Source organism: Pleurodeles waltl, chromosome 3_1 (assembly GCF_031143425.1).
Source record: "Pleurodeles waltl isolate 20211129_DDA chromosome 3_1, aPleWal1.hap1.20221129, whole genome shotgun sequence".
NCBI lineage: Eukaryota > Metazoa > Chordata > Amphibia > Caudata > Salamandridae > Pleurodeles > Pleurodeles waltl.
This window is the reverse complement of record NC_090440.1, coordinates 1,549,971,979-1,550,116,157: the sequence shown is the minus strand read 5'-3', so window position 1 is coordinate 1,550,116,157 and position 144,179 is coordinate 1,549,971,979. Positions and strand designations below refer to the sequence as shown.

The 144,179-nt window shown below is 47.8% G+C and overlaps 1 long non-coding RNA gene across 1 annotated transcript; it reads right to left on the bottom strand.

Moving 5' to 3' along the window:
• Positions 1 to 54,366: 54,366 nt before the first annotated feature.
• LOC138283381 (uncharacterized) lies at positions 54,367 to 125,392 on the bottom strand. Its single transcript, XR_011201227.1, has 3 exons — positions 125,339 to 125,392; positions 65,244 to 65,273; positions 54,367 to 56,763 (listed from the first exon to the last, which is right to left on the bottom strand). It is a non-coding gene; the product is annotated as an uncharacterized lncRNA (long non-coding RNA).
• Positions 125,393 to 144,179: the final 18,787 nt, after the last annotated feature.

Below are 144,179 nucleotides of genomic sequence, written 5' to 3'. Positions count from 1 at the left end.
CGCGGCGGTCATTCAAACGCGGTATTCCATTGGCGGGACACACCGCCGCGGTCAGAATACACACAAACGAACAAAACTCAGCCACATTGGACGATTTGAATCCCACACACCTGATACACATACACACACCACTCCCACACACACAATACAATATAAAACACCCACCCACATCACCCACAAACCCCTACGCTAAAAAATTCTGAAAGAAGGCCAGAGCGAGACACCAGCATCCACAAACTAACAGCCACAGCCACTCAACACCATCACCCACACACTATCCACACACAAAACAACACACACCACCACACTCAACTCACTTAACTACACATACTCCACCCCACACATCATACACACCACCCCATGGCACCCCAAAGACAACCCCGCTTCACAGACGAAGAACTCAGGGTCATGGTGGAGGAAATCGTTCGGGTAGAGCCCCAGCTGTTCGGCACACAGATACAATACACCAGCATTGCCCGGAGGACGGAGCTATGGCAGTGGATTGTCGACAGGGTCAACGCAGTGGGACAGCACCCCAGAAATCGGGAAGACATCAGGAAGCGATGGAACGACCTACGGGGGAAGGTGCGTTCCATGGTATCCAGGCACAACATCGCCGTGCAGAAGACTGGCGGAGGACCCCCACCTCAACCCCCACAATTCACATCATGGGAGGAGGAAGTCTTGAACATCCTGCATCCTGACGGCCTCGCAGGAGTCGGCGGAGGAATGGATACTGGTAAGTTGAAGCTTCAATACTGCTTCCCCCCCACCTGCATGCCAAATCATACCCCAACCCTCACCCCCATCCTCGAACCCCACCCTCACCCCCACCACCATCCTCACCCCCACCACCATCCTCACCCCCACCCCCAGCACACCTATTCCCCGCCAATGTCTCACCATCACAACCCACACATCCCAAAACCTAGGCCTGCATGCGTCCACTAAGCATGGACACCCATCACCAAAGCATGCCCAATGCATATACACATCCCCCCCACAAGCCACCCTCACCTAAGCCCCCACACACGAATGCCAGCACTTGGGGACACGAGAACCCATAGATACACCCATATGCCACACATTGAAACTATAACCATACCTCTATACCCCTGCAGGACCCGACCGTCAACACACCGCGGCGGAGGGGCCAGAATTCTCCACACCCCCCACCCAAGAGGCCGTCAGCGATGACAGCAGCTCTGTCGACCTGGACACCGATGACCATCGGGGACCTCTGGACAGTCGGTTCCCCTCACACAGGCCCAGGCCACTACAGACCCAAACCCCTCTGGGAACACCAGCACAGCTCCCACCCAGCGGGCCCATGCCTCTGTCTCCAGGGCGCGTCAATCTGCGGTGTGTCTACCACTACAGGGCACCCAGGATAACCCACCACCCCAACAACAACAGGGACCTGGGGGCAGTGGTAGTGGGCACACCGGCCAGGGGGCAGAGGCCCAGGGAAACAGGGGAACTCGGAGGGCAGCTGTGCGACAGGGGGGGGAGGAGAGGCCCAGGGAACCCACTCTCCACGAGGTCCTCACCACCATCATGGGAGCATACAACCGCTCCCAGGAGACGATGGCGACGGTACTGGCCCGGTTCCAGGAGATCCAGGTACTGCAGGAGGAACACTATCGGGGGTACAGGGAGGACATCAGAGCCATCAACACCACCCTGGTTACCATGGTAGGGCTGCTGCAGGACCTCGTCAACACCAGGGCGGACACTCAACAACACCCAAGGGCCCCTGCCACTAGCCTGGACCAAGAACAGCCAACCACCTCCGCCGGCGCTAGTGGACAGGAGGCCCCCGCACAGCAGCAGCCCACCAGACCCCCACCTCCTGCAGGAGAAGAACCACCCCGCAAGAGGGCCCTGAGATCTCGCAAGAAGACAGAGTAGGATGTCAAGACCCCCGCCAGCAATGGATACCACCTGATGTCATCCCACTGTCCCACATTGTCACCCTGTCCATCCTTGAACTGCCCATGCTCCATCTCTCCACAGGCCTCTGGACAATGCACCTGTGTGACTGTTACTCTGGACTCTGCCATGGACATTCCTTCACCATAGCCCCCACCCACTTGAAACCACCCATCCCATTTTGAGCACTTAAATAAACACCTATTTTGCACCAAAATATCTGGAGTCTGGCTGTGATTTCAATATATTGTAATTGACATGACAGTGCAAATATGTCCTTGTACATGGTGAAGTCAACAAACAGCTGCCACAAAGCTGTAGTCCATGGGGAAACGAAGCACAGGACTCGTAGTGGGGACCCCAGATCTGAAATAGGGAGGGAAAAGCCAAAACTCAGTCATCATACACTGGGGCAAATAGACAGGCAGCAGAGATGCAGGAGAGTAGTTAACATTTACTAAATTATCTTTGAAATGTTACCTGTGTCCTATTGGAAGTACTGTTCAATGATTCTGTCCCTGTTGTCTGTTTCAGCCCCGTCGTCTTCCTCCTCGTCACTCTCCTCAGGTTCCACCGCTGCCACAACACCACCGTCTCGACCATCCTCCTGCAGGAAAGGCACCTGGCGGCGCAAAGCCAGGTTGTGAAGCATGCAGCAGGCCACGATGATGTGACACACCTTCTTAGGTGAGTACATTAGGGATCCACCTGTCATATGCAGGCACCTAAACCTGGCCTTTAGGAGGCCAAAGGTGCGTTCGATCACCCTCCTAGTACGCCCATGGGCCTCATTGTACCGTTCCTCTGCCCTGGTCCGGGGATTCCTTACTGGGGTCAGTAGCCACGACAGGTTGGGGTACCCAGAGTCCCCCACTAGCCATACACGGTGTCTCTGTAGCTGTTCCATCACGTAAGGGATGCTGCTATTCCTGAGGATGTAGGCGTCATGCACTGACCCTGGGAATTTGGCATTTACATGCGAGATGTACTGGTCAGCCAAACACACCACCTGGATGTTCATTAAATGGTAATTTTTTCTGTTCCTGTACACCTGCTCCCTGTCTCTTGGGGGAACCAAAGCCACATGGGTCCCATCAATGGCACCAATTACGTTGGGAATATGTCCAAGGGCGTAGAAATCACCCTTCACTGTAGCCAATTCGCCCACCTCAGGGAAAATGATGTAGCTCCTCACGGATTTCATCAGGGCAGACAACACTCTGGATAACACCTTCGAAAACATGGGCTGAGACATCCCAGAAGCAATTCCCACGGTTGTCTGAAATGACCCACTTGCCAAGAAATGGAGTACTGACATGACCTGCACCAGAGGGGGAATCCCTGTGGGTTGGCGGATGGGGGACATCAGGTCGGGCTCCAGCTGGGCACACAGTTCATGGATAGTGGCACGGTTAAGACGGTAGGTCAGGATAATGTGGCGTTCTTCCATTGTCGACAGGTCCACCAGCGGTCGGTACACGGGAGGATTCATCCGTCTCCTCGCCCAACCCAGCGGACGGTGCCTAGGAAGGACAACATGGAGCACACAGTCAAGCAACCCACAGGTACGTACTCACAGCTAGCACAGTAAACGATTCTCTATGCAGTGAATGGCGTGTCTGAGTGGCTATGCAAGGCCTAGACCTGTGTGACGCAGTTGAAATTGAGCCATGTGGGCCCTGGAAATGGCGGCTGCCTGACCTGTGAAGTGTGACAATGGGATGTGAGGTCAATGCGCTGGCGTGGCACACCGCGGCGGGCGAAGACCGCGGCGCCAAGCCGCATTGGTTAACATTGAAGCCTATGGGTTTCAGGAGCCAATGGCGAAGGGCGCCGGCGGTGGCGGGACGCACCGCCGCGGGACGCACCGCCGCGGACGTGACCGCCATTTTCTATCTACTTATCCACTTGCGACTTGAACTTTCACAGGAGAGGACCTATACTGCAAGTGTTGCTGTGACCTCGGTCTGGAAGGGACAATGGCTGCTGCACCTGGGGAAAGGGCCCCTGCCTTCATTGGAGAGGAGTTGGAGAAACTTGTGGATGGGGTCCTCCCCCAGTATGCGCTACTCTACGGTCCTCCAGACCAACAAGTGAGTTTAATTCAATCTGGATTTGGGGCCACTGGCTGGCTTGGGGGCCTGGCGTGGGGCCTGGCGGGGATGGGGGGCATGTTGGGCCTGGCGGGGGGCATGGCGGGGATGGGGGGCATGGGGGGCATGTTGGGCCTGGCGGGGGCATGGCGGGGGGCCTGGCGGGGATGGGGGGCATGTTGGGCATGGCGGGGGGCATGGCGGGGATGGGGGGCATGTTGGGCCTGGCGGGGGGCATGGCGGGGGGCCTGGCGGGGATGGGGGGCATGTTGGGCCTGGCGGGGGGCATGGCGGGGATGGGGGGCATGTTGGGCCTGGCGGGGGGCATGGCGGGGGGCCTGGCGGGGATGGGGGGCATGTTGGGCCTGGCGGGGGGCATGGCGGGGGGCCTGGCGGGGATGGGGGGCATGTTGGGCCTGGCGGGGGGCATGGCGGGGGGCCTGGCGGGGATGTGGGGCATGTTGGGCATGGCGGGGGGCCTGGCGGGGATGGGGGGCGTTGGGCCACTGGCAAGGAAAATGCTGACAAACTTGAACGTGGTATTTCTCCCTCCCTGTACGTGTCACATAGGTCCGCGCCCATGAGAAGATCGGGATTTGGCGTGCCATCGCCAAGGAAGTCCGGACCCTGGGGGTCCACCATCGACGGGCACCCACTGCCGCAAGAGGTGGGAGGACATCCGCCGCGGGACCAAGAAGACCGCCGAGTCTCTGCTGGGGATGGCCTCCCAACGTAGGCGGGGTGCCTGCCGTCAACTGAGCCCCCTGATGTTCCGGATCCTGGCGGTGGCCTACCCTGATTTGGATGGGCGCGTGAGGGCAGCACAGCAGACACAAGGGGTGAGTACAAGCATTATCTACTCTGTTGTCGCGCAGTGGAGGTGTCTGGGTGGGGGAGGAGGGCTGGGGGTCCCCCTAGGCCAGGGCGATATCTGTAGGCTGGGCACCCCCGTAAGCCCCTGTGTCCCCAGCCACCACCCTCAGTAGTTTGTCAGTACGGCCATCCCTGGGCCGTGTCATCCATGGGTGCAGTTGTCAACTCTAGGCGTGTAGGGCATGTTCCACGGAATGCGAAGCGGACCCCAAGTGCGCAACTTAGTGCAGGGGGCATCTGTGTCTGTCATGTCCGCTAACTGTACCGGAGATCCATGTAATCAATATCCCTTTATTTCTCTCTCCCCCCCCCCTTTTTGTTTGTCTTTCTGTGCTTGTGTGCATCAGCATCATCAGGCGGAGGAGAAGTGGCATCGGGGCAGGAAGTAGCTGCATCTCACATGGCCCAGGAGGGCCATGCCACAGAGTCAGACTGGACAAGTGAGACGGAGGGCGAGGGGAGCTCCACGACGGGGACGACTGGACCCTGCAGCGACACGGACACGTCCTCGGAAGGGGGCTCCCTTGCGGGGGTGGCACCATCCGTGCCCCCCGCCATTACAGGTACAGCCGCCACCCAGCGCACCATCTCCGCCCTCCCAGCAGCCCCTCAGCGTTCGCCCCGTGCCCGCTCTGCCAGGAAGCCGGGCATCTCCTTCGCCCCAGGCACCTCAGGCCCTGCCCCTGTTACCCCCGCTGCCCTCAGTGAGGAGGTCATTGACCTCCTCCGAACGCTCATTGTTGGGCAGACTACCCTTTTGAATGCCATCCAGGGGGTGGAGAGGGAGGTTCATCGCAGCAATGCGTACCTGGAGGGCATTCATTCGGGTCAGGCTGCCCATCAGCGATCGTTCCAGGCTCTGGCCTCAGCACTGACGGCAGCCATTGTCCCTGTCTCCTGCCTGCCTCTACTAACTCCCTCCTCCCAGTCTCCTGTTCCTCTGCCTGTCCCACCCACACCATCAGACCAGCCTGCACACACCTCAACACCCAAGAGAAGCTCATCCAAACATAAGCACCACAGATCACGCAGACATTCACACACGCAACATTCCGATGCAGACATGCCAACAGTCACTACCACCTCTGTGACCCCCACCTCCTCGTCTCCCTCCTCCCTCCCTGTGACGTCTACACTCACACCTCCATTCACCTCACCATCAGCCAGTGTTTCCATCACCAGCACACCCTCCACTCCAGTCCGCACACGTGCAGTCACCACCCCCACTGCCATTTACACGTCCCCTGTGTCCTCTCCCACTGTGTCTGTCACCCCCTCTTCCACACCACACAAACGCAGCCACCCACCCACCCAACAGCCATCCACCTCACGACAGCCTATCCCTCCTGCACCTGCACCCAAAGACAGCAAACGTGACTCACCTACAACCACATCCTCTCCCTCCACTCCCATTCCCACTGTACCTACCACTCTCCATTGTCCCAAGAAGCTCTTCCTCGCCACTACTAACTTCTTTCCTGACCCTGAGCCCCCCCCTCCTTCTCGTCGGGGTAAGAAGAGCACCTCAGCCACCACCAGCCCTGCAGCCCCCTTGACAAGGGTGCAGGGGTATTGGAGCCCGCCAGCCCGCATGTCTGGATCTTCGCCCAGCAGCAAGGGGACAGCCAGCCCACCCCCTGGGAAGAGGAGCAGAAGGCGGAAGGGGCGCCGCAGGAGCCCGCCTTCTACATCCCCCCCGGACACCACCCAGAGACAGTCACCAGCCACAGCTCCTAAGGGAGGAAAGGGCCACAGGCCCACGACTAAGGAGGGCAAGGGCAGCAAGTCGGAGAGGTCAGGCAGCAGGCCTGCTGCCCAGGAGGAGCCCACAACCCCCATAGCCGCTGCCCCGGGAGGAACCGGCACAGCTGCCCCGGGAGAGCCCACCACCCCCATAGCCGCTGCCCAGGGAGGACCCAGCCCAGCTGGCCCGGAGGGCCCCACCACCCACAGCCCAGGTGGGCATTGAAGGAGCACCATCCCCGCTGCCCAGGAGGGCACCACCAGGCAATTAGCAGTTGGCCATAGACCGGCCGCCGTCTCCAGAACCGCTGAACTGGGCCCCGCCGTCTCAAGAACCGCTCCGCTGGGCCCCGCCGTCTCAAGAACCGCTGAACTGGGCCCCGCCGTCTCAAGAACCGCTCCGCTGGGCCCCGCCGTCTCAAGAACCGCTGAACTGGGCCCCGCCGTCTCAAGAACCGCTGAACTGGGCCCCGCCGTCTCAAGAACCGCTCCGCTGGGCCCCGCCGTCTCAAGAACCGCTGAACTGGGCCCTTCAAGGCAAGGAGCGCTGAACTGGGCCCCGCCGTCTCCAGAACCGCTGAACTGGGCCCCGCCGTCTCAAGAACCGCTGAACTGGGCCCCGCCGTCTCAAGAACCGCTCCGCTGGGCCCCGCCGTCTCAAGAACCGCTGAACTGGGCCCCGCCGTCTCAAGAACCGCTCCGCTGGGCCCCGCCGTCTCAAGAACCGCAGAACTGGGCCCCGCCGTCTCAAGAACCGCTCCGCTGGGCCCCGCCGTCTCAAGAACCGCTGAACTGGGCCCTTCAAGGCAAGGAGCGCTGAACTGGGCCCTTCAAGGCAAGAACCGCTGGCCCTTTGGCAGACGTGGCAGGGCAGGATCTATCTCGGGCAGGGCTGCAGGATGTCCTCTGGCCAACTTGCCTCCTCCAATGGCAGTGGGGTCTGTTATGGACTGTATGGACTGTGGCTTTGCTCTCCCCAGGATGGCCCAGTGGGCAGGCCACCCACTGTATGGACTGTATGGACTGTGGCTTTGCTCTCCCCAGGATGGGCCAGTGGGCAGGCCACCCACTGTATGGACTGTTTGGACTGTGGCTTTGCTCTCCCCAGGATGGCCCAGTGGGCAGGCCACCCACTGTATGGACTGTTTGGACTGTGGCTTTGCTCTCCCCAGGATGGCCCAGTGGGCAGGCCACCCACTGTATGGACTGTTTGGACTGTGGCTTTGCTCTCCCCAGGATGGGCCAGTGGTCATGGAGTCCCCTCGTGGATCTGGCGTCGTGTACTCAAGTGGCTGAGGTGCCCCCCCTTCCCTTCCCCCTGAGGTGCCTGTCCTATTTTATTTCTGATGCCCCTGCAGTGTTCTCTCCGTGGAGTTCTTGTCGTGGGACTGGGCCTTGCCCCTTTGCACAGGACCCCTGTGATCCACGGACAGTGGTTGGACTACATTTAGTAGCTGTATATATTTTGTACATAGTTTATTTATTTATTGGGATTACTGGTGTACATATTTCAATATATCTGCCCGTTTATGATCTCTTCTTTTGGTCTTTGCATTATTTCGGAGGGGGGTGGTTTGTGGGTTGTGACAGTGATCTGTGGGAATGCATTGATGTGTGTGTTGTAGTGGGTGTGGGTGGGTGGGTGTGTGCCGGTAATCTTTTCCCTCCCCTGTGTCGTAGGTGCAGTACTCACCGATGTCTTCCGCGCCGCCGGGCGTGCTCCTGGTATATGAGCAGGTATAGGAGTGCGGGGATGACCTGCAACTCTGGTTCCATACTGCCGGAATCTCGCGTGGAGTGCGTAGAGGTGAGCGTTTTCCCGTTCGTAGTCTGTTTCCGCCGTGTTCTTATCGGCGGTGCTCCCGCCCCGGAAAAGGTGGCGGATTGGTGGGTCGTAATAGGGTGGGCGGTACATTGTCTGCCGCCTGGCTGTTGGCGGGAACCGCCGCGCTGTTTGTTTGTACCGCCGTGGCGGGCGGAGTGTTAATACGGCGGGCTGTGTTGGCGGTTCCCGCCAGGGTCAGAATTGCATATTTTAGACCGCCGGCCTGTTGGCGGCTTGGCCGCCGCTTTATCACCGACCGCCAGGGTCAGAATGAGGGCCAAAGTCTGATGCTGGAGACAAGCAGAACATCCACAATGAGGAATAAAATAGGGTTATGGACTTCTGTGCTATGACGGAGGAACTTCTTAACAAAGCCCATGGGGAGCGTAGGAAACATGCTAAATATGGAGTCCATGGTGCATTACTCATCACACAGAGAAAAGAGAAGTAACAAGGAAAAATAACAATCTTTCTCCTTGTTATGCCTGGGTCTGGTTAGGCATACAATTGTGACACATTCCCAGGTTTACAACTCTTTGTAAATATGGAAATGTGCCAAAATCCATGGGTGGATGGGTGGGAACACCCATACTCCACCCACAGAAAGCCTCCCTATAGGAAGGGGATGCAAGGCAGGGTGACTTTGCGTGGCTTAGTAAATCTCACAAAAGTACCTGCTTTGCCTTGCAACGGCTTACGTCACCCAAGAGCAAGGCAAGCCCTTAGTACATCTGGCCCAATGTATCTTATTTCAAGCCATCCTTGCCTGCTACAACACCCGGCCTTGACTCACTGGAGAAGTTTGACTTTTAGAAAAATCACAAAATCCTAAAATAAAACTTTTGACAGGTATAACCGACTGAGCTTATCCAACCCCTCATTCATAACTGATAGTATGAAATCATGCCTATGTCATGGTCAAGCACCTCAATTGAGTTTGATTGGCATTTTGTGTTTTCTTGGTAATTTATAATTCACAAAATCCTATCTCTAGTTACCTTAATACAGTTTCTATCATTTTGGTGTCACTTTTCTTAATATATTTTTTTCCCTTTTTTTCTAAAATGGTTAGGATTTTATTGTGTTGTTTTTGACTTATTGCTCTGGTGTTATTTAAATTGCGAATGCTAATTCTCCAGCGCTGGGTTAATGGTGAATTTCCTCTGCTACTTACTTGGCCGCTGGGCATAAAGAAGTTATTTACTATTTTGCCGGCAGCCTCGAAAATAGTAGAGGAAACTTCACTATTTCCCCGGCCGCTGGCTAAATAGTAGAAATTCTGCACTGCTTGACTGGTTGCCGTGCACATAGCAGAAAAACATCATTATTTACCACGCCACTCGTTAAATGGCAGGGATTCTGCAATGTTAGGTTGGCGGTCGTACAGATAGCAGGCAGAAAAACTTCACTATTTACCCAGCTGCTGGCTAAACAGTAGATATTCTGCACCTCCCCCTGAGGCTATCAATATGATTCCACTTGCAAATTAGCTACCACCCTGGTGGAAGCAGCCCTTTCTGCAAGGTCATCCCCAGGCTTTTTGCCTTCCTCCTCCCATTTTTGCTGAATATGTTTTCATTGGCCTTAGGACTCTAGGTACCTTAGTACTGCTAACCAGTACAAAAGTGCTTGTGCTCTCTGCTTAAAACTTGGTAACAGTGACTTATCCACAATTGCTATATTAATGTGTCCATAGTAAAGTGCACTACCTGTGGCCTGGGCCTATAAATTAAATGCTACCAATAGGCCTGCAGTACTGATTGTGCCACCCACTTAAGTAGCCCTTCAACATGTCTCAGGTCCACCATTGCCTATGTGTGCAGTTTTAAACTGCCATGTTGACCTGGCAAGTTAACCCTCTTAGTCATTTTGTGCCTTCTGCTTGTCTCGGAGTAGACATCTGGGGTGGGTGACAACTGGGCTTTGAGCATTTCCTGTAGACAGTCACACACAAAGGGAGCTTAGGTGTGACTGATAAGGCATCTACATCCTGATGGGCCATCCAGGGCAGGAGAGGAGGGAGGAGCCGACACATCTGCATAGGCTGTGTCCTGTTCCCACACAATGAGATGCAAAGGTAGTGGGTCTGGAGTCAAGGTACGAAGAACAGGGATTTTGTACACTGCATCTCTTTAAAGTCTCCCCCACTTCAAAGGCACAACTGGGTATAAGCACTGGACTTCAGACACCACCAACTCAGTACACTTCTGGACCTGTAGATACTCTGCCTGGAAGAAGGACTGCTGCTGCACTGCTAAAAAGACTGCCACTCTGCTGGACTGATACTCTGCTGGATCCCTACTCTGCTGACCAGCTTTCTGCTGCCTTCCTTGCCTGGGAGTGAGAAGGACTGGACCTGCATCTCTCCAACCCAGGACCAAAGTAACTCCAAAGGCTTGCTGGCTTGCCCCCTAATTGAAGTCTCAGGGACCTAAAAGACTTCCAACCAACCCGCTAAAGCACATGGACCCTATCAACCATGAAAGTTGCCCTACCAAGTGGTGCCAATCCAGTCTTGGGACTTAGGAAGTGGGTATAAAGTATTGCTCCATTCAAAATCAATTCATCAACGCCATTGTGCTGCTTGAAACCGGTGCATCGATACTGACGCATCACCGCTGTTTCGAGGATTAAAGACATTGCATTGATGATGGTGCATCATCCCCATTTCCAACACATTTCTGACTTTGAGCAGCTCTGAGATGATATATAACCAACATCCTAAGGATTGACGACAACGCATCTCCTCCTGTGCTCCTCGCATCTCTCAACGTTGACACAAACAAGGTACTTTTGCAGTGGGCCAACGCTAGTCCTTTTATCCAACCCACAGTCCATCGTAGTAGGCCTGAACTTTCAAATTTGATCCAGTCTAGCCCGACCACATAGGCCGGTTGGCCCTTTATGCTTTAAAGCGCTACATTTCAGTTTATTCTTTAGAAATTCATAACTCTATTTCTACTTGTTGGGTTTTTGTAGTTTTGGTATTATTTTGTTTATTAAATCAAGTTCTACTTTCCTAACCAGGTGTGGTATCTTTTTGTGTAGCCTCTGACCGTGGTCTCAGCACTCTCCCCCAATGCCTCTGTCTTGCTTCTTGTGTCTGCTGCCCAGCTACAGCACAGGAAACCGCTGGTTCGATCCTAAGGTCTGCCTGTGCTGACCGTCTTGTGTAGTTGATGTCACTGAAATTGTTTTTTGTGAAGTTTTTTTTGTAAAGTGTAATTATAGTCTTGTTGTTCTGGGCCCTTAGTTGCCACATTCCATTTTGCCTCCTTACTGTGCCCTGTTGTTGCCTGTACTTTGTATGTCCATTTTTTCCTGTGTTTCCCTTCCCCTCCCGCTGCCCTCCCACCTCCCTGCCAGTCCCCTCCCACCTGCCTGCCAGCCTCTTCCCATCTCCCAGGACTACTAATGGAGGCCGCTGCACAATCTCCAGTGAGTAGCCTCTGACCCGCGTCTCAGTGCTCTCCCCCACTGCTTCTGCCTTGCTGCTCGTGTCTGCAGCCCAGCTGCAGCACAAAAGTCCGCCGGTTCAATCCCATGGCCCTCCTGGACTGACTCACTGCCTTGTCTAATTGCTGTTACGGTAATTGTTTGTTATAAAGTGTTTTTTTTGTATAGTGTAAATATAATCTTGATTTTTCTGGACCCTTAGTTGTCTCATTATGTTTTGTCTCCTTGCAGTGCCATGTTGCTTGTACGTGGTCTGTTTTTACACCTGTTTTTTCCCTCCCTTGCCCGCTGCCTTCCCACCTCCCTGCCAGCCCCTTCCACCTCCCAGGACTACTTATGGAGGCTGCTGTGTGAGTATACAGTGAGCATGAGCAGTAGGCATGCCGTTGGCATGCTAAAGGCAAGCCCATCCATGCCTGGATTGCACCCAGTGCTAGGAACCCGGGAGCTATTCACCCCCACAGATACTTGTCCACGCATCTCCGTACTCTTGATTTTGGGTGCAGCAACAACTCCTGCCTCACATCACCCCACCACACAGCGGACCATTCACCTGAACCCAATGCCGATACTTCTCCATCCCAGGAATGACCGCTATCACTGCCACCAATGCCTCGCCATCCATGTCAACCGAGACCTCCTCGGAACAACTCAGGTGCATCCTGTTCAATGCCTAAAAGCTTTGCAAACATGTAACCGAAGTCTTAGAGACCATCTCCACCCTTCATTACAGAGACCTGGATCACCCCTGTCTTGACCCCAGACAGACACCCGTGCTACAAAATGAAACACCTTGACTACACCAACAGGCATGGAGGCAGCATTGCCATTATACATAAGGATTCAATCACCTGCACTATCACCAATGACGAAACCACACCAATCATGGAACATATGAACTTCCAGCTCCATGCTGCCAACACCACCACCATCAAAGGCACCCTCACATGCAGAGCACCAGGACCAAGAACCTGTCTCAGTGATGCCATCACTAAATGTATCACCCCACTTGCCATTGAATCCAAACACCACGTCTTCTTGGGAGACCTCAACTACCACCTGGACAACCCCAAGGACGCCAACTCCACTGCCCTACTGGAAAGACAGGACAATATCAGCCTCAAGCAGCTGGTCATGGGCCCCACGTACAAAGCAGGACGCATGCTGGACCCCATCCTCACGTCCTGCAGCAGAATCTGCTACAGCCACACCACGGAACTCACCTGGTCGGACCAATACATTGTATACTTCACCCTTGTCAGATCCCCCTGAACCATCCCCATCTGCCACAGCATCCCCTCCTGCAGCTGGAAAAGGTCACTCAGCAGCAATAGACTGATGCCCTCAGCACCTCACATCCCGACGTCACCACCAACTTGGATCAGGCGTACAGAACTTTAATGACTGGATCATCAGCGCTGCTGACCTCGCCACTCCAACCAAACCAGCCAAGACCCATAGAAATACCAATAAAGCCAGCTAGAACACCCCGGAACTCAGCAAATCAAAATGCAGGTGCAATCAACTGGAGAGAGAAGATGGCACATCAGCAAGAACCACAGCACCTTCAAAACAGTCCTCAACGACTACCATCACCAGATCAAAGCCGCAAAGAAGAGTCCTGAACCCGCTGGATCAAGAACAGCGCCAACCAAACCAAGGAACTCTTGACCATCAGAGAGTTTGCCTGCCCATCAGCCATCGAAAACTCCATCACCTGCTCACAAGAACTCTGCAATACCCTCGCTGACCACTTCCAGAACAAGATAAAAACCATCTACAGTAACTTTGATTCTCAGCCCACCAACCTCTCCAGCATCCCATCAACCTCCACAACCAACCACCCGCTCACCGGAAGGGGACAACTCATCACAACAAACACAATCACGCTCATGAGCTCCATCCACTCGGGGGCACCCACTGACCCCTGCCCCCACAAGATCTTCAACCTCTGAATTAACAAGATCTGCCACCAGCTCACAACCATCCTCAATGCATCGTTAACCACGGCCACTTTTCCAGAAGCCTGGAAAAACACAGAGGTCAAACCCCTCCTTAACAAGCCCTCTGCAGGCCCCAGCAAGCTCCAGAATTACTCCCAGATGTCTCTGCTCCCATTCACCACCAAAGTCCTGGAGAAGGTTAATAACCTCCAACTCACAGAACACCTGGAGAGAAATGACCTGCTTGACCCCTCCCAATCAGGCTTCAGAGCCTATCACAGCACTGAGACAGCTCTGAATGCCGCAACAGACAACATCCGCTCCCTGTTCTACAGAGGAAAAGCAGCCTTCCTAATCCTGCGTGACCTCCCTGCTGCCTTCATCACTGTCTCCCAGCAAACACTGATCAACCGACTGTGATCACAGATTGGGATCACAGATGATGCACTCAGATGGATGGCATCCTTTCTCATGGTATTTACCTAGTGAGTCCGCCTCCCCCCTTCCCCTCACAGGTCAAGCACACCATCTGCGGTGTCCCACAGAGCTCCTCCCTAAGCCCAACACTCTTCAACATCGCAGACATTGTGAGATCGCACAACATCATCTCCTACTCTGACAACATGCAACTCGTCCTCTTGCTCTTAACAGACCCCACCAAGATGAAGACCAGCTTCCACAACTGTATGAAGAATGTATCCTCCTGGATGGAGGACAACTGCCTGAAGCTTAACACGGACAAAACGGAGGTTCTATTCTTCGGCAGACACTAAACTCTCTTGAACGACTCCTGGTGGCCAACAGAGCTCTGACCCACCCCCACACCGAAAGATCATACCCGCAACCTTGGCATCATTCTCAGCATTGAAGTCACCATGAAACAGTAGGTCAGTGTCATTTCCTCAGCCTGCTACCACATTCTATGCATGCTTAGCAAGACCTTTAATTGGCTCCCAATTGGCATGAGGACGACAGTGAAGCAGGCCCTCAACACCAGCTGACAGGACTACAGCAGGAACTACCACTGAAGTCATTCAAAGGCTCCAGATTATCCAGAGTGCAGCATCTCATAAAAAGGGGTTTGTACAAAATGATAAGCAGTTATGTGGTCACAAACCCTGTGATGTTGTGATATGAGGCAGGTACTAACTTATAGGTCAGAAATGTTTAAATGTGTCATTTTGGCAGATATGGCACAGAATGTCACTCAATTACACCATGATGCAAAACACAGCAACTTGGGAGGCCCTATATGGAGCTGTGTCATGTGGCACATACGCTCCTAATCTTTTACATTTACCTGTAGAGTGACTAGTGATGAACATGATTAGAACCTTTGCAAGACTAATTAAAGCTGTTTACTCATCTGAAGCTATGTACTTGCTCTTAGTCACAAAGGCATGGGAATGTACCAGGGTCATATTTAGGATTAACTAAAAGCTTTTTTTCTGCAGCAAATCAATACATTCTGGAATTATTAATTCTTGTTTAATTAAATTAAACACATTAGAGCAAAACACCTGAAAACAATTTTTAAAACTAGAATTGAAAATTGTGTATTCCAGTGATAAAACCATCTAATATTTAGGGTGATCATCTCAAAATAGAACAATTACATAGGGCACCTTATGAAGTGACCAGCACAGCATAATTGAGAGGCTTCATTCCAAATAATGACAGAAGAAAGTAAAACTATGGGCCCAATTTAGAGTTTCAAAGGCGAAGTTAAGTCAGTCAGAATGGCGGAGGACAATACCTCTGCCATCCTGCGGGACCTCTGCCCACAAAAGTTAGAGTTGTCCACTCAATCAGTTATTTGTTAAGTGCGCTACTCCCTGGTAGGGTCTCAAGGTGCTTGGTGCTACTGCTCGAAAAGCCAGGTCTTGAGAGGCTTCCTGAAGGTCAGAAGGTCCTTGGTCAGATGTAGGTTGACGGGCAGGGAGTTCCAGGTCTTGACGGTGAGGTGGGAGAAGGATCTGTCGGCGGCTGTTAAATGGTGGATGTGGGGAACGGTGGCAAGGGTGAGGTTGGCGGAGCGGAGCTGGCGTGTCGGGACGTGGAAGTTGAGACGCTCGTTGAGGTCGGCAGGTCCGGCGTCATGGAGAGCCCTGTGACCGTGGATCAGGAGTTTGAAGATGATCCTTTTGTTGACGGGGAGCCAGTGGAGGTCTCTGAGGTGGGCTGAGATGTGTTCGTGGCAAGGGAGGTTAAGGATGAATCATGTTGAGGAGTTCTAAATGGGCTGAAGTTTTCGCTGGAGCTTGGCTGTTGTTCCCGCGTACAGTGCATTGCCGTAGTCCGGTCTACTGCTAACGAGGGCAACCGTTCTTCTGGGTTCAATGGGGATCCATCTGAAGGTCTTGCGAAGCATGCAGAGTGTGTTAAATAATGCGTGGGTGGTGGGCGTTGGGGTGGATCCTAGAGTGGCAGACCACCAGGAGTCACCCCATTCTGATTTGTTGGAGCCGAAGATGATGATCTAAGTCTTATCGGAGTTCAGTTTGAGGCGGCTTGCCCCAATCCTGTTGGCGATGGCGTGAAGTCCAGTGTGGAGGTTGGTCTTGGCGGTGGGGGGGTCCTTTGTGAGAGAGAAGATCAGTTGTGTGTCTTCCGCGTAGGAGATGAGGTTAAGGCCATGGGATAGGACGATGTTGGCGAGCGGCGCCATGTAGACATTGAAAAGGGTGGGGCTGAGAGAGGATCCCTGGGGAACTCCGCAGATGGTCTTGGTGGCTTTTGACAGGAACGGAGGGAGGCAGACTCTGAGTTCTGCCGGAGGGTAAGGATGTGATCCAGTCCAAGGCCGTGTGGCAGATTCCAGCGTCATGGAGGTGTGTGCGAAGTGTGTGGTGGCAGACGGTGTCGAAGGCTGCAGAAAGGTCAAGGAGTATGAGGGCCACGGTTTCACCTTTGTCGAGTTTTCTCCTGATGTCGTCAGTAGCAGCAATGAGAGGGGTCTCGGTGCTGTGGTGCTTGCAGAAGCCAGACTGGGAGATGTTGAGCAGGCTGTTGTCCTCCAGGAAGCGAGACAGTTGGCTGTTGACTATCTTCTCGATGACCTTCGCTGGGAAGGGGAGTAAGGAGATGGGTCGTAGTTCTTGAGGTCTTCGGGTCGGCTTTGGGTTTTTTAGAGCAGGGCGTTGACTTTGGCGTGTTTGCAGCTCTCCACTAGCCCTGTGGACAACTCTCTACAATGACAGGAACTGATGTAATGGTGGTTTCTGTTTGTGCACAAACTGTTTGAAGGACATTACTGTCAAACATGATGACTGGAGAGCAAACATTTCAGAATTTTTTTTGTTTTTCAAACACAAACTCCTGTGGGGGGAGTTTGTTTTAGAAAAACAAAAAAAAACTAACAGTCGCACATGCTGGGAAATTTATCCCAGGGTGATTGGATCATTATTTCTTTTCCTGTCCCTTGCAGTCAGGTTTTCCTCTATGGGGCATATTTATACAGTTTTGCATCAAAAAGGTTTGCACCGGTTTGCACAATTCTTGAACGCCAGCCAGGCACCGTATTTATGGAATGATGCAAGACGCCGCAAAGGGTAGGCTAGTGTGAACAAAGAATTACCATTCTGCCATGTGGGGGTGGCGGTATGGGAGAAGGGGGTTTTGCACCAAAAATTGAAGTTAGGCTGGTTAGAGGCAATAAATAATGCCTCTAACCAGCCTAGCGTCATTTTCTGATGCAAAACCATCCATACCACATAACTCCTGTCTTAGAAAAGTCAGGAGTCATGCCCACCACCCCAGTGGCCGGCACAGGGAACCAGCATCCCCTGGGCATGGCCATTGCACCCTGTGCTATGCAGGGGGCCCCAAGTTGGGCCCCCAATGGCACTTTAATTTAAAAACAAAATACTTACCTCTACTTACCCTACTTGCCTGGGATGGGGTCCTCCATCCTCCAATGTCCCTCTGGTGTGGGTGGGGGTATTCCTGGGGCTTGAGGAGGGCACCTGTGGACCCATTCTATGGTGTTTAAACATGGAAATGGGTCCACAAGTGCCCTAACGCCTGGCCTGACCCAGGTGTTACACATTTAGCCCCTCCTCCCACCTGTGCATCATTTTAGCATGGGGATAAATATGCGGCTATGGGGTTAGCACCATTTTTTAGATGGGAATGCCTACCTTGAATCTCATTGACGCAAGGTAGGTCCATGCATCTAAAAAATGGTGCAAACTCCAATATTTTGACGTTGGACTAACGTCAAAATATAAATATGGAGTTAGTTTTGTGCCGAATTTGTGTTAATAAAATGATGCAAATTCAGTGCAAATGGAGCAAATGGAGTATAAATATGCCCGTAAGTCAATTAAATAAAACAAAATTGTTATTTTACAGCAGACATGGTGAACTTGCACATTTGAAGGTGCTCTCATATGTGATGAAGAAAATGTCAGCTCAGTGAATTCAAATCTTTGCCCAGGATCACAAAATTGAAAAACAGTTTATGGGTCAAGTACATTACAGTGAGGTTGAGTAGGTTATTTAAGTCACTAGTCCTGCAGGTCCAGTAATAGTTTTATGATTTTTCAAGGCCTGTGATCGTCCAGGACCTAGTCCTCCTGCTTCTTCCCCTCACAGTTCTGCATTGCCCCATACTCCTGCACCTAGCCCTTTGTATCCTGGGCCTCATGTTTCATAAACTCCCAGTCCTGGACTTTTTCACTCCTCTCATCCTAATTCTCATCCATAAACCCTCCTGGTCCTGCTCCCCTGATTTGTCTGATCCTAATCCTTCATGTCCTAGTTCCCATGCTCCATGTAATACTTTGTCTGGTCCTCATGTATCAGGTCTTCAGGTGCTGGTCCTACTGACCTTGGTTTCTCTAGCCCTCCCATTCCTCCTGCCCCATCCCAGTCCTCCTGGTTTGCCTGTTCTACCTTGTTCTTCTCATTCTGACCCTGGTTCCTTTGATCATGGTCCTCCTAGTAGCAGTCCTTTTGGGGCTGGTTTTCCTCATCCTCCTGTACTATTCCTCCTATTCCTATTCCTTCTAGTTACCATGTTGCAGGTCACCCTGGTTCATGTACTCCTTGTCACGCTCATTTAACATCAACCAGAGTCTGATCCTCATGGATCTTCTGATCCTGCTCCCACTGAGCCTAAGCTTCCTGGACATTCTAATCTAGGGTCTCCAGATCCTGCTAGCTCAGGTACTTTCTGGCTGTGGTCTTTCTAGCACTGGTCCATTTGCTTCTGCCCACTTGGTCCTCCTCGATCTGATCTCTGTGGTCTTGGCTATCCTGTCTCTGGTCCTTCTTTCCATTGGCCTTCTGATTCTGATCCTCTTTGGTCAGCCCACCTGGGTCGGCTACTCCTGGACCTGGTCATCCTCTTTCCACTGGACCTGGTTGGTGCTCTTAGGCCCTCCTCTTCATTATGGTCCAGTGCCTCCTGTCACTTCTACTTCTGGTGCTTCTGTTCCTTCGGGCCCTTCTCCACTGGATTGAGATCTCCCTGTTCCATATCCCCCCTGGCCCTCTTCTCACCCTGGTCCTGGTACACTTAGCAATATTTTTTCTTGTCTTGTTCCTTATCTATTTGTTCCTGATTCCCTCTGGTATTGGTAATACGGCTCCTCCTAGATTATGTCTCCCCAGGCCCGGATGTTCATTTTCATAAATCTACCTCTATGTGTGGCTGAGGGGGACACTCCTGACATGGGGCCAATAAGCATCTATGCATGGGTTAATAGCCACTTCCTTTTTAAAACTCTGATTCAAATGTCTCTGGGCAGAAGGTGTGCTATTTTGTGCCATAGCTTCTAGGAGTTAATATCAGGTATTCGAAATCAAACGGTGATTTGATGGTGCTAGCTAGCATATTATTGTTAGTCGAACATCACTCCCAAAATTAATAGTCCAAACTCACAAGTTTCAATGATATCTGAACTGCGTTTCACTATTTCACAAGTTTATTATTATTTGCCAGACATATTTTCTCCCTATGGACCAGCTTAAAAAAGAATAACCTCTGGAAGGGCATACAACTCCCAGGCACAGTTCACCCTGAAGAGTGCATCAATAGCGTCAAAAACGTTGACGCTATTTCCCCCTACTATGGTGCGCCGTATCTTAGATAAGGCGCACACACGGTGGCGGTAGGGGGCGCTAAGGGGCGCAAGGAAAGTGGTTCTGCAATGGGTGCAGCGCCACTTTCCTTAAATCAGGTCCTAGGTTTTTGCAATCACTTTATACTAGGGTAGCAATGCTTTGTGGTATTTTATGTTGTAGTTCAATAAGAAGCCTTTCATTATTACGAAGAGGTGTATGTATGTGGTGGGTAGCAAAGGCTGATCACTGTTTCTGCTGTTGACAAATGTCCGTAAGGAACTGCTATCACTAATTCGACATTACGGTAACATGGCAATTGTGGTCATTTATTTGGTGAACAGTTCAATAAAAACTCTATTTACAGTAAGTAACTGTACATAAGTGTTCATCGAGACTGGTTAGCTCTTGTTTCCACATTTCACGATAACCGGGAGCGAATCTAATCAGTAATGCTAAATGGTGATAATATGTTGATCAGTATCATTTATATAGTGCTTGCAATAGTTTATACAGGAAAAGCCTCGGTATGAAGGTAACCTCAAGTGGAGGGGAGGGAGCACCGGTGATTGCCTGTTTCTTGCAGGACTGAGAGAAATTGAACCCGGTCCAGTTCACGTCCTCCCGTAATGTATATACAGTTCCAGAAAAGTGTGTGTAGGAGGCTGGACTGGCTTGTAGTGAGTACCTAGGGGTACTTGCACCTTGCACCAGGCCCAGTTATCCCTTATTAGTGTATAGGGTGTCTAGCAGCATAGGCTGATAGATAATGGTAGCTTAGCAGAGCAGCTTAGGCTGAACTAGGAGACGAGTGAAGCTCCTACAGTACCACTTAATGTCATATGCACAATATCATAAGAAAACACAATACACAGATATACTAAAAATAAAGGTACTTTATTTCTATGACAATATGCCAAAAGTATCTCAGTGAGTACTCTCAGTATGAGGATAGCAAATATACACAAGATATATGTACACAATACCAAAATATGCAGTAATAGTATTAGAAAACAGTGCAAACAATGTATAGTTACAATAGGATGCAATGGAGACACATAGGGATAGGGGCAACACAAACCATATACTCCAAAAGTGGAATGCGAACCACGAATGGACCCCAAACCTATGTGACCTTGTAGAGGGTCGCTGGGACTATTAGAAAATAGTAAGGGTTAGAAAAATAGCCCACCCCAAGATCCTGAAAAGTGAGTGCAAAGTGCACTAAAGTTCCCCAAAGGACATAGAAGTCGTGATAGGGGAATTCTGCAGGAAAGACACAAACCAACAATGCAACAATGATGGATTTCCAGTCGAGGGTACCTGTGGAACAAGGAGACCAAGTCCAAAAGTCACAAGCAAGTCGGAGATGGGCAGATGCCCAGGAAATGCCAGCTGTGGGTGCAAAGGAGCTGCTAAGGGACAGTAGAAGCGTAGGTTTCTGCAAGAACCACAAGGGCTAGAGACTTCCCCTTTAGAAGACGGATCCCTCATGCCGTGGAGAGTCGTGCAGAAGTGTTTTCCCGCCGAAAGACCGCCAACAAGCCTTGCTAGCTGCAAATCGTGCGATAAGGGTTTTTGGATGCTGCTGTGGCCCAAGAGGGACCAGGATGTCGCAAATTGCGTCAGGGGACAGAGGGGACATCGAGCAAGACAAGGAGCCCTCTCAGCAGCAGGCAGCACCCGGAGAAGTGCCAGAAACAGGCACTACGAGGATGCGTGAAATGGTGCTCACCTGAAGTCGCACAAAGGAGTCCCACGTCGCCGGAGAACAACTTAGGAGGTCGTGCAATGCAGGTTAGAGTGCCGTGGACCCAGGCTGGACTGTGCACAAAGGATTTCCGCCGGAAGTGCACGGAGGCCAGAGTAGCTGCAAAAGTCGCGGTTTCCAACAATGCAGTCTGGCGTGGGGAGGCAAGGACTTACCTCCACCAAACTTGGACTGAAGAGTCACTGGACTGTGGGAGTCACTTGGACAGAGTTGCTGGATTCAAGGGACCTCGCACGTTGTGCTGAGAGGAGACCCAAGGTACCGGTGATGCAGTTCTTTGGTGCCTGCGGTTGCAGGGGGACGATTCCGTCGACCCACGGGAGATTTCTTTGGAGCTTCTAGTGCAGAGAGGAGGCAGACTACCCCCACAGCATGCACCACCAGGAAAACAGTCGAGAAGGCGGCAGGATCAGCGTTACAGAGTTGCAGTAGCCGTCTTTGCTACTATGTTGCAGTTTTGCAGGCTTCCAGCGCGGTCAGCAGTCGATTCCTTGGCAGAAGGTGAAGAGAGAGATGCAGAGGAACTCGGATGAGCTCTTGCATTCGTTATCTAAAGAATCCCAAGAGACAGAGACCCTAAATAGCCAGAAAAGAGGGTTTGGCTACCTAGGAGAGAGGATAGGCTAGCAACACCTGAAGGAGCCTATCAGGAGGAGTCTCTGACGTCACCTGATGGCACTGGCCACTCAGAGCATTCCAGTGTGCCAGCAGCACCTCGGTTTCCAAGATGGCAGAGGTCTGGAGCACACTGGAGGAGCTCTGGGCACCTCCCAGGGGAGGTACAGGTCAGGGGAGTGGTCACTCCCCTTTCCTTTGTCCAGTTTCACGCCAGAGCAGGGCTAAGGGGTCCCTGAACCGGTGTAGACTGGCTTATGCAGAAATGGGCACCAAATGTGCCCATGAAAGCATTTCCAGAGGCTGGGGGAGGCTACTCCTCCCCTGCCTTCACACCATTTTCCAAAGGGAGAGGGTGTAACACCCTCTCTCAGAGGAAGTCCTTTGTTCTGCCATCCTGGGCCAGGCCTGGCTGGACCCCAGGAGGGCAGATGCCTGTCTGAGGGGTTGGCAGCAGCAGCAGCTGCAGTGAAACCCCGGGAAAGGCAGTTTGGCAGTACCAGGGTCTGTGCTACAGACCACTGGGATCATGGGATTGTGCCAACTATGCCAGGATGGCATAGAGGGGGCAATTCCATGATCATAGACATATTACATGGCCATATTCGGAGTTACCATTGTGAAGCTACATATAGGTAGTGACCTATATGTAGTGCACGCGTGTAATGGTGTCCCCGCACTCACAAAGTCCGGGGAATTGGCCCTGAACAATGTGGGGGCACCTTGGATAGTGCCAGGGTGCCCTCACACTAAGTAACTTAGCACCCAACCTTTACCAGGTAAAGGTTAGACATATAGGTGACTTATAAGTTACTTAAGTGCAGTGTAAAATGGCTGTGAAATAACGTGGACGTTATTTCACTCAGGCTGCAGTGGCAGGCCTGTATAAGAATTGTCAGAGCTCCCTATGGGTGGCAAAAGAAATGCTGCAGCCCATACGGATCTCCTGGAACCCCAATACCCTGGGTACCTCAGTACCATATACTAGGGAATTATAAGGGTGTTCCAGTAAGCCAATGTAAATTGGTAAAATTGGTCACTAGCCTGTTAGTGACAATTTGAAAGTAATGAGAGAGCATAACCACTGAGGTTCTGGTTAGCAGAGCCTCAGTGAGACAGTTAGTCATAACACAGGTAACACATTCAGGCACACTTATGAGCACTGGGGCCCTGACTAGCAGGGTCCCAGTAACACATACAACTAAAACAACATATATACAGTGAAAAATGGGGGTAACATGCCAGGCAAGATGGTACTTTCCTACACAACCCCCCCCCAAACGAAGGACAATAAGACTAGCCATGACCTGATGAGTCTTCATTGTCTAAGTGGAAATATCTGGAGAGTCCATCTGCATTGGAGTGGCTACTCCCAGGTCTATGTTCCACTGTATAGTCCATTCCCTGTAGGGATATGGACCACCTCAATAATTTAGGATTTTCACCTTTCATTTGTTTTAGCCAAAGTAGAGGTTTCTGGTCTGTCTGAACAATGAAGTGAGTGCCAAACAAGTATGGCCTCAACTTCTTCAGTGCCCAGACCACAGCAAAGGCCTCCCTCTCAATGGCAGACCAACGCTTTTCTCTAGGAGTCAACCTCCTACTAATAAAAGCAACAGGTTGATCCTAGCCCTCAGAATTAAGTTGTGATAGGACTGACCCTACTCCTAATTCAGATGCATCAGTTTGGACATAGAATTTTTTAAAGTAACAAGGGCTTTTCAGGACAGGTGCAGAGCACATGGCCTGCTTTAGTTCCTCAAAAGCTTTCTGACAGCTAGCTGTCCACAATACCTTTTTAGGCATCTTTTTGGATGTGAGGTCATTAAGAGGGGCTGCAATGGAGCCATAGTTCTTAATGAACCTCCTGTAATACCCAGTGAGGCCTAGGAAGGCTCTCACCTGAGTCTGAGTAGTAGGGGGAACCCAATCTATAATAGTTTGGATTTTCCCCTGTAGTGGTGCAATCTGTTCCCCACCAACAAGGTGTCCCAGATAAACCACCTTCCCCTGCCCTATCTGGCACTTTGAAGCCTTGATAGTGAGGCCTGCCTTTTGCAGGGCCTCTAAAACTTTCCATAGGTGGACCAGGTGATCATCCCAACTGGAGCTAAAGACAGCTATATCGTCCAAATATGCTGCCCTAAAAGCTTCCAGCCCTTGCAGGACTGTGTTCACCAACCTTTGAAAAGTGGCAGGTGCATTTTTCAATCCAAAAGGCATTACTGTGAATTGGTAATGGCCTCCAATGGTTGAAAATGCAGTTTTAGGTTTAGCATCTTCTGATAATTTGATCTGCCAATACCCTGCAGTCAAATCAAAAGTGCTTAGATACTTGGCAGATGCCAGTGTATCTATGAGCTCATCTGCCCTGGGTATAGGGTGAGCATCAGTTTTGGTTACCTGGTTGAGACCTCTATAATCTACACAAAACCGCATTTCCTTCTTTCCATCCTTGGAATGAGGTTTTGGTACAAGTACCACAGGAGAGGCCCATGGACTTTCAGAGTGCTCAACCACTCCCAGTTCTAACATTTTCTGCACCTCTTGCTTTATGCAGTCTCTGACATGGTCAGGCTGCCTATAGATCTTACTTTTGACAGGCAAGCTGTCTCCAGTATCTATAGTGTGCTCACACCAAGAAGTGGTACCTGGCACAGTAGAGAAGAGTTCAGAAAACTGACCCAGGAGATTTATGCAATGGTCTTTCTGCTCAGCAGTAAGACAATCAGCCAAAACTACACCTTCCACAAGAGCATCTTGTTCTGTGGAAGAGAAGAGATCAGGTAGAGGATCACTGTCTTCCTCTTGTCCCTCATCAGTTGCCATGAGCAGGGTGAGATCAGCCCTGTCATAGTAGGGTTTCAGGCGATTGACATGGAGCACCCTAAGGGGACTCCTGGCAGTGCCTAAGTCAACTAAGTAGGTGACTTCACCCTTCTTTTCAACAATTATGTGGGGTCCACTCCATTTATCTTGGAGTGCTCTTGGGGCCACAGGCTCCAAGACCCACACTTTCTGCCCTGGTTGGTACTGAACCAAAACAGCCTTCTGATCATGCCATTGCTTCTGGAGCTCTTGGCTGGCCTGAAGGTTTTTACCTGCCTTTTTCATATACTCAGCCATTCTTGATCTGAGGCCAAGTACATAATCCACTATATCTTGCTTTGGAGCTTTTAAAGGTTGTTCCCAACCCTCCTTGACAAGTGTTAGTGGACCCCTAACAGGGTGTCCAAAGAGGAGTTCAAAGGGGCTGAAGCCCACTCCTTTCTGGGGTACCTCCCTGTAGGCAAAAAGGAGGCATGGTAAAAGGATATCCCATCTCCTGAGGAGTTTTTCAGGGAGACCCATAATCATGCCTTTGAGAGTTTTGTTAAATCTCTCCACCAGTCCATTTGTTTGTGGATGATAGGGTGTAGTGAACTTGTAAGTCACACCACACTCCTTCCACATGGCCTTTAAGTAAGCAGACATGAAATTACTTCCCCTGTCTGATACTACTTCCTTTGGGAAGCCCACCCTGGAAAATATTCCCAGGAGGGCCTTTGCCACTGCAGGTGCTGTAGTGGTCCTTAAAGGAATTGCTTCAGGATATCTTGTGGCATGGTCCACTACCACCAAGATAAACCTATTGCCTGAAGCAGTAGGAGGGTCAAGGGGGCCAACTATGTCAACCCCTACCCGTTCAAAGGGAACCCCAACCACAGGCAGTGGAATAAGGGGTGCCTTTGGGGTGCCACCTGTCTTGCCACTGGCTTGACAGGTTTCACAGGACTTACAAAACTCTTTTGTGTCCTCAGACATTCTAGGCCAATGAAACAAGGGAACAAGCCTGTTCCAAGTTTTCATTTGTCCCAGATGTCCAGCTAGGGGAATGTCGTGGGCTAGAGTTAGGAGGAACTTTCTGTACTCCTGAGGAATCACTAACCTCTTGGCAGTTCCAGGTTTAGGATCCCTTGCTTCAGTGTACAAGAGGTTGTCCTCCCAGTAAACTCTGTGAGAGTCACTGACATCCCCATTAGCCTGTTTGACAGCTTGCTGTCTTAGACCCTCTAGTGTGGGACAGGTATGCTGTGCCACACTCAGCTCCTCCCTGGCAGGCCCCCCTTCACCCAAAAGCTCAGCAGTGTCTGCTTCCAGCTCCTCTGGTGTAGGTTCTGCACAGGGTGGAAATTCTTCTTCCTCAGAAGTAGAATCCACTGTAGAGGGAGGGATAGTAGGAAGTGTTTTACTTCTACTAGCCCTAGCTTTAGGGAGCACTTGGTCCATTGTTCCAGGATCCAAGCTTCCCTGTCCTTTTTGCTTTTTGGCCTGAGCCCTGGTTAAAGCAAAAATATGCCCTGGGATGCCCAGCATTGCTGCATGGGCCTCCAACTTCACATCTGACCAAGCTGATGTCTCCAAATCATTCCCTAATAGACAGTCTACAGGTAAATCTGTAGCTACCACAACTTTCTTTGGACCAGTAACCCCCCCCCCAGTTGAGATTTACAACAGCCATGGGGTGGCTAAGTGTGTTGTTGTGAGCATCGGTTACTTGGTACTGGTGACCAAGTAGGTGTTGTTCAGGGTGGACCAGTTTCTCTATGACCATAGTCACACTGGCTCCAGTGTCCCTGTAGGCCTGAACCTCAACACCATTTATTAGGGGTAGTTGCTTGTACTTATCCATGTTAAGGGGACAAGCAACCAAGGTGGCTAAATCAATAGCCCCCTCAGAGACTAACACAGCCTCTGTGGTCTCCCTAATCAGACCAACCCCAACTAAATTACCAAAAGTGAGCCCAGCTACTCCCTTGGATTGGCTATTAGTAGGTTTGCTCCCACCACCACTGCTATTAGTAGGGACACTAGGTGTAGCAGCAGGGGTTGTAGTGGTAGGAGGCTTGGTGCTTTTCTTTGGACAACTGGGATCTGTTGTCCAATGGCCATTTATTTTACATAAATAGCACCATGGTTTATTTTCTTTGTTTTGATTTGAAGAGGATTTGGGCCCACCACCCACACCAGAGTGTTTTTGTGGGCCTGATGAAGACTCATTTTTAGATTTGTCCCCACCCTTGTCAGAAGACTTAACATCCTTCTTCTTGTTGCCATCTTTGTCACCCCCTGTATGAACTTTTCTGTTCACCCTTGTTCTGACCCATTTGTCTGCCTTCTTTCCCAATTCTTGGGGAGAGGTCAGATCAGAGTCCACCAAGTACTGGTGCAACAAATCAGACACACAATTATTAAGAATATGCTCTCTCAGGATCAAGTTATACAGGCTGTCATAATCAGTAACTTTACTGCCATGTAACCACCCCTCCAAGACCTTCACTGAATGGTCAATGAAATCAACCCAGTCTTGTGAAGTCTCCTTTTTGGTCTCTCTGAACTTTATCCTGTATTGTTCAGTGGTTAAGCCATAACCACCCAGGAGTGCATTCTTAAGAACTGTAAAATTATTGGCATCACTTTCTTTCACAGTAAGGAGCCTATCCCTACCCTTTCCACTAAATGATAGCCATAGGATAGCAGCCCACTGCCTTTGAGGGACATCCTGTACAACACAGGCCCTCTCAAGTGCAGCAAACCACTTGTTAATGTCATCCCCCTCCTTATAAGGGGGAACTATCTTGTGCAGATTCCTAGAATCATGCTCTTTTGCAGGATGACTATTGGGAATACTGCTGCTGCCACCATGGGTTTCTAAACCCAGTTTCTGTCTCTCCTTCTCTACTTCTAAGGACTGTCTATCCAAATCCAGCTGTTGCTTCTTGAGCTTCAGTCTGGTTTGTTCCACTCTCAATCTATTGAGCTCCCTTTCTAACAATCTGTCATCAGGGTGGGTGGGAGGGACATTCCTAGACACAGAAGTATGATGAGAATGAACAGAAGGAGACCTGTCCCTTACAGAGGGCACCCTAACAGCTTAGCTGACAGTGTAATGTGAGAGCACACCATCTGTATGATGTGACTCCACCTCAGTACCAACTATGCTAGACTGTCTAGTAATGGGCAGGCTAAGAAGTTTCTTTCCTGAATCTTTTCCTGGGGGAGTCCCTGGATCAGATTGGGAACCATTAGCTACTTTTTCAACAGATGGGGCACTTTTAGCCTTATCTTGTTCTCTAAGCATGTTAAGTAACAATTCCAAGGAAGGATTCTTCCCTACACTCAAACCTCTCTCTATGCAGAGACTCCTTGCTCCTTTCCAGCTAAGGTGATCATATGCAAGTTTGGACAGATCAACATTTTGGCCTGTGCAAGACATTTTTAGAGAGAGTTAAAGTGATAGAAAAAGAGAAAAAAGTTTGTCAGAGCTTTTAGAAAGACAGAGAAAAAAAACTTTTAAAACTTTTTAGAACTTTTTGAAAGTTTAGAAGTACTTTTCAGCACTTTAGAAAAGAGTGAAAAGAGGAAATGCAAAACTTTTTAGTTATGTGTACACACACTGAACTTGTTTTGTATATTTTTCTCTTATGAAAAGTACAATGACAAGAGTGGTAAGTAGTCTCAAAGCACTTATCCCACCGCTGCACAACCAATGTAGGAGGCTGGACTGGCTTGTAGTGAGTACCTAGGGGTACGTGCACCTTGCACCAGGCCCAGTTATCCCTTATTAGTGTATAGGGTGTCTAGCAGCATAGGCTGATAGATAATGGTAGCTTAGCAGAGCAGCTTAAGCTGAACTAGGAGACGAGTGAAGCTCCTACAGCACCACTTAGTGTCATATGCACAATATCATAAGAAAACACAATACACAGATATACTAAAAATAAAGGTACTTTGGGGCATATTTATACTCCGTTTGCGCCGAATTAGCATTGTTTTTTTCGACGCAAATTCGGCGCAAAACCAACGCCATATTTATACTTTGGCGTTAGACGCGTCTAGCGCCAAAGTATGAGGAAAGAGCGTCATTTTTTTGCGTGAACGCCTTCCTTGCGTTAATGAGATGCAAGGTAGGCGTTCCCGTCCAAAAAAATGACTGCGACACAAATGCGTCGTATTTATACTCCCGGGCAAAAATCACGCCCGGGAGTAGGCGGGGCAAAAAACCCCGCATTTGCGCCTCTTTTTAACGCCTGGGTCAGGGCAGGCGTTAAGGGACCTGTGGGCTCAAAATGAGCCCACAGCTGCCCTCCCATGCCCCCAGGGACCCCCCCTGCCACCCTTGCCCACCCCAGGAGGACACCCAAGGATGGAGGGACCCATCCCAGGGACATTCAGGTAAGATCAGGTAAGTATAAATTTGTATATATATGTTTTTTTTTTTTGGCATAGGGGGGCCTGATTTGTGCCCCCCTACATGCCTCAATGCCCAATGACCATGCCCAGGGGACATAAGTCCCCTGGGCATGGCCATTGGGCAAGGGGGCATGACTCCTGTCTTTACTAAGACAGGAGTCATGTAAATGGCGTCTGGGCGTCGTTAAAAATGGCGCAAATCGGGTGGAGGTGATTTTTTAGCGTCAACCTGACTTGCACCATTTTTAAGACGCCCTAACGCCATTTTCCCCAACGCCGGCGCTGCCTGGTGTACGTGGTTTTTTTCCACGCACACCAGGCAGCGCCGGTCTGCTAGCGCCGGCTAACGCCATTCAATAAATACGGCGCCCGCATGGCGCTTCAGAATGGCGTTAGCCGGCGCTAAACTTTTTGACGCTAAACTGCGTTAGCACAGTTTAGCGTCAAAAAGTATAAATACGGGCCTTTATTTTTATGACAATATGCCAAAAGTATCTCAGTGAGTACCCTCAGTATGAGGATAGCAAATATACACAAGATATATGTACACAATACCAAACTATTACTGCATATTATTAGAAAACAGTGCAAACAATGTATAGTTACAGTAGGATGCAATGGAGACACATAGGGATAGGGGCAACACAAACCATATACTCCAAAAGTGGAATGCGAACCACGAATGGACCCCAAACCTATGTGACCTTGTAGAGGGTCGCTGGGACTATTAGAAAATAGTAAGGGTTAGAAAAATAGCCCACCCCAAGACCCTGAAAAGTGAGTGCAAAGTGCACTAAAGTTCCCCAAAGGACATAGAAGTCGTGATAGGGGAATTCTGCAGGAAAGACACAAACCAACAATGCAACAACGATGGATTTCCAGTCGAGGGTACCTGTGGAACAAGGGGACCAAGTCCAAAAGTCACAAGCAAGTCGGAGATGGGCAGATGCCCAGGAAATGCCAGCTGTGGGTGCAAAGGAGCTGCTACAGTACAGTAGAAGCGTAGGTTTCTGCAAGAACGACAAGGGCTAGAGACTTCCCCTTTAGAAGACGGATCCCTCATGCCGTGGAGAGTCGTGCAGAAGTGTTTTCCCGCCGAAAGACCGCCAACAAGCCTTGCTAGCTGCAAATCATGTGTTAAGGGTTTTTGGATGCTGCTGTGGCCCAGGAGGGACCAGGATGTCGCAAATTGCGTCAGGGGACAGAGGGGATGTCGAGCAAGACAAGGAGCCCTCTCAGCAGCAGGCAGCACCTGGAAAAGTGCCAGAAACAGGAAACGAGGATGCGTGAAACGGTGCTCACCCGAAGTCGCACAAAGGAGTCCCACGTCGCCGGAGAACAACTTAGGAGGTCGTGCAATGCAGGTTAGAGTGCTGTGGATCCAGGCTAGACTGTGCACAAAGTATTTCCGCCGGAAGTACACAGAGGCCGGAGTAGCTGTAAAAGTCGCTGTTTCCAACAATGCAGTCTGGCGTGGGGAGGCAAGGACTTACCTCCACCAAACTTGGACTGAAGAGTCACTGGACTGTGGGAGTCACTTGGATAGAGTTACTGGATTCAAGGGACCTCGCTCGTCGTGCTGAGAGGAGACCTAAGGTACCGGTGATGCAGTTCTTTGGTGCCTGCGGTTGCAGGGGGACGATTCCGTCGACCCACAGGAGATTTCTTCTGAGCTTCTAGTGCAGAGAGGAGGCAGACTACCCCCACAGCATGCACCACCAGGAAAACAGTTGAGAAGGCGGCAGGATCAGCGTTACAGAGTTGCAGTAGCCGTCTTTGCTACTATGTTGCAGTTTTGCAGGCTTCCAGCGCAGTCAGCAGTCGATTCCTTGGCAGAAGGTGAAGAGAGAGATGCAGAGGAACTCGGATGAGCTCTTGCATTCGTTATCTAAAGAATCCCAAGAGACAGAGACCCTAAATAGCCAGAAAAGAGGGTTTGGCTACCTAGGAGAGAGGATAGGCTAGCAACACCTGAAGGAGCCTATCAGGAGGAGTCTCTGACGTCACCGGATGGCACTGGCCACTCAGAGCATTCCAGTGTGCCAGCAGCACCTCTGTTTCCAAGATGGAAGAGGTCTGGAGCACACTGGAGGAGCTCTGGGCACCTCCCAGGGGAGGTACAGGTCAGGGGAGTGGTCACTCCCCTTTCCTTTGTCCAGTTTCGCGCCAGAGCAGGGCTAAGGGGTCCCTGAACCGGTGTAGACTGGCTTATGCAGAAATGGGCACCAAATAGTGCCCATGAAAGCATTTCCAGAGGCTGGGGGAGGCTACTCCTCCCCTGCCTTCACACCATTTTCCAAAGGGAGAGGGTGTAACACCCTCTCTCAGAGGAAGTCCTTTGTTTTGCCATCCTGGGCCAGGCCTGGCTGGACCCCAGGAGGGCAGATGCCTGTCTGAGGGGTTGGCAGCAGCAGCAGCTGCAGTGAAATCCCGGGAAAGGCAGTTTGGCAGTACCAGGGTCTGTGCTACAGACCACTGGGATCATGGGATTGTGCCAACTATGCCAGGATGGCATAGAGGGGGCAATTCCATGATCATAGACATATTACATGGCCATATTCGGAGTTACCATTGTGAAGCTACATATAGGTAGTGACCTATATGTAGTGCACGTGTGTAATGGTGTCCCCGCACTCACAAAGTCCGGGGAATTGGCCCTGAACAATGTGGGGGCACCTTGGCTACTGCCAGGGTGCCCTCACACTAAGTAACTTAGCACCCAACCTTTACCAGGTAAAGGTTAGACATATAGGTGACTTATAAGTTACTTAAGTGCAGTGTAAAATGGCTGTGAAATAACGTGGACGTTATTTCACTCAGGCTGCAGTGGCAGGCCTGTGTAAGAATTGTCAGAGCTCCCTATGGGTGGCAAAAGAAATGCTGCAGCCCATAGGGATCTCCTGGAACCCCAATACCCTGGGTACCTCAGTACCATATACTAGGGAATTATAAGGGTGTTCCAGTAAGCCAATGTAAATTGGTAAAATTGGTCACTAGCCTGTTAGTGACAATTTGAAAGTAATGAGAGAGCATAACCACTGAGGTTCTGGTTAGCAGAGCCTCAGTGAGACAGTTAGTCATAACACAGGTAACACATTCAGGCACACTTATGAGCACTGAGGCCCTGAATAGCAGGGTCCCAGTGACACATACAACTAAAACAACATATATACAGTGAAAAATGGGGGTAACATGCCAGGCAAGATGGTACTTTCCTACAGTGTGCAGTTCCGGGAGGACACTAGTTTGAACAGCGGGAAGTGCCACCTCATTAGGATATCACTTTTGTTGTGCTCAAGCCCTCACCCACTAAGGTCACAAAATTTATTGTTCGGCTGTGCTTCTTGCTGGGTGGGCGAGGCAATATCCAGCCAGCTCCAAAGAGGGCCACTTTGTTGAAGGTCTTTTGTAATTCATTTGCCAGGTGTTGTCCACGCTAAACAATACCGCGCTTAAATGATGACAGATTGGGGGATTGTACTAAAATTAGCTATGGACAATCGTACAAATTGGAATCTTATTATCAAGGACTGTTCTTGCCTACATTAAAAACAAAACTGAAGATCCAGTCGAGCAATGTGATGAGTGCATGGTTCTAAATGGACATCGACATATTTCATGCCTAGATAGCCCAAACAGGTCTTTGGAAATTTTTCAGGATTTAGGGGCTAATTTAAGAGCCCCTAGTGCCTCCTTGCACCACATTAGCGTAATTTTTGTATGCTAGTGTAGCTCAGTTTGAAGCTCAACGAGGCCAAAATCCCTGCACCAAATTTACAAAGTGGCCAAATACATGCATTGCGCCACTTTGTAACCCTTTGTGTTACATTATGCCTGGGCTGGGCATAATGTATGCAAAGGGGATCTTCCCCCGTTAGGTGGGGCTGAAAAAATGGCACAAAGAAATCGAAGAGATTTCCATGCATCATTTTTTTCAACACTTTCAACACCTGCTTAGAGCAGGCAGTGAAAGGAAGCACACCTGGGCAGATTTATGGAAAGTGGTGCTGCACCAAGTGCAGCGCCATTTCCCAGCGCCTCTTAGCGTCCCCCACCGCGTTTGCACCGCTTTTAAAATACAGCGCACAGTGGCGGAGGGTAGGGGGCAATAGCGTCATTCAATGTGACGCTATTGATGTACTCTGCACGAGTAGTGCCAGAGTGTTCGCACTACTCCTGCAGAGTACATAGGGGCCCATTCTAAAGAATGGAAGCCCCCTTTTAAGGTCTGCTCTGGCAGGTGTTAAAAGTGCCATAAAAAATGGCTATAAGATTTCCTTGCGCCATTTTTTTCGGCCCCCCTAACGGGGGAACACCCCCTTTACATACGTTATGCCTGGCGCAGGCATAATGTAGCATAAAGGGTTACAGAGTGGCGCAATGCCACTCTGTAAATATGGCGCAGGGATTTTGGCCTCGCTGGGCCACATTAAGGTAAGAAATAATGACATTAAAGTGGCGCATGTGGGGCTAGGGGATTGTAAATATGCCCCACCATTTTTTATAATAGGCCTCAATGGGATTAGTGCATATTGGTGCATATGCGGTGTAGGAAGCTGGCCTTGTGTGGGGTGGACACCTATGGTGATTGCATCTTATGCCAGGTCGAGACAACCCCTACTAGTTAGTGAGACAGTGTCTAGGAAGCCAAGGTACTCTATTGGTAGCTGTGGTGAGCAGCCAAGACTTATCTAGGAGGAGTGTAAAGCACTTGCAATACCACAGTAGTCACACAGTAACTTATCACACATGAAAGGAACCACACAGTGTTACAAAAATAAAGGTACTTTATAACAGTAACACCGAGCTAGATTACTTATAGGCAGCCCCTTCACTGGAGATAAGTACACACACAATATATATATATATATATATATATATATATATATATATATATATATATATATATACATACACACACACACACACACAGTAAATATGAGGAATTAGCATACAGAAACAACAAGCATTGGAAAGAAATAGCAGAAAATAGCCAGGGCCCTATGGGGGGGGGGGGGGACATACTCTAAAATAGTGTAATGTGAAGTTAGGTCCCCCCACCCAAGTACGTGGAACAGTTAGAAGGGAGCAGGGAGAGCTCAGGAACCCAAGAAGTGAGTACCTAGGTGACCCCCAGCAACCAGGAGAGCAGTGGTAAGTTACATGGTCTTCCCAAAAACTAACAAGGGGGCTTGGAAAGTAAGATTGCAAGACCAGGACCAGTCCAGTGGAACCCAACTGTGGATTCAAGAAGAAGAGGACCTGCAGGAGAAGTGGACAGTGTCCAGTCCACGCAGGAGTGTCCAAGTGGGGCAGGAGCCACTGCCCACCCTTCTGTGGATGAAGATCCAGGTCAACGAGGGAAGATGAAGTTCAGCTATGGAGCCCAGGAGCTGCAGAGAGATCCTTGGAGTCATGTAGATGATGGCTCATGTCAGTTGTTGGGTCGCAGATGGTCGGTGGTCAGGAGGACCACCAACAAGCCCTGGCAAATGCAAATCTGGGCAGAAGAGAATTTGCAGAGAAGGAGAGGACCTGCAAGGTCCAGGGGACTTGACCCTTGGAGAGGAGTCCGGGCTGACCCTCAGCAGTTGGGAGAGCCACCACAAGCAGTCACAGCCCCCACAGACAACCCTCTGGCAGCAGGCACAGTACGTTGCAGTGAGGCCTAATCAGCGCACCTGAAGAATAGTCCCACATCGCTGGAGCAGCAGAGAAGAGACTGTCCTTGCAAGGATGAAGTCCTGGAGGCCGGGACTACTTGGTGCCTGAAGATCCCTCGGAGCAGGACTCAACAAGCCTTAGTTGCGTCAAGAGTCATGGTGCACAGAGACACTGTCCTGGAGGAAGAGGCAATGGTTCACCATCTCCCAGGTTGAACAGAGGGCAGAGAGGACCAAGAGGGACACTCAGGATCACCACCTGTGTTGGAGGATCCACACAGTTCCTGTGGAGAGTGGATCCCAGCAGCTGGAAGTTGTTGCCTTAGGTGCCTGCGGATGCAGAGGAGTGACTCCTTCACTCTAAGGAAGATTCCTTCTTGCTTCTTGGGTGCAGCGGAAATCTCCCTGACCCCAGAGGATGCACAGCTGTGGAAATTTTGCAATTACTGGAAAGAGCGGAAGAAACAATGTTGTAATGCGACGTCATCTCGGGAGTTGCAAGCTTGTTTGGTCCCTATGAAGTCCAGCAGCGATTCTGGTGGCCAGGAGCAGAAGAGGTTGATGCACAAGAGTTCTGGTCTGAGTCTTGCATGCCGAATCTGGGGACCCACCTGCAAGGGAGTCCCTAAATATCCCCTACAGGGGGACTGGCATTAGTATTGTGGTATGATTCCAACATGTTTGGTACCAAACATGCCCATTTTCGGAGTTACAACTATGTAGCTGGACACAGGACCTGTGTCCAGTACACGGGTAAAAAGACTTCCCTGCAGTTACGAAGTTGAGTGCATTGGAACTGGAGTTCATAGGGGCACTTCTGCTCATGCAGGGGTGTCCTCACACACAGGAACCTGCACCCTGCCCTCTGGGATAGGAGGGCCTACCATAGGAGTGACTTACAGTGATCTGGTGCAGTGACCAGCAGTGAAAGGGTGCAATGGCAGGCCTGCTGGCCCAGTTTGCATAGACTCCATGGGTGGCATAACACATGCTGCAGCCCATGGGGGACCCCTGGTGTTCCAACGCCCTGGAACACCAGTTCCATATATTAGGGACTTACAGGGGTACACCAGTATCCCAATTGTGGGGTTTAAACTATATCAAAGCAACCACATTTAGAAGAGAGAGCACAATCACTGGGGTCCTGGTTAACAGTCTAAACACATTGATAAAAGGCAAAAGTGGGTGTTACCACCTAATTACGTGGGCTGCTATAAATATCCCTCCAGGCAGGAATTGTATGCCACCAACTTAAGTAGCCCTTTAAAAAAATTCCTAGGTCTGCCATTGCAGCCTGAATACAGTTTTCAACTAACAATTTGACTTGGTAAAATAACTTTCTTGCCTAGCCTTACGCTCCCCTTTTATTACATATAGGTCACCCCTAAGACAGGCCCTAGATAGCCCAAAGGGCAGGGTGCATTGGAATTGAAAGGTTGGACAGGCAGTTTTAGGGTTTAGGGTTTACACGTCATGCTAGTGGAAAACTCACAAATTCATTTTCCACTACTGTGAGGCATACCTGTCCCAGAGGATAATGTTGAGTTGCCGTATTACATTTAATAAGTACTACTTTTTGGTTGGAAGCAGGTAGGAAATTAATGTTTGTTGTCTTAAAAATTGTAATTTAAAATCCTCTTTAATGGGAAAGCTGTTTTTCAAGTTACAATTTAGAAAATTCCCCATCCTTAATTATTTGGTGCCCTTGGTGCCTGCAGCCTTTGACTGGTTCAAATTATTGGGTGCTGCTGGCAGTTGCTCTTTGAATATTCCTTACAGACAGCCACACAATAGAGGGATTAGATGTGTTTGGATGGGCCATCACCGGCAGGATGGGGGTGGAGCTGGGCACAGCCCTACTTACAATTCGATATGCTGCATTCACAGGAGAGATTTTACACTAGCTCATTGTGCCTGCAGCCAAGCAGGGCAGGGCAAACAGGAAATTCCAAGATATCAGCATTTCCAAATGTTTATAATGCACATCATTCTCAGGCATCCATGTGCCTGACAGTCTTGCTGTTTTCGAATTTTAATACAAGTGTAAAACAAACTTTTTATTTCATCCCTTTCTCAGATGACCAAAATTATCCAATTAAAATATACAAAATACAGGGGTGCATTGTGAACAGTACCGTTTTATCAAATGTCTGCACAACATCTGGAAGAAAATACAACTATACAATACAGAATGACTAAGCGCTTCATGTCTGTCACAGCTGGTGTACTTGGCGTTCAGCCATTTTGACTTTTCACAGGGAATAGGTACTCTTGGTACAGCCCAATTACTTAACTGCCCCCTTAACCATGCTGCACCGAATTTGGTAAAGTATATGAGAGTGTATTGAGCTTTGTTTGCAAAAAGTGGCTGTTAATTAGTCTAGAGGGGCAGATTTATTAGTTTGGCTATTTGTATTAGTTTTCATTACATATTTCACATTTACAATATTGGTTATAGTCAGAGAAATTAGATACGTTTCACTGTGCGTTATTCCAAGTAAAATCTGATGACTGTCAGTTACTGGTAAATGATTATATCGACATGCAATTACATGTTTGTTTCATTTAATGGAAGAAGCCAAAATAATAAGGGCAAAAAGAGTTAAGAATATAAACACATTAACAGGGACATGCTATGTAAGTATTCGTAGGGTGACTTTCTATCTGGAGTATGCTTGTATATTGAGAAGGGTTAACCGATCGTGTATTGCTTTGAGTAGTGTTGCCTGTGCCAGGTGAAGCATAAGAGCAGTTTGACCCAAACGCTGTATGAAATATGACAGTGCGTTGTATGCCGTGGTGTTGTGCAACTGCTTTGGGGTGCAGATATCTGAGCTGAAGGCGGCAGTAAGCTCAGAAAGAATGGTGTCTCAGTGAGGTGCTATTGGGTATTTACAGAGGCTCAAGGTGTCTTCCCTATGAGTAGATGGACACCAAGAGTTCAGCAGTGGGGGTTCAGACAATTTCCACCGTCTGGCTATGAGACATTTACCACTATAAAGCCCAGATCTAAAAATCGGGTGGTGGCCCTGTGTTTCTTCAACCTACTGTTTAGTCCCAAAAGGCATTCCTTCTGGGTGTGCAGGCCCTTGAGGTCAGTACATTCAGATATTCGGGACATTACTCCATGCCAGCAGGTTTGTAGCCACAGACATCTCCACAACATGTGAAGTATGCCCACATCCACGTACTAACAGTAAGGGCAGGCAGTGTCTGCCCAGTGGAAGTAACGGTTGACTTTAGCCAGTGTAAAGTATACCCTATGTACGATGTAGAACTGTATCAATTTAAAGTCGGCATTGTGGGGGGCATGTACCGGGCCCTCAAGTATCGTGGCTCATTCTTTATCCGAGCAAGGTTGACTAGGTCGGTCTCCCATTTACGCCGTAGAGCGGTCAGTGGTGGGGCAGTGTGTATACGCAGTGAATCTGCAAACCAGCATATTAGATGGTGGCCCGCACCCATCACATGTAGGTACTGTATTGTGAGATGTGTTGGGGGTTCATGAGTTATGCCACCCAAACGCTGTCCCTTAGAGGTTAGTAATGAGTTGTGTAGTAAGAATTGCCCAGGGGGTAGCTCATCTTTTGTCATTAGTGTGGCATAAGTGATTCAATTCACCATCTTGATAAAGGTTGCCCAGGGTGTGAATCTCCACAGCAGGCCACACAGTCAGTTTTTCGGATGATGTGGAAGTTTCGCCCCTGTGGGTGCCAAGGATAGGCAGCGCTGGCGCATATAGGACTAGGGCATGTGTAAGGTAAAGGCATCTACAGTGGCAGCGATATGCAACATGTAATAAAAGATAATCAGGGATCTTCACTTTGCAGGTCGGGTGGACTAGGCGGAGGAGAGAAGTCCTTTTCCAGGCTGGTAGCCATTTATGACAGCTGACATTTGGCTAGCAATCTGGCCACCCATTGGATCTGGGAGGCAAGATAATAATGTTCCAGGTGTGGGACGGCCCTGGGTAACGGGTGAGTAGAGTTTCCTCAAAGCAACCCTGCAATGAGAGGTATGCCAAATGAACTCCCTTATGTGTTTTGCTCAAAGGAGTGAATGAAAGATGTCGGAATACAGATGGTCAAGTTACCAAAGTAGTAGAGGAAGCAGGGTAATGCCACCATCTTCAGTAGCAAAATGTGCCCCGCTATGGTTATAGGTAGGGTGCACCAGAAGGTCATTTAGGATTGCAGGGATGTGGCTGCATGTGTGATGTTGCCATTGAATAAGTCAGTCGGAGAGTGGCATATGTGCACCCCGAGGTGTCTCAGAGGTGAGGGTCGCCAAGTGATTCTGGTGTTTCCAAGGGTGAGGTGTGGGTCAGGTAAACCAGTTGTAAAGGGGAATAGCCATGATTTTGAACAATTAACCTGCAGTCCAGAAAGAGACGGAAAGTTATCAAGGGTCTGTGCTATGGCAGCCAGGATGGCATGTATTTTATTTAAGTAAAGTAATATGTCGTTAGTGTATAGAGAAATGATGTGGTTCCCATCCTCTAGGGGTATGTTCCATGGGTCTCCTCGCTTTCAGAGCATTACTGAAAGTGGTTCGATGGCTAGGGAGCAAAGAAGAGGTGACAGCGGGCAGCCCTGTCTGGTGTTGTGAATCAAAATGGGGGTCTGACACGAGAGAACCATTTTTGACCCGCACTGCTGGTTGGGTATATAGCAGTTGTACTAGGCAGAGAGAGAAGTGTCAAATTGTGGCAATGGGTTAAATAAAAAGGGCAATTCCAGTGAGTTGAAGGCCTTTTCAAGGTCCAGAACTAGGCAGCCAGTGTTAGGCCATTGTGGGCAGGAATAGGACATGACGCAGAAGAATCATCATAGGTTTAATGAGGTGCTGCGGGCAGGGACAAACCCATTCTGGTATGGGTCTATTAGGGATGAGACTAAGGCAGCTAGGCGGTCTGCAAGGATTTTGGCTAGCACCTTATAATTCGTGCTGAGTAGAGCAAGTGGTCGGTTGGATTCCATCACTGTGTGGTCCTTATCGAGTTTAGGGAGGGAAATGAGAAGCACTTCACACTGGGAGGCTGGAAGAAAATTTGCTGTTAGTGCCTCACTGTATGGCAGCAAGCGAGGGGTTAGGAAGGGGCGTATGTTTTGTAGAACTGAGCAGGGAGTCCATTTGGGCCTGGAGATTTACTGGAAGCAAGTAATCATACTACTTCCTGGATTTCAAGTTGTGTAATAGTTGGACTTGGTGGTCTGCGTTAATGTGGGGTAATGTGAGCATAGAGAAGAAATTATTAAAGTCAGAGGGGCCTGCAGTCGAGGCTGATTGGTATACATGTCTGTAGGGGTCAGTTAGCGCCTTATGTATTTCAAGCTGGGTATAAACTATTGTGTCATGGGCAGAATGTAATGTTGTTAGTTGGCGTTGGTTTGTGTCTTGCGGAATTAGCCATACTAGTAGTCACCAGATTTGTCTGCAGCTGCATCTGAGTGGGATGAATGGGCAGCATCATTCAAGCAGAGCAGTCTTTCCAGCAGGGAGGAATGTTCCTGTCTGGCTTCCACCAGCCGGGGAAACCACTCGGCTGTTGTATAGATTGGCATTCGAGACATAAGTGTGCATTCAAGTTTTAAGATGTGAAGAGCTTGGGGCATGGACCACTATGTCCCCAAACAGTGCCCAATTCTTGTAACTTTAGAGGTGTCCTACTCTATGGATGCAGTGGATGCCGTGTCAAGGTTGGTGTTGAAGTAGGCAGTGGTTGCCATACAGAGGGAGGCTCTAAAGGGCAGATCTTCCAGAAGTGATGTCTGTAGGCACCACTGCGGGATGGGAGAAGGATATGCATCCCAGGTTAAGTGTAAATATGGTTCGTGTGGGTTTCACCTAGGTACTCTGTGTCCAGGATAGTGGGGAGGAGTGGGAGCCAACAATTCTGTCGATGCATACGTGCAGCTGATGTGGAGATGAAAAATAGGAGTATACCTTTGTGTTTGGATTGCAGGATCGCCAGATGTCAGCCAGTGCTGGAGCCAGGTTTGTAATGCCAATGTATTGGAGGTGGCGGGAGTACTTGGCAAGGGAGGAAAGGAGCAGTCGAGGGTGGTATCTAGGGACACAGTTGAAGTCCCCTCCTATCAGCCACACTAGTTCACTCAAGTGTGATAGTATCCCTAATAAGGTATGGAAGAAAGCAGCTTGTTTGTAATTGGGGGCATATATTCAGCTTAGGAGAATGTGCCGGTTATCTAGTAGGCCGCGGACAAAGACATAACAGCCCTCCGTGTCCACGGCTGAGTCATCCGCCACAAAGGGGGTTCATCGTTTAACCCATAACACACCCCTAGAGTAGGACGACAAAGTAGTTGTGGCCTATGGGCCTCAGCTTGTGGCTGGTGTGCTTCTTGTATTAAAGCTATATTGACTGAATGGCATTTGAGGTACGAGTATACCAAATAGCGGCGCAAGGGGGTATGCATGCACCTCACATTCCATATAATAATACTAATGGGGGCCATGGATGCAATATACAGTAGCCCATTGAAGGGGCATAACGTGGTGGGCGGCCCAGGTAGTAGTAAGTAGGTTAGGTCATGGCAAGAGGGGAGGAACAGGAATTTGTGACATATACTGCAGGCAAAAGGGAACAAAAGAGCAGAGGAACTACAGGTATCCACCCAAAAAGACAAGTAACATATTTGGCAAAGGTTATATAGCTTAGTGAAGGAAAATGCTAGGGGAAGGAAAGCACAGCCGCCTGAGAAATGTATCCTCTGAATAGAAGGAGGAATGGATGTAAGCCAACATAGTAAACTCTGTATTAGTGAGGAGGCACTTCGGGAGTACGTGCAGATGATGGAATCGTGGAGTAAGGAAGCCAGGTACATTGTGCGAAACGAGTGTAGAGGGAAGTGGATTAGTAAAGGAGCAGCGGTCGGACTTGTCCAGGGGCAAGCCCATGCATCAATGCGTATAGCAGGTTAGTGCTGGCTGCAGGTGTTCATATGATGTCCTCTGCTGTCTGGGGAGTTACCAGAGGGGGGGACCAGCAATTCCATTCTTGATGGACAGGTAGTAGATGTCCCTGGGCCCTTGAGAGGTAAAGTTGGCAGAACAAGGACTGAAATCCACGCACAGAACACTGCCGTCAATCAGATTAGGGTGAGTCTTCAGGGTGGGAGGCCTGTGTGGCCTCTCATGGCGTGGCAGCTATTTGCAAGGCCCACTGTCTCTCTTGTATGACCTGTTCCAGATTGGATGAGTTCTGAAGCTGTGATGTCTGGTTAGAACAGGATCGGTGTCTGCGGGAATGAGCCACAGAGGGGTCTGTTTGAGTTTAGGAGACATGTGGCCAGTGAATTCCAACTGTTCCCAGCAGGCGTCTGGAGAGCCAAAGAAGTGTGTTTTTTCCATTTGAGACCAGCCTCAGCTGTGCTGGGAAAAGAAGTGAGCAACGGATGTCTAGGGTGGGGAGGTGGCACTTGACGACCAAGAACAAATTCCATTGTTTTTGCATCCACACAGTGTAGTCTGGGAAAAAAAACGAATGTGCTTGATTTTCTGAGTCTCGCATAAAATGGAATCTCAATCGCAGTAGTAGAGTATTCGGAACAGGAGAGGGCTTGCACCTGAAGGTGGTTTCCGTGACGGGATGCAATGTACGTGCTCTACTGAGAACATCTAGGACGATTCTGAAGGTGGGAGCAGGATGCGTAACCACTTTGACAAATGACACTGCATCTGTTCCCTCAGCCCCCTCCGGAAGGCTGACCACACATACACTGTTCCTTCTTGAACGGTCTTCTGTGTCTTTGGCGCGGATCTCCAAAGCATGAACGCGCATTGATGAGTGTTGCTCCTGTGTTTTCAGTTGTAGTTCGGGAAGGTGTTCAGCAACCTTGACTTTGTCTGCTAATTTACAATGGTCAGCATGTAACAGCATGTGATTAGCTGTGACATGATCTAATTTGTTCTCCAGAGCATTTCTCTTCCGATCATGTGATGGGGTCCTGAGAGGCTTCAAAGGGAAGGAAAGGAATTTCCAAATTTCCAAATTTGAAAGAAAAATCCACAAGACCTAGACACATCTGAAAACTAAACATCTGAGTGAGTCCAGGGTAGTGTGCTTCACATGCACCTGCACCATTTTCTTACCCACAATGCCCTGCAAACCTCCAACTTTGCTGGAAATCCCACATTTTTGTGATGGAACCTTCCGGAATTTGCAGGAATCCACAAAATTCCTACCACCCAGCATTGTCTCATCTATACCGATAAAAATTCTGCCCCACTTGTCAGCATGAAAATGTTTTTTTTTTTCAAACTGCCCTTTTGGACCTGTTTTGGTTCCTCCTCAATTTTGACATGTTTTTGGCTCTTCCCTGTCACAGGCTCTTCTTCACCCACTTACACAAGTGAGGTATCATTTTTAGTGGGAGACTGAGGGTAACTTTGGGTGGTAGGAAATGTGTCCCATTGCAGTGATCCCACGAGGAAATGTGGGAAGAAAGTCATTTTTGAGCTAAATTTGAGGTTTTCTGAGGATTCTGGGTAAGGAAACACTAGGGGATCCACGCAAGTCACACCTCCCTGGACTCCCTGGGGTGTTTAATTTTCAGAAATGTTTGGGTTTGGTAGGTTTCCCTATATGGCTGCTGAGCCTAGGACTAAAAATGGAGATGCCCCCGCCAAAAAAGGTAGTTTTGTATTTAATCATTTTGATGTGTCCACATAGTGTTTTGGGGCATTTCCTTTCGTGGGTACTAGGCCTACCCACACAAGTGAAGCACCATTTTTATCAGGAGACTTGGGGGGAATGCTGTGTGGAAGAAATTTGTGGCTTCTATCAGATTCCAGAACTTTCTGTCACAGAAATGTGAGAAAAAAGTTTTAGCCAAATTCTGAGGTTTGCAAAGGATTCTGGGTAACGAAACCTGGTGAGAGCCGCATAAGTCACCCCATTCTGGGTTCCCCTAGGTATCTAGTTTAAAAAATGCACAGGTTTGGTAAGTTTCCCTAGGTGCGGCTGAGCTAGAGGCCAAAATCCACAGCTAGGCACTTTGCAAAAAACAGCTCTGTTTTCTATGGGAAAATGTGATGTGTCCATGTTGTGTTATGGGGCATTTCCTGTTGCGGCCACTAGGCCTACCCACACAAGTGAGGTACCATTTTTATCGGGAGACATTTTGGGGGGGCGCTGGGTGGAAGGACATTTGTGGCTCCTCTCAGATTTCAGAACTTTCCCTCACCGAAATGTGAGGAAAAAGTGTTTTTTGTGGCCAAATTTTGAGTTTTTTTTGTAAGGATTCTGGGTAACAGAAACTGGTAAGACCCCCCACAAGTCACCCCATCTTGGATTCCCCTAGGTGTCTAGTTTTAAAAAATGCACAGGTTTGGTAGGTTTCCCTGGGTGCTGGCTGAGCTACAGATCAAAATCCATAGGTAGGCACTTTCCAAAAAATACATCAGTTTTCAATGTAAAAATGTGATGTGTCAATGTTGCATTTCCTGTCGCGGACGTTAGGCCTACCCACACAAGTGAGGTACCATTTTTATTGGGATGCCTGGGGGAACAAAGAATAGTAGAACAAGTGTTCTTGCCCCTTGTCTTTCCCTGCATTTTTTCCTTCCAAATGTAAGACAGTGTGTAAAAAAGACATCTATTTGAGAAATGCCCTGTAATTCACATGCTAGTATGGGGACCCCAGAATTCAGAGTTGTGCAAATAACCACTGCTTCCCAACACCTTATCTTGTGCCCATTTTGGAAATACAAAGGTTTTCTTGATACCTATATTTCACTCTTTATATTTCACCAAATTAATTGCTGTAAACCCAGTATAGAATGAAAACCCATTTCAAGGTGCAGCTCATTTATTGGCTCTGGGTACCTTGGGTTCTTGATAAACCTACAATTCCTATATATTCCCGAAACCAGAAGAGTCTAACAGACATAACGGTATATTGCTTTCACAAATATGATATCGCAGGAAAAGGTGGCAGAGTAAAACAGAGAATAATAGCAGTTTTTTTCAGCTCAATTTCAATATTTTTTAATTTTAGCTGTTATTTTCTGTAGGAAAACCTTCGAGGATCTACACAAATGACCTCTTGCTGAATTTAGAATTTTGTCTACATTTTATAAATGTTTAGCTTTCCAGGATCCAGCATTGGTTTTACACCCATTTCTTTCTCTAACTGGAAGGAGGCTAAAAGCACAACAAATAGCAAAAAATGGGGTATGTCCCAGTAAAATGCCAAAATTGTGTTGAAAAACATATTTTGCTGTTTCAAGTCTGCCTGTTCCTGAAAGCTGGTGATTTTAACACTGCACACCCTTTGTTAATGTCATTTTCACGGAAAAAAAATCACAAGCCTTCTTCTGCAGCCCTTTTTTCGCATTTCTTTTAAAAAAAATGTCATTTTTGCTGTATTTTGGCTAATTTCTTGGTCTCCTTCAGGGGAACCCACACATTCTGGGTACCTCTAGAATCCCTAGGATGTTGGGGAAAAAAAGGATGCAAATTTGGCATGGGTAGCTTATATGGAGAAAAAGTTATGAGGGCCTAAATGAGAACTGCTCCAAATAGCCAAAAAAAAGCCTGGCACCTGAGGGGGGGGGGAAAGGCCTGGCAGCGAAGGGGTTACGGTGTGTGTGCTGGTAAGTGTTCTATAAAGCATTGAGATTTGTGGGCTGCAAATCAATTAGTGTTTTGTGGAAGGTACTTATTGCTTTTGATTTAGATGATTGAAATAGCTGTATGTGGGTGTTTGCTTATGTTGGGAAAGGAATATTCTATGCATGATACACAGATGAGTACTCCTGCTCTGAGTGACCCAACTGTGAATGAAAGTGGTGTTATCTTTTACTGTTGTAGCCAGTATGATAATCAAGTATGTGTTTTGAGGCCAAGGCCTGCCTTTGGTAATGCCTAGGTACCGTACTGGTCCTGTGACCTGGAGGCACACACCAAGCATGCCATCTTTTGTCGATGGGTTGTAGTACTTGGGGCATATTTGTACTTTTTGGTGCAAAACCGCACTAATGCAGTTTTGCATCAAAAAGTTTTGCACCGGCTTGCACCATATTTATGGAATGGTGCAAGCTGGCACAAAGGGTGGGCTAGCGTAAAAAAAAAAAAATGATGACGCTAGCCGGGTCGGGGTGGCGGTATGTGACAAGGAGTTTTGCACCAAAAAATGAGGTTAGGCAGGTTAGAGTGAAAAAAACAAAATGACTCTAACCAGCCTAGCGTCATTTTCTGATGCAAAACCATCCATACCACATAATTCCTGTCTTAGAAAAGACAGGAGTCATACCCACCACCCCAATGGCAAGCACAGGGGACCAGTGTCCCCTGTGCATGGCCATTGGACCTAGTGCCATGTAGGGGGGGGCATTTCTGGGCCCCCAATGGCAATTTAAAAAATAAAATTAAATACTTACCTGTACTTTCCTATACTTACCTGGGATGAGGTCCCCCATCCTCTACTGTCCCTCTGGTGTGGGCGGGGGTGTCCCTTAGCCCGTGGAGGGCACCTGTGGGCTTATTCCATGGTGTTCCATGGAAATAGGTACACAGGTCCCCTAACGCCTGCCCTGACCCAGGCGTTAAATAATGGTGCAAAGCAAGCTTTGCACCATTATTTGACCCCTCCTCCCCCCGTGCGTGATTTTAGCACAGGGGGTTAAATATGGTGCTAAGGTCAGAGTCATTTTTTGCACAGGAACGCCTACCTTACATCTCATTGACGCAAGGTAGGTTTCCACGTCCAAAAAATGACTTTAACTCCATAACTTTGGGTTAGACAGGTCTAGTGCCAAAGTATAAATATGGAGTTAGTTTTGCACTGATTGTGAGTAAAACAATTGATGCAAATTCGGCGCAAATCAAGTATGAATATGCCCCTAGGTTGTTGACTTGAAACAGTGATGGCCAGCCTATCGATTTGTGTGAATTAATAGTCCTGTGTAAATAAATACACATTTTTCAGAACCTCAGAGTAGTGTCTAGTTTGCATGATAGTTACAGTTCATTATTGCACCCAGGCCTTTGCAAACACATTCTCTAACCCTGTCGAGTGCATGTGCACATTGTGTATGTGTAGCCCATATGTGACAGCAAGATTCTGTGTGTAATGCAAGTATGTTTACTAGGGCCAGTGAAATCCATATAGAATTTCCAGTGTGTAGGATGCTGGCTCTCTAGACCATGCACTAAAACAAAGTACAATGTGCACAGAGTCATTGGATCCCCAAAGGTTTGCAGAGGCAGAAACAGATCGGTCTAGTGCCCTTTTTTGTGGTAGTGTGGGCGAGCAATCAGGCTTATCAAGGTGTCGTGTTAAGCCTTTGTTGTACTCACAGAGGCAATAAATGAGACACATACTCAAAGAATAAATCCGAGACCAATTTAGAAAAATAAGTCGCTTTTATATGTACTTTGAACCAAAGAACTTCGATATAGGGTAAACAGCTTTTAAATTAAACATATTTTGCTGTTTCAAAAATGGACACAGTGCAATTTTCAGATTCTTCAATATTAGCCTATGGAAGGAAAACAAGAATACGGTTTCTCAGGTAAGTAAACAACTTACAACCCCTGTCTTAAGGTTAAAGGCTAGGACAGAGCAAGGTCCTGGTTGGTACCAAGTGTGTACCCAGAGCAGCAAGGGGCGGCTGGGTGACAAGCCAGAGTCCGTTCCCAATGTTAGTCAAATTGGACTGGGGGGTCTGTAGACACGCTGGTCCCAGGTAAGTATAGGCGGTGTCAGAGGTTGGTCTCTGAGGGTTGAGGTGAGCACCAGTGGGGCCACAAGGCAGCACCAAACTTACAACCTCAGAGGCACTGGGGCAGCTCGGTACAGTGTACCAACGCAGCATTGGGCACCCAATGCTATCCAATGGAGACAGGGGGTATCCGCTACATCGCTGCTTACAGGTGAGTAAAGTAGGCTCGGGGTGGATCTCATAGGGTTGCAGCGAGGACAAAGGGGGCCACCAGGCAGCACCAAAATTACACCCTCAGCGGACAGGGACAGTTGGGTGCAGAGTGCCAAGGGTCGTAGGGACACCAACGTTCTAGCTTCCCAAGGTCCAGGGGCTCTGGGTGCAGGGGTGTCTTTTGGCATCAGAAACAGCTAACCAGGCAGGTCGTGGTCAGGGGAGCCCTCGTATTTAGGCTGCAGGTGTTGCTAAGGAGTCTGGCAGGGGTCAGCCCATGATGGAATCTGGGTCAGAAGCACTGCGGAACCTTCACTGGACTTGTGGGCCACTTGGACTCAGGCCTGGATCATCGGTTGGAGAGGTGGTTCTAGGCAGCGGTTTTGCGGTTTCTCAGACAGACTTCTTTGGAGATGTTTGTTTTGGACAAGTCCGCTGACCACTGGACTTCTTGTTTTTTATTGAAGGCAACCAGTCCTCCCAAGGCTTTGGAGTTTGCTGGGCTGCAGGAAAGTCATTTTGTGGGCGCAGGTTTCTTTGAAAGCTGCAGACATGCTAGTAGGGCTGGGGCAGTCAGATGGTGTATTCAGTCCTCTCTGCTGGGCGACTTCTGTTTTGTCAGGCTCTTCTAAGGTTGACAGGTATCTGATTCTAGGGTTTAGGGGTGCCACCTAAATACTGAATTTAGAGGAGTTACAGGGAGTGCCAGATGGTAGCCAATGGACCACCCACCTTTAGGGTGACTACAGCCTTTCTATGACCACTGCCTTTGGTAAGTGGCATAGCCCTAACCCTTTTGGCATATTTCCTTCCATGCAAGATGGAGGAATTTAAAAACTAGTGTCCACTTCAGCTCGTCCATCCTAGGGGTGGGACTGGCACGAGGTGGGCACTCTTCCTAATTTACATAATTTGCCTAACAGTCCTGCCACCAAAAGTGGGGTCAGGAACTGGGGTTCGGCCTCCTCCACTATTTGGAGAGGCCTTGATTGCATTTCAAAGGTGGCAAGGCCTTTGAAGAGCCCCACCCTGGAATGCCCATCCTGCCTGGGAGAGGAGGTCACACCTCTGCCTAGAGCAGGTCTTTTTTCTGAGCCCTTGAGAGCATTGGCTCTCAACTCAAGGGGCCAGAACTCTGTCTAAAGTGGCTGAATTGGTTCTGACCAGTCAGCACCCACTCTAGGAGTTGGTAGATTTCAAGGGGGCACCTCTAAGCTGCCTTCTGAGTGCATGTATTAATAAAGCCATTACCGGATTCAGTGACGTTTATTAATACAAGATGCGTGATACCAAAAATCCCTATTGTCGGTGAAGCCATCATGTAGCTGGGGAACTTGTAATGACTAGTTTCCAGCACATGTACTTAAAATGGCTGCACTGTTCAATTACTATGTCTGAGAATCAACAAAGACAAAGCAGGGGTATATTTGCTCATGCAGGTATGCCCTCACATGTAATATAATGCACCCTGCTTTTAGGGCTGGAATGCCACCCAGAGGGGCGACCTATATATAATGCATGCAGTGTGGAGGGGATAGGGCACACAGGCTGTGTGCCACGTTGTGTTATTATTTGACGTCTGCACCAACACATGCAGCTTAGGTGAGAGGGTCCCAGAGAGTGGCTCAATCTGTGCTGGAGCCTTTATTTAGTAAACTGTGCTCTAGGTGCCAGAGGCACCATTTACCAGCGACTTACCGAGGCAACTAAAGGATTTCCAGTTGGAAAAAACGACTGCAGTTTTGGGGAAAGAGAACTGGCACTGGGGGCCTGTTTAGCAGGGGCCCAGTGCACTTTCAGTCAAAGTTGCACCAGAAATCAGGCAAAAAGTAGGGGGTGATCATGGCAAAAGAGACACTTTCCTACACCATGCTTTAGCATAGCACAAGATGGCAGATAGACACAGCTCCCCAGACAGTGGGAGGGCATTGCTTGCATTCATGTGGCTGGAGAGTGGAGATGCAGATACTGAAGTGACGGAGGGTGGAAGCAAGAACTTGCTTATTTGATTTTCCTGAGCCGTGCTATTTGGTGGATGGTAGGGTACAGGAGATGAGTCCACACAGTCTATTGTTAAAGATAGAGAAGATTCTAGGCAGAGCCTCCCCTTTTGTCAGTCCCTGATTGCTACTTCAGTAAGACTGATTCAGTCAGAAGACTTCACACTTCTATGTGCTTACGTTTTGGGAACTCCGGCATGGATCTTGCTTCATCACTATCTACTGTGAAGCCATCACATTGCACAAAGATCATGTCTGCACTACATCTACATAATTGTATTTCCTATGTAACCACCCACACGGGTTCCAGAACCTTATCTAGTGAATCCACATCCAGTCAGGAAAATGAGTATAAAAGTGGGAGTCAAAGTACCTCATGTTGTTCCAGTTCTAAGTTCTTTCTGATTGACAAAGTGATCGCTCCTCAAAATACTTAAAGAGCTGTCAGGGATGGTGTTTTTATGCCAGCCACTCTTCTCAGAGGAAATGGGACATCACCTGAAGTCCACATAACTTGCTAGAGAAACCACAGGCCTGACTAGTGCCTAGAACCCTGTCCATCTGTTCAGAAAGGGACAACATCCCCTGGATTGATTTGTGTGGTGAGTGTTTTTACAGTGTCCCAGACTGAGTTCTTGTGGTGAACTGCCTAAAGGACCTTTGAGCCAAGCAGCAATTTACCATCCAGCATCCCTGCAGCATACCCAAAGGACTGGTGATGCTGCTGCTGATGTGTAGTGCCACCACTGAGGAGCCACCATCACTGCTGAAGCAATAAATCTGCCTTGTGTCTGTGTCTACCACTGCTGAAGGCAAGCACATGTCATTCAGGCCTTCAATACTAATACCTTCTGCAGTTAGAGAGGAGTGAGACCGTTTTCTTGGTCAAGTGACGCTGAAGATGCCCATGGCATAAGGAAACCCACACACCATCCAGCACTGTCCAAGTCATATGTTCACTGAGCTGGCAACTCGAGGACCAGTATCCATGGACTGAAAGACTAACACTGATAAACAAAGATAGTCCTGTAGTAGTACGTTGTCCTGGCTGGTGATACTCTTTAGGCTTAAAAATGTTCAATCGGACCTACAAGTTGCTGATGCAGTGCAATGTTAATTTGAATTTTCACCTATGCCTAATCTTGCCTAAATTTGAATCATGCTAAGGTCACCAAAGATATTTGGGGACACTACATAATGCATAGGAGGCACTGTAGGAGATCTACTGTAGATCTGTATTAGGTGCCTGTGAATTACATAATTGTATTGCTCAGTAGTCATAGCCCCTATGTATTTTAAGTATAGACGAGCATTGGGCTGACAGTGATTTACTATTTATGTTTGATTGTTTGAGTTTTGAGTCTCTGGCCCCACACTATGCCCCTGAGAAAACACTGACTGAAACACTCACTAACCTGAAAATCAAGTGTAGGAAAGGTGCACTTGGACAAATATACAAAGCCATTGTAGGGTAGGCTCCAGGATACCATTAGCAAACCACTCCACCCACTACATTTGAGGCCTGTGGCCTGTCTACCCTGTGCCCCCCACCCCCTCCAAACAGGGTCTGACCACTTGTTAGATACAAGTGTACAAATGAGTAGGATGTTATTTTCAAGGCGTAGGCCATGGATGGTTATATTTGTGCATTAACATTATGATTCAAAACTATCATCCATTAGACAAATTGTAAGTAAAAATATCCTCTTTTCATTGTGTTCATTGTGATAAACTGGAATAGGTATTTTGCTATGTGTGACTGTTAGTTGGGGGTCGAATTTAGTGAAGTGATGTGATGTGATTGCTGGTGTGGACTCATGATGGTGTTTGTTTCCGGTTCATTGTAATTTATTGAATCAGAAAGGCCTGTGTTTTGCGACCACCTATCTTCCAAGCGCATTTGAAGTGGTTTCATGTACAGGCGTGCTTTTGGAGCTATGAAAAGGCATGATGTTATTGACCCCAGTAAGGATGCTACTTGTCTTACCATCGGCTTGGACTGAAGTAGAAGATGTGTACACTTCTTTTGTATAGCTATAGACTGTCTTCCAAAGGAAACACTTTTTCTATTTCCTGATGACACCTCCCTAGTAGAACTGCAGAATTGGTGTTGCCTAGACGGGCGGTCGCTGTGCCGCACATTCTTTTTCGTATTGCATCCATTCTCTTGCTTTTGCAATCTGGTGGGGTTGTTGTCTCTGGAGCAGTAGCATGTCTCCTTCATACACCTGTTACAATTAATGAATCTGGTTTCAGATCCAACTCGACTAAGTCTGGATCCTGTTGTGGTGATCTATATATTTTAAGAAGCCTTGGTGTTGCTGCTTTTACTGTAGCTGGGTTCTTGAGCTATCTCCAGGAGTGCTGGGAGCATTGAGAGAAGGGGTCTAGCGGAGGACCTGGGTTGGAGAGTCTCAAAAATTCCTGACACTGATGACTGAGGAGTATCCAGCTGAATGTTTAATTTAGAAGCTCCTCTTCTTAGAGCGTCTTAAAAAGTTATGACATCATTTACTGGCGATACTCTATTCAGAGACGGTGCTGGAGAAGTCGGAGTATAAGAAGAGGTTGTCAAATCTAGTGATCTAGACCTTAAAGATTGAGAAGATGTTCTGAGAAAAAACTGTCTTGCAGGTGCTGTTTTGGCTGGTGATGGAGCCTTCCATTTTCTAACTGAAGGCATAGAAGTCACCCTATTGCATTGTGTTGCTGGTGAGAGATTTAATGGTGATAAGTGAACTTGAAGGGGGTCCTCAGATGGTATTACTGGACGTATTGGCTGTAGGTTTAAGGCTTGTTCAGGTGAAGGTGGTTCTGAGGTCATGAAGAACCTGTCCAGTGAGATGAAGACGAAGAAATCTCTTTGTGAAATGGTCTGGATGTCAAATAGCGTGTCATCGACATCATACTACATTGTTTAGAAGATGTACCTGTAGGCGGTGACATGTGCCTTTTTGACGTTGAGTGAGTTTCAGGCACTGACAGAGTGGTGTGATTGCAACATCAAATGGTGTAGTATTGACATAGATATCAATTTTACGGGATTTTGTCAATAGCACATGCTGTAGTCGGTGTTAAGCTTCTCGGAGTCGATCGGTGATGTTGGTGTCCCATCAACGTTGATCCTTGTCTGGATGGTGAACAGTATGGAACCATACCTTGTGATGGTGACAGCCAGTGCATTGACGTTGATCTATGAGGTAGATTAGAATGGTGGTGACGGTGTCGAGATGGAGAGCTCCTGGAAGCAGATCTCCTGTTTTGGAAGTCTGTACCTGATTTTTTCTTCTTTTGAGAGGAGATATTTAACGATGATCTTTCCATTCTCCTCTTTTTCTTCCTTTCTTGTTCTTGTCTCATGTCTACCATCAAACCACATAGTCTTAGCCTTCTCTATCTTTGAGAGCCCTTTTTGACATCTTCTAACAAATATCACAGCCTTTAGTGATGTGTTGAGGAGATAAACATACCACACATGCTTCTTGGGCATCAGAAGATGATTTGTTCCTGCCACATGAAGGGCACTTTGTGAAGAGAGCTGGCATTGTGATCAGAAATACTCTTTCACGGAGAGGGAAAATATAGAAACATTTCTTACTTGACAGAAACAAAGAGGAAATGTCAAATGAAAAAGGTTTGAAAACCCAGAAAAATATTTTCTCACAGAAACCTGTTGGAAAAAATCTCCTGACGTGTTCAGAGATCCTGCCTGAAGGAGCCGGAAAAAAGAATGGACTCTCAGGCAAATGGCCACCACAGTGCATTTTGGGAAGAGGTCTCTCAAGGGTTCTTAAAGGTACAGACTCTATTTTCAAGTTTTCAGTGTTGGCCCATCAGGCTGTTATTTTCCTTTCATGCTACTTATGTCAGGGCCAGCCTTTTTCAATGAGAAAGTGTTGCAGATTTTAAAAAGGCTTTTTTCCTCTCACTTATGTTCATACTACACTGCTTCAGCATTTCAGGGAAAAATACATCACTGATAGTCTACACTGCAACTATGAAGAAAATGACTCACATGATCAATATGATTAAAACTTTTATGAGACATAAAAACATACTGAAGAAGGTGTTCTGGGGTCCGTGCAGGCAGCACAGAACTATTCTAAGTTTATGACTGTCAATGAAGATCCTACAATGCAGAAAATAGTAACATAGCAATAGCCGCTAATCAAATAGAGTTTAAATATTTTCAGGTATCTCAAGTACCCCTTGCACAGATTAGAACACCTGCTAGATTATAAAAAAAATCCAGTGAAAGGATTTCTAAACCTCAAATATAAACCTAAAAAATGTCTACATAAAAGACTTCCAAAACGAAGGGAGTTATACAATAAATTAGAAGAAAGTAATGTAACCAAAACACACCACAAAGTTTAGCAGCATCTATAGTACAGGAATTGATGTTGCCATGACTGCCTAAACATTGCATCAATGCATGTCAATGAAGAAAACCCTCAGGTTTAGCCTCCACCCCAAAATAGACTTTAAAGAGTGTAGCAAAAAATATTTAATTAAAATAGACAAACTCGGGGTGTGTGAAGGGGTGGTGATTCAACCTGTAGGCATACATAGTCCAAGACCCAACACTCAGTTGACTAGTTGACTAAATTGCCTCCAAAAGGCCAATGCCAGAACATAGGCCCAGCCTTGCCTCTTCCAAAATCAATCAGGTTCCAGACAGGCTGTCAATCTTCAGGTTTTCCCACAGCAGCAACTGGCTGAACCTTCATGCTTCATGTCCTCTGAGAAATGTCTGCTACTTTTGAAGAGGGTGCGTCATGGTTAGGGCCTGGTGTGGTAAGAACAACTCTAGTGCAATGGACTTGTGACATACCCTCCTGTCAGTGCCCTCCAATGTACTCCAACAGCTCCCAAAAGTGAGCACCCTGTGCTGTGGGAATTTCCTGCTTTGGTTGAAGAAATGTTGATGGTCAGCAGGGCTTGGTGCAGCTGAAGGCCTCTGGTGACTGGAGTCACATACTGGCTATAAGTGTCTCAGGCTCTTCAGCACTTTGCCACAGAATGTGATCAATCAATTATTAATCTCGTTTATTGAGAAGAATGGCATTGGCAAGCACATTCAAAATCCATGTTGAGTATGTATGAAGAAGACAATTGAGGGAAAATTAGGTTCATTTATATGGCTTGTTAAGAAGTGAACTAGCAGGCTTACCGGATATTTGGGAAAATGAAATGCGTCACTGAGGGGAGTTTGGAAGATGGAAATATAGGAGAGTGTGTGGTTAAGGCTAAATTGGTGGGGGTGACAGGGGTAAAGGGATTAGGGGAAGCAGTGGTGTGAGAGTTGGTAGTTAAAAGTTGGAAGGACGGATTAAAAAAAGATTTATATTGAAAGGAGCAACTGAGGGCAACTAAGGGCCTGATTTAGAATTTGGCAGAGGGGTTACTCCACCACAACGGTGATGGATATCCCATCCGCCAAAATCTAAATCCCGTAGGATATAATTGGAATTATATTTTGGGAGACACAGGATATTTGTCACCGTTGTGGCCATAAGTATCCAACTCACAGTCAACTCCAATTAAGACCCTATGGTCCCAGAGAATCTATCCACATTGCTGCACAGCTCCTTATTAAGCTACTTATATAAACCTATGTACATTGTTTACTGAAGATTATTCTACGTCAGGATACTGAACTGCTGCCCCAGCTGGATGATGACAGCCGAGAAAGAAACCTAGCCCAAGGGCCTCCGGGCTGCAACCGCAGGTATTGAGAAAAAATATAGGTAAAATAAATTTGAAAATCAGTAACCAAAGATTAACTAAAATAACAAAGCTGCAAATAACTAACAAAATAACTCAAAATAATTAATTGTGACCATTGGGACAGGGTCCCCAGAACAATACAAGGAAAACAAATCAGGGAAAATAAAATGGAAAATAGCTTTGTTTGAGCGCAGCCTTCATGCGCTTTGCTATTGGAGCGGGATAAGAGAACCCCATCTTTCCACTGCCAGGTATGGCGACCGAGTGCTGTTCCGCAAGCTGGGGTCTGTCTCTTTGGAAGTTTGGCAAGGCCCGGTACCGGGAGACTAAACCACTGCTCCGGCTGGCAGATACCAGATGAGAAGGAAGTGGAGGCAAGTGTCCCTGAAGCTATTAATGCAGCTATTGAGAAATTAAATAACGCTAAAACATATGTTGAAATCAGTAACAAAAGAATATTTAACATAATAAAGAACTGCCTATCAGTTGTGAAAACTAACATAATAGGCTAAAGAAATGAATTGTGACCAGTTTGCCAGGCACCTTAAAGAATACAGGTTAAAATGTGGACACAAATTGAAATGACTGCTTTTTAATGCTAGGCTATTGGCGCGGGGCAGCAGAACTTTTTCCCTCAGCTTGTATTGGCTCTCCTGTCCGTGGTTAAAGTAATAGGGCATGGTAGCATACCCACCCTCCTTATGAAGTGGGTTCCACAGGCAACCCATGTTTAATCCAGCCTTCATTGGAAAAACAGGTAAAGAGGCAAAAGCAAATAGGGGTGAGAGTGAGGGGGAAAGAGGAATGGTGAGTGAAGGAAAGAGTATAAAAATAGGCTAACGAAGGGATTGGGAAAATAAGGGAAATAAGGGAAATATCGGAGGAGTCTGGTTGGTGGTTTCTCCTCCTTTCTTCACCTGAAAATTGCACAAACAAAAATAAATACTTTTAGAAATTATGAAACAAAATGTCACTATTACCTGAAATCTGCTCCTATCTTTTAAACCACTTCCTTCCAGGATACTATAACAATTAAAATCAGACCACAATACTCTGACTAAATATGAGTTGATAAAGTGAAGATCATAAGGGAACCTTAAGAAGTTAAAATTACTTTGTAAGAGGGAGGAGGAGGAGTAAAAAATGACTGTTTGATACAAATTTAGTAATGTTCAGCTCCTGAAAATGATTGTAACACTAAGCAAGATGAAACATATTACAACAGGATGAGTACAAACTACCTTATATGATAAATCTAAATTGTTCTGAACTCACTACATTCCACAACAGCTCTCATACCCTTCCCTACTTAATAGAGTAGGCACACCACATCCTTCGAGTTTCATTCATGATAAAAGCATATTCTTTTATTACTCATAATACTCTTGTTTTCTTTCTCTTCCTACCTATACATCAGCTCGTAATAATGACAAGAGGAGAAGGCTATATATCGTTTTTGAAACTTTGCAAGACATTAACATAGATGTTTCTCTCTGGATTTTATAATTTTGAATTAATTTCACCAACAAAAGTCATTACTAGATAATGCATGTTATATACTCAACATGATGGTATTATGGCTCCAAAGTGCACTACATTGTGTTGATTGACGAGAGAAACATGTTATGCCAAAAGCGCAATCTGTTCAGCTGACACCTATTTATTGATACCTGTACTCCTAGACAAAAAAGCTATGCATCGACTAGTCAACCCCTGCTTCAGTTACCGACCTCTTCTGAAAACACTTGAAAAGAAAACTAGTTTCAATTAGTGTATGTGTTGTTTTCTGAGAAACTCCCCTGCTATAGAGCAAGTGACACTTTCAGGAAAATACCACCTATTCTAAGACATATGGGTCTGAGGGTTCAAACATAGCAAGGGGCACAGGTACACCCCCTCTCCAATATTGCCCTGCCAAATGCTGGGTCTAGAGACTGTGGAAGGGAAAGGATTGGCGCAGTCTTCTTAATGAAGTAGTGGGAAGAAGAGAAACTCTTACTAACTTATTTTTTCATGTTGCATACTTTTTCGGAAAATAATCCATGCACCTCTAAAGGTATAAGATCAGTACTTTTGAATTAACAGCAATGCCATGCCAAGCAAGCGTTCAACAATTGTATTAGGAAGTTAGGGAATATCATGTACACACTTAGGCCCATATTTATGAAAAATGATGTCAAACTGCACTAACGCAATTTTGCGTAATTTTTCCCGACGTCCGCTAATGGTATTCCATAGATCCATCTTAGCGGCAAATTTATTAAATAATGCAAGATGGTGCTAAGGAATGGCTATTGTCTAAAACAAAGATGCTAGCCGGTCAGGGATGGCGGTAGGGAAATGGCGCTAGTGGGTCTGAAATGACGTAAGGCTGGTTAGCAGGAAATATTATGCTGCTAACCAGCCTACCATCATTTTTTGATGACCAAGCAGCCATTAAATGACTCCTTTCTAAGTGTAGACAGGAGTTATTACTACCACCCCAATGCCCACCACAGGGGACTAGTGCGCCCTGGGCAAGCCCAACATAACCAGTGCCAGGAAGAGGGGCCACATGCCAGTGCCAAGGGCACTGAAAAAAAAAAAAATGTATTATACTTACCTAAACTTACCTGGGTTGGGGTCCCCCTCCTGTAGTGCCCCTGTGGTGTGGGTGGTCGTGTTCCTGGGGTGGGCATCTTTATGCCCATTCCATGGTGTTCCACCATGAAAATTGGCCTACCTTAACGTCTAGTCTGACCCAGGGCAGGCTTAGCACCATTATTTAGGACCGCCTCCTCCTTGTGCGTCGTTTCTGCACCTGGAAATAAATATGGCATTTGTGGGTTAGGGCCGTGTTTAGGATGGGAACGCCCACCTTGCATCTCATTGATCTCATTGACGCAAGGTGGTTCTGTGCATCCAAAACATGGCGCTAACTTCACTATTTTGACGCTAGATAGGTCTAGCATCAAAATATAAATATGGAGTTAGGTTAGTACCGTTTTATCGCCAAAATTATTGGCGCTAAAGCGGCGCTAACCTTCCATAAATATGGGCCTTAAGGTTTACTGCAGTGATTTGTGCATTTCATCAGCCAGAGCATTGATGTGTGCCTATCATTGGATAGAACAAAGGAAAGAGGGCACTAATATAGGAAAGTGCCCCTTTTGGCATGGTTACCCCTCTCCCCACCCCACACTTTTTGTCTGATGTTGATGCTAACTTGACTAAGTATGTGCTGGGATCCTGCTAACCAAGCCCCAGCACCAGTGTTCTTTCCCTAAACTTTACCATTGCTTCCCCAGTTGGTACACTTCTGGCACACAGCTTAGTCCCTTGTAAATGGTACCAGTGGTACCAAGGGCTCTGTGGCCAGGGAGGGTATTGTAGCACCTTAAGGGGCCCCTCACCAAACACATGCACACTGCCATTGCAGCTTGTGTGTGCTGGTGGGGAAGAAAAAGGTAAAGTTGACATGGCATCCTCCTCTGGGTGCAATGCCTACAAACCACTGCCTGTGGCATTGGTAATTCACCCCTCTAGCGGGCCTTACAGCCTTACAGGTGAGGGCTTAGCTGCATGAGCAATATGCCCCTGTAGTGTCTAAGTCCATTCTTAGACATTGTAAGTGCAGTGTGGCCATATTGAGTACATGGACTGGGAGTTTGTCATCACGAGATTCACAGCTCCATGATGGCTTTACTGAAGACTGGGAAGTTTGGTATCAAACTTCTCAGCTCAATAAACCCACACTGATGCCAGTGTTGACTTTATTTAAAAATGCACACAGAGGGCCTCTTAGAGATGCCCCCTGTATTTCAACCAACCCTTTAGTGTAAGGCTGACCTGTCTGTGCCAGCCTGCCACTAACAGACACGTTTCTGACCCCATGGGGTGAGAGCCTTTGTGTTCTCTGGGGTCAGGAACAAAGTCTGCTCTGGGTGGAGGTGCTTCACACCTCTCCCCTGCAGGAACTGCAAAACTTGGCAGTGAACCTCAAAGGCTCAGGCTTCCTATTACACTACCCCAGGGCACTCCAGCTAGTGGAGATACTTTCTCCCCCCCCAGGCCAAGCCCCACTTTTGGTGGCAGGTCCTGTGGGAAAATTAGGAAAATCAAGGAGGAGTGACCACTGCAGCTGGGACCACCCCTAGGGTGCCCACAGTTGAAGTGACCTCTCCTTGCAGAATCCTGCTTTGGAGGAGAGTAGCCAACAGGGATAGGAATGTGCCCCTCCCCCAAGGAAGTGGGCACAGGAAGGGTGTAGCTACCTTTAGAGACAGTAGCAGTTGGCTACTGCCGCCTGATCCCAGTAATGCCCATAAATATAGTATTTAGGGGCACCTCTGAACCTTGCTCATCAGATTCCTGATGACCTCAAGAAAAAGAATAGGAAGAACTGAAGAGTCGACCCCAACAGTGAAGACTACATACAACAACTGACTAGGCCCTAGCCAGACTGGCCTCTCTGCAGCTTCAGAACTCCTGCTACAAAAAGGTGATGCATCCTGCAGGACCAGCCACCTCTACAAACCCCCAAAAGACTGTCGACCCACCCGAGACCCACAGCACTAGTCCAGGTGGACCACCAGAGAAGGTCCCCAAGCCATTTTGACTTGGAGTCCACCCTGGGTTAACCCCTCCAGGCCAACACGACGAAGCCTGCAGCCTAAATCCAGAGGACCCCCAGACCGCAAACAGATCCGACAAAGATTCCCGAAATCCAAAGGTACCCCTGCATCCGCAGCCCCCAGGCCTTGGTTAATCCGACCGTCGATCCAGCAAAGTCCAGCAGGCGCCTCTCCTACTTGTTCAGCCTTTGGTTTTCTGAAACTGACTCTCTGGACCCAGCTTGCAGCAACTTTGTGACCCCCGGGGTTCCCTTTTTGATTATTATTGGGTGCCCAACCCTGTGTTTGCACCCTACACCCGGCCTGTGCCTCTGAGGGTGTGTTTTGGTGCTGATCTGTTGCCCTTCAGCAGGAGGCTGGTCTGGTTTGTAGTGGGTACTTACACCTTGTACCAGGTCTAGTTATCCCTTATTAGTGAAAGGTAGTAGTGTTCTAGCAGCTTAGGCTGATAGAGGTAGCTATAGCAGAGCAACTTAGGCTGAACTAGGAGACCTGCAAAGCTCATGCAATAACACTTATAGTTACACAGTACTTATACACAAGTAAAGACAATACTCAGTGTTACCAAAAATAAAGGTATTTATTTGGGCATCAAAGTACCAAAAATATCTTAGAGACAATACTCCTTCTCGAGGTACGTATTATACACAATATATACACTAGACACCAAAATTAGACAAGTAAATAGTCATAGGACAATGCAAACAGTAGGAAATCCTATAGAATACAAAGGGAGATAATGGGTCTAGAGGCAACACCAACCATATACTAAGAAAGTGGAATGCGAATCAGAAATTCCCCCCTAGACAAGTGTAGTGTGTGCAGAATCGCTGGGAGAGTAAGAATACAGTAAAGGTAAGTAAATTACCCCAACCCAGAGTCTAGAAAAGCAGGAGTAAAGTACTGCAAGTTTCCTTAGGACACAATACACCTTGTTTTTGGAATTTTTTTGCAGCAGCCAACCAAGTCTGCAAAGAACAACTGCTGGATTAATGGACCTGAAGACCTGCAAAGGAAGGGGACCAAGTCCATAAGTCGAAAGAAGTTCCAGGAAGGACAGGAGTCCCTGCCAACCCAGAGGAGGGTGCAAAAGAAGAGTCCCCAGTTAGTTGAAGACTGAAGGAATGCACCCTAGGAAGATGCAAGCGGGTTCCTGCATGATGCAAAAGATGCCACACAACGTGAAGATTGTTGCAGATGAGATTTCGTGTTGGAAGGCACCAACAAGCCTTGGCTATGACAAAAGTGTGTTTTGCATCAAAATGGAGCTGGATGGACCCAGGAGGGACCTGGGGCCTCAGCTCTATGTGAGGAGGAAGAGGGGGCTCTCAGCACTTTAGACAGCCCTTAGGATGCCAGTCAGCACCCTCAGAAGCCACAGGATGCGGGTTCAAAGGAGGCGTTAAACACAGTTGATGCAGCACAACAAAGGAAGGTTCCATGCCGCCGGAGAACAACTCAGCGAGTTGAGCATCGCAGGATGGAGTGCTGGGGACCTGGGCCAGGCTGTGCACAAAGGAATTTTGCAAAGGGTGCACATAGGCCTCAGGAGGCAAAGAAGACACAGTACACAGGGGTACCATCGCTCTTGAGGAAGGTAAGGTCTTACCTCCTCCAAATTGCATCAGCAGGACCTTAGGACAGTCTATGTCAATGATGTCCACCCTCTGTGTCCTTAGGAGCACACTTGTCGCTGTGAGAGGATCCCCAGGGTACCAGTGATCGTATTGGAAGGTGCCTGCTTGGAACAGGGGAGTGACTCCGTCACTCCACAGGAGATTTCTTTGGTCCTTCTGGTGCAGGATGAAGACAGGGAGTCCCCAGAGCATGCACACCATGGAAACTGTAGCAGTTGCTGCATTGGAGCTGAGGTTGCTGAAGAAAAGTGTCTCTTGTAGACAATTTGTTGCAGTTACAGAATTTCTTGGAGCAGGCTTCGGTTGATCCGAGGTCAGAAGAGTCTGAAGTTGTTGCAGAGGATTCCTGAAGGAAACTTGCAAGCAGAATCTGAAGAGACCCAACAGGAGAGACCCTAAATTGCCCTGAGAGGGGGATTGGCTACCTTATCAGGTATGCACATATAAGGAAGGATCTCTGACGTCACCTGCTGGCACTGGCCACTCAGACCCTTCCAGAGTGCCCCCACACCTTGCAAAGCAAGATGGCTGAAGTCTGGAATACACTGGAGGAGCTCCGGGCACCACCCCTGGGGTGGTGATGGACAGGGGAGTGGTCACTCCCCTTTCCTTTGCCCAGTTTCCCACCAGAGCAGGGGTCCCTGAACAGGTGTAGACTGGTTTATGCAAGGTGGGCACCATCTGTGCCCTTCAAAGCATTTCCAGAGGCTAGGGGAGGCTGCCCCTCCCCAGCCTGTAACACCTATTTCCAAAGGAAGAGGGTGTAACACCCTGCTCTCAGAGGAAATGCTTTGTTCTGCCATCTTGGGACTGGGCTGCCCAGACCCCAAGAGGGCAGAACCCTGTCTGAGGTGGCAGCAGCTGTAGCTGCAGTGCAAGCCTCAGAGAGCTGGTTTGGCAGTACTGGGGGTCCATGGTGGAGTCCCCAGGATGCAGGGAATTGGCTCCCCAATACCATATTTGGAATGGGGGGACAATTCCATGATCTTAGACATGTTACATGGCCATATTCTGAGTTACCATTGTGAAGCTACATCTAGGAATTGACCTATATGTAGTGCACGCGTATAATGGCGTCCCCGCACTCACAAAGTCTGGGGAAATGTCCCTGAACTATGTGGGGGCACCTTTGCTAGTGCAAGGGTGCCCTCACACTTAGTAACTTTGCACCTAACCTTCATCAAGTGAAGGTTAGACATATAGGTGACTTATAAGTTACTTAAGTGCAGTGAAAATGGCTGTGAAATAGTGTGTGCACTATTTCACGCAGGCTGCAATGACAGTCCTGTGTAAGGGTTTGTCTGAGCTCCCTATGGGTGGCAAAAGAAATGCTGCAGCCCATATGGATCTCCTGGAACCCCAATGCCCTGGGTACCTAGGTACCATTTACTAGGGACTTATAAGGGGGGTCCGGTATGCCAATTGAAATTGGTAAATGAAGTCACTGGCCTACAGTGACAAATTTAAAAGCAGAGAGAGCATAAGCACTGAGGTTCTGGTTAGCAGAGTCTCAGTGACACAGTTAGGCACTTCACAGGCATTCACATAAGGGCATAAACTATGAGCACTGGGGTCTTGACCAGCAGGATCCCAGTGAGACAGGCAAAACACACTGACATATAGGTTTTTGTCTATGAGCACTGGGGTCCTGGCTAGCAGGATCCTAGTGACACAGTAAAAACACACTGACACACTTGCAAACAGGCCAAAAGTGGGGGTAACCATGCTAGAAAGAGGCTACTTTCTCACACCTTCCTGTGCTCATCTACACCTGTGCCCTGAAGTCGTGGGTATTTACCTCCAACCTGTTTCTTTCTGAGTGCCCCCAGTATCCATAGAAAGCCATTAAAACCTGACACCAAATTTGACCTCTGCAACTGGCCGGCCCTGTGTTGCTGGTGGTCCGCTTTTGGAGTCAACTTGAACTTTGAGCTGTGGACATCCTAACCCCTGAAGACTGGGATCGTAAGTCAAGTACTTACCTGTAAACTGTGTTAACACTTCTCCCCCATGACTGCATAGCTTTCTGTGAGGAACTGCACTGTCTACTTGGAAAAGTGTTGCTTACTTGAAAACTGTTTTATCTGCAAACAAAGTGTGTTTGATATATAAGCCTGATACAAGCTTACAGCTGTACTTACCTGCAACACAGATCCTTGAGGTTCTAGAAATAAAATAACAAATTATATTTTTGCTATATAAATCATTGGCCTGGAGCTTGTCATTGAATGTATGCCTCATTTCTGGATTGTGTGTGTACACCAAATGCTTTGCACTACCCTCTGTTAAGCCTCACTGCTCGACAACACTACCACAAAAAGACAGCATTAGTATTATCTACTTTAGCCTCTGTAAGGCCTCTGGGAAACCACTGGACTCCGTGCACCTTAAATCTTACTTTAGTATAGTATATACAGAGCCAGCTTCCTACAACGAACTCAACAAGTGTCCAGCATATTGAAACACCTATATTGCTTTTATGATGTTAGCATGTTTCTAAAATGATTGGACTACAATTTGTATAGAGCAAGGGATATTGTGGGAGTGGTGGCTAAAAGGAAGCCACATACATTACATTGGGTTAAACTATATCACGTGTTAACAGGACTACTATTGCCATGACAATCTATGCAGCCTTTAATTGACTAACCCCACACTTATCCAATAACTTCTCTTGCACTATGAAGTCAAATGTCTACATATTATGCTCCAAGGAAAGAGCTCTCATACATCACCATAACTTCACAATCCCTTCCTTCATAAGTCAACTGTCCTCTGCTTTCCTCCTTGACTTCTGTTGTTGTCTTTGGTGTATGCTCTTGTCAACCTTGACTGGCATTGAAAATGCCTAGGCTCACTCCCCTGACTTTCCTGTGTTTCTGCTCCACCTATTGTATAATTATGTTCCTTTTTGATAATTTTCCACATTGTTACACATGGGTGACCTCTAAGGATCTGAGACTTTCTTTTCTTGCTAAACATTTTTGCAGGAATATGCAATGCTTTTTCCAGCAAGTGCACATTTTGCCTTCATTCACTGTTTCACTGACAGCCTAGCTGATATCTGGTACTCTATCGGTTGCTCTTATTAGTGCCTAACAGTCAATACAGAGATATTTTTCTCCGTCGTATGGTTTGCCATCTTACCTCACAATTTATCAGGAGCACAGCCACTTCCTGAAATGAACAAAGAGAAAACAAGATAAAGTTGAATATGTATAGAAAGGAAGAGCGGGACAGAATTCAAGAAAATAATTAAGAAGGAAAGAAACAAACAAGCAAAATAACAAAGAAATAAAGAAAAAGCAATTTGCTTCAACTGAATCTTATTTTTAAATACAACTTTTAGTTGATGATATTTCCTCTGCTCTTGGAAGGTAACCATATGCATACTATGATCCATTTAGATGCAGGTTTTAATCTCTCCTCAAACCATGACCTGAAAACTTCATGTAATTTCTGGCGTGTACTGTGCTTGGTTGCTAGATGTCTCTGTTAACCACATGCACTTCCTCTACCCTAGGGATACTGGTCTGGGATATCACTGTGATGCAGTGAAATTCTGTCTTGCAGTATACCCTCCTGTTAGAAATGGGGTCTTTGGTTGACAGTCAGGTTACCCCCTGTTCAAGCAAGAACCCTCACTCTAGTCAGGGTAAAAGAGAATCACCCTCAGCTAACCCCTGCTTACCCCCTTGGTAGCTTGGCAGAGCAGTAGGCTTAACTTCAGAGTGCTAGGTTTAAAGTATTTGTACCAACACACACAGTAACTCAATGAAAACACTACAAAATGACAACACCAGTTTAGAAAAATAGGAAATATTTATCTAAACAAAACAAGACCAAAACGACAAAAATCCGACATACACAAGTCAAGTTATGAATTTTGAAAGATTAAACTCAAAAATAGTGCTTAGAAACAAAAATGCTTCGATGAGATGTTAACACGGCGTCGTGATGGAGTCGTTCCCAACAAGCCGACACCAGCGGCGCCGGACACGTACCTTTGGTGAAGAGTGAAAACAAGCCGATGCGCGAAGTCGGGGATCACGGCGTCTGTGCGAAACGTTGAATCCGCGCACTTCGAGCGGCATCGGTCACGACGTGGTGCAGCAACTTCCACGGAGTCGCGGACTTCAGCAGGGCTGCAGCGGCGTCGGGCCTGCGAAGAGCATCGCGTTTCCAGCGAAGGTTATGGCGTCGGGTGCAGGCGGCGTCACCAGATTCAGCAGCGGCATCGGTCCGGAGTCGTCCGAAGTCGATTTCCTTGGATTTCCACCAGCTTTCCTTTCAAGGGCCCAGGGACTGGATAGGGCACCACTTGTCAGAGCAGGAGTCTCTCCAGAGACTACAGGTGCTGGCAGAGAGAAGTCTTTGCTGTCCCTGAGACTTCAAACAACAGGAGGCAAGCTCTAACTCAAGCCCTTGGAGATTTCTTCACAAGATGGAAGGCACACAAAGTCCAGTCTTTGCCCTCTTACTCTGGCAGAAGCAGCACTGCAGGAAAGCTCCACAAAGCAGTCACAGGCAGGGCAGCACTTCTTCCTCAGCTATCAGCTCTTCTCCAGGCAGAGGTTCCTCTTGGTTCCAGAAGTGTTTCTAAAGTCTGTGGTTTTGGGTGCCCTTCTTATACCCAATTTCTCCTTTGAAGTAGGCCTACTTCAAAGTAAAGTCTCTTTTGAATGTGAAAACCTGCCTTGCCCAGGCCAGGCCCCAGACATTCACCAGGGGGTCGGAGACTGCATTGTGTGAGGACAGGCACAGCCCTTTCAGGTGTAAGTGACCACTCTTCCCCTCCCTCCTAGCACAGATGGCTCATCAGGAAATGCAGACTACACCCCAGCTCCTTTTGTGTCACTGTCTAGGGTGAGGTGCAACCAGCCCAACTGTCAAACTGACCCAGACAGGGAATCCACAAACAGGCAGAGTCACAGAAATGGTATAAGCAAGAAAATGCTCACTTTCTAAAAGTGGCATTTTCAAACTCACAATCTTAAAATCAACTTTACTAAAAGATGTATTTCTAAATTGTGAGCTCAGAGACCCCAAACTCCACATGTCCATCCGCTCCCAAAGGGAATCTACACTTTAATCAGATTTAAAGATAGCCCCCATGTTAACCTATGAGAGGGACAGGCCTTGCAACAGTGAAAAAAAATTTAGCAATATTTCACTGTCAGGACATATAAAACACATTACTATGGGGGTCATTCCGACCCCGGCGGGCGGCGGGCGGCGCCCGCCGGGCGGAAACCGCCCAAACACCGCCCCGCGGTCAAATGACCGCGGGGAGCATTTTGACTTTCCCGCTGGGCCGGCGGGCGATCTTCAAAAGATCGCCCGCCGGCCCAGCGGGAAAGCCCAAGCAAAGATGAAGCCGGCTCCGAATGGAGCCGGCGGATTTGCTGGGGTGCGACGGGTGCAGTTGCACCCGTCGCGATTTTCAGTGTCTGCTATGCAGACACTGAAAATCTTGTTGGGGCCCTGTTAGGGGGCCCCTGCAGTGCCCATGCCAGTGGCATGGGCACTGCAGGGGCCCCCAGGGGCCCCACGACCCCCGTTCCCGCCAGCCTGGTTCTGGCGGTGAAAATCGCCAGAACCAGGCTGGCGGGAAGGGGGTCGGAATCCCCATGGCGGCGCTGCATGCAGCGCCGCCATGGAGGATTCCCTGGGGCAGGGTAAAACCGGCGGAAAACCGCCGGTTCCCCTTTTCTGACCGCAGCTTTACCGCCGCGGTCAGAATGCCCCGGAAGCACCGCCAGCCTGTTGGCGGTGCTTCCTCTGCCCTCTGCCCAATGAGGGCCTATATGTCCTACCTTAACCATACACTGCACCCTGCCCTTGGGGCTACCTAGGGCCTACTTAGGGGTGTCTGACATGTAAGAAAAAGGAAGGTTTAGGCCTGGAAAGTGGGTACACTTGCCAAGTCGAATTTACAGTTAAGACTGCACACACAGACACTGCAGTGGCAGGTCTGAGACAAGATTACAGAGCTACTAATGTGGGTGGCACAACCAGTGCTGCAGGCCCACTAGTAGCATTTGATTTACAGGCCCTGGCACCTCTAGTGCACTTTACTAGGGACTTACTAATAAATCAAATATGCCAATCATGGATAAACCAATCAACAATACAATTTACACAGAGAGCATATGCACTTTAGCACTGGTTAGCAGTGGTAAAGTGCTCAGAGTTCAAAAGCCAACAGCAACAGGTCAGAAAAAATAGGAGGAAGGAGGCAAAAAGATTGAGGATGACCTTGCATAAGCAAAAAAGTCCAACACCTCCTTATGAGACTGCTCTCTATGCTTCTCAGAGTGAGACCTCTGGGTTTTTTCCAGCACAGTGTGACAACAGTTTCTCTGAAATTATCCTGTTCATTTAACTATCTGCACGGTTAGTACTGTCAGACTTTCACTTTAGCAATATGGCACCCACCGTCTGTCAGACCCTCCAGGATATTGCAGCATAGATTTGCAAATTTTGTGCCAGCATAGATTTGCAAATTCTGTGTCCTTATTGCTGCGCTTTATTTTACTCTTAATCATTCCTTTATAGCCTTAAATCAAAGGAAACTGTTTTAGCAGAGTATTCCACTTTGAAATAGGCATGTTGAAAGTGACTGAGAATGTTTGTTTTCTATACAGGAAGAAGGAATCCTGCTGAACCCAACGAGTGAGGTTAACAAATAAATCAGGATTGCACAAATTCCCAAAACAAATAAGCAACTCATCACAAAGCACACACATTTTTCAATTACTGCGGAGGGGTGTGGGCCGGCAAAAAAGCCTCTGGCTTACAACAGTTAAAATGTATTCTGCATCTGCCATCAAGAAAGCCACCTAGGCAGCGGTAGGCAACATGTGATTTACTCAGTGTAGCTTAAGCACACGGACCCTGGCACTTGCGTAACTTTGAAAGATCAGGTGTTGTGAGTCGTGCATTGAACTAACTGGACAGTTTACATTTTCAGTGATGCAGGTACTATTGTAACATTCACTGTTTGCCCCAAACCCAGGCCGCGCCCTCCAGAATGAGCAGCAGGACACCACCATCCTCCGTCGTTCAGTGTGATGTGCGGGAGTCTTCTAATCTGAAGCCACCATACAAATGTGCCAATTGGGGTGCGGGAGTCTCTAATACTGTATCCTCCAGAGATATGCATCTGCTTCTCTGGACTTGTACCGCCAAGTCTAATATGGCACCCGCACCCCAGTCTTCTGCCATCAGGGTGTCTGTCCCCATCCTTGATGTGTCCTCCAGTGTAATGCCCAGGAACTCGCAACCCCTTTCACTGGGCCCTTGATCCTGTGATCCCAGCCCACAAGAGGCTTCTTGAGGATTCTGCATCTAACACATTCTCTTGTGCCACTGACCGGTATTTGTCTAAAGGCCCCCACAAACATATTTATATATTTAAAAAAACACCCCTCCAATCCAGTCTCCCACAATGACGCGCGGTACGCCACCGGCATTAATCTCAGCCACTGATAATTACGTTGGGTTGCATTTCTGTTTTGCACAATGTGCCAATACAGACTGGCGCCAATAGCGTTTGGGTCAGCTCGAAATGCTAATCCATGACATCTTTCACCAGCAAGACCCGGACTAGGCACAGGCAAACGGCTGGGCAGCGGAGTACAAAGGAGCTCTAATAAAGGGGACAACACGATGCCTAGGGAGTAATGTCTAATTTGCGTTAGCGTAACCCCAGATGAGTGAGTCCTAGCAGAGCTGAATAAAACAAAGGAAGAAGGAATGACTGACTTCCCTTTACATAGTAAAGTGGCATAGTTTTGTTGAAGAAAGAGAAAAATTACACTTGTGGAGGGGTGCTAAAGGGAGATATGGCCTTAATACAGCAAAAGTAAGGAATGGACGAGGAGATGATGCACATTTAATCGAACATTGTCCAATGCTCCTGAGTGATGCAATCTTTCACAGTAACTTTATTATAATGGGTGTTAAAAATAGTTTTACTGAGATATTATAATTTTGCAGATGGACAGACATTGTTCGGACGAGAGCTCTTGGTCGAAATGGCAGGAGAGGAGTCAGACAGCCAAGAAGTCTGACAAATCAGTTGGCTTAGAGGCAGAGAATGACAAGCAGGCATGGATAGTGAGACTCAATTTGAAAGAGAAGAGACCACAGTGACAAAAGACTTGGGGCGGAAAGAGCTAAGAAGCTACATTTCCGATAATAAACCACACAAGCCATACCTGCGGGACAGGGAGTGAACACGAGTAAATTAAATTATTGTGAATTTGGGGAGACGTGTTTTACAATTCACAAGCCTTGTCGGTCGAAAGTACTGTCCCCAGTCGTGCTTTAGAAGATACTCTACTGACATCCAGTGGCAGACATTACTTAATGCACTCTTGCTGGTGTACAACTTTCTCGACCTGTTTTTAATTTCTTTGCGATTGGGTGTGGTTGCGGATATTGTACATACGTATTATTATTGTACATACATACTATTGCATACACGACGTACGTTCAGGGTGCCTTTTGAAGTACAACTCGACACAGTAATGGAGACAAAAAGCACCTTTGTGACAGTACTCGTATGGTATGCCAACATTACACATCATCACATTGCACTCACCGCAGCGTGAGTGGCGTGACTATTGTAGTGTTGGGGCAATAGGCCCTCATGCTACTAGAATAAGTCACACAGACACAGTGGCATGGTCGGTAGAACTGGCCCTGGGCACGTGCGCCCGGCCCTTTTTATGACGCCTGGGTTGGGTGGGTGTGGGGTGTATGTGTGAGGCCAGCCGTCAGCAGAGAGGCTGGCCAAATACTAGAACGTGTCCAGCAGGACACTACATTCCTCCAAAACTTTGAGGAACAAAAAACAAAGTCCAACCTGCAAGAGAAAAAACACAGTAACAAAAACACCACCATCAGTCTCTCGGCCTCGAGAAGGCAGGCCGCAGGATTGCAGTGGGCAGGTGCAGCTGGGAGCAGGGCAGGGCAGGGCAGAGCTGGGATCCTTCTGCACGAGTTCATGATTTAACCGGGAACAGCCGGGCACGAACACTGTGTGGAAGAAGTCTGGACTCTGACAGTCAGATGGTTGTTTAAGTGTCCACTGATGCGCCTTGGTTCAGTCCTGTGGGCACTCGTGGCGAGGCTGGTGGTGTTTACAGTTCAATTTGTTCGAATAGGGCGTATCATTCGAATTGGGGGTGTCATTCGAATTGGGTGCATCACGAGCACTGGTGGAGTCCACTGTGAATCTGCTTGCCGAGACATCCTGGCTTCACAAAGGCCTATCCCTTGAAGACGGATGACATCTGTGATGGCGTGAGGTCCTCCTCTGAAACCTTTGTACGTTCTGACCCTCTGATGGCAGAGCTGCTTCCGGACCACCTCTCGGTTTTGGATTCTTCACTATGGAACTTCCTCAAGGCCTTTTCAATGGGTTTGCCACGGGATTGGCATGGACTGTGCTGGGCTGCGTGTGGGCCATCTGGCAGCCGCTGCAGGCTCTCCGACAGGAGCCATGGTCAAATCATTCGTGCAACCACAAGGGTGGATGTTCCGTGGTCAGGGCGCTTGCCGACATGGATCAGGTGCATGTGGGCTCTCAGACGGTCTCAGGGCAATTGTCTATCACGTTGCCAGGAGGGGGTCTAGTTGGTGTCATGTTAATTCACTGAATACAGTCTTGGTGTGCTGTGACCTGTTGGAGTCTCCATTGCACAGCCCTGTTTGTCTCTTTGACTTCATCAGTGGGGCAATGTCCAGTCCTCTCTCAAGCTTGAGAGGCCCCTTGTCTGGGTTGTCACGGGACTGCTTGTGGTCTGCGCTGGGGCTGCTTGTGTGCCACATAGGGCAGCTGCAAGACCTCCTAGGAGCCACTGCCTAGTCGCTCGTGCAATTGCAGGGGTAGATGGGTCTAGGTCACGACTTGCTCTTGTCACCGAGAGCAGGATACAGTCAGGGCGAGCAGTTGGTCATTGGTTGACTGGTTCTTCAGATCATTAAAGCAGAGGTGTAGGACTCCAGTCTGGTTGTTTAACTACTCCTTTGATGGATACCGTGATGCACATGGCAATGATGGTGCTTGCCATTTGGAGACCTGGAAGACAAGTGATGTTGCTGGAGTGAGGGTGATTGGAGGGACTTCGCCATAGCTAGTGCAGTCTTTCTTTTCCTCATGTGCAGATGCTAGCAGTGATGCCATCTGCTTTAAGCAGCCGGTGACAGGTGGCTTGGACGGTCACACTGTGAAGCGTGGGGCAAGTACGCGGTTCGCGCATGGCGTCTTACGTTTGGTACTCCCGCTGAGCTGTCTCCAGTGACGTCCCCGCACCCCTGTGGTGGTCTTGTCTGTGGGTGCACTCTTTCTTTGTTGCATGAGTCCTCCAACTCTCCACCCTGTTGATCTTCCGTTCTTGTTCTTCTGTGGTCGTCAGGTGTTGCAGTGTGACAGGTGATGTCACACAATCTCCTTTCTTCCTTCTTCATAGCATGGTGCTACGCCACGCTTTCTTCTCCTTTGTTGTGTGGACCTTTAGAAGGTCCTGTCCTGTCCAAGGACTAGGCATTTCTCAGTGTTGCTGGGTGGCATCGTGCCACTTGGGGTGTGCGACTCTCCTCTTGAGAGTCACTGCCGACTCCGTCTTGAGGCAGTGTGTGGGAGGACACTCCTTGCTGAGTCTCTGGCCCGTTGCAGGGCAGTGACGGAGGGTCACTTTCTTTTCCGCTTCCTCTTCACTTGAGGGTGCAGTGCTTGCGCCTTAAGGCAGTGCCTTCTCGGCACTGGGTCCTGCTTGAACCTGGGTGTGCTTTGCAGGGGGTTGGTTGCTTCTCTCGACCTGCTGTGTGATGGGCCAACGGTGGCCATCTTGTGTTGCAGAAAGGCCGGCTGGCACGGCCTCTCGTCCCGTGCGTTACGTCACGCTCTCGGGTGCTCTCTCCATCTTCGCGGGCGTTGCCTTAGTCGTCGCGTACTCTGGCGCAGCTCTCTGCGCATGTGACATAGTCTCTTTTTTTCTGGGCATCCTTTGTTAGCGCCTGGCATGTCCCTTTCTTGTCCTGTGGTGATGTCCATCACTGCTGGGACATGTGGCGCTCTTACGGCGATGGCGGTGGATGGCCGCCAGGGGCTGCACAGTGGCACTTGCGTCCATTTCTCGCTGTTGCAGCTTGGCTGGGACAGCTGCAGTCTTCTCCTTCCCTTTGCAGCGTCGTCCGCGTCGCTTCCTTCTTCCTCGCCGTTTCCGTCCAGGGGGGCACTCTTGGTCTGGAGCAGTCACTTTCTGAAGGTGCTGCTGTAAACTTGCCTTCATCCAAGCTTGTTTCCCTTTAACACAGGACTAGGGTGCAGTACCAACTTTGGCCACTGGGTGCCAGTAGTGCACTTCTTTTTTCAACTTGAAATACAGTCTTTCCTCCTACCGGCCTCGTTTGTTTTGAAGCAGACCCTGGGTGAAGCCATGCTGAGGAGCCATGCTGCCAGAAGAATTCTTCAGGCTGGAGGAGGCATGTAGGTAAGTGCGCTTTTCCTTCTTTTGCACTTTTATGTCTTCTTTTCTTCCTGTACTGTTGTAATATTCTTTCCTTGCACAGCCTCGTGGTGCAGAGGCAGGCCGATGGCACGAAGTTCAGTGAGGGGGGTTGGGAGCTCCGGGCAGTTGGATTTTTTTCCAGGTGCGTGTCAGCACCTCTCCTCTTCCTTCCACAAATTTTGAAGTTTGTGGGGGAGGCTGTGCACCACCATTTCTCTGCTTGGGTGCGTGTATGCACCATGTACTTCAATTTGTTTTGGTGCTTGTCTGCACCTCGTATTTCAAATTGTTTTCGGTGCGTGTCTGCACCGATGCTTAATTCCACGCGTTTTCCTTGGGTTTTTTTTCCATAACGGGGGGGGGGGGGGCGGCCCTTGGCAATTGTGTTGTACTTGGTGCATGTCTGCACCATGTATTTCAAATTATTTTCGGTGCGTGTCTGCACCATGGCATTCGAAATTGGTTCACACGGCAGCTGGGGGCCGGCTCTGGGCATTTTCTTTTCTCTTTTGGCTTTGGTGCATGCCGGCACCATTCTTCTTTTCTTGTGCACGGCCCCAGCAGACTTCTCACACGCTGGGGCGTGCTTCAGCCAACATGTGGGGGGGGGGGGGGGGGGAAGGCGGCTCCGGGCGTTTTCACTCGGTGCGGACGGCACCATCACCTTCCTCTTTGGGCGACTGCCGCCGTTCCGGCAGTGCTGCGGGCCACCAAACCACATGGTGGGTGCTTGCTGGGCGAAAGTGCGGCCTTCTGCATTTTTCCACTCGGTGCGCAACAGCACCTTTCCTTTCTGTGGCCGCAGCAGCCATTATTCACGCTGCGGCCCTGCTTTAGACATGATCATTTGTTGGGGGGAAGCCCTGGGCATTTTTCTCCTGGTGCGCAACAGCACCATTTTCCTCCTACGTCGCGGCCGCCTTCCCCAACGCTGCGGGCCGTTTTGCTTGAGGTAGAGGGGCTTCCTATGTACCCCCGGGCTCACCTCATGCCCAGTTGAGTGCCGGCTAGTATTCCCGTTCTCCTCGTCCTTTCAGGGCTCGCGGCGGGCGCCTGTCTGTGCACCAGGTCACCGTCCTGGTGCTCCGGTGATCTTCTTGCTCGCCGGAGACGTGGGGGTGCCTTAGACAGAGGCTATACTTCCCCCCACGACCAACTTAGAAGTAGCTGTCTGAAGCCACGTAGGGTTGCAGTACCCCCTCGTCACCAATGTAGTGTTGGGGCAATAGGCCCTCATGCTACTAGAATAAGTCACACAGACACAGTGGCATGGTCGGTAGAACTGGCCCTGGGCACGTGCGCACGGCCCTTTTTATTGCCAGGGTCACCTGACCGGTGACGCCTGTGTTGGGTGGGTGTGGGGTGTATGTGGGAGGCCAGCCCTCAGCAGAGAGGCTGGCCAAATACTAGAACGTGTCCAGCAGGACACTACAACTATAGCTGCCAAGGTTTGAAATTGCTATGTGGGACATTTTTATAATTTTACTGTAATTATGAGTGTCATTTCAACGACTAAGCGTGGCACTTTCTCACAAGCAAAGTCCAGCAAAGAAGAGGAGGGAAACAACTCCAGGGCAGATTTAAGAGCCCCTAGTGCCTCCTTGCGTCACATCAGAGTCATTATTTTTTAGGCTAATGTAGCCCAACGAGGCTAAAATCGCTGCACCAAATTTACAAATGGCTGCAATGCATGTATTGCACCACGTTGTAACCCTTTTCGCTACATTATGCCTGTGCCAGGTATAATGTATTCAAATAGGGCATTCCCCCATTAAGAGGGGGGGGGTGGCGGGGGGGGGAAAAATGTTGCAAAGCAATCTAAGATATTTCTTTGCATCATTTTTATTTGGCACTTTTAACGCCTGCTCAGAGCAGGTGTTAAAAGGAGGCACACCATTATTTATAATGTGCCTCAATGGGCTTTGCAGGATTAGCGTCAACATTTTTCACACTAATCCTGCAAATCTCCAAACTAGTGTCAAAATTGTTGCGCCATGCTGCTTTAGGAGGGCACTAAGGGGCGCAAGAAAAGTGGTGCTGCACTGGTTGCAGCGCCACTTTTCTTAAATCAGGCCCTAAATATCAGGGGTGGCTCCTTCGCAACGGCAAAGGGGCGAAGCCCTCTGGCAAAGAGCAGGCGTTAAAAGGTGGCACACCATTGGTTACAATGGGCCCCTATGTACTGTTCAGGCGCTAATACTGAACAGTACGTCAATATTGTCAAAAATGTTGACTATTGTCCCTACCCTGCGCCATGGTGCACGTATTTTAAATACGGCGCACACATGGTGGTGGTAGAGGTCACTAAAGGGCGCGAGGAAAGTGGCGCTGCACTGGGTGCAGCGCCACTTTTCTTAAATCTGCCCCTAAGTGCTCATGTCAGTTTTGCCGACCTTCTCAGGCCGCCCAAACTGACATGCGCACTTAGGTTTCTCCAACCCGGCTGTGTTGCACAGCCAATTTGGAGAAACTGTACAGACTCCTATGCCGTATCTGAGAGGCAGAACAAGACACTCAGGCCAATCCTGGTGCTTCTCTCATGCTAGCAGTGCCAGGATAGTGTGGGGGAGCCTGTGCTGGTGTCCCATGGACTGTTGGGACCCCATCATCATCAGGAGGAGGAGCGAGGTGGCGGCAGGAAAAGGTAAGGTTGAAAAAAAAAAAAAAAAAAGATATATTTTTGTTTATTTTCCCCATCCCCCCACCCCTCCCTTTGAGATTTGCAGCAGCCACAGAGGCTAAATATCAGAAATCACATTAAAAGGTCTTCTAGGTTTAAGCTTACGCAGGAGCCAGCTCCTGGTGCCCAGTACTTACCTTTTTTCTGTGCTTGGCCTCTGGCACAGTGTTCCTTTTGCAGGCCTTGTGGTCGACCATGAAGTAGCAGCAGAGGCACTTTCCATGTTCCTCACTGAAGTACTAGAGGAGATTCTTGTGGTCTTTGCAGGTACAGAGGCCCAACTCAGAGCTCCCCAGGGGGCTGTGTAGCTGGCTGTGAGCAAACGCCTGGCTGACTACTGACAGGCAGACATACCTCAAGCAAGCTGCAAATGTAGCTCTTTGGGGGCCAGACTGCCCCTCAAGCTAATGGTGCCTGATCCCTCTGCTGTGCACTGAGTGCTGATAAGATTGAAGGCTATCCTGTGCCCCTAATCCTCCTGCAAAGTAACAGCCTCACAGCCCTGTCATTTTGAAGTGTTGGCTCTGATGGCACCTGAGGTACGTGCTGGCTGGATCCAGAGAAGTAAGTCTTTGTTATTGTAACTAGAAACACAGCGAACATCTTATCCAGGCCCAGGCTGGTTTCCAAAGCAACCAGTCACTTCTCGATGATTTGGGCCCAGTTCATGCTTCAATATGCTAGTCCTCTCCCAGGTGCCTGGTAGGAAGCAAATTAGTAACAATACCATTTAAAAACAGTAAACCAGTTGAATATTTGCTGACTTTCAAACCATGGGGCATATTTATACTCCGTCTGCGGCGAATGTGCGTAAAAATGTTTGACACACATTCGGCGCAAACCTTGCCCCATATTTAAACTTTGACACCCGAGCCAGCGGATGTCAAAATCCCACTGTGTGCGTCATTTTTTGGATGTGGGAGCCCGCCTTGCGTTAATCATATGCAAGGTAGGCGTTCCCATCCAAAAAATGACTTAAACGGCCGTGCGTCGTATTTATGCTTTGGGGCAAAAATGCCGCACGGCCGGGATGCTGAGGCGGAAAATGACGCACAGCCCGATTTGCATCACAAATTAACACCTGGGTCATGGCAGGCGTTAAAATGGGGCAAACACACCTGTATTTAAACAGAACACAAAGAAGCAACAGCAGAGCAGCAAAAGGGAGACATTGAGGGGCTACTCATCCGACTTGCACGCAGACGCAGAGCCCAGCAACAACAACAGCAGTTACCACAACACCAGCAGGGACCCCAAAGGCAGCGCAGAAGGCAGGAGAGAATATTCCACACCAGAACAACCCTTCATGGCCTCAGGGAACATGACATCATCCAGAGGTACAGGTTGAACTGGCAGGCCATTCAGCAGCTGCTGCGCAACATAGAGCCACAGTTGGCACCCACCTTGCTGACACCCCGCACCATCCCAACAGAAACCAAGCTACTAGCTGTACTCCACATGTTGGCAAGTGGCTCCTTTCAAAGCACTGGCGCCCTGGTTGCCGGAATATCACAGCCATCATTTTCTGCCTTCTTGCCCAAAGTAATGGATGCCATCATTGGACTCACACCCGCCACATCTGCTTCCCAAACACACTGCAGAAGCAGCAGGAGACAAAACAGGTGTTTTACCTCATTAGTGGCTTCCCACACATGCTTGGTGCCATTGACTGCACACATGTACACATTGTGCCACCTGCTGCAACTGAACACCTCTACCGCAACAGGAAGCACACACATTCCATCAATGTGCAGGCCAGTCGATCACCAAGGATTGATCACCAATATCGTGGCAAAGTATCCTGGGAGTGTCCATGACTCATTCATCTTCCGTCACTCTACCATCAATCAACACTTCCAGAATGGACAATATGGCAATGGACTACTTGTTGGTAAGTACAGAAACCTACTTATATACACACTACACAGCAACCCTCTAGGACACACAACACATACACCATGACAGCAACATGTAGGCAGGAACACACAGAGGTCGTGACATTGCTAGCCATGTTTCATACGTCTGCAGTGAACCGGTCACACATCTGAAATTAGTGTACAGTCTAACGTTAAGACGTCAATGATCACAACGTTTGTAGAGGTTTGACCAATTGTCACCTTGCAAAATGTAAGCGTCTCACTGATGTTTAAATTAATCCATTGCATAAGTCTAAAGGTATGGGATACATAGATGCAAACGTGTTACCACCACTGTCAAAATGAATCTGTGTATGGAGCTATCATCTCACCCCCAGTGAAGACACAGGGACACCTGTATCACAAGTCACAATGCTAGGGTGTGCACACTACTGCAAATACCCAAACATACTGCTGACAACCGGTCAGCAGGCAAACACTTGTTTAGCCAAAGAAACAACCCAATGCAGATGGTACATCCTACAAGCCTAGGAAGGAACACAATGATACAAAAGACTCACAGACAACACAAGACAACTACTGCCATGCAAGGTGATATCAATGGGGCAAGCTGCATCAACATGATCCCATTCATTTTCTTTTTCAGCTGATCAGGGGTATGGGATCCAGCCATGGATTATTACACCATTTGGCAACCCAAGCACTGAAGCAGAGCGTGCCTACAATGACGCACATAGGAGGACACGCACCATAGTCAAGAGGACCTTCGGCATCCTCAAGTCGAGATTCAGGTGCCTCGACATCACTGGTGGCAGCTTCCTATATTCCCCAGAAATGGTCTGTAAGATCATTCTAACATGTGCCATCCTGCACAACATGTGCATACAAAGGAACATTCCCCTCTTAGAACCAGAGCTACACATGCCTGAAGAAGAGGAAGAGGAGGATGCTGGCCTGCAACATGAGGGGGACAACAAAACACAGCTGCTGGATTGTGTAGGTGCCAACACATTGTGAACAATTTCTTTTAAACCAACTCACCATCACCACTGTATTAACTAATGTAAATAAACACGATAATAATCACCATAGCATGGTATGGCTAATCATTTGTGCTCACCTTTATATCTAAATATCAGAATAAGAGTGTAGCCTCATGGAGCATTGCTGATATACCGATCAGGACACAAATTCCCTGAGCAATTGTGATGCGTATCATACAACAGTCACATACACACACACTGTAAATTACATATATCCTGTACATTTCACCTTTGAAGGGCAATAGCAGAGGACCACACCTATTTCACACATACATGTTGGCAACATGGTTCATTGCAGCATATGGCACACAACTAAGACACCATCAGTCAATAAGGGGAAAAAAAGCCTCATACATGACCCAGTGGATGTGCAATTGCATTGGTAACAGGAATGTATGACCAGACCCTTCACAGCAGTAAGTCGTACAGCACCTATCTTTGCAAGGACTATCTGTGACTAGAGTTTCATATAAGCAGAACATAGACAGCACAAGTGCCACACCTAGGACAAGCAGCGCGCACATGACATTCCATGTACATGTCAGCCCATTTCCTAACTCCTGACACACCCATGCTCCTGGTCTCAACCGACCGGTCTGAAGAGGTCCCTGAAATGGTAATATGTGTACCCCGATATTCCCTCCTCTACACACACAGACTAACAATAGTAATCTAGTGTGCCTCACCCTTTCATATGGTTTGCCATTGTCATAGTACATCTGACTGCATGGACTTCAGGTCAATTAATACACTGGCTTGTAATTTCTAAGCCATGTTATCACCTGTAGATTGCTTCCCGTGTGAAAGGTACTGTTGGCCATTTGAACTCAAATCTCACCTACAGGACTTGTGAGAAACTGATGCAGCACACACCTGTGATCACCTCCATGCACACCACCCATTTGAACATGCACTGCCCCTGCAGATGATTGGAACAGCATAGAAGCTGCCATTTTGTCAAATATACTGTTATGCATTGCTAGTATTTAAGCCGTGTAACACAGCCCTTGGGTTTATGTGTCACCTTCAAAAACACAGGACAAACATTTCTCCTTGCCAACTGTCTTGTTCTTCCTCCGACCAGTCTGAGTCAGACCACTGAGTATGTACCTTGTGAAACTGCTGGATCCTGATTGACCCTGCATCCTGTCAGCCTGACTGGCACCGGTCTGTGCGTTACCCTAAAGGTTCCTTGTGGCTACATATGTACCACACTTGCTTTACCAAACCTCACATTCCTCAGGGGGTATTTTGTCAGGTGCTTCCTCAATGCTTACCCAAATACATTGTATAGCATCATCTGCTTTGTATTTGTACCATATTAGTAAAATTGTCTTTGAATACCAAAATCATGGCCTATCCCTTGTCTGGGTCTCATGTATTCATGAACGACAAAGTGTGACAGTGTACCAGGGCCGTATGCAGGGATTGGGTATGGTGCCTCCAGCACAACCAGCTACCTCTGATAATGTGCGTGAAAGGTCCACACATGTTAGGACCCTGACCGTTTACACGCAGAATCACATTGCTCACAACATATTGATGGGCTGTGCGTGGTGAATAGCTGCAAGATTCATCAACACAGAGGCTATGATGTTCCCAGATGCAGTGGGAACTTTACAGGCCAACCGGTGTACAAATGTTGTAATGACACCTGCCGGAACATGATTCCTGAGATATGATCTCACTCAGCACACCAAGGTTGCCTTGTTGACAGTCTCATAACACGTCTGCAGTGACAGGGTGGGACCATTCCCATGTAGGTTCTCATGGCCTCATCGACTTTACTCACATTGATCTCCGAAGGTTACTCAGTAGATACAGGAATAGCCGCCACTGACTCATGATGAGACCTGGACGTAACTGTGACAACATACACCCCTAAAAATATAGTGGATCAACATTGGACCACACACATGAACCAGACACCTCTGTGCAATTGATCACTTGAAATATGTGGCCATGTGCTGCCTCGGATGCTGGTCCACCACTGCCACGGGAGAGTTGTGGCTCAGTCATATGACCACAACTGTGGCGTGTTATAACAGTTGGGGGTCACCTTTGGCGGTCTGTGCCAATAACGTGGTACCCACTTAGTCTGTACATGTGCAAGATTCACGGTGGGTTTACCAACAAGTGCCTAGGAAGCAGTTACCAAATTTCTAGGACATGGAATGGACAACTTGTGGACCATTGACATGAACAAGCGTCTGCCATCTATCCAGTGCATGCTTTGTCATTTATGGTGTCTACGTTACCCAAAATCTTGGAAGTGCACACAACAGATGTTGCTACATGTATGACTAGCACATGTCCTCTCTCATTTCCACACTGACTTGCATCTAAGGTTTGGACACATTGACTTCACATTCATACAAGCATATTTTCAATAATGCATCTTGTGATGAACACACACTGGGACAACAACTACATTAGTAGTCAATGCACACACATTGAGCCATAGGCATTGAGGTATTGTACTTATGTGCGTCACCTTGCTATCCTCTCCTGACACCAAACATGCCCAATGTGTGCAATACACATATGTAGGCCACACATATGGCCATCTAGTGTGTCAGCCAAGCGTGAGAATCCTGTGAAGGAAGTAACGGATCATGGTCCGCCGCAGTATGATGTCTCACATGTGACCATACACCATCAACACCAAAGTGGGTGCAATCAGCCTATCTCATTAAAATGGCAAAATTACCCAAATCCAGTTACTGCCCTGAAATTTTGACGCATACGCATCAATAAATGACGCTCATGGCCGAAAATCAACGCATAATGCCCTTAAAATTGGTTAAGTGTTAGACTATTTTCAAATGTATGGATGCGGGCAAATTTTTACTCCTGTGCGCCGAAAAAAATGACGCACATACTGTATGCGTCAAAAATGATGACACATAATGATAAAAACGGCGGCCATTTTATGCAGGAAGTGATGTAATAGGATTTCCCGTTTACAGATTATGTACAGTGGGGGTACTTTCACTTTGCAGTCTGTGATTCTTCTAGACTGTGTTGCTGTGTTCTGAGTTTTGTCCAGTGAAATTGTGCTTTTGTCTCCTGTGTGCTCCTTTACTTGTTAGTTTGTTATCTAAAATTGTTGTTGTATACTGTGAGTGTTTTTTGTGTACTATTGTCCAGTATTGTATTGTCTTTGTGGGAGTCTGTTGTGGGTAGTGTTAGTTTGGGGATAGTTGGGCTCTTTTAGTTGTTAAGTTTACTTTATTCTTATTCTACTTTCCCCCTTTTCTCCTCCGTTCTTCTTTATCCCCTAATCCCCTTTTTCGGTGCTAAGATGTTGGGTAGGGCACGTCTTGGCAAGATGGGTGAGGAGGAGGTTGGGGGGTTTATATGGCTGGTGTGCCATTTCCTCCCACTTATGATTGAGGCAGGGGGGGCGGGTGATACAGGGTATCACACTGAGGCGCGTCGAATCCGGTGAGGAAAGGTCCTGCATCACTTGCAGCGCATATATTGGAGCCAGAGGAATGACCACCAGCTGAAGCACCGCTGGGCTGACTTCATATCCAGGGAGCAAGATCTGCTGGACCACCTGGGAATAGTGATTGGTGGCCCTGTTGGTGAGTACAAATCATGTAAATGTGCACGATTAAAAGCTCTGTAGTGACATCAGATGATTTGTGCAATATCTGCCGGCTATGTTGCTGAGTGTGTGGAATGCTTTGGAAACATACAGGGTCATTGATGGACTATGTGAAGGACCACAATTGCTAGCTGTCAGGAAGCAAGTGCTCTGCAAACTTACTGAATACTTTTGCTTAATGTAAGTTGGTGGCCCCTTTGTGTCAGACAGCAACACAAATTAGGAGATAATCATGTCTATATAGGTCTCATTTGCCAGTGAGGTATACATTTTCCAAAATATTACGGACCTGTGTTGACGCAATAGCGAGACTGACTTTAGAAACACTACATGATGCAGAAAATGAGTGCAGGCTTCACGTCAATTGATGATAGCAATGTGGCCCAGACATATGTCTCATGTGTGCCTGGTGAGTGTGTAAGGAAAGCGTTCACTGAAGTTCTATGAATGTCAGGGATTATTGTGGTCCTAGATCATTTTGGATACATGTCAGATCTGGATTCGGAAACATAGGGAAAAAGTGCAAGGTGCCCTCAGCTAACATCTTACACTGGTATTTGGTGTTCCACCTTTCGTTTAGGGATGGCAGGCCAAAGGTATGCACATGGGTTCATATCTCTATGGTTGGTGCAACTCATCATAGCTGGGCCACTTCAAATGAAGAAACGGTAACAACATGAGGGCATACAAATGTCCCTGCCCCTCTGTACATTGTACCTATGTGTCACACATTTGTCATGGCCACAATGGCTGTTTGACTGGTAAAGCACCCCTCAAGGAAAGTGGCTTTGGATGTCTCTCTTGGATTCACACGAGACGAATACACTCCATTATTATTTCTGCTCACTAATGAAGGAGCATGTTTGCCACCACATGATAGTTAGGGCCACTGCATGTGTGCAGATGTGTGTAAATGTCACAGGACACCCATGCTATGTACATGTTAGCCGTGCTATACCGGATGCAGTATCATGTCTGAGTGGCTTTACTTACTTATGTAGTCTTACACATAGTTTTTGTCTTTGGAATTGTTGGACAGTGCACAGATTTTGAGCACATTTCTTCCTTCCATGCCTTACAGGTGGACCCGCACCCTACACTGTGGGCGAGGTGGCTTCATTCGAGGACCCCCGACAACTCCAGTAAGTGTTGATATGTCTGTTATGTGTTGTGTTTGCTGGTGATGTGTGTTGGAGTCCTGTGTGTTGAACAAATAGCAAGGTGTGATGCGCTGGCCCATCATTCGTCTTGTTCCATGAGTGGGATTTTTGTCTTGTTCCATGAGTGGGATTCCATTAACTCTGCATTATGGAGTTTGCCAATGCTTTTCCTATTGTCTTATCTAGGGATTCTAGGTCCTTCCTGTAGGCCCCGCAATGTGAATTGGGTTGAGTCATGTGGATAACACTTGCATCAACAAGAGTCGCACTGGACCTAATCTCAGATCTAGTCTGCCAGTCAGACCCACATTCTCCCAGAATGGGGCTGCAAAATGCTTACCCACAGACTTCTGCTTCCCTATTCACTAATTTACTTATGAAACTGTAGGTTGAACTTCCTAGCAGCATGTAGCTCCACATTTAGTGCTACAAGTATGTGGCACTTGAGTGCAATGGCCTAGGTGTGCATGCAAATCATGGCCAGGGGTGTTCTTGCAACTCTGTGTTAGTTGTAAGTCATGGCTTACTGGAAATCACGACCATTGTAGGCTGGCCTGCAATGTACTTCCTCAGGGAAATTCAATGACCTGATGATAGGAGCTTTTACAAGTACAGTAGATGTACTCTCTGATTTACTTCTTGTGCCATTTCACACAATGCAGTTCCTAATGTAATATTTTTCCTTTGTCTTCACAGCTGCTAATATGACACCCATCCAGGTCTGATTTCCAGAAGCGGGCAATGCGCTACCAGCATATACTGCTGGTAGAGTCGGGGTACAGAAGGATGGCCCGAAGATACAGGACCGAACGTGCCTCCGGAGCCAGGAGGGCTTTCCCACAGGGTGGCCCTACTTTGCCCACCTCAGCCACCACCAGCAAGACGACCACTCCCACCCAGGTTGCACCACCCACAGCTTGGACTGTTGTCCCAACAACATCTGCAAGTGCTCCAGGCCCTACCAGTGGACCACCTTCAGGGCAGCCCACAGGCATTGACAATACACGGCCACACATGTCCTCAGCTGGTACCCAGACCGCCCCAGCTGCAACAATTGACCCTGCTGCTTTTGTGGACATGCAGCGCAAAATGGACTGTGTCCTCTGGAAAATTAGTCACCTGCAGCGGGATGGTCGCCATATCAACAGGTGTGTGCAGTCCATTAAGCGGACCCTCCGGAGGGCCAATCTCTAGACTTTGTTGATGGACATGATTCCCTACCCTCCCTCCTCTTTCCTTATTCTTATACTTAGTGGGCTTAGGGGGCTTAGTGTTAGGTTAGTATAGGCTGTTAGTTTAGTTAGTGTTAGTGGGTGGGGGTTGGGGGGGTCCTGAATATTTAAATTGTTTCTTTTTGAGTGTGTCTGGGGGGCTATGTGGGGTTCTTGTGTGTTTAAAAAATAAATTAAAAAATTGTTTTTCTAAATACAAAAAAATATATATTTGTTTAGTATAGGATAGTATGTGTTTAGGTTAGTATCTGTTGTCCTCCATGTGTTTCACATCTCATAAAGGGGCTGGGGGTTGATGTTTAGAACGTTTCGTTACATGTAATAAGTAAGTTTAACTTAGGTTAGTTAGGGACAGTTGTGGGTAATGGGAAGATTAGGGTAGGTAAGACTTTTCCCCGAGTTTCCTCTTCTGTTTTACTGTTTAATAAATGTGTAGTGAACCCTTTACAGTATGTGTAAAATGCTTGTTGATCAGGGCCTTGGCATAAGTGTACCAATTCTGTTCTATTACATTTGTGTCCTATACTACGAACATATCCCAACTGAGCTGTAAGATTGGCAGCTACCCCGAAGCTACCTTGCAAAGATTTGACCAATCATTGAAACCACCAATCACAGTTACTATGGATCCCAACGTCTTTTTTTCCATTACTTATGTTTTCAAAGTCACAAACAGTGCTTCCAGATTTGGTATTGGGGACACTGTTATGTCTGACTGCAGTGTGATGTCCAAGGAACCCCTTATTAGCTGAGTGGTAGTAAGCACTCTTGTAGTATCATGTTCATGACTCTCAGACATCATTTGTGACACTGTTCAGCATGATTACTTATTTGGATGTAAACTCAGACACCTTCATTCATGCAGTTTGTTGACTGTTTGCTTAGATTTGTGGGCACTGTTATATGTGTTAGTATTGCATGGTGGCAACATTTTGCTGCCACTATTTGATGGCATAGATATCCCTTGAGGAAGCATTATCCTGTCCAACACAGCATGATGGTTTATGGTTTCTCTTTTCATCGGATATTACCCTCAGGAAGGGCAGAGTATGGTGCAATCCAGGCCACTGTGCATAGTTATCAGACTACATAATTTCAGGACAGTTGTATTGACAAGCTATGTAATTTGACAGGAGGCAAATTTCAGTGTCTACTGCACGGTTGATGTGTCACATTACACAGAGACAAAGTGGTTGTGTAAGTGCTATTTATTGAAAAGTGCTGTAGTGCTATATGTACATTGTCCATGATTGTGAGTCCATTATAGTGACATCTTCCATTGTGATCCTACACAAGTGCTAAAGGAAAATGCATTTGACATGCTGGGGTGATGTGTCAGACAGTGCAGAGGGACAGGATTTGCCAATGAGTAAGTGAGAGACAATCACTGGGCAGGCTGACAAGATAAACAGTGGTTTGCAGAACAGTCATTGAGCACAGTTGTTGTAAGACAGACATGTTACAAAGCGCTGGACCTTGGTAATAGTTAACCATGTGGCAGGGACTAGTGCTTCCGGGTACTTTTCTGTGTGAAGGTGATCTGTTCCATGTCTTCATCTTCTGATGTGTGTGTTGCCTCCTCTGTCCTTGGTGGTGGTGGTGGTTGTGAAGGGGCAACACACACCTCAGTGTTAGAAGACGTGGAGTCAGACATCCCGGTCGCTGCTACCTGGGAAGATCTTAAGGGCAGTACTGCTGCAAGGAGGATCTGCTGGTTCTTAAGAATAGCAGCCACATCACGATGGTAGGCAGCCAGGTCGGCCCTGAGGGGGTCATGATTGCATTCGTGCATGCAGCAGAAGGTTTGGGGTGAGAGGTGTTGTGGCAACTCCCTTACTGCAGTGGTGAATTCCTTTACAGTTTGTTGTAGCCCTTGCAGGATGGATGTTAGCGCTTGCATAGCTGCTGCCTGATCTGCAGATGACATCATGCACAAACGCACCCCCTCTAGGCTGGCTGCCATAGTTTGCATCCCCACCTGCACCTCCTTGGCCAGCTCCTGCTGTACTCCAACTACAGTTCTCTCAAAGCTGGTGCCTGTGTCGTCTGAGTCCTCAGCTGTATTGGAGCTGGCAGGTCTTACAATTGGGGTTGTGGGTGGGTCCTCTGTGATGGCTGTTTGTTCTGAGCTCCTCCTTGTGACAGAAGGTGGCGTCTGGAGGGTTCCAAGGACATCTTGGAGGGTCTGGTGGCTGATGTTTGTCAGCTCGTCATCCATGTCATCAGGGTAGTCCTGGACAGGCATATCCGCAGGACATCCATCGTCCTCTGCAATGAAATAGGGTACAATTAGTGTGTCTGTGTTGTGGCATTAGTGATGTGACATGCCTGCCTTCTGATGAATTCACATTGTGATCTTGTTTCCTGTTCATTGCTAGAGTCTTTCAGATGGGCATTCTACCAGGCCTATGGCCCACCTCCATGTCACATGTATTGTGGTAAGTTCTTTGACTTGTCGGCATCATCTCCTCTAGTGTTGGTTTAGGCCAAATATTGATTTGCCGCCTTCTTATCCTACTCAACCCTCCGTCTACTTCCATTCTAATGGCAAGGCCTTTCACTGGGTGTGGGTGCTCTGATGGCACTAGCAGCACACTTAACAATCTGGACCTGCCCCAGTCTCTGATCTTTCACATCCACTTATATGTAGTTGAAATGTAGCGTATCCTATGCATAGCTATGTAATGGCACGATATGGATGTTAGCATTGGTAAGGTGTACTGCGGATGTTGGGGAATGAGTGGAGATTGGATTGCCCTGATAGTCGTAGCAGTGTCCTATTTCCTCCTCTGACTGTGCAGGTGTATGTCAGTAACCACTTACATGTGTCCTCCCCCTCAATGTTATTGTCTGAGCAGTATGACATTTGGGATGTTGCATTGTGACCCAGGCACAGGATGGACCCTGGCATATGCTGCATGGGTGTGACCTTAGTGCTGTGTAGCTCCTAATGTTGATGACATTGGCTGATGTTTGCAGCAACTATGGGCATTCACAATTGACAGTAGTGGAACATTTGTCTTGTTTCAGGGGATTGTTAAAGTTGTCATCCTCAACCCACTAATTTAGGTGTGTATGATCCATGGGGACGTTACTGCCATTGGTACTTGAGCTGCACACAGAGCGGAGGTGGTAGTGGCAACTGTTGTCACTGTTACATTCCAGTTGTCCTTATGGCTAGAGGTTGTTAATTGGGCCCTAGTTAATGTAGGGGGTATAGTGGCTGACGTGTGACGGGATGTCAGTTTGATGTTGTACCCTTCCCTCCTGGCGTGGCTTTACCTTTGCTACATCGTTGGCATGGCAGCATACCCATATGGATGCAAGAGAAGAGAATGAGCTACAACTAATGCTCACCGTTGTCTACAATATAAGACAACCAAACAATCAAGATAACAAAAATACGAAAAAATTATATTTATTACATATGTATGTACAATAACATGAAAAACGCAATAATCAAAGTTAGATATATAAATATTTACATATTCACAAAGGACACACACACTCATATATAGTGAATAGACAGAGACAAAATATTACACAAGACAGGACACAAAAGATAATAGAAACATAACATTGACAAAAGAAAATCCAAATTGTACAAAATACAATAAGATATAAATTGAATATACACTTTCTCTTGTCCCCATGGGACTGTTGGTGTTGTGTTATGGTGTGCCCCAGCTTCTCTCTGTACAGGCCATGCCCCCATGCCATACCCATGCCACTCCATGTATATCATGGCTTCCATGCATTGTGTGGTCAGTATCCCCCAGCTTACAGTTGACATTAGTGCATTTAAATTGCGCCGGCGCAGTTTTGCGTCAAAAAGTATAAATATGGGCCCATATTTTTACAACAGTAGTCAGCTGATCCCACCCCACTGGTGCCAGCCCAAGGCACAGAGCCGACGTTAAAAGGAGGCCCACCATTATTGATAATGGGCCTCAATGGGCTTTGCAGAATTAGGCCCTCATTCTGACCTTGGCGGGCGGCGGAGGCCGTCAGCTTACCGTTCCGCGGTCGAAAGACCGCAGCGGTAATTCTGACTTTCCCGCTGGGCTGGCGGGCGGTCGCCTTCAGGCCGCCCGCCAGCCCAGCGGGAAAGAGGCTTCCACGATGAAGCCGGCTCGGAATCGCGCAGCAGACAGTGAAATACATTTAGGGGCCCTCTTACGGGGGCCCCTGCAATGCCCATGCCAGTGGCATGGGCACTGCAGGGGCCCCCAGGGGCCCCGCGACCCCCCCTACCGCCATCCGGATCCCGGCGGTTGGACCGCCGGGATCTGGATGGCGGTAGGGGGGGGGGTCGGAATCCCCTCGGCGGCGCAGCAAGCTGCGCCGCCGTGGAGGATTCAATGGGGCGGCGGTACACTGGCGAGAGCCCGCCAGTGGTGCCGGTCCGACCGCGGCTTTACCGCCGCGGTCGGAATCCCCATTGGAGCACCGCCGGCCTGTCGGCGGTGCTCCCGCGGTCCTCCGCCCTGGCGGTCTTTGACCGCCAGGGTCAGAATGACCGCCTTAGAGTCAACATTTTTGATGGTGACCCTGTAAAGCTCCAAACTGGTGTCAAAAATGTTGATGCTGGTTCCCCTAACTACCACCATGGTGCGCCACATCTTAGTTATGGTGCACGCATGGTGGCGTTAGGAGGGCACTAAGGGGTGCAAGAAAAGTGGCGCTGCACTGGTTGCAGACCCACTTTTCTTAAATCAGGCCCTAAATATCACTGGCGGCTCCATCGCAACGGAAAAGGAGAGTCGCCCCTCTGGCAAAGAGCAGGCGTTAAAAGGAGTCACACTACTGGTTACCATGCGCCCCTATGTACTGTTCAGGTGCTAAAATCTGAACAGTACATCAATATTTTCAAAAACTTTGACTATTGCCCGTACCCTACGCCATGGTGCTCGTATTTTAAATACAGCACACATACGGTGGTATTAGGAGGGCACTAAGGGGCGCAGGAAAAGTGTTGCTGCACTGTTTGCAGCGTCACTTTTCTTAAATCTGCCCCTAAGTGCGCATGTCAGTTTGGCTGGCCACTTAAGTTTCTCCAACCCAACTGTGTTGCACAGTTGGTTTGGAGAAACTGCAAAGACTCCTACACAGTGTCTGAGCAGCAGAACAAGCCACTCAGGCCAATCCTGGTGTTGCTCTCATGCTAGTTATAGCCTGAGAGCAGTGCCAGAATGGTGTGGGGAGCCTGTGCTGATGTCCCAGGGACTGTTGGGACACCAACACCATCAGAAGAGGAGTGAGGCGGCAGGAAAAGGTATGTTTAAAAAAGAAATATTTGCTTATTATCCCAGTCCCCTCGCCCCTCCCCTTGAGATTTGCAGCAGCCACAGAGGCTATATATCAGAAATTTCACCCATTTTAGCAACAAAAACGCTATATAAATGCTACAATACAAGGTCTTCTGGTTTTAGGCTTACTCAGAAGCCAGAACTCACCTCTTTTTTGCACTTGGCCTCTGGCACGGTGTTCCTTTTGCAGGCCTTGTGGTCGGCCATTAAGTAGAAGCAGAGGCACTTTGCGCGTTCCTCGCAGAAGAACTAGAGGAGCTTCTTGTGGTCTTTGCAGGTATGGAGGCCCAACTCAGTGCTCCCAGGGGTCTGTATAGCTGGTGGTGAGTAAACGCCTGGCTGACCACTGGCAGGCAGACCTACCTCAAGCAAGCTGCAAATGTGGCTCTTTGAGGGCCTGACTGTCCCTTAAACTAATGGTGCCAGATTCCTCTGCTGTGCACTGAGTGCTGATAAGACTGAAGGTTAGCCTGTGTCCCTAATCATCCTGCAATGTAACAGTCTCACAGCTCTGTAATTTTAAAGTGGCAGCTCTGATGGCACCTGAGGCACGTGTTGGCTGGACCCAGAGAAGTAAGTCTTTGTTATTGTAACTAGAAACACAGCGAACATCTTATCTAGACTCAGGCCGGTTTCCATAGCAACTGGTCACCTCCCCATGATCTGGGCCCAGCTCATGCTTCAATATGCTACTTCTATCTTAGGTGCCTGGTAAGAAGCAAATTAGTAACACTACAATTTAAAAACAGTAAACCAGTTGAATATTTGCTGACTTGCAAACCATATTTTTACAACAGTAGTCAGCTGAGCCCACCCCACCGGCACCAGCCCAAGGCACAGAGCCGTTCTAGTCCTCGCAGGCTCTGGCTGCTACAATCTAATTTAGCATATTCTTTATAAATCAAGAAGAAACATGTCAGTCTCATGAAGAAACACACACACTGACCTTAGCGGAGCAGCCGGCGAGATTTGCAGCACTGACACAGCACCATACTTTAGGCAGGAAGATCATCTTGTTTTGCGAGCTCTCCTCTATCTTTCCCAATGCCGCAGTTCATGGATGATGAGGAGGGCAGAGATCAAACTGGCGGCAGTGCAGTCACAGGCACAGGAGTGGCAAACTAAACATAACTGCTGCTTGCCCCTCACTCAAACAGTGACTACGCCCCTCATTACGACCCTGGCGGTCTTAAGATTGCCAGGGCTGTGGTGGTGGTCAGACCGCCGCCAATGTGACGGTCCGACATCCACAAATATGACCGTGGTGGTAGTGCCACGGTCGGACTGCTAGCACTGCCACTTCTCCTCCACTGGAGGGGCTAGCGGTGCTGTCGGTCCTGATCCGCCAGGGCAGCGCTGCAAGCAGCGCTGCCCTGGAGATTAAGAGTTCCCTCTCTGCCAGCGTTTACATGGCTGTAGCACTGCTGTGTAAAGGTTGGCGGAGATGGGGTGCAGAGGGGTCCCATGGGGGCCGCTGCACTGCCCATTCACATGGCATGGGCAGTGCAGGGGCCCATTGGTCAGCCCCATCGCGCTTTTCAGACAGTGAAAAACATGGGTGCTGTTGCACCCTACACACCGCAACATTTCCGCCAGTTCAATTATGAGCCGGCGTCAATGTTGTGGGCTGTTTCCCTCTGCGCCAGCGGGCAGAAACTCTTCATGCTGCCTGAGCAGGAACCTCTTAATAAGGGCCATGGGAAGGGGACAGCATTTGCTGTAAGCCGACCGGGGGGAGTTTGGCAGGTCACCTTTTCCGCCCGCTAAACCCATAATGAGGGGCTAAGTGTGACTTCCTGTCAGGCAAATAAAATGGACAAACCCTGTGTTGTGCAGTCACATGACGCAGCAGCAGCCAGCCTGGGCTGAATCAGCAGACTGCAGCAGTGAATGATGATTTTAACCACACAGCGCTGCTTAGCTCTGAGCCAGCCCCAGGCCAGCCCGAGTGACCAACTGCCATTCACACTGTTGCTTGAACTTCATTGTACCATGGTAGCACTGCTGCACAATGTGTAGTCGGTGCAATGCAGTCCAATGCCAGAGCAGCTCACGGTATGCGCTGCTTCAGAGTGCTAAGAGAACAGCACGCCTGACTTGCTTCTATGCCTCAGTTCCGGTAGTGTCAAGAGGCGCTATATTGTGGCACTTATGCATTTTAGTGTGGTGATGCGGATCAACAAACTAAGGGGCATATTTATACTCTGCGCTGATATAGCATCATTTATTTTTACGCTATTTCAGTGCAAGCTTAACTCCATAATTATATTTTGACGCTAGACCTGTCTAGCGTAAAAATGTTGGAGATAGTCATTTTTTGCCTGCGGAAAACTACCTTGCGTCAATAAGATGCAAGGTAGGCGTTCCCAGGCAAAAAATTATTCTAAGGCCCTTGCTCCTTATTTATCCTCCCGTGCACAGGAGGGAGCCGGGCCTAAATAATCGTGCTAAGCTTGCTTAGCGCCATTATTGAATGCCTGGGTCAGGGCAGGTGTTAGGGGACCTGTCTGCTTATTTCCATAGTGAAACACCATGGAATGAGTCCACAGGTGCTGTCCCCAGGCCCCAGGGACACCCCCACCCACAGAGGAGGGACAGCGGAGGATGGGGGACCCCATCCCAGGTAAGTATTTACTTTATAAAAAAAAAGAAAAAATGAAGTGCCATAGGGCGCCCAGATATGGGCCCCCATACATGGCACAGGATGCAGTGGCCATGCCCAGGGGTCCCTTATCCCCTGTGCTGGCCATTGGGTGGTGGGCATGACTCCTGCCTTTTCTAAGGCAGGAGTCATGTGGTATGGTAGGTTTAGCGCCATAAAATGACGCTAATCTGGTTAGAGTCATATTTTTTTTACTTTAACCAGCCTAGCGTCACTTTTTGGTGCTATACACCCATCTCCCATACGGCCACCCCCACCCCGCTTACGTCATTTTTTTTTTTCGCTAGCCCACCCTTTGTGCCGGATTACGCCATTCCATAGATATGGCACACAGCTGGCGTCCTGGAATGGCGCAAGCTGGCGCTATACTTTTTGAAGCAAACCTGCGTTAGTGCAGGTTTGCGTCAAAAAGTATAACTCAGGGCCCAAAATGCCTTACTTTAACTCCTGATGTGTGGTACTTGGCAGGGCTGGGTGGCATTAGCAAGGGGTCTCTCTGCACTGGCTGCTAGGACCCTGGTGGCAGAGATAGGGCTGCCCACGTGCAGCACCTGCTGGGAGTCCTACTTTTCTGCCTGCACTGTCTGCCAGGCAACCTTTTTTTGTTTTTTTGCGACCAAAATGGTAAATATTGTGGACATCGCACTCCTTAGATGATTTCGCAGTTATTTTGTGAATTGCAAAATCGCGAAATGCTGGATGGTTCGCGCACCTTAATGCATGACAGCTTCCCTTCTATGTATAACAGAATACCCCTAGTACATATTATGTGCCCTCTGCTTCACTTTACTAGTCTATAGTATCCCCATAGTGAGTAAACCTAATTTCTGAACTCCTCAACCTAGGCTTATAGGGTTTGTGGCATCTAGGGGTGGGCGGTAAACTCCGCTCCACCAACAGGTTTCATGGCACAGTGTTTTGCCACTCCGCACTCCCCTTGGAGCGGGGAGTTTGGCAAAATCTCTGCCAACCGCTGCATGGTGGAGTTTACCAGCGCCCTAGAAGAACAATATTGTATGCACTAGAATAACATGGTTGCTGTTAGAAATTGAGTTTCTGGTTGGCTAGGGTAGGTATCTCAGCCAGGCAGAAATCATCCTTCTAGTCAGGGCGAGTAAGATACCAAAGATAACCTGTGCTTGTAGGAGGCTGGCCTGGTTTGTAGTGGGTACCTTGGGTACTTACACCTTATTACAGGTCCAGTTATCCCTTATTAGTGAAATGTAGTTGTGTTCTAGCAGCTTAGGCTGATAGAGGTAGGTATAGCAGAGCAGCTTAGGCTGAACTAGGAGACATGCAAAGCTCATGCAATACCACTTAGTTACACAGTACTTATACACAAATAAAGGCAATACTCTGTGTTACCACAAATAAAGGTATTTATTTGGGTGACCGTACCAAAAATATCTCAGAGACAATACCACCTCTGGAGGTAAGTATTATACACAATATATACACTAGACACCACAATTAGACAGGTAAATAGTCATACAACTATGCAAACAGTAGGAAATCCTATAGAATGCAATGGGAGAAAATAGGTCTAGGGGCAACACAAACCATGAACTAAAAAAGTAGAATGTGAATCACAAATTCCCCCCTGGACAAGTGTAGTGTGTGCAGAATCGCTGGGAGTGTAAGAATACAGCAAAGGTAAGTAAATTAATCCACCCCAGACCCCGGAAAAGCAGGAGTAAAGTACTGCAAGTTTCCTTAGGACACACTACACCTCGTTTTGGGGATTTTGCAGCAGCCAACCAAGTCTGCAAAGAACAACTGCTGGATTATTGGACCTGAAGACCTGCAAAGGAAGGGGACCAAGTCCAGAAGTCGAAAGAAGTCTCAGGAAGGACAGGAGCCCCTGCCAACCCAGAAGAGGGTGCAAAAGGAGTCCCTGGTTAGTCGAAGACTGCAGAAATGCACCCTAGGAAGATGCCAGCAGGTGGTTCCTGCATGATACAAAAGATGTCCAACGGCCTGAAGATTGTTGCAGATGAGATTTCGTGTTGGAAGGTGCCAACAAGCCTTGGCTATGACAAAAGTGTGTTTTGCATCAAAATGGCGCTGGATGGACCCAGGAGGGACCTTGTGGTCTCAACCCTGTGTGAGGAGGAAGAGAGGGCTCTCAGCACTTTAGCAAGCCCTCAGGATGCCAGCCAGCACCCCCAGAAGCCGCAGGATCTGGGTTCAAAGGAGGTGCAAAATGCAGTTGATGCAGCACAACAAAAGAAGGTCCCACGCCACCGGAGAGCAACTCAGTGAGTTAAGTGTCACAGGATGGAGTGCTGGGGACCTTGGCCAGGATGTGCATGAAGGAATTTTGCAAAGAGTGCACAGAGGCCTCATGGGGTGAAGAAGACGCAGTACACAGGGGTCTCGGGAAGGCAAGGTCTTACCTCCTCCAAATTGTGTCAGCAGGACCTCAGGACAGTCTGTCGATGTCCACTCGCTGTGTCCTTAGGAGCACACTCGTAACTGTGAGAGGAGTCCCAGGGTACCGGCCGTTATCTTGAAAAGTGCGTGCTTGGAGCAGGTGAGTGACTCCATCACTCCACTGGAGAGTTCTTCGGTCCTTCTGGTGCAGGATGAAGACAGGGAGTCCCCAGAGCATGCACACTGTGGAAACTGTTGCAGTTGCTGGCTTGGAGCTGAGGTTGCTGAAAAAAAGTGTCTCTTGTAGACACTTTGTTGAAGTTGCAGCATTTCTTTGAACAGGCTGTGGTTGATCCGAGGTCAGAAGAGTCTGAAGTTGTTGCCGAGGATTCCTAAAGGAAACTTGCAAGCAGAATCTGAAGAGAACCCACAGGAGAGACCCTAAATAGCCCTGAGAGGGGGATTGGCTAACTTATCAGGTATGGACCGATCAGGAGGGGTCTCTGAAGCAATGTGACGAGTTTAGAACACATAATCACCACAGATAATAAGGTGCTGGGGCATCTGCGCTCCTATTAGGCATTTGTGAGCCTTCCTGATAGGAAGCTATTTTGATTTGTAAACACAGGGCCCAGATGGCCTGTCACCCTTTTAAGTCATTTACGGTAATTTGGTACAACATGCTCCATTGGGATCAATCCCCGGGCAACCACCAGGCTCCCCCGGAGGAGTGCAGCCTTGCCGTTGCCCTCCAACTGCACTAGGTAAGGAGGAGGATGGGCAATCGACTGCATAGGTGCTGGTCCTTAGGCTGCAAGAGTGCTCCATGGGTCCTCCAAGGTATGTGGCCAAGTGGGAGGGAAATGGCACACCCACGGTAAACTCCAGTGGGCATCTCCTCGCAGTCCATGTTACCAAGAGTGGCAGCCCGCAAGCACACCGGGTGGGAGATTAGTAAGAAGCCCTCCTAGGCCCCTTACTTCCCCGGAGCTCAATGTAGCTGCCTGCGTCTGCATGGTGTTGCTGCTTCAGCCCTCTCTCCACTGGCAGGGTGTTGGAGGCTGCCCTGGTCTCATACAGGATGCAGACGGGAGGAGACATCTTCAATGGTGCCCACAGGCCCAGAGTCCGGCAAGGCAGGCGGGAGCAGTGTCCCCTGTGCTGTGGGGGAAGCTTCTTTCATGCTATGGTGGCTCTCTGGCTTCAGCGAGCATGGCATTGTGGGGGCACGATACAGAGACCTGTCCAGACCAGACCAAAGTTCAACACGGGCCCCACCCCTATAACCCACACGTTTCTTGGGCAGGGCTCAACACACACTGAATTGAAGAGAGTAGCGTTCACCACTCATAGGGTGAGCAAAGCATACAGAATGAGGAGCTCACAATGCGCTGGTAGACACTTAAATGCTGGGCAGGCCTGACTCAGGGTCCCACGGCCACGTCTGGGTACTCAGTCCCAGAAGAACAGTTGGGATGGCATCAAGCAGGTAACAGCTAAAAGACAGACCAGCAAAATACAAAAGGTAGTCCCACTGGCTATCCTCTCCTTGCAGCCCACAGTGCCTCAATAGAACCAAGTCAGCGATCAGCTAGCAACCAAGGAAAAGATGGCCAGGAACAGGAAGGCAGCACTGCAGACTGGAGGTGGGAGTCCAGCACAGCAGGAGGCCCTGGACCACATGGAGGAGATGGTCGCAGCCGTCATCCCTTAGGAGATCGTCACAGGGATTCAAGGACAGGACAGCGCAGACTACCAGGAGACAACACACATGCAGGGTAAGTCGCATGGGGAATTAAAATGCACAAATGTTAACTAAGCAGGGGGGTTGCACATATGCCTACTACACAATGCATGTAAGTCATGATATTCAGGGAGTGGAATGGGTAAAGGGGTATGGCATGGGGGCATGGCCTGCATAGAGAAGCTGGGCACACCATTACAGTACACCAACAACAGTCCCATGGGGGCATGCTGCCATGCCAATGATGGAGCAAAGGTAAAGCCACGCCAGGAGGGAAGGGCGCAACGTCAAACTGACATCCCGTCACACATCAGCCACTTTACCCCCTACATTAACTAGGGCCCAATTAACAACCTCTAGCCATAACAACAACTGGAATGTAACAGTGACAGTTGCCACTACCACCTCTGCTGTGTGTGCTGGTCAAGTAGCCAATGGCAGTAACGTCCCCATGGGCCTCACACACCTAAATTAGTGGGTTGAGGATGACAACTTCAAAAATCCCCTGAAACAAGACAAAGGCTCCAGTCCTGTCAAATGTGAATGCCAATAGATGCCGCAAACATCAGCCAATGTCATCAACAGTAGAGGCTACACAGCCCTAAGGACACACCCATGCTGCATATGCCGGGGTCCATCCTGTGCCTGGGTCACAATGCAACATCCCAAATGTCATACTGCTCAGACAACCGCATTCAGGGGGAGGAAACATGTAACTGGTCACTGACATACACCTGCACAATCAGAGGAGGAAATAGGACACTGCTATGACTATCAGGGCAATCCAATCACCACACATTCCCCAACATCAGCTGTACACATTACCAATGCTAACATCCTTATCGTGCCATAACAATGCTATGCATAGGATACACTGCATGTCAACTACATATAAGTGGATGTGAAAGATCAGAGACTGGGGCAGGTCCAGATTGTTAAGTGTGCTGCTAGTGCCATCAGAGCACCCACAGCCAGTGAAAGGCCTCACCATGAGAATGGATGTAGACGGAGGCTTGAGTAGGACAAGAAGGTGGCAATTCACTATTTGGCCTAAAACAACACTAGAGGAGATGATGCCAACAAGTCTAATAACTTAATACAATACATGTGACATGCAGGTGGGCCATAGGCCTGGGAGAATCCCCATCTGAAAGACTGGAGCAATGAACAGGAAATAAGATCACAATGTGAATTGATCACAAGGCAGGCATGTCACATCACCAATGCCACAATACAGACACACTAATTGTACCCTATTTCATTGCAGAGGATGATGGATGTCCTGCGGATATGCCTGTCCAGGACTACCCTGATGACATGGATGACGAGCTGACAAACATCACCCAGCACACCATCCTAGATGTCCTTGGAACCCTCCAGACCCCACCTTTAGTCACAAGGAGGAGCTCAGACCAAGCAGCCATCACAGAGGACCCACCCACAACACCAATTGTAAAACCTGCCAGCTCCAATACAGCTGAGGACTCCGACTACAGTTCTCTCAAAGCTGGTGCCGGTGTCGTCTGAGTACAGTGGGAGCTGGCCAAGCAGGTGAGGGTGGGATGCAAACTATGGCAGCCAGCCTAGAGGGGGTGCGTTCGTGCATGATGTCATCTGCAGATCAGGCAGCAGCCATGCAAGCCCTAACATCCATCCTGCAAGGACTACAACAAACTGTCAAGAAATTCACCACTGCAGTAAGGGAGTTGCCACAACTCCTCGCACCCCAAACCTTCTACTGCATGCACGAATGCAATCATGACCCCCCTCAGGGCAGACCTGGCTGCCTACCATCGTGATGTGGCTGCTATTCTTAAGAATCAGCAGATCCTCCTTGCAGCAGTACTGCCCTTAAGACCTACACAAGTAGCAGCGACCAGGATGTCTGACTCCACGTCTTCTAACACTGAGGTTTGTGTTGCCCCTTCACAACCACCACCACCACCAAGAACAGAGGAGGCAACACACACATTAGAAGAAGAAGACATGGAACAGATCACCTTCACACGGAAAACTACCCGGAAGCACTAGTCCCTGCCACATGGCAAACTATTACCAAGTTCCAGCGCTTTGTAACATGCCAGTCTTAAAACTGTACTCAATGACTGTTCTGCAAACCACTGTTTATCTTGTCATCCTGCCCAGTGATTGTCTCTCACTTACTCATTGGCAAATCCTGTCCCTCTGCACTGTCTGACACATCACCCCAGCATGTCAAATGCATTTTCCGTTAGCACTTGTGTAGGATCACAATGGAAGATGTCACTATAATGGACTCATAATCATCAACAATGTACATATAGCACTACAGCACTTTTCAATAAATAGCACTTACACAACCACTTTGTCTCTGTGTAATGTGACACATCAACTGTGCAGTAGATATCTGAAATGTGCCTCCGGTCAAATAACGTAGCTAGTCAATACAACTGTCCTGAAATTATGTAGTCTGATAACTTTGCACAGTGGCCTGGATTGCATCATACTCTGCCCTTCCGGAGGGTAATATCTGATGAAAAGAGAAAACATCCACCATCATGCTGTGTTGGACAGAATAATGCTTCCTCAAGGGATATCTAAGTCATCAAATAGTGGCAGCAAAATGTTGTCACCATGCAATACTAACACATATAACAGTGCCCACAAATCTAAGCAAACACTCAAAAAACTACATGAATGAAGGTGTCTGAGTTTCCATCCAAATAAGTTATCATGCTGAACAGTGTCCCAAATGATGTCTGAGTCATGGAGACGATACTACAAGAGTGCTTACGACCACTCATCTTACAAGGGTTTCCTTGAACATCACACTGCAGTCAGACCTAAAACAGTTCCCCCAATACCAAATCTGGAAGCACTGTATGTGACTTTGAAAACATACTTATTGAAAAGAACACATTGGGATCCATATTAACTGTGATTGGTGGTTGCAATGAATGGTGGAATCTTTGCAAGGTAGCTCTGGGGTAGCTGCCAATTTTACAGCTCAGTTGGGATTTGTTCGTAACATAGGACACAAATGTTATAGAACAAAATTCATGTACACTTAAGCCAAGGCCCTGATCAACAAGCATTTAACACATACTGTAAAGGGTTCACTATATATTTATTAAATGGAAATAACAGAAGAGGAAACTCGGAGAAAAGTCTTACCTACCCTAATCTACTCTGACTACTCATTACCCACAACTGTCCCTAACTAACCTAAGCTAAACTTACTTATCATATGTAACAAAATGTTCTAAACATCAACCCCCCACCCCCATTATGAGACGGGACACATGGGGGACAACAGATACTAACCTAAACACATACTATCCTATACTAAACAAATATATACTTTAGTTTTTTTTGATATTTTTCCTTTTTTGTAAACACACAGGAACCCCAACATAGCCCCCCCACCCAACCACACACTCAAAGAAAAAATAGAAATAATCAGGACCCCCCACCCACTAACACTAACTAAACTAAAAGCCTATACTAACCTAACACTAAGCCCCCTAAGCCCACTAAGTATAAGAACAAGGAAATAGGAGGGAGGGGAGGGAAGGGAATCATGTCCATTTAAAAAGTCTAGAGGTTGGCCCTCCGGAGGGTCCGCTTTATGGACCGCACACGCCTGTTCATATGGCGAACATCCCAGCTCAGGTGACTAATTTCCATAGGACATGGTCCATTTTACGTTGCATGTCCTGAAAATCTGCAGGGTCAACTGTAGCAGCTGGGGCGGTCTGGGTACCAGCGGAGGATGTATGTGGGCGTGTATAGTCTATGCCTGTGGGCTGCCCTGAAGGTGTTCCACTTCTAGGGCCTGGAGCTACTGCAGACGTGGTTGGGACAACAGTCCCAGCTGTGGTTGGTGCCACCTGGGTAGAAGTGGTGGTTGTGCTGGTGGTGGCTGTGGTGGGCAAACTAAGGCCACCCTGTGGGAAAGCCCTCCATGCTCCGGAGGCCCGTTCGTTCCTGTATCTTCGGGCCATCCGTCTGAACCCCAACTCTACCAGCAGGATATCCTGGTAGCGCATTGCCCGCCTCTGGAACTCACGGACCTGGATGGGTGTCATGTTAGCAGCTGTGAAGACAAAGGCAAAAAATTACCTAGGGAACTGCATTGTGTGAAATGGCAGAAGTAGTAAATCAGACAGTACATCTACTGTACTTGTAACAACCCCTATCATCATACAGATCATTGAATGTCCCTGAGGAAGTACATGGCAGGTCAGCCTACAAAGGTTGTATCACACATAGCACATCTAAACCCTACAAGATGGGTAACAACTGGCATTAATTTGGCATCAGAGTTCTGACAGTTGTCAGCTAACAATCATGCAGCATATCCTGAGCCAATGCCAGGGCTACAAATGTCAGTGTACAGGATGGAAATCTAGGGCCACATGATCTGCAAGTTGTAAATGGACTTGCTAGTATAGTACTCATGTGCTATACCTGAGTGTGTATACTAGGTTCCGACCAAAGATTCCCTGATCTACATGTCTGTGTAACATACTTGTATCATCAGTCCTAGGTACAGTATTCACAAACCCATAGCTGTGTTTGAGGGTGGGGGGGTGGAGAAACAACTAACAATTTCAAACATGGACACCCAGGAAGCTATAGAAAGCTGGACATGTGTTTGGCCTCTACACACACACACACCACAGGTAAGGTATCAACAAATAGGAGACAGCAAACCCTTGACCAATCCCAGCGCCACACATGTCTGGAAATGCAGACCTTTGTCCACATCATACTTCCAGTAAGGCATGACTTACAACAGACAGAGTTGCAAGAACACCCATGGTCATGATTTGCATGCACACCTAGGCCATTGCACTCAAGTGCCACATACTTGTAGGACTACATGTGGAGCTACATGCTGCTAGGAAGTTCACCCTACAGTTTCATAAGTACTTTGGTGAATAGGGAAGCAGAAGTCTGTGGGTAAGCATTTTGCAGCCCCATTTTGGTAGAATGTGGGTGTGATAGGCAGACTAAATCTGAGATTAGGTCCAGTGGGACTCTTGTTGATACGAGTGTTATCCACATGACTCACCCCAGTTCACATTGCGGGGCCTACAGGAATGACCTAGAATCCCTAGATAAGACAATAGGATAAGCATTGGCAAACTCCAAAATGCTTAGAAAATTAAATCCCACTCATGGAACAAGACAAACGATGGGCCAGCACATCATACCTTGCTATGTGTTCAACACACAGGAGTCCATTACATATCACCAGCAAACACCACACATATCAGACATATCAACACTTACTGGAGTTGTCGGGGTCCTCAAATGAAGCCACCTCGCCCACAGTATATGGTGCCGGTCCACCTGCAAGGCATGGAAGGAAGAAATGTGCTTAAAATCTGTGCACTGACCAACAATTCCAGAGACAAAAACTATGTGTAAGATGACATAAGTAAAGCCACTCACACATGATGATACTGCATCCGATATTGCACGGCTAACATGTACATAGCATGGGTCTCCTGTGACAATTACACACATCTGCACACATGAAGTGGCCCTAACCATCATGTGGTGGCAAACATGCTCCTTCATTAGTGAGCAGACATAATAATGGTGTGTATTCGTCTCATCATGTGCATCCAAGAGAGATATCCAATGTCTGATTACTTGAGGACTGCATTACCAGTCAAACAGCCTATGTGGCCATGACACATTTATGACACATAGGTACAATGTACAGAGGGGCAGGGACTTTTGTAAGCCCTCATGTTGTTACAGTTTCTTCATTTGATGTGGCCCAGCTATGGTGATTTGCACCAACCTTAGAGATATGAACCCATGTGCATACCTTTGGCCTGCCATCCCTAAATGAAAGGTGGAACACCAAATACCAGTGTAAGATGTTAGCGGAGGGCACCTTACACCTTTTCCCTATGTTTCCAAATCCAGATTTGACATGTATCCAAAATGATGAAGGACCACAATAATCCCCAACATTCATAGAACTTCCTTGAACGCTTTCCTTACACACTCACCAGACACACATGAGACATATGTCTGGGCCACATTACTATCATCAATTGACGTGAAGCTAGCACTCAATTTCTGAATCATAGTGTTTAGAAAGTCAGTCTAGCTATTGCGTCAACAAAGGTTGCCAATATTTTTTTAAATCTATACTTCACTGCCAAATGTGACATATAGACATGATTGGCTCCTCATTTGTGTTGCTGTCTGACACAAAGGCAGCACCAAATTACATTAAGCAAAAGTATTCTGTAAGTTTGCAGAGCATGTGCTTCCTGACAGCTAGCAATTGTGGTCCTTCACATAGTCCATCAATGACCCTGTATGTTTCCGAAGCACTCCACAAAGTCAGCAACTTAGCCGGCAGATATTGTACAAATCATCTGTCGTCACTACAGAGCTTTTAATCGTGCACATTTACATGATTTGTACTCACCAACAGGGCCACCAATCACTATTCCCAGGTGGTCCAGCAGATCTTGCTCCCTGGTGATGAGGTCAGCCCAGCGGTGCTTCAGCTGGTGGTCATTCCTCTAGCTCCCATACACGAGCTGCAAGTGATGCAGGACCTTTCCCCACCGGATTCGTCGCGCCTCGGTGTGATACCCCTGTATCCCCCTGCCTCGATCATCAGTGGGAGGAAATGGCACACCAGCCATATAAACCCCCCAAGCTCCTCCCCACCCATCCTGCCAAGACGTGGCCTACCTAACATCTCATCAACGAAAAGGGGAATAGGGGATAAACAAGAACAAAGGAGAAAAGGGGGAAAGTAGAAGTACAAAAAAGTAAACTTAACAACTAAAAGAGCCCAACTATCCCCAAACTGGCACTACCCACAACAGACTCCCACAAACAAATACAATACTGGACAATTGTACACAAAACCCACTCACAGTATACAACAACAATATTTATTTCACAAACTAAATAGTAATGGAGCACAAAGGAGACAAAAGCACAAATTCACTGGACAAAACTCAGAACACAGCCACACAGTCTAGAAGAATCACAGACTGCAAAGTGAAAGTACACCCACTGTACATAATCTGTAAACAGGATATCCTATTACATCACTTCCTGCATAAAATGGCTGCTGTTTTTTTCGTTATGCTTCATATTTTTTCACGCATACAGTATGTGCGTCATTTTTTGGACGCACGATTAAAAATTAGGCCGCATCCATATATTTGTAAATAGTCTTAACACTTAACCAATTTTCAGGGCATTATGCGTTGTTTTTCAGGCATAAGCATCATTTTTTGATGCTCGAGCGTCATTTTTTGACGCGTATGCGTCAAAATTTCAGGGCATGAACTGGTTTTGGGTATTTTCTCCATTTTAATGTTATGTTACATTTGTGACACAACTGAGATAGGCTGATTGCACCCACTTTGGTGTTGATGGTATATGTTCACATGTGAGACATCATACTGCTGCGGACCGTGACCCACTACTTCCTTAACAGGATTTTCACGCTTGGCTGACGCACTAGATGGCCATGTGTAGCCTACATGTATGTATTGCACAATTTAGGCATGTTTGGCATCAGGAGAGGATAGCAAGGTGACGCACATGAGTACAATACCTCAATGCCTATGGCTCAATGTGTGTGCATTTGCTACTAATGTATTTGTCGACTTAGTGTGTGCATCACAAGATGCATTATTGCAAATATGGTTGTATGAATGTGAAGTCAATGTGTCCAAACCTTAGATGCAAGTCATTGTGGAAATGAGGGGACATGTGCTAGTCATACATGTAGCAACATCTGTTGTGTGCACTTCCAAGATTTTGGGTAACGTAGACACCACAAATGACAAAGCATGCACCGGATAGATGGCAGACGCTTGTTCATGTCAATGGTCCACAAGTTGCCCATCCCATGTCCTAGAATTTTGGTAACTGCTTCCTAGGCACTTGTTGGTGAACCCACAGTGAGTCAGGCACATGCATAGACGAAGTGGGTACCATGTTATTGGCACAGACAGCCAAAGGTGAACCACAAATGTAATCTGACGCCACAGTTGTGGTTCTATGACTGAGCCACAACTCTCCAGTGGCAGTGGTGGACCAGCAGATGAGGCAGCACGTGTCCACATATTTCCAGTGATCAATTGCACAGATGTGTCTTGTTCATGTGTGTGGTCCAATGTTGATCCTGTATATTTTTAGGGGTGTATGTTGTCACATGAGTCAGTGGCAGCTATTCCTGTATTTACTGAGTAACCTTCAGAGATCAATGTGAGTAAAGTGGATGGGGACATGAGAACCTACATGGGGATGATCCCACCCTGTCACTGAAGACGTGTAATGAGACTGTCAACAGGGCAACCTTGGTGTGCTGAGTTAGATAATGTCTCCGGAGTCATGTTCGGCAGGTGTCATTACAACATTTGTACACAGGTTGGCCTGTGACGTTCCCACTGCATCTGGGACCATCATAGCCTCTGTGTTGATTAATGTAGCAACTATTCAGCATGCAGAGCCCATCAATATGTTGTGAGCAATGTGATTCAGCGTGTGAACTGTCAGGGTCCTAATATGTGTGGAGTTTTCATGCACATTATCAGAGGTAGCTGGTTCTGCTGGAGGCACCATACCCAATCCCTTCATACGGCCCTGGTACACTGTCACACTTTGTCGTTCATGCATACATGAGACCCAGACAAGGGATGGGCCATGATTTTGGTATTCAAAGACAATTTTACTAATATGGTACATTTAAAAAGCAAATGATGCTATACAATGTATTTGGGTATGCATTGATGAAGCACAGGACAAAATACCCTCTGAGGAATGAGAGGTTTGCTAACGCAAGTGTGGTACATATGTAGCCACAAGGAACCTTTAGGGTAACGCACAGACAGGTGCCAGTCAGGCTGACAGGATGCAGGGTCAATATGGATCCAGCAATTTGACAAGGTACATACTCAGTGGTCTGACTAAGACTGGTCGGAGGAAGAACAAGACAGTTGACATGGAAAACTGTATGTCCTGTATTTTTTAAGGTGACACATAAACCCAAGGGCTGTGTTACTCGGCTTAATTAGTAGCATTGCATAACTGTGTATTTGACAAAATGGAAACTTCTATGCTGTCCAGGCATCAGCAAGGGCACTGCATGTTCAAATGGGTGGTGTGCATGGAGGTGATCCCAGGTGTGTGCTGCATCAGTTTCTCACAAGTCCTGTATGTGAGATTTGAATTCCAATGGCCAACAGTTCCTTTCACACGGGAAGCAATCTACAGGTGATAACAGGGCTTAGAAACTACAATCCAGTGTCTTAATTGACCTGACGTCCATGCAGTCAGATGTACTATGACAATGGCATAACATAGGAAAGGGTGTAGCACACAGGATTAGTATTGTTTGTCTGTGTGTGTAGAGGAGGGAATATCGGGGTACACTACCATTCCAGGGACCTCTTCAGACAGGTGGGTTGTGACCAGGAGCATGGGTGTGTCAGGAGTTAGGAAATGGGCTGACATGTACATGGGATGTCATGTGCGCAATGCTTGTCATAGGTGTGGCACTTGTGCTATGTTCTGCTTATATGGAACTCTAGTCACAGATAGTCCTTGCAAGGATCGGTGCAGTTGGACTTACTGCTGTCAAGGGTCTGGTCATACATTCCTGCTACCAATGCAATAGCACATCAACTGCCTCATGTATGAGGCTTGTTTTCCCCTTATTGAGTAATGGTGTCTTACTTGTGTGCCATATGCTGTGATGAACCATGTTGCCAACATTTGTGTGTGAAATAGGTGTGGTCCTCTGCTATTGCCCTTCAAAGGTGAAATGTAGAGGATATATCTCATTTACAGTGGGTGTGTATGTGACTGATGTATGATACGCATCACATTTGCTCTGTGATTTTCTGTGTCTCGATTGGTATATCAGCAATTCTCCTTGAGGCTACACTCTTATTCTGATAGTTAGAGATAAAGATGAGCAAAAATGATTAGCCAGACCATGATATGGTGATTATTATCTGTGTTTATTTACATTAGTTAATACAGTGGTTATTAGTTTTAAAATAAATTGTTCACGACATGTTGGTGCCTACGCTCTCCAGCAGCTGTGTGTTGTTGTTCCCCCTCATGTTGCAGGCCACTATCCTCCTCTTCCTCCTCTTCAGGCATGTGTGGCTCTGGTTCCAAGAGGGGAATGTCCCTTCTTATGCAAATGTTGTGCAGGATGGCACATGTTAGAATGATCTTACAGTTTATTTCAGGGGAATATAGGAGGCTACCACCAGTGATGTTGAGGCACCCGAATCTCGACTGGAGTATGCTGAAGGTCCTCTCGACTATGCTGCGTGTCCTCCTATGTGCGTCATAGAAGGCACGCTCTGCTGCAGTGCTTGGGATGCCAAATGGTGTCATTATCCATGGCTGGATCCCATACCCCTGATCAGCTGAAAAAGAAAATGAATGGGATCATGTTGATGTAGCTTGCCCCTTGAAATCACCTTGCATGGCAGTAGTTGTCTTGTGTTGTCTGTGACTCTTTTCTATTATAGTGTTCCTTCTGAGGCTTGTAGGATGTACCATCTGTATTGTGTTGTTTCCTTGGCTGAACAAGTGTTTGGCTGCTGACTGGTTGTCAACAGTATGGTTTGGGATTTGCAGTACAGTGTGCACTCCCTAGCTTTGTGACTTGTGATACAGGTGTCCCTGTGTCTTCACTGGGGGTGAGATGATAGTTCCATACACAGATTAATTTTGACAGTGTTGTTAACACGTTCACATCAATGTACCCTGGACATCCCATACCTTTAGACTTCTGCAATGGATTAATTTAAACATCAGTGAGACGCTTACATTTTGCAAGGTGACAAGACGTCAATGATCACAACGTTTGTAGTGGTTTGCCTAATTAACATTAGACTGTACACTAATTTCAGATATGTGACAGGTTCAATGCAGACCTATGAAACATAGCAAGTGATGTCACGACCTCAGTGTGTTCCTGTCCACATGTTGCTGTCGTGTGGTGTATGTGTTGTGTGTACTAGAGGGTTGCTGTGCAATGTGTATATAAGTAGGTTTCAGTACTTACCAACAAATAGTCCATTTCCATACCGTCCATCCTGGAAGTGCTGATTGATGGTACCGTGACGGAAGATGAATGAGTCATGGACACTCCCAGGATACTTTGCCACAATATTGGTGATCAATCCTTGGTGATCGACAATGGCCTGCACATTGATGGAATGTGTGTGCTTCCTGTTGCGGTAGAGGTGTTCAGTTGCAGCAGGTGGCACAAGGCGTACATGTGTGCAGTCGATGGCACCAAGGACGTGTGGGAAGCCACTTATGAGGTAAAACCCGTTTTGTCTCCTGCTGCTTTCGGCAGTGTGTTTGGGAAGCGGATGTGGCGGGGTGCGAGTCCAATGATGGCATCCAGTACTTTGGGTAAAAAGGCAGAAAATGATGGCTGTGATATTCCGGCAACTCGGCACCAGTTATTTGAAAGGAGCCACTTGCCAGCATGTGAAGTACAGCTAGCAGCTTGGTTTCTGTTGGGATGGTGCGGGGTATCAGCAAGGTGGGTGCCAACTGTGGCTCTATGTTTCGCAGCAGCTGCTGAATGGCCCGCCACTTCAACCTGTACCTCTAGATGATGTAATGTTCCCTAAAGCCATGAAGGGTTGTTCTGGTGTGGAATATCCTCTCCTGCCTTCTGCGCTGCCTTTGGGGTCCCTGCTGATGTTGTGGTAGCTGCTGTTGTTGTTGCTGGGCTCTGCGTCTGCGTGCACGCTGGATGAGAAGCACCTCCATGTCTCCCTTTTGCTGCTGTGATGTTGCTTCTGTGTGTTCTGATTAGATACAGGTGTGTTTGCCCCATTTTAATGCCTGCCCTGACCCAGGCGTTCATTTTTTACGCAAATCGGGCTGTGCGTCATTTTCCAGCTCCGCCTCCCGGCCGTGCGGCATTCTAGCCCGGAAGCATAAATACGACGCAGGCCGTTTAAGTCATTTTTTGGACAGGAGTGCCTACCTTGCATATGATTAACGCAAGGCGGGTTGCCGCATCCAAAAAAATGACGCACACGGCGGGATTTTGACGTCCTCGGGCGTCAAAGTTTAAATATGGGGCAAGGTTTGCGCTGAATGCACGTCAAAGTGTTTGGCGCAGACAGAGTATAAATATGCCCCTAGGTGTTAGACACCTGTGGATAATCCTGGGGTGGGGGGAGGCTGGAGGAGGATATAGGCCCATATTTATACTTTTTTTGCGCTGCATTTGCATTTACAATTGTATTTTGTAAGTTTGCACCGATTTTGCGTCAAAATGCGACGCAAAAGCGGCGCTAAAAAAGTATAAATATGGGCCATGATGTCTTGTATACATATTCTGTTGCATTATCGGCTACTGATATCACTTTCCAACAGTCATGACGCTGTGTGCGTCATTTTCTGGATGTGGGAAACCGCCTTGCGTTAATGACATGCAAGGTAGATGTTCCCGTACAAAAAATGACTTAAACACCCGTGCGCCATATGTATGCTACCGCGCAAAAATCCAGCACGACCAGGAAGCGGATGCGGAAAATGACTGACACAGCCCGATTTGCGTAAAAAAATAACGCTTGGGTCAGAGCAGGCGTTAAAATGGGGCAAACACTCCAGTACTTAAGGAAAACACACAGAAGCAACAGCAGAGCTCCAAAAGGAAGACATGTAGGTGCTTTTCATCCAGCATGCATGAAGACGCAGAGCACAGGACCAACACCAGCAGCTTCCAGAACACCAGCAGGGACCCCAAAGGCAATGTGGAAGGCAGGAGAGGATATTCTGCACCAGGACAACCCTTCTGGGACTTAGCAACAAGACATCATCCAGAGGTACAGACTCAACTGATAAGCCATTCAGCAGCTGCTGCACAACATTGAGCCACAGTTGGCACCCAGCTTGCAGACACCCCACATCATTCCACCAGAAACCAAGCTGCTAGCTGTCCTCCACATGTTGGCAAGTGGCTCATTTCAAACCACTGGTGCCCTGGTTGCCGGGATCACACAGCCCTCATTCTCTGCCTTCCTACCCAAGGTATTGGATGTCATCATCTCCCACACACCCAGCCACATCAGCTTCCCCAACACACAGCTGAAGCAGCAGGAGACAAAACAGGGCTTCTACCAAATCAACGTCTTCCCATGGGAAACACCCAGAAGAACGAGTCCGGAACCACAAGGTTGTGAAAAACGAAAGCGAAACACTTTCATTTTCCACAACTTCCTGGTTTTGGTACCTTAACCACGCTTGCCTGAACAATGTACATGCGTGGTTAAGGTACAGAAGGGAGTCGGAGTGGACGCGGTGAAGGAGGAGGTAAATTGGGCTGGGACTGGGGCTGTTTTTGGTGGGGTGCTGGGGGTGATTAGGGTTTGGGGGGGCAGGGTTTAAGTTTTAGAGGCGGAGTGGGGACACAGGTATTTTTAGTTTTTGGGGTGGGGTGGGGGGCTGGGGCTGATTAGGCTTTGGGGGGGGTCAGGGTTTAGGTTTAAGGGATGGGGTGGTGGGCTGGGGTGGAAGCATGCTGGGTCGTGCATGCTGATTTGTAATACCTTTACCAGGAATGCGTTTACAATGGTAAAGTCGTTGTAAACGCATTAGTGGTAAAGGCATTAGTGTTTAGAACAAGGTTGTTCTTCCGACCTTGTTGTTGAGCCACTGGTGGTTTAGGCACCTGTGGTTCCGACATATAACCAATTCCCACACATGCTTGGTGCCATTGACTGCACACATGTACACATTGTGCCACCTGCTGCAACCGAACATCTATACCGCAACAGGAAGCACACACACTCCATCAATGTGCAGGCCATTGTCGATCACCGGGGATTGATCACCAACATCGTGGCAAAGTATCCTGGGAGTGTACATGATTCATTCATCTTCCGCTACTGCACCATCAATCAACACTTCCAGGATGGACGATATGGAAATGGCCTACTTGTTGGTAAGTACAGAAACCTAGTTATATACACACAGCACAGCAACCCTGTACGACACACAACACATACACCACTACATTGACACGTGGGCAGGAAGACACTGAGGTTGTGACACTGCTAGGCATGTGTGATATCCTGACCCATTTGGATACACACCTATGGACAGATGACAGATCCAAATATCAGAAGATGCCACTCCACAGACACAAGGGACCAATTTAAAACACAATGACCATGACATGGCCTTAATTGGCAGTACAACTTGGAAGATTAATCTTTCAATATCACATCAATAACACTCAATCAAACACCCTTCCAAGCAATAAGTACTGTGTAAGGGGTGTGTAATGTGTTTTGCTGCAGGTCAAACACCATGAGACACATAGCATGATGATTCTAATGAAGGTGACATGGAATCATTGAGGCAGTACCAATATCTCACATCACTCCTGCTCTGACATTGCCCACTACCAGTAAGCAAGTGGACTGTGCTAAGAACACATTGATGTGACAATATTGAAAGTGCACATTCCTACACATACGGGTTGAGACAATTACACATATACACAACAGATGTACAGGCATATAGACCTTCCGACACTCAAAACATCAAACCCACAAACAAGTTAGCCAGCTGAGCTGTAACAGGTTCAGTAGTGTAGGTACACATTTGAACATGAGTCAACTCGGCAAGGGCAGAGAAATAGGTCTGCAAAGAACTTGTCACACATGAGATGTTTGTGCATTGTCAATTGTCAACACGTCAGTGCTGACAACTGATGGAGATGTGTTGTGCATTGTTACCTAGCCAAATCAAAGGGCCTCACTGATGTTTAACAAATTCTATTGCATATGTTAAATTGGATGGGATGTCCAGGCCATATAGATGCAACCGTGTTACCACCACTGTGGAATTGACTGTGTATGGAAGTATCATGTCACCCCCAGTTAAGACACATGGACACCTCTTTCACATGACATAATGTAAGGGAGTACACAATGTATTGCAAGTCTACAAAAATACCGCTGACATCCGGTCAATCAGCCAAACACCAGTTCAGATAATGAAACAACCCAATACTGATGGTACATCCTACAAGCCTAGGATTCCACACAATAACACAAACACAGATAAGTCACAGACAACACAAGAGAACAACTCCCATGCTAAGTGATAATCCTGGTGCAAGCAACATCAAAATGTTCTCTCATTTTCTCTTTCAGCTGATCAGGGGTATGGGATCCAGCCATGGATCCTGACCCCATTTGCAAACCCATGCACAGCATCAGAGTGTGCCTATAATGAGGCACATCGAAGGACATGCACCATAGTCGAGAAAACTTTTGACACCCTGAAGTCAAGACTCAGTTGCCTCTACATCACCGGAGGCAGCCTCCTATACTCACCAGAAATGGTCTGCAAGATCATTTTGACCTGTGCCATCCTGCACAACATTTGTGTAAGGAAGAACATTCCCCTCTATGAACCAGACCCACAAATGGCTGAAGACGAGAAAGAAGAGGACTTTGTCCATCAACATGAGGGGGATCATCCAAACAGAGCTGCAGGATTGCGTTGGATACAACACATTGTCCAAAACTTCTTTTCACTATAGTCACCATCACCATTGTCTTACCATATGTCATTAAACACCTATTCTAATCACTATATCATGGTCTGGTTAATCATTTATGCATCACATTATCCCTAAGATTCATAATCAGAGTGTAGCCTCATGCATTGCAGAAATGCATATTAGGATACTGAAAAATCCACATCACATTTGATGGGTATGAATGTACAGCCACATTCACACACACTGACAAGATATATGTCATTTACAATTTCACATTTGGAGGGCAATATCAGAGGACCACAGCTATTTCACACATACATGTTGGCAACATGGTTCATTGCAGCATATGGCACACAACAAAGACACCATCATTCAATAAGGAAAAGAAAATGCCTCCTACATGTGGCAGTGGATGTGCCATTGCACTGGTAACAGGAATGTATGACCAGACCCTTGACAGCAGTAAATGTGACATCAGCTATCTTTGCAAGGAGTATGTGTGACAAGAAATCCGTGTACGCTGCAGATGGATAGCATGAGTGCCCCAGGTATGACTAGCATTGCTCACAAGACATCCCCTGCACATGCCATCCCAGGTCATAAGTCCTGCCACTGCCATGTTTTCTGTCTCTTCCCACCCTTCTCTAGGGGGCCCTGGAAATGGACTATTTGTACCCAGATAATCCTTCATCTATACACCCAGACTCACATTCTGACTCCAGTGTGCTTCCCTCTTTAGTATGGTATGCCATAGTCATAGTTCATCTGTCTGCATGGACTTCTGGTCGGATAATGCACTGCCTTGTAGTCTGTAGGACCTGTAATCACCTGTCCATTGCTTCCCATGTGAAAGGTACTGTTGGTCCTTTGAACTTGACTCTCACCTACATGACTTGAGAGACTGAAGCTGCACACACCTGTGAGCACCTTCATGCAGGCCAGCCATCTGAACATGCACTGCCCTTGCTGCTGCCTGGAACGGCATAGACATTGCCATTATATGTATATCCCTGTTATGCATTGCCGTATAAATCACTTGTGTAACACAGGCCTTGGGTTATTGTGTAACGTTGCAGCACACAGGACAAATACAGTTTACATTTTCCACAGTGTTGTTCCAGCTTTGACCAGTCTCAGTCTGTTCACTGTGTATTTTCCTTGTTCATTTTTGTTCCTGACTGACCCTGCATCCTGTTAGCCTGACTGGTTCATGTCTTTGCGTTACCATAAAGGTTCCCTGTGGCTACATTTGTCTCATAGTTGCTTTCCATGCCCTCACTTTCCTCCTGGGGTATTGTGTCAGGTAGGTCTACAATTAATACTCAAATACATTGTATAGCGTAATCAGTTTACTTATTGTATCATGGGGTGGGACATATCTTCAAATAGCCTAATCACTGCCCATCCCTTGTTCACACACATTGACACACAGGCAATGAGTTACTGTATTAAGTTGCGTAGCCTTGCTATCCTCTATTGACAACCTGCTCAAACTGGGTAATACCAATTTGTATTCCAAATGTTTGGGGATCTATTGCATCAGTGAAGAGTGCAAATCCGGTACAACAACTAGAGGATCATGGTCCTCAGTAGTGTGATCTGCCACATGTGCCCAAACACTGGAATGCACAATGTAGGTGCAAACAGCCTATCTCTGTATAGTTACAGCTGTCATGTACTACAAAATTGTGAGAAATGACCCAAGCCCAGTAAAAGACAAAAATGTTGACGCATACGCGTCATAAAAGGCGCACTTGCATCAAAAAACGCCACATATGCGTAGAAAAATGACGCTCACTGCCATGATACATCCATTGGCCCTGAGCGGTAATTCCCACTCTGTATCCCATGAAATTGGTTAACAATGAAAAATATTTGAAAATATGGATGCAGGGTAATTTCTAAGCATGTGCGTAAAAGAAAATGACGCACATACTGTAAGCGTTATAATATTTGGATGCATCATAATAGAAACGCACCGCATTTGAGGCAGGAAGTGATGTAATAGGATATCCTGTTTACAGAATTGGTACAGAGGGTGTACTTTCACTTTGCAGTCTGATTTTTCTTGACTGTGTGGCTGTGTTTGGACTTGTCTCTCTGTGAATATTGTGAATTTGTCTCCTGTGTGCTCTTTATATTGTCTTTTGGTGTTTTCTAAGTGTCTGTGGTATCCTGTCCAAGTGTATTTTTGTAATTTCTGGGGTCTAATTTTGTATTTGTAGTGTTGGGAGTCTGTTGTGGGTAGTGTTAGTTTGGGGATAGTTGGGCTGTTTTAGGGCTATTTACTTTTCATTTCCCTCTCCTCCTTTCCCTTCATTGTCCTCTGTGCCCCTTAATTCCTTTATTATTTCAAGCATGTTGGGTAGGCCACGTCTGGGTAGAATGGGTGAGGATGAACTCATTTGGCTGGTGTGCCACTTCCTCCCATTGATGATAGAAACAGGTGGCAGGGTGATACAGGGGTATCACACAGAGGCAAGGAGGATCTGGTGGTCTAAGGTCCTGTACTATCTGCAATGCGTATACAACACGTATACAACAGACCGTGCAACAACCACCAGCTAAAGCACCGCTGGGCTGACCTTGTTGCCAGGGAGCAAGACCTGATGGACCACTTGGGGATTGTGATTGGTGGCCCTGTTGGTGAGTACAATTCAGAGTAATGTGCACATTTAAATGCTCTGTAGTGACAGTAGCAGATTTGTTCATATGCTGCAGGCAATGTATTTGAACATGTGGAATGCAAGTTAAACTTAGTGGCCCTGATTTATACAATAATTGCTACACATTGCCGTCATTTGTTGATGCAACAGCTGCACTGAGTTACAAAACACAACTGGAGCCTGTAAATTAGTGCTTCCTTCACATCAATAAATTATGCTAATGTGGCTCTAACATATGTTTTAGGCATGGTCTGTGAGTGTATCAGGAAAGACATGTTTTTCACCAGATATTTTCAAGAATTAATGTGTCCCCCAATTATTTCTGATACATGTCTGAACTGGATTCCGACACATACGTACCAAGGCATTTCTAACCTCAGGTAACATCTTAGGCTGACAGTTTGACTTGGTTGTGCTGCAATTAAATTAGGGATGGATGCTAAAAGTAATGCACACGGGCTCATATCTAAGTGTTTGGTGCTACTTTCCATAGCTGTGGCACATAAAATGAAGCAAATGACACAAACTGAGGGATAACAACTATCCATGGCCCTCTGTTCATTGTACCTGTGTTTTTTTACATTGGTCTTGGGCACAATAGCTGGAACAGAGCTAATGCATTTGCCATCTGTGTTACTCTATAGCCATGAACTTCTCATAAGTTATGGTATCATCATGGGATACCTGACGTTGGGGAATGCATGGTCACAATGTATTACGTGCATGATTTCGTGCAAGGGACCCCTGACCAATTCCATCATACATATAAAGTTCCCTAATACTTTAATAATTTTGTTTGGCACACCCCTGCTGATCTAGTGCAGCATATGTTTAATAACTAACTTCCCAGTATGGAGGCTATCACAGACGTGTGTATGCTAAGATCAGAAGACCAGCATTCCTGTGACTGCTGCTCTTCCGAAGGTACATACAAATTGAAACCTACATCATCATGATTGACACAGTGGTACATTTGCTAAACCATATGTTAAAAATATGACCGTGCCAGTTTGCTCGATAGCCGCTGATCAACCAACTTGGCAAATGTAAGATGATGAATGTGGCTCACTGTGATTTCCAAAACCCATAATGGGTACACAGGGCAATGAGTGACATTTCAGGTGCAATGACTACACCTCTGCCCATGCAGTCTGTCACGGATGACTACAATATACACTGTCAACATATAGCTCCTTGTTGAATCCAAATATTAAAACTGGTCAATCCATGGCTAGCCTCAACCTGTCACCAATTAATGCACAGGATCCCTGCCATTATGGTGTCATAAGGAGCATATGTGGCTCAGGGTACACTGTTAAGGTAGCATATGTAACCAACACACAACGCAGGCCCTACATGTAAGGGACCATAGAAGCATTATAAATCATGACCTTAAATCAACCCACAGGTGCGTCACACAGTAAATGATTGTCTCTTGATGCACAAGCCACAATACCTGAGAGACTGGTATTGCATTGCTCCAGGAAAGTGGCTTTGCATGTCTCATTACTACAAATGATGAGGAGTACACTCCATAAATGAGTCTCCAAACAATTGATGGAGCAGGTTTGTTACCATATGATAGTTAGGGCCACTGCATGTGTGCAGATATGTGTATCACTCACTGGAGTGACCGGGTCTGTACATGTTTGCAGTGATATGTCTGTTGCAGTATCATCATGCCTGAGAGGCTGGACTTTCAGATTTAATGTTACACAGAGTAATTTTATTTGGAAGTGTTGTACAGTGGACAGACATTGAGCACATTTCTCCCTTTCATGCTTTACAGGTGGACCTTCCCCCTACACAATCGGAGAAGTGGCTCGATTTGCGGACCCAGACACATTCAGTAAGTGTTGATATTTCAGTTCTGTGTTGTGTTGGCAGCTGTTGTGTGATTGACTCCTGTGTGTTGGACACATAGCAAGGTATGATGTGCTGGTCAATGATCGGATATATTACTTGAGTGGAGTGTCACTTTTTTTCCATCTTTGAGTTGGACAATCAGTAGCGTATAGTCATATTTTGGGATTGTAGTGCAGCCTTGTAGGCATGGCCATGTGAAGAAGGGGACATTTGTATTTGAAATTTTTATAAAGAAAAATTCGCAGAGGCCCATATTCATGATTCAGTTGGCAAGTCAGACCCTGAATCTCACAAAATAGGGATGCCAAAGTCTTACTCACAGACTTGAGCCTCCCTGTTCACTAATGAACATGTTCAACTGTATGTTTGACTTCCTAGCAGCATCTAGCTCCACATGTTGTGCTACGTGTATGTGGCACTTGAGTACAATGTCATAGGTGTGCATGCAGCTCATGGTCAGATGTGTGCATGCAGCTCATGGTCAGATGTGTGCTTGCATCTATCTGCTTGTTGTATGACAGGTATTAGTGGTATTAAATGATGTTGACAATTGTCTGCCTTTACAAACATAAATGTGGATGGGTTTGTCCAAGTTTTGGGTGTATCCTAGTTGGACATCCTCCTCACCTGTGGTGGAGTGCCCAAACCCATGTAGAGCTGTCCAAAGCTTCCTGGGTGTCCTAGATGTTTGAAAGCATGTGTTGCTTGTTCACCCCCCCCCCCCGAGGCACAGGCTTAGGGTTATGAAATGTGTACCTAGGTGTAATCATCCAAGTTTAGTACACAGACATGTAAATCTGTGAATCACTTGTCCAAACCCAGGGTACCCACTCATGATTAGCAACTGCATTCCATCCTGGCAATTCCATTTACAAATAACAGATCTTGTGGCCCTTGATGGTCATCCAGAAGATAGTCATTAGTTGGCCTGTCACATATGGAGGACTTGCAGCATTTTGTTACGTGACAAATGGCTGAACAATGATGCATAGGTCATTTAAGTTGTTACACATCTTTTAGAGCATTGCTGTGCTGTGTGAGGAAGTGCATGCCAACGCAGCCTACACATGTCCTATCTGAGGGAATCTGTGAACTGTATGGTGATTTGGCCTGTTCCAGCTACATTAGATATATTGTCTGATTTTTCATCAGTAGCTATATCACACAATGACATACCTAATGTTTGGCTTTATCTTTAACAGCAGCCAATATTTATGCCATCCAGATACGTGAGTTTCAGCAGTGGGCGATGCGTTACCGCCACATTATGGATGTGGAGTCTGGGTTCCGCCACATGGCACGGCGTTATCGCCATGAAAGAGCCCCAGGAGTGTGGAGGGCGTTTTCCCAAGGGGCCCTTTGGTGTCCACAACAGCTACCAGCACCACCACCCAGGTGGCACCAAGCATATCAGGCACCACTGCAGGACCATCAACCTCCACTGCTCCCGGACCACCGAGAGCAGCACCTGCACCTCCCCCTACAAGCATGGCACCACCAACCGGACACACATCTACAACTGGCACTCAGACCACCCTTGCTGCAGTCATTGACCCTGCAGATTTCAGGGGGATGCAACGTGGCATGCAATGTATGGTGCAGAGAATGAACAGGCTGCAGCAGGAGGTGTCACAAATTAATAAGAGGGTGTGTGCCATCAAGAAGACCCTGCGGAGGGCAAACTTGTAACAATTATACCCTCTGCCATGAATCCCTCCCCCCCCCTCCTCCTCCTCTTTCCTGGTTCTTTTAATTAGTGGGTTTAGGGGACTTAGTGTTAGGATAGAGTAGGCTGTTAGTTTAGTTAGTAGAAGTGGGTTGGGGGTGAGGGTATGATATTTTGAAATGTTGTTTTATTATGTGTGTGGGTAGGTAGGTGTCTGATGAGGTTGGGGTTTAAAAAAAAAATATATGTATAAAATATAAAAATACAAAAATATGTATTTGTTTAGTATAAGATAGTATGTGTTTAGGTTAGTATATGTTCTCCATGTGTCCCGTCGTATAAAAGGGGTGGGGGGGTTGATGTTTACAGTGTTTAGTTAAATGTGATAAGTAAGTTTAGCTTAGGTTAGTTAGGGCCAGTTATGGGTAATGTGTAGGTAAGATAGGTTAGGGTAGTTAAGGTGTTTCCCCAGGTTTTATTATCCTTTTTTACTGTTAAAATAAATATTTAGGTACTCCTTTACAGTGTGTCATATCCTTGGGGATCAGGGCCTTGGCATGGGTGAACAGTGTCTCTTTAGTATTTGCATTTGTGTCCCATCCTGCAACCAAATCCCAATTGAGCTGTTACATTGGCAGCTACACCAGAGCTACTTTGCTAAGATTCTCCCATCCATTGCACCCACCACTCAAGGTTACTATGGATCCCAATGTGTTGTTAATTTTTGATGTATGTTTTCAATCTCACATACTTTGGGACCAGATTTGGTATTGAGGACACTGTTACATCAGCCTGCAGCCTGATGTTCAATTGAAGCCTTATAAGGTGAGTTGTGGTATAACCTCATGTAGTATAGTATACATAACTCACACCTATCATTTGTTACATTGTTCAGCCAGGTTACTTATTTGTACGTACTCTCATACACATCCATTCCTGCTGTATGGTGTGTGTGAGGAAAGATTTGGGTCAAATGTCACATACGTAAAGACTGTCTAGAAGAAAAATGTGAAGACAATTTTTGGCTTAGACATACCTTGAAGAAGACTTATTCTGTCCAACACAGCATTATACTGTATAGTTTCTATTTACCTCATAACTAACCCTCAGGAAGGGCAGATAATGGTACAATCCAGACCACAGTGCATAGTTATCAGCCCACATTCTTTCAGGGCATTTGTATTGGCATTCTATGATCATTGACATGAGGCAAACATCACTGATCTTCCTCACGGTTGATGTGTCCCATTACACAGAGAAAAAGTGGTTGTGTAAGTGCTATTTATTATAAAGTGCTGTAGTGCTATATTTACATTGTCCATGATTGTGATTCCATTAGTGTGATACCTTCCATTGTGATCCTACACAAGTGCAAAAGGACATGTCATTGAGTATGCTGGAGTGAAGTGTCAGACAGTGCAGATGGACATGATTTGTGAGACACAATCACAGGGCATTGTGACAAGTTAAACAGTGGGCTGGAGAACAGTGCTTGAGAGCAGCTGTTGCAAGACTGGCATGTTACAAAGCACAGGACCTTGGTTATAAGTGGCCAGGTGGCAGGGACTAGTGCTACCGGGTACTTTTACAGGTGAAGGTGATCTGTTCCACGTCTTCATCTTCTGATGTGTGTTGTCTCCTCTGCCCTTGGTGGTGGTGAGTGTGAAGGGGCAACACACCTCAGTGTTTGAAGACGTGGAGTCAGACATAGCGGTAGCTGCCAACTGTGGGGCTGTTAAGGGCAGTACTGTAGCAAGGAGGAGCTGCTGGTTCTCAAGTATAGCAGCCACATCAATGTGGTAGGCAGCCAGGTCGGCCCTGCGGCGGTCAATATTGCATTCGTGCACGCGTTGAAAGGTTTGTTGTTGTAGGTGTTGTCATCTCTTACAACTGTGCTGATTTCCTTCACACTTTTTTCAAGTTCTTGCAAGATTGATGTTCGCCCTTGCATGGCTGCTGCCTGTTCTGCAGTTATCATGCATGAACCCATCCCCTCTAGGCTGGCTGCCATATTTCCCATCCCCACCCGCACCTCCTTGTCCAGCTCCCGCTGTACTCCAACTACAGTTCTCTCAAAGCTGGTGCCAGTGTTGTCAGAGTCCTCAGCTGGGTTGGAGCTGGCAGGTCATACAATTGGGGTGGTGGGTGGATCCTCTGTGATGGCTGCTCTATCTGTGCTCCTCTTTGCAAATGGACGTGGGGTCTGGAGGGTTCCAAGGACATCTTGGAGGGTCTTCTGGCTGATGTTTGTCAGCTCGTCATCCGGGAAGTCCAGGACAGGCATATCCCTAGGAGAGCCATCATCCTCTGAAATGAGATATTGTATAATTAGTGTGTCTGTGTTGTTGCATTTGTAACGTGACGTGCCTGCCTTTCTATTTGTTGCACATTGTGATATAGGTTCCTGTTCATTGTTCCGGTCTTTAATATTAGCATTCTCCCAGGCCTATGCCCCACCTGCATGTCACATGTAGTGTGGTCAGTTTGGGAACTTGTCTGCATCACATCCTTCAGGTGTTGGTTCTGGCCAAATTGTATATTGCCACCTTCTTGTCCTACTCAACCCTCCTTCTTCCATTCTAATGAGGCCTTGCATTGGCTGTGGGTGTTCTGATGGCACTTGCACCACACTTAACAATCTGGAAGTGAGCCAGTCTCTGATATGTCACATACAGCTATATGTTGCTGAGACCTAGCATAACTATGTATAGCATTGGCATGCAACACTACATCTGTCAACACTGGTAGTGTGTAATGTTTATGTTGGGGAATGTTTGCTACATTGGATTGCACTGATGGTCCTAGCAGAGTTCCATTTCCTCTTCTGACTGTGGGGGTGAATTTCACTAGCCGGTGACATATGTCCTCCCCATCAATGCTGTTGTCTGGGCAGTATGACATTTGGGATGTTGCATGGTGTCATTGGAGCTATTGTGACCTAGGGACAGGGTGGACCCTGACAAATGCAGCATGGATATGACATTAGTGCTGTGTACCTCATAACGTTTATGACAATGGCTGATGTTTGCAGCAATTATGGACATTCACATTTGACAGGATTAGAACATTTGTATTGATTTCAGGGGATTGATAATGTCATCCTGAACCCTCTAATTTGGGTGTGTTTGATCCATAGGGACGTTACTGCCATTAGCTACTTGACCTGCACACACAGCAGAGGTGGTAGTGGCAATTGTTGTCAGTATTAGATTCCACTTGTGGATATGGCCTGAGACTGTTAACTGAGCCCTAGTTCACATAGGGAGAATACCAGCTGTCGTGCGACAGCAGGCCAGTTTTACCCTACCCTCCTGGACTGGCTTTACCTTTCCAACATCCTTGGCATGGCAGCATACCCCCATGCAAAGGTTGTTGGTGTAGTGTAGTACTGTGCCCCAGGTTTCCTCTGAACAGCCCATACCCCGTGCCGTGACCCTTTACCCATGCCACTCCCTGAATATCATGACTTACATGCATTGTGTAGTAGGTATATCCTCCCCAGCTTACAGTTAACATTTGTGCATATTAATTCCCCATGCGACTTACCCTGCATCTGTGTTGTCACCTGGTAGTCTGCGCTGTCCTGTCCCTGTGACAATCTCCTCTGGGATGACGACTGCCACCATCTCCTCCATGTGGTCTAGGGCCTCCTGCGGTGCTGGAATCCCACCTCCAGTCTGCAGTGCTGCCTTCCTGTTCCTGGCCATCTTTTCCTTGGTCCTGCTCTTGCAGTCATGTCAGCGTTTCTTGCACTCTGACTGTTCTCCGTACTTCTGCCACACTGTTTATCTGGTCAACAATTTGTTGCCATATTGCCCCTCTCCTACTAATTGGCAATTTTGAGGTGACAAAAAGTTGGTGCTGGTGTTCCGTCACCTCTTTCACCAGAATTTCCTGCACCTCTGCACTGAAGCGACACTTTCTTTTCTTCTTCTCCCTCTCCTGGGTCTTGTGTGGGTCCTCCTGACTGGTTCCTGGTCTGTTGTCATCTTCCTGGGGTCTCTGTCCAAGCATCTGGGATCCATTTTGGCTCTCCTTAGCACATCTTGCAGTGTTTGCGCCCCTTTTTGACGCAAATGCATCAAAAAAAGGTGCGCATCTGGTTTGCGACGTCGTAAACCGGCTCAGTCATTTTCGCTGCGTTAACGTCGTTTTTCTTTACGACGTGTCTCATTGGTTTGAGTAAAAAAAAAAATTACTCACACCTGTGGTTTGCGCCGCCATGCATCAAAGATTTAAATTTGACGCCCAAACAGTGCAAATAAATGGCGTTAGCCGGCAATAACTTTTTTGACGCAAAACTGCGTCAGCGCAGTTTTGCGTCAAAAAGTATAAATATGGCCCCTAGTCCCTCATGAGTGTCCAGCGCAACTCTGGGGAGGCTTCATTGGAAACAATCCTCGCTAAGGGGTTCTTGTGAGGATGTAGTCAATACCAAACTCTTAAGTGGAGTAAAGATACCCTTTGGACAGAAGGCAGGTGGTATGAGTACTGCATAAAGCTCATTTTGCTCCCTGCAATATAACAGAGGCAAGCCATTGCTTATATTTAGGCAAACTCCCTCTGTCCCACTACAATACCACCAGTCTCTTCACCTGTATTAATGTGCAAGCTGTATACCTCTTGTGAGCAGAATGGATTTCCTATACCCACCCATGACATTTTGATTCTAATAGCTTTCTGGGCACATACATATGTCCCTAGTAGAAAAAAATTGAAGTGTATCAGCAAAACGTTATTTCGATTTTATGTAAATGCAAGTGTATGTGTTGAATGCTCCTGACATATGTTTGTTGATAGTTATAACATCTTTGTACTCTTCTAAAACAGTTTGAGACAAAGAGGCTGGCAAGACTGCATGTCTCATTCTCCTTTTGCTCATATACAGTATGATTCATTGACTATATATATATTGCATTAGTAAAGCTCCATAGGACAAGGACAAGGTAAAGGGGTTGGTAAATACTGACCTCTACAATTAAAAAGAAGCAAGTGGGAGAGAAAAACAGCTCCTTGCATGAGTGCAGATTTCCTGCTTACTAGAATTTACAACATTATTCAGAGGTATTTCTGGAAAACTGCACCAACCACTGGATTCCAACCATACATCAAGAAAGTGTTAATAATCTTTTTAATCTCCAATACGGACACATCAAAGGGGGGTGGCGGCTGAAGTGAAAGATGTCAGGATGTGTGTGCCCCCAGTATTGCGAAGCATAGGCCACAAAGTTCACTGACTTACAGGTGCAGTCCTCACTGTGGGGGTATATTACCACCTCCCGCTCTTACGGCACCCTTCAGTGCATTCTTCCATGGGTAGAAAGAGGACGGTCTAGAACAGGGCGGAGTCAGGATGTATTCAGTTCGAGTTAAGGAAGGGGGGGGGGTGTACTCAGTTTGGTAATCCAACTTGCATAGGTTAAGCCAGGTCTGTACAAATCGCCAAGCCAGCTCAGATGCCACCAACTCAAGAATCTCCAGGTATCACCCCTAGGCTTGGTGCAGGTCAAGCAGCTGTCCTCTCCTTCAGCAGTCATCAATGCTGTGCTCCACCGTGCTCCGCTTGGGACAGGCAGACCACTGCATGGAAGCCTGCGGCCTGCCTCCCAACTGGCCCAGGGTCTTTCTGCCCTGTTTGTGGTACAGAGGGCTCAGTGCCAGCGCACCACCCGCCTCGACCCATGGTAGCCAAGATCTTGAGTTTTTGGGATCGGGATCATCTTCTTCAAGTGGCCATAAAGGTGGCACCTATTATCATGTACAAGGTCAGTCTTTTTCCAGACTACACGTTTAAAGTGCAGAGATGCCATGCTTAGTATCAGTGAAGAAACAGCTCTGTAGTGACATTCTCAGTTATGCTTTACTATTCCTGGATAGGCTGAAGGTCATGCATGATGGACGCTCATAGCTTTTTGATTCTCCAGAGGATGCTTGAGACTAGCTGGAATGGCAATATCTCACAGCTTGCCGCCAGCCTACTTTGGAGAGCCCCAGGGACGGCTACCAGAGATCACCTCGACAACAGAAACAGAAACAAAGGACGGTGTCAACCGTGGTGCCTTTACCCTAACAGGCCTTGGAGGGCAGGGAAGAAGTGCTGAGGACGGTGGCGTCCATGGACACCCGTTGGAATAGATCCTCTTTGCGCTCCTCCATCATAACCCACTCAGACTGGAACACCATATTGTACTCTGTTATTCTGCAGACTGGAGACACTAATTTGACCAGTGCTAAAGCAATCCCCACAAGTAATTGTTTGGATGCCATGAGGTGATCTCTTACCTATATCCGTTTTCAATGCTGCCTTACGTCAGTTGCTGGAATGTTAATTTACCTTGAAAAAACAAAAGACAAGAGGCATTTGGCAAAGCAGGAAGAGTTCATTTAATTAAACATTACGGCTGCGAGAGTAGTTAAACAGGGTTTGAGGACTATCTCTCGATGTTTGAGGTGAAGAATATGAACAGTTGTCTTGGAGTCATATATAAGGTCCTGATGCAGGTGGGCCTCAACCTTGAGTGGACATAATGAGGGCCAGTGGGTAACATATCCAGATGTCTGGCCTGAGAGCTGCATGATCATGGTGTGTTACCGTGCATGCTGTGTTCTGGTTGGCTGAGTGTTCTTAACTACATGTGGCATCTGACTATGTTGGGGACTGTGCACACCCTGTACAGGCATGTGGGATTTATTGGGGCCAATTTCCTGGTACCACTGGTGTCGCTGCACCTATCTGCAGGACTGATCTTGAGTTTCCTGTTTGCATGTTTGGTTGCTACATGCTGTCCCACTTGTGACCAGTCAGTCAATAACCTCGGGCATAGGTCTCAGAGCCTGCCTGACCACGTATTTTGGAGTCGGGTGATAGAGACTATATGACGGGTGCATTTGCTAATAGTTCTGTGATTATTTTGTTCTATGCAAATGTATCATGGTGTACATCAACACCGATTTTTCCAATATTAACATTCCCCCTCTATTTGAGGTTTCAACTACACCATCTAACCCATACTGCATGACAGTCACATTGTTGGGGACTTGTTGTTCTACATCCCTAGCCACTTGCATTCACCACATTTGAGGACTGCATTTTTACAGCAGGAAACCACACAAAAACAATAACATGAAAACTGGCAACAATGATGTGCACAGACCGGTCAGCCACGGGAGGAGCCAGGAGAGCCAGTTTGTGAACCATTCCTTCTCAGGGGTGCCTCCCTCTTCCTGCATGTCATTTTGTGATTGGTGCAATGCTTGGATGGCAAGAATCAGAGCCCCATTGTCTATGTCATTGCCCTGTATAAACGTGCAGCAGGATGCACTGTTTCATACACACCCTTCCCTTCATTGCAGGGATTAGGTCCAATACATAATGATGTTGCATCACCATGAGAGGAAGGGCTCTCAGTAGTTCGCATTAAGGCTGAGCTCGGTGCAGTTCATCATCTTGAATATTTCGCTCCTGTTTATCTGTAACCAGCGGGCGTTCCCTTTTGTCGGTACAGTGAAGGGTATGGACCCTTCCGCTGATACTTGTGCTTCAGTGAACAGCCTGACTGTATTTCATTGTACTGAGCCCAACCAAAATAATCAGCAGTTCTTTTCTCATGAGCCTGATGCAACAGAGTAGTCTTCCTCCTTAGCAGTTGTTAGAATTCTGACAGATCTTCTCTGGGAATGATCAGGGTGTGTATGGTGATGAGGGAGCATAGGCCACCCCATCTAGGGACTGAGCGTAAGCAAACTCACTGCATTGCCCATAAGTGTCTCTCAGCGTGAAAGTGCCCCACTGCATGTTCAGAATGTGCAAGATTGTGTCACAGTTGTCATTCGTTTCCAGCGGGACTGTTCCCTTGCCTCTGTATGGAAAATCACACTATTCTTTAAATTTAATTAGGGGCTGGCCCTTCCCTTCTATCCACATATATTTATCTCAGAATCCCAGATTTCCTGACATGGGGTCTCTATGCTGTAATTGGACCCTCCCCCATGAGACTCATTTCCCTTTGTATCATTGAGGAGCTATTAACAAAGTCAGTCCCGAATACATTAAGGGACACCCTCGGATCAGAGGGAGTGGAGGTGTTTCTGCTTTGGTTTTGTGGTTTTTGCTACCTCCAAGAATTTCTTTTCTGGAAAGTCTTGGGGACAAATAGTATCCTTCCCTATGGTGCCTGTGATGGGCCGGTCGGAGACAGCCCGTGCACAGTCATAACTGGTGCTGACCCTGCCCCAGGTCCTCCGGAACGACCTGGGGCAGGACCCCAATCCGGAACCAGCAACGCCGGTGACGTGGAGGAGCCAAGGCGGAAACAGGACATCGGGAGCATTGAAAACAGGGATGCCCATGGAGAACGGGAGAGGCGGTGAGAAGGAGGAGGAGGAAGACGGAGACGTTGAGGAGCCGTGTCTGCCCTGGATGACAGAAGACGAGGAGGTAGCAGCCGAAGAGCTGAGCACCAAGGCGGCGCCAGGAGGCCGAGCAAAGGATCCCGCCACGCTTCTGGAGAAGCATGGCACTACCAGGTGTGTGTCCCCCACTAAGAAACCCAGGGGTACGGGAGGAAGGGAGGAACGGGAACACAACACAAGGGGTGAGTGGGTGGAGGGAAACGAACTAAAAGGGGAGGGAAACCAGCATCTCATAAGCACTTCTGCAGTGAATAAAGAAACAGAGGTATAATACCCACTAAAGCCGGAGGAGTTTAACGTAGGAACGTCACTGGCAGAAAGGGTGTTTGCCAGGAAAGTATTGAAGGCACTGTAATAGAAGGGGAAGACACAAAAGAAGGAACCCACAGAAAGGACAGGAGAACTAGCAGAAAAGCTATATGCAGAAAGGGCAAACCACAAAGAAGAGACAGGATCAAAAGGACAGAGGCACAGAGTCCTAGATAAGACAAACAAGAGAAAGAAAAGAACCCAGTAATATCCAATACAGAGAGAAGGAAGAATAAAGAGAGCAAGACAGGAGTAAGGAAAAGAGGTAGAAAGGAATAGAGACAAGTAAAGAATAGAACTACTTACCGCTACTGTTCTTGTTCTTCTCCCCACGTGTGTAGGAGGCTGGCCTGGCTTGTAGTGGGTACCACAGGTACTTACACCTTGTGCCAGGTCCAGTTATCCCTTATTAGTGTAGAAGAGGTGTTTCTAGCAGCTTAGGCGGATAGAAGGTAGCTATGGCAAAGCAGCTTAGGCTGAACTAGGAGACATGTAAAGCTACTATACCACTGATGTCATATGCACAATATCATAAGAAAACACAATACACAGAATTATTGAAAATAAAGGTACTTTATTTTTATGACAATATGCCAAAAGTATCTCAGTGAGTACCCTCAGTATGAGGATAAGATATATACTCAAGATATATGTACACAAACCAAAATTATGCAGGTAATAGCAAGAAAAGTGATACAATGTAGAATTACAATAGATTGCAATAGGAGCACATAGGTATAAGGGCAACACAAACCATATACTCCAGAAGTAGAATGTGAACCACGAATGGACCCCAAACCTATGTGAGATTGTAGAGGGTCGCTGGGACTGTAAGAAAACAGTGAGGGTTAGAAAAATAGCCCTCCAAGACCCTGAAAAGTAGGTGTAAAGTGCACCTACTGCCCACAGAGAGCACAGAAGTCGTGATAGGGGGATTCTGCAGGAAGAACATACACCAGCAAAGCAACAGTGGATTTCCGGACCCGAGTACCTGTAAGACAAGGGGACCAAGTCCAATAGTCGCAACAGTGTCGAGAGTGGGCAGGAGCCCAGGAAATGCCAGTGGAGGGTGCAAGGAAGCTGCCACCTGTTGGAAGAAGCTTGCAGTTCTGCAAGAAAGAAGAAGGCTAGGAACTTTCCCTTTGGAGGATGGATGTCCCATATCGCGATAAAGCTTGCAGAGGTATTCCCATGCAGAAAGAACACAAGCAAGCCTTGCTAGCTGCAAGGGTTGCGGTAGAGGTTTTTGGGTGCTGCTGTGGCCCAGGAGGGACCAGGATGTTGCCACTTAGAAGAGGAGATAGAGGGGGCACCCAGCAATGTAGAGAGCCTTCACAGAAGCAGGCAGCACCCGCAGAAGTACCTGAACAGGCACTTAGAGGAAAAGTGAACCAGAGTCCACCTGAAGTCACAAAAGGTAGTCCCACGATGCCGGAGGACAACTCAGAAGGTTGTGCACTGCAGGAAGGAGGGTCGGGGAACCAGGCTTGGCTGTGCATGAAGGAAATCCTGGAAGATTGCACAGGAGCCGGAGCAGCTGCAAATCACGCGGTACCCAGCAATGCAGTCTAGCGTGGGGAGGCAAGGACTTACCTCCACCAAACTTGGACTGAAGAGTCACTAGACTGTGGGAGTCACTTGGACAGAGTAGCTGAGTTCCAGGGACCACTCTTGTCGTGCTGAGAGGGTACCCAGAGGACCAGTGATGCAGTCTTTTGGTGCCTGTGGTTGCAGGGGGAAGATTCCGTCAACCCACAGGAGATTTCTTCAGAGCTCCTGGTGCAGAGAGGAGGCAGGCTACCCCCAGATCATGCACCACCTGGAAACAGTCGAGAAATCCGGCAGGATGAAGCGATACAAGGTTGCTAGTAGTCGTCTTGCTACTTAGTTGCAGTTTTGCAGGCGTCCTGAGCAGTCAGCAGTTGATCCTTTGGCAGAAGGTGAAGAGGGAGATTCAGAGGAACTCTGGTGAGCTCTTGCATTCATTATCTGAATAATTCCCCAAAGCAGAGACCCTAAATAGCCAGAAAAGGAGGCTTGGCTACCTAGGAAGGAGGATTGGCTACCCAGAGGTAAGAGCCTATCAGAAGGAGCCTCTGACGTCACCTGCTGGCAATGGCCACTCAGCAGTCCAGTGTGCCACAGACACCTCTGTTTCCAAGATGGCAGAGGACTGGGCCACACTGGAGGAGCTCTGGGAACCTCCCCTAGGAGGTGCAGGTCAGGGGGTGGTCACTCCCCTTTGTCCAATTTCATGCCAGAGCAGGGCTGGGGGAATCCCTAAACCGGTCTAGACTGGCTTATGCAGAGATGGGCACCATCTGTGCCCATCAAAGCATTTCCAGAGGCTGGGGGAGGCTACTCCTCCCCAGCCTTCACACCTATTTCCAAAGGACGAGGGTGTTACACCCTCTCAGAGGAAATCCTTTGTTCTGCCTTCCTGGGCAGGGCTGCCTGGACCCCAGGAGGGCAGAAACCTGTCTGAGGGGTTGGCAGCAGCTGCAGTGGAGACCCCAGAAAGGCAGTTAGCAGTACCCGGGTTCTGTGCTAGAGACCCGGGGGATCATGGAATTGTCCCCCCAATGCCAGAATGGCATTGGGGTGACAGTTCTATGATCTTAGACATGTTACATAGCCATGTTCAGAATTACCATTGTGACGCTGTACATAGCTAGTGACCTTTGTGCAGTGCACGCGTGTAATGGTGTCCGCGCACACAAAGTCCAGGGAATTTGCCCTGAACAATATGGGGGCACCTTGGCTAGTACCAGGGTGCCCACACTCTAAGTAACTTTGCACCCAACCTTCAGCAGGTTAAGGTTAGAAATATAGGTGACTTATAAGTTACTTAAGTGCAGTGGTAAATGGCTGTGAAATAACGTCGATGTTATTTCACACAGGCTGCAGTGGCAGGCCTGTGTAAGGATTGTCAGAGCTCCCTATGGGTGGCAAAAGAAATGCTGCAGCCCATAGGGATCTCCTGGAACCCCAATACCCTGGGTACCTCAGTACCATATACTAGGTAATTATATGGGTGTACCAGTATGCCAATGTGAATTGGTAAATTTAGGGCCAGATGTAGCAAACTTTTGCGAGTCGCAAATGGCCCGATTCGCTATTTGCAAAAATCACATTTCCGACTCGCAAAATGTGATGCGAGCCAGTACCGACTCGCAAACTTTGCAACCCCATTTTGCGACCCGCAAATAGGAAGTCGCAATTTGCGAGTCGCAAACCATATGCAATAGCAACTCACAAATTGCGACTAGTCGCAAAAAGCCCATTTTGCACGTCCAATTTCCCACTAACTCAGAGCAGGTGGTAACCATTACCAAAGTATAAAAGGAGACACCGAAGGCATCTGGGTTACTCAAGATGGCGGAGATATACCGGATAGCAGTGAGGAGGATAGCCCACGCAGCCCAGCAGAGGAGGAGGAGCCAGAGACAGGAGAAGATTTACAGAACAAGGCAGACACTCCTCCAGCAAACTGAGGAGGAAATATGACAAATACAGACTTAACATCGCAGCTGTACTAGATTTAATAGATTTACTCAAACCAGAGCTAGAACGCCAGACTGTGCGTGGCTGCGCCATCCCTACGCATGTGCAAGTGCTATGCTCACTGCACCTCTTGGCCTCGGATAGCTATCAGGGGGGTCATTGGTGTGGCAGGTAGGGTATCCCAAAGTGCACTATCAAGGTTCCTCAGGGCATTCCTAGATGCCTTACTCACACATGTCACGATACATATACCTACCCAGGAATGAGAGACATTAACAGCACCAAGTTGGACTTTAACCGTATTGCCAACTTTCCCCATGTCATAGGGTGTGTAGACGGGACACATTCAAATATGCCCTCCTGCAAACCTGGAATATCTGTTCCGCAATAGGAAGTGTATCCACTCACTCAATATTCAGGTGGATGTGACGCCCATTATGTCCTCACTGACATGGTTGCTAAATTTCCAGGCAGTACTCATGACTCCTACATTTTTAGGCACAGTGGGATACACCAACGCCTGGAACGTGGGGAGTTTGGAGACGGATACCTCCTAGGTAGAGCCGCATACACCTTGTAGACATGCACACAGATCAATGTGCAAACCAACCATGCCTTGCTAACAGTGTACGTTTTGTGCCTAACAGGTGACCGTACATACGCACTACGGCCATGGATACTGACTCTGTACTTAACACCCAGCAATGAATGTGAGAGGCGATACAACAGTGCACATAAGAGGACCAGGAACATAATTGAAAGAACCTTCGGACTGCTGAAAGCAAGGTTCAGATGCCTCCACTGAAGTGGAGGTGCCCTCCAGTATACCCCCATAACGGCTTTCAAAATAGTTGTTGCATGCGCTATCCTGCACAACATTGCCACCCAACGTGGGCTACCTCTCACCCCCTGCATACCCAGATTCGGAGGATGAAGAGCAAGAGCAACCACATCGCCATCATGGGGAAAGGAGCATCGCAAATCAAGGCAGACTGAGACAGGAACACATTGCAAACCAATACTTTGGAAGGTACGTGCCAACTTCTACCATACTCACCAATAGAACAAACTCCATGTGGTAAGTGGAACGAACAAATGATTTAATATGTGCAAAAAACCAAACTACATACAAGGAAAAACTGTTCAGGGACTTCAAAAGTCCACCTGGCATGGGACACATTGCCATCATGTGCCCCAACATCAGGGACAGTGTTTAGCTCACACCCTATGGCGGGCTCGGCCAGCCTGGCTGGCACTAGGTGGGTCAGCAGTGCTCTGCCTTGTACTCCCACTCCGTAGCACCCTGGTGTCACTGGCAGAGACACTGCTGACAGTGGAGCCCTCCTCACTGTCTTATGGGGTGTCACCTGTACCCCTGCCGTGCCTCCATGAGGTCTATTGCATGGGTGATCCGGCCCAGTCCCCTTGCCACATCACGCGCAAAGTGGCCCATGTCAACCTGGAGGTTGACTGTTCTCCTAGACAGCCCAGTTGTGTTTAATGCCAGCCTGACGATAGAGGCCATCCTGTCCAGGTGTTGCAGCAGGCGGTCCCAGCGCTGCGCACCGTCACTCTGCGTTAGCAGTCCAGCCACCAGTTCGCACATTAAAAAGGGCAAGGTCACCTGTGTTGTTCCCAATGACCTCCAGTTGTGAATGCACCTGCTGCATGCTGTTGGCATGGTTCCTCTCAAAGTGCTGCAAAACCCCACTAATCCTCCTTAACTGTTGGTTTTGCAGGCGCTGACCCCGTAGCAGTTGGGCCTCCGTTGGTGTTGTGGAGGGAAGCCCTGACTCTGCCTGCTGCTCTGCTGTCATCATCCTGCATCGCCTGCGCAGCGGTGGAGGCCCTGTGATGTCTGTGGCACTCTGGCTTGTACCTGGTGCAGGCTCCAAGACCACTGTTGCAACAGGTGTTGCCAGAGAGGGAATGTGTTGGTGGTGCAGGTGGGAGTGGTGGCTGATCATGTGGTCTCCTCTCGGTGCTGGCTGACCATTGGCACCTGGCTGCTTCGGCTGGTGGGGGTGTCTTGTGGGAGATCTGTGGGACATGGGGAAACACTGTCAGTGTCTACTATCAGTTAACTTCCTAATAAAACAATAGCCTATGAAATGCCTACTTGACTACATTGCCCATAATGCATCATTCTGGTGTTTGCTACCCTGAAATGGAGCTATCTTGGTTGTGCATGCCCCTGTGTACATGGTGGGTGGGGGTATGGCATTGATGGGGTACAGGCATCTTACATGGTACTCACCGGTTGATGGTCCGGGCTCAGATGTGTCCAGTTCTCCAATTCCAGTAACAGCCTCCGGCTCCAAGGTCTCCTCAACCCTTTCCTCCAGGGGTGTGGGTGGTGGTATGGTAGATGGTCCCCACTCCTGTGCCTCTCATCTCCCGGAGCCTTTCCGCCACCCTCTCCTTGGTCCGGGAGCGGAGGTCGTACCACCTCTTTAGTTCATCCACACTCCGGTGGCTGACCCCCAGGGAGTTTACCTTGTCCTGGATATCCTGCCAAATTCGTTTTTTTTTTTTCCCCAGAGTCTGGCACATTGAGGGCTGCCTTGCCAAACAGCTCATCATGGTGCTGACAGCACGCATGCGTTAGCACCTCCAGCTCCTTCTCAGCAAACTTGAGCTTTCTCTTCCTGGGAGTGTCAGCCATGGTTGCTGGTGCTCTGTTAGCTGTGCTGCAGTTAAAAAGGGTGTGGTACTCCCTCCTCCCAGGTGTATTTGTAAACTTCCTGGCTGTGATATGTGCCAAGAAGTGTTTTCCTGAGTGTTCTGGAGTGGTTTCTAGAGTGTTCTGCAGCACCTGCTTTCAATTTTCAGCACAATCGCAATTTGCGACACCCACTCGCAATTTGCGAGTCTGTTTTTTGCGCAGTCGCAAAAAGCGACCTCGCAAACAGTGGACTCGCTATCTGCGGTGTGACTCCGGGTGCGAGTCGCAATTTGTCTGCGCACTTTCTACCTGCATTGCAGATAGCGACACGCAAATTGTGAGTCGCAAATGCTCACAAATTGTGAGTCGCAAATGCTCACAATTTGCGAGTCGCTATTTTTTCCTACCTACATCTGGCCCTTAGTCACTAGCCTCTTAGTGACAAATTTGGAAAGCAGAGAGAGCATAACCACTGAGGTTCTGGTTAGCAGAGCCTCAGTGAGATAGTTCGGCATCACACAGGGAACACATACAGGGCACATACTTATGAGCACTGGGGCGCTGCCTGGCAGGGTCCCAGTGACAGACTAAAACATATATACAGTGAAATATGGGGTTAACATGCCAGGCAAGATGGTACTTTCCTACAATGTGCCTCCTGGGAGCCCTGAAAGAAGAACAACAAAGAAGTAAGGATCCAGGGAAAAGAGTCTGAAGTCGCACAAGGACAACCGTACAAGAAATTCAGAGAAAAGCATAGTTATTACTTCACTATTTTCTTCAATAAATCACATTCGAACTATACACCCAGCCCTCATGTTATCCTTGACTCCAACCGATTACAAGTGGTGTCAGAAGTGGGATTTGGAAAGGACCATCGCCAACATGGAAGAAAAACCAACCATGGCAGACATGATTGCCCAGTTGGCCGAAGGGCAATGACATCAGCAAATTGTTTGGAAACAGCTGAAAGAGGCTAAGGAAGAACGAGAGGCTATGCAAACTGCTCTCAAAAGTCAGGCAAAAATAGCAAATAACCAGTTGGTTCACAAAACCGCCCTGGGAAAACTAACGGACACTATTGCCCACACAAAGGTCCATCCGAATGTGCAGATTAGCGTCCTACAAAGATACCAAGAGCAGGAGGATCCAGATTCATTCTTCACGAATTTTGAAAGGGTAGCCAGTATGGCAAACTGTCCTGAAGACAAGCAGGGCCAGTATATAGCACCTCTTGTTACGGGACAGTTGCAAGCTGCCTATCAAGCCATTAACCCAGACGGTACTCTTCCGTATAAGGATTAAGAAAACCATCCTGGAACGAATTGGACTCAATAGCGAAAGCTAATCGCACCAAGTTTCATCAGACAAAATGGCAACAACAAGAAAACCCATGCACCTTATATTATAGGGTATATCATACCGCAGGGAAATGATTACATCCTACAGAGGATACCAGGGAGGAGATGTTTGAGACCATTGTCCTGGAACAATTTCTGGATGCCCTAGCACCTAGCACACGGAACTGGGTTAGACAACATCCGGGTTGACGAACCAAACTGCAGTTGACCTAGTGTGTGCTTACCACTGGGACACAGATTTCCGTGCTACAACCAGTAGACATCCCCTTTCTCCTTCCGTCGACCCGGCTATAGCCAGAAGTACCACCCAGCGACCTATGGCCGTGCATGGCCCTGAGCGTTCTCTTCCCACGACTTCGACAACCCCAAGTTACCAAACAGGGCCACAATGTTACCATTGTTCCGAATGGGGCCATATCGCTAGAAACTGTCCGTTAAAAAAAAAAAAAAAAAAAGATCCAAAAGAGCCGATGGAAATCGGAATGATGAGAGGGTGAGTATTATGGTCAGGAGGGAAAAGACCATCATATACCCTGTAGGAAGTTGGCTCTGTATACACTATTTCAAATTAAGAAATAGTGTGCACAGAGTCCAAGGGTTCCCCTTAGAGGTAAGATAGTGGCAAAAAGATAATTCTAATGCTCTATTTTGTGGTAGTGTGGTCGAGCAGTAGGCTTAGAGGGTAGTTTAAGCATTTGTTGTACACACACAGGCAATAAATGAGGAACACTCAAAGACTTACTCCAGGCCAATAGGTTTTTATATAGAAAAATATATTTTCTTAGTTTATTTTAAGAACCACAGGTTCAAGATTTACAAGTAATACTTCAAACAAAAGTTATTTCACTCAGGTATTCTAGGAACTTTGAATAATCACAATAGCATGTACAGTTTTGACAAAAATGGCAATAAGCTATTTTAAAAGTGGACACAGTGCAAAAATCAACAGTTCCTGGGGGAGGTAAGTATTTGTTAGGTTCACAGGTAAGTAAAACACTTACAGGGTTCAAAGTTGGATCCAAAGTAGCCCACCATTGGGGGTTCAAGGCAACCCCAAAGTTACAACACCAGCAGCTCAGGGCTGGTCAGGTGCAGAGGTCAAAGTGGTGCCAAAAACACAGGCTTCAAGAACTAGCAGGGCACCCCTGTTTCCATTGGAGGGCAGACCAGGGGGTTTGTAGGGCACGGGGGGAAACACAAGCAGGCACAGAAAGTACACCCTCAGCGGCACATGGGGGGCCGGGTGCAGAGTGCAAACAGGTGTCGGGTTTCTGATAGGAATCAATGGGGAGTCCTGGGGGTCGCTTCAACAATTGAGGCAGGCACGGGGGGGGGGGGCTCATCGGGGTAGCCACTACCTGGGCTAGGGTTGCTCCTGCACTGGAGTTTGGTTCCTTCAGGTCCTGGGGGCTGCGGGTGCAGTGCTGGTTCCAGGCGTCTGGTTCCTTGTTACAGGCAGTTGCGGTCAGGGGGAGCCTCTGGATTTCCTCTGCAGGCGTCGCTGTGGGGGCTCAACTCTGGCTACTCACAGGCTCACAGTCACCGTGGAGTCCTCCCTGCAGTGTTAGTTTTCTGCTGGTCGAGCTGGGTGCAGAGTGGAAAATCTCATGCTTCCGGCGGGAAACGTGTGGTCTTTAAAAGTTGCTTCTTTGTTGCAGAAAGTTGCAGTTTGTTGAACAGGGTCGCTGTTCTCAGGAGCTTCTTGGTCCGGTTAGATGCAGGGTAGTCCTCTGAGGCTTCAAAGGTCGCTGGACCCTGTTGGATGCGTCGCTGTTGCAGTTTTCTTCGAAGTAGGGAGACAGGCCGGTGGGGCCAAATCAGTTGTCGTCTACATCTTCACTGCAGGGCTTCAGGTCAGCAGTCCTTTAGGTTGCAGGAATCTAGTTTCCTAGGTTCTGGGGAGCCCCTAAATACTGAATTTAGGGTTGTGTTTAGGTCTGGGAGGGCAGTAGCCAATGGCTACTGTCCTTGAGGGTGGCTACACCATCTTTGTGCCTCCTCCCTGAGGGGGGCACATCCCTATTCCTATTGGGGGAATCCTCCAAAATCAAGATGGAGGATTTCTAAATGCAGGGGTCACCTCAGGACACCTTGGGGGCTGTCCTGACTGGTGGGTGACCCCTCCTTGTTTTTCTCATTATCTCCCCTGGACTTGCCACCAAAAGGGGGGGCTGTGTCCAGGGGGCGGGCATCTCCACTAGCTGGAGTGCCCTGGGGCATTGTAACACTAAGCTTGAGCCTTTGAGGCTTACTGCTAGGTGCTACAGTTCCTGCAAGGGGGGGAAAGGTGTGAAGCACCTCCACCCAGAGCAGGCTTTTGTTTCTGTCCTCGGAGAGGACAAAGGCCCTCACCACATGGGGTCAGAAACTCATCTCTCAGCAGCAGGCTGGCACAGACCAGTCAGTCCTGCACTGAACAATTGGGTAAAATACAGGGGGCATCTCTAAGATGCCCTGTGTGCATTTTTTAATAAATCCAACACTAGCATCAGTGTGGGTTTATTATTCTGAGAACATATGCTGCAGCCCTTAGGGACCTTCCCTGGTCACAGGGCCCTTGGTACCACTGGTACCTTTAACAAGGGACTTATCTGTGTGCCAGGGGTGTGCCAATTGTGGAAACAATGGTACATTTTAGGTGAAAACACTGGTGCTGGGGCCTGGTTAGCAGGGTCCCAGCATACTTCAGTCAAGTCAGCATCAGTATCAGGCAAAAAGTAGGGGGGTAACTGCAACAGGGAACCCTTTCCCTTACATACTCTGTCTTTCTCAATGATATAGAAAGAACGTCCCTAGTAGATTCTGGATGCAGTCAAAGCGTGATCAGACAAAATCTAGTACGACCCGAACAAGTGAATCTGCAGAGCCGTGTATTAACATCCTGCGTACATGGAGATCAGCGATCCTATCCAGTGGCAACGGTACAGCTAAATTGGAAAGGAAAGGATGAGTCAAAAGTAGGTGTCATTCCACAATTGGGTGAGGATCTAATCCTCAGGACAAACTACGTGGACTTTTACTCCCTCTTAAATAAAGCAGGCCATGAACATGTCTAAGACCTGGTGGGAAGAGATACCATTAGGGGCAGGTGAGGAAGTGCATAGAAGACTGCGGATTAAACGGAGTAGGAAACAAGAGAGCAATGACAACAAAATCCGCTGGCCCGGGAATCCCGTACGACAGAGTCCCAAAACCCCTCCGTCATCTGCACTATCACAGGAGACTTCCGTCAGAGCCAACACGACGATCACACACTGACATGCGTGGCAACAAGCTGTGAACCCGGATGATCATGTGGTAGGTCCCAAATTCCTAATCAAGAACAACTTACTGTATAGAAACTCCACTGGCACAGGGGGAAGAGACCTACAGCTAGTGGTACCCCGGAGTCATAGACAGCAGGTCCTGCATCTAGCTCATGGGGATAATGGGGGGGGGAGGGGTGGGAGGACATAAGGGGAGAAAAAACCCAGAAGAAGCAGTATTGCGTCACTTCTATTAGCCTGGAGTGTTTGTTGAAATTCGAAGACTGTTCCGAATGCCCGAAATGCCAGCTCTTAAATCCCCGTCTACAACGTCGCACTCCCCTTCAACCCCTTCCCATTATAGAAACCACGTTTTCCAGAGTTGGGATGGACATTATAGGTCCCTTAACTCCTTCAGTGAGAGGAGGACAATATATTTTGGTATTGGTAGATTACGCAACACGTTACCCTGAGGCCATACCAATTCCCAGTATGCCCACAAAATCCATAGCCCAGGCAATGATAGCATTTTTTTTCCAGGGTGCGGTTTCCGAAAGAAACCCTCACCGATCAGGGGACACCATTTATGTTTAGGCTCATGGCAGAGGTGAGTCGTTCCCTAGGGGTTAAACAAATCCTGACATCTGTTTACCACCCCTAAACAGATGGATTAGTAGAGATATAATAAGACAATTAAATCCCTCCTTCGAAAAAGCATTTCCAAAGCAGGAAGAGACTGGGAGAAAAGAAAAACTACCTCTCGTGCTTTACGCCATACGCACACATGTGCAGGCTTCCACAGGATACAGTCCTTTTGAATTGTTGTTCGGGAGACAACCCTGTACCCTTCTAGAAATGTTAGCTGAGCGATGGGAGGACACTGAGGAAGAGGTAAAAGACCTCTTGACGCGAGAACTATGGGAAAATCTTCACACGGTTTGGGAAGAGGCCCATACCACCTTGAGGCCCAAAATAAGCAAAAACGACTAGGATGTAAAAAGCGTATATCGAAGTCTGAAGGTTGGAGACAAGGCATTAGTCTCCTTACCTAGCTGTGAAAATAAGCCATTAGCCCAGTGGCAAGGACCTTATGAGGTCATAGAACAGATCAATCCGACCACATATAGGCTGGCCATACCACAAGGGAGCAAATATATAATCAATCTGCTAAATAAATGGCAGGAATCCTCCTGTGTTCAGTCCGTCATGTATGCCACACAGGAAAGTACTGATGAGATCCCCTACCCTTTCTTTTCCATGGAGGGCCCCTACAAGAATCCGTCCCCTCAATTAAATCCTTCACTTACAGAACCCTATCTTAGGCAACTCAACCATCTGGTAGAACACAAATCGAGATGTATTCTATAAAACCCCTGGTCGAACATCCTTAGTACAACATGTGATTCGCAGTAAATCAGACAGTATAGCCTGTCAGCAACCCTATCGTATCCCGGAAGCAAAACAGAAAATCATAGAAGAAATGCAAACTATGCTAGCAGATGGCATTATTGAACCATCTACTAGCCCATGGTGTTCACCCATGGTACTAGTGCCAAAGCCTGATGGAAGTACTTGCTTCTGTGTTTATTTCAGACGGGTCAATGACTTGTCCCCCTTTGACGCATACCCCATGCCACGCATCGATGATCTGTTCGATAGGTTGGGACAGGCTCGGTATATGTCCACATTAGATCTGACAAAAGGTTACTGGCAGATACCCTTGCGGCCAGAAGACAAGGAAAAGACAGCATTCGCGACCCCTTCCGGACTATATCACTTCACAGTCCTTCCATTTGGTCTTCATGGGGTGCCAGCCACCTTTCAGAGACTTGTAGACCGCATATGGTGTCCTTACCAGCAATATCTAGATATGCTGCTGCATATTGTCATATACAGCATGACCTGGGAAGATCATCTGAAACATATAGACAACATCTTACAGGCCTTGAGAAAGGCCAATTTGACTGCCAACCCTGAGAAATGCAGGTTGGGACACACAAGGATCAAATATTTGGGCTATGTTCTTGGAGAAGGACAGGTTAGACCACAGGTTGAGAACATACAAGCCATCACTAAAATCACCCTCCCTGTACAAAAGACATAAGGGCTTTCTTGGGTCTAGTTGGCTATTATAGGCGACTCATACCCCAATTCTCCACCTTCGCAGGACCACTGACAGACCTTCTACGGAAGTCATTCACCAATGCTCTACCTCCTCTTTCTACTAGAGAACAACAGAGCTTTGAAACACTCAAAACAGCGTTGAAGTCCAGACTGGTATTGTGTTGTCTGGATTTCCAGAAATCCTTTATTGTACAAACTGACGCCTCAGATGTGGGTCTTGGTGCCGTCCTCTCCCAAGAACAGGATGATGGGACCCTTCATCCCGTTGTATATTAGTGGGAAACTCCTCCCCAGGGAACAACACTATCCTGCATTAGAGAAGGAATGTTTGGCTATTAAATGGGCAGTGGAGTCCTTACGTTAATATTTAGCGGGCAGGACTTTTACCTTAGTGACAGATCACGCCCCCTATACCTGGCTTGCTCGCAACAGATACCAACGCCCACGTTCTACGATGGTTCCACTCACTGCAGCCTTTCTCCTTTCAGATATGACATGCCCTGGGTTCCCTCATGGCAAATGCAGACTTTACCACGATATCTGTTGTCGGAGCGTCCCTATCGTCCGCTCGCTAGGGGGAGTATGTGACAGGCCGGTCAGAGATGACCTGTGCACAGTCGTAACTGGTGCTGACCCTGCCCCAGGTACTCTGGAACGACCTGGGGCAGGACCCAATGCGGAATCGGCAATGCCAGTGACGTGGAGGAGCCGAGGCGGAAACAGGACATCAGGAGCGTTGAAAACGCCGATGCCCATGGAGGATGGGAGAGGCGGCAAGGAGGAGGAAGACAGATGCGGAGGAGCCGTGTCTCCCCCGGACGACAGAAGACGAGGAGGTAGCAGCCGAAGAGCAGAGCACCAAGGCGGCGCCAGGAGACAGAGCAAAGGATCCCACCACGCTTCTGTAGAAGCGTGGCACTACCAGGTGTGTGTCCCCGCCCCACTAAGAAACCCAGGAGTACGGGAGGAAGGGAGGACCGGGAATACAACAAAAGGGGGAGTGCGTGGAGGGAAACAAACTAAAAGGGGAGGGAAACCGGCATCTCATGAGCACTTCTGCATTGAATAAAGACACAAAGGTATAATACCCACTAAAGCCTGAAGAGTTTAACGTAGGAATGTCACTGGCAGAAAGGGTGTTTGCCAGGAAAGTATTGATGGCACTGTAATAGAAGGGGAAGGCACAAAAGAAGGAACCCACAGAAAGGACAGGAAAGCAAGCAGAAAAGCTACATGCAGAAAGGGCAAACCACAAAGAGACAGGATCTAAAGTACAGAGCACAGAGTCCTAGATAAGACAGAAACGAGAGAAAGAAAAGAAGCCAGTAATATCCAATACAGAGAGAAGGAGGAAGAAAGAGCAAGACGGGTGTGAGACAGGAGTAAGGAAAAGAGGTAGAAAGGAATAGAGAAAGGTGAAGAATAGAACTACTTACCTATACTGTTCTTGTTCTTCTCCCCAAATGTGCCTCCTGGAAGCCCTGAAAGAGAAGAAAAGCAAAGAAGTAAGGATCCAGGGAAAAGAGTCCGAAGTCGCACAAGGACAACCGTACAAGAAACTCAGAGAAAAGCATAGTTATTACTTCACTATTTTCTTCAATCACATTCGAACTATACACCCAGCCCTCGTGTTATCCTTGACTCCAACCAATTACAGTGCCCTTCTTGTGCATCCTAGCTAGCTCAGTTTAGATATCAGTAGCTTTGGTGTAAAGATACAGTGTGGTGAGATTGATCTCGTATCAGTCAGATTTACTACTGCTCTATGGGGGTTGTATATTGGCCCTAATCCTACATAGGTATAGATGGAGAAGGCATTTTAATTTCTCAGGGGCAATCTCTTGGGACAAGTAAAGCCTATCTGCGCCTACTGCATGTGGCATCAGTGAACAGACGTAACATGACTCAGCTGATATCTTGCAACCCATGGCAGTCCAGTGCTGTCACCATGTACTGTGTAAAAGGTTGCTGTGTGAGGAACAGTGTTAAACATGGTGAAATTATAGGTGACATGGGCAAGGTCCCTACGCAAGTACGGTGACAATTTCTGGATAGCTTCCATTAGACTGTAACGCTCTTTGGCAATGAATGGATGCAGCAGCACCCCTAGCAAACAAAGGGTATACAAATTTAACACAACACAACTTCTAGATCATTGTAAGTCTTGAAATGAATCTAGGGGGAGACATCTGTGGTCCTCTGGTGATGGGAGTTTCTTGGTTATGACAGTCTGAAAAAGTTCTCAGGGCAGTTCAGCGTTCTGGATCCTGTTAGGACTACTGATGTGGGAAGTTCTTGGGGCAGTTTGTGGCTCTTGACCCTGTTGGAAGTATCGATGTAACCACAGAAAAAGTGATTGTCTGCTGTAGAGGTGGTGCACTTGGCGGCTCAATTGCAGACCTGTTGGACAAGAGCTAAGTTTGTTCTTTTTATCATTAAAAACAAATCATTGCATCCTTGCATGAATTGCTCCGAATAATTTATTTGGGGCTCCTGTGCTTTTTGTTGGGGGGGGGTGTTTCTTCCACACTTTATTTGCATCTACTTTTAATGAGACAAAGGCTGGCGCCACTCGGGGTACCGATTCTGAAATAAATGGGCTATTTTTCATGAACGTTTAAATTTTGTTGGGCCTCCCCCCTTTCCATGCCTGACCAGGTGTACAGTGGTAAAGCATTTCTATTTTTTACGTGGTGATCTTGGAGCCTGCATGTGCTTAAACTAGCCTTTTTGGGCTAGCTTTGGGATTCTTATTGGTCTTTTGGTGCTTCCTTAGATCCTCACACGTTCTGTCATTCTTAATTGATGTGAACCGGATGGACCAGGAAGATGGGAAGATGGGAAGATGCATCTGACACATCAAAAACTAATTCAGATGAATGAGTGTGTGGGAATAATTCATAAACCTTCGCAGCCATGTCTAACTGGAATGAGATGAGGAGATGCATCTAACACATCGGAAACAAATTCAGACGTGTGTGGGATTAATATTCATAAACATTCACAGCCATGTCTATCTGGAATGAGATGGGGAGATGCATCTGACACTGTCGCATAGGCTCTTATTATTGTAATGAGACTACTGGGTTTTGAGCGGCAGAATCGCCAGCTGTGTGGAAGACTACGTCTGACCCACTGCAGGTGACACCCGTCGCTCCAATCTGGGTTTTGCTCCGGCTAACTAGAAGTGCCTCACCTCTACCCAAGGGCAGGGATGACTGGGCAGCCGAGCGCATTACATAATTAGTTTCTCAGGGAAGCCGTGGTCACTCAGGTCTCATCCGTTTCTCTCAATTACATTAGTCTCATATATACAATGACAAACTGAGGCAGTACATGTCTCAATGATTTTAATGAAGCAACTGCATCTTAGATAGCAAAGCGTGAGCTGCAATAACCAGGACAACACAGCATGGCAGTATTAAAATTGTGACATGGAGAGTGAAGCATAAGAATAACGCTACCATATTGTCACTACAGTCAATAGACTAATTCCAACCTAA